The 113556-nt window shown below is 38.4% G+C and overlaps 12 protein-coding genes across 16 annotated transcripts; 9 read left to right on the top strand and 3 right to left on the bottom strand.

The window, feature by feature from the left end:
• Positions 1-573: 573 nt before the first annotated feature.
• insl3 (insulin-like 3 (Leydig cell)) lies at positions 574-1141 on the top strand (the record flags this gene model as incomplete). The annotated part of the gene is made up of 2 exons (XM_079451954.1): positions 574-760; positions 873-1141. The coding sequence occupies 2 exons, from the start codon at positions 574-576 to the stop codon at positions 1139-1141; spliced, it is 456 nt and encodes a 151-aa protein (XP_079308080.1).
• A 10236-nt stretch (positions 1142-11377) lies between these two features.
• Positions 11378-39042, top strand: kcnn1a (potassium intermediate/small conductance calcium-activated channel, subfamily N, member 1a). 3 transcript variants are annotated; one of them, XM_079452620.1, is made up of 9 exons: positions 11378-12562; positions 22507-22959; positions 26851-26946; positions 27175-27593; positions 33410-33551; positions 33667-33777; positions 33859-33986; positions 36040-36109; positions 36254-39042. In XM_079452620.1, the coding sequence occupies exons 1-9, from the start codon at positions 11459-11461 to the stop codon at positions 36536-36538; spliced, it is 2808 nt and encodes a 935-aa protein (XP_079308746.1). In that variant the 5' UTR covers positions 11378-11458; the 3' UTR covers positions 36539-39042. The 3 variants fall into 3 exon arrangements, with proteins under 3 accessions (XP_079308746.1, XP_079308747.1, XP_079308748.1); XM_079452621.1 differs by lacking the exon at positions 11378-12562 and adding an exon at positions 14405-14499; XM_079452622.1 differs by lacking the exons at positions 11378-12562; positions 22507-22959; positions 26851-26946; positions 27175-27593 and adding an exon at positions 31139-31185.
• A 1580-nt stretch (positions 39043-40622) lies between these two features.
• On the top strand, positions 40623-43851 carry LOC306892109 (MARVEL domain-containing protein 2-like). Of its 2 annotated transcripts, XM_079452942.1 has the most exons (7): positions 40623-40772; positions 40867-40911; positions 41410-42548; positions 42720-42928; positions 43270-43441; positions 43551-43601; positions 43711-43851. In XM_079452942.1, exons 3-7 carry the CDS (start codon positions 41481-41483, stop codon positions 43825-43827), a joined length of 1617 nt encoding a protein of 538 aa, XP_079309068.1. In that variant the 5' UTR covers positions 40623-40772; positions 40867-40911; positions 41410-41480; the 3' UTR covers positions 43828-43851. The 2 variants fall into 2 exon arrangements, with proteins under 2 accessions (XP_079309068.1, XP_079309069.1); XM_079452943.1 differs by having other exon boundaries at positions 40772-40911.
• Positions 43852-43957: 106 nt separating this feature from the next.
• Positions 43958-50167, top strand: LOC306892110 (occludin). Its single transcript, XM_079452944.1, has 8 exons — positions 43958-44372; positions 45366-46115; positions 46206-46370; positions 48708-48841; positions 48926-49129; positions 49251-49422; positions 49571-49612; positions 49723-50167. The coding sequence occupies exons 2-8, from the start codon at positions 45381-45383 to the stop codon at positions 49864-49866; spliced, it is 1596 nt and encodes a 531-aa protein (XP_079309070.1). The 5' UTR covers positions 43958-44372; positions 45366-45380; the 3' UTR covers positions 49867-50167.
• Positions 50084-54646, bottom strand: nr2f6a (nuclear receptor subfamily 2, group F, member 6a). 2 transcript variants are annotated; one of them, XM_079452945.1, is made up of 5 exons: positions 54522-54634; positions 53277-53860; positions 53078-53172; positions 51736-52302; positions 50084-51520 (listed from the first exon to the last, which is right to left on the bottom strand). In XM_079452945.1, the coding sequence occupies exons 2-5, from the start codon at positions 53543-53545 to the stop codon at positions 51246-51248; spliced, it is 1206 nt and encodes a 401-aa protein (XP_079309071.1). In that variant the 5' UTR covers positions 53546-53860; positions 54522-54634; the 3' UTR covers positions 50084-51245. The 2 variants fall into 2 exon arrangements, with proteins under 2 accessions (XP_079309071.1, XP_079309072.1); XM_079452946.1 differs by having other exon boundaries at positions 50086-51520; positions 51736-52299; positions 54522-54646.
• A 3856-nt stretch (positions 54647-58502) lies between these two features.
• plvapa (plasmalemma vesicle associated protein a) lies at positions 58503-61609 on the top strand. Its single transcript, XM_079451990.1, has 5 exons — positions 58503-58976; positions 59476-59548; positions 59674-60386; positions 60588-61080; positions 61198-61609. The coding sequence occupies exons 1-5, from the start codon at positions 58590-58592 to the stop codon at positions 61248-61250; spliced, it is 1719 nt and encodes a 572-aa protein (XP_079308116.1). The 5' UTR covers positions 58503-58589; the 3' UTR covers positions 61251-61609.
• A 2416-nt stretch (positions 61610-64025) lies between these two features.
• Positions 64026-71457, top strand: ano8a (anoctamin 8a). The gene is made up of 17 exons (XM_079453791.1): positions 64026-64378; positions 65628-65738; positions 66091-66223; positions 66316-66454; positions 66549-66645; positions 66750-66866; positions 67189-67316; positions 67437-67598; positions 67777-67929; positions 68031-68157; positions 68283-68338; positions 68432-68506; positions 68655-69284; positions 69554-69745; positions 69859-69990; positions 70108-70218; positions 70308-71457. The coding sequence occupies exons 1-17, from the start codon at positions 64360-64362 to the stop codon at positions 70929-70931; spliced, it is 3006 nt and encodes a 1001-aa protein (XP_079309917.1). The 5' UTR covers positions 64026-64359; the 3' UTR covers positions 70932-71457.
• A 6-nt stretch (positions 71458-71463) lies between these two features.
• On the bottom strand, positions 71464-72751 carry mrpl34 (mitochondrial ribosomal protein L34). The gene is made up of 2 exons (XM_079453792.1): positions 72637-72751; positions 71464-72118 (listed from the first exon to the last, which is right to left on the bottom strand). Exons 1-2 carry the CDS (start codon positions 72687-72689, stop codon positions 71803-71805), a joined length of 369 nt encoding a protein of 122 aa, XP_079309918.1. The 5' UTR covers positions 72690-72751; the 3' UTR covers positions 71464-71802.
• A 237-nt stretch (positions 72752-72988) lies between these two features.
• Positions 72989-78706, top strand: trnau1apb (tRNA selenocysteine 1 associated protein 1b). Its single transcript, XM_079453790.1, has 9 exons — positions 72989-73160; positions 73724-73821; positions 74002-74101; positions 74510-74562; positions 74665-74796; positions 75218-75337; positions 76570-76807; positions 76891-76936; positions 77919-78706. Exons 1-9 carry the CDS (start codon positions 73125-73127, stop codon positions 78059-78061), a joined length of 966 nt encoding a protein of 321 aa, XP_079309916.1. The 5' UTR covers positions 72989-73124; the 3' UTR covers positions 78062-78706.
• A 70-nt stretch (positions 78707-78776) lies between these two features.
• fitm1l (fat storage inducing transmembrane protein 1, like) lies at positions 78777-79788 on the bottom strand (the record flags this gene model as incomplete). Its single annotated transcript, XM_079451953.1, has 2 exons — positions 78777-79473; positions 79610-79788. 2 exons carry the CDS (start codon positions 79786-79788, stop codon positions 78777-78779), a joined length of 876 nt encoding a protein of 291 aa, XP_079308079.1.
• A 5629-nt stretch (positions 79789-85417) lies between these two features.
• On the top strand, positions 85418-98286 carry myh7l (myosin heavy chain 7-like; the record flags this gene model as incomplete). Its single annotated transcript, XM_079452646.1, has 37 exons — positions 85418-85618; positions 86194-86337; positions 86421-86577; positions 86696-86723; positions 86933-87035; positions 87147-87239; positions 87326-87389; positions 87497-87595; positions 87902-88005; positions 88115-88253; positions 88349-88467; positions 88544-88693; positions 88794-88964; positions 89054-89363; positions 89685-89764; positions 89858-90063; positions 90143-90266; positions 90344-90480; positions 90579-90834; positions 90924-91166; positions 91247-91423; positions 91894-92039; positions 92126-92216; positions 92286-92675; positions 92751-92877; positions 93721-93839; positions 93935-94131; positions 94244-94427; positions 94574-94739; positions 96205-96329; positions 96404-96712; positions 96788-96991; positions 97175-97471; positions 97552-97656; positions 97742-97837; positions 97927-98061; positions 98159-98286. 37 exons carry the CDS (start codon positions 85418-85420, stop codon positions 98177-98179), a joined length of 5817 nt encoding a protein of 1938 aa, XP_079308772.1. The 3' UTR covers positions 98180-98286.
• Positions 98287-101413: 3127 nt separating this feature from the next.
• myh7 (myosin heavy chain 7) lies at positions 101414-112404 on the top strand. The gene is made up of 39 exons (XM_079452645.1): positions 101414-101438; positions 101646-101681; positions 101932-102140; positions 102366-102509; positions 102583-102739; positions 103012-103039; positions 103130-103235; positions 103322-103414; positions 103872-103935; positions 104012-104110; positions 104208-104311; positions 104393-104531; positions 104607-104725; positions 104804-104953; positions 105032-105202; positions 105294-105603; positions 105696-105775; positions 105913-106118; positions 106207-106330; positions 106442-106578; positions 106679-106934; positions 107026-107268; positions 107353-107529; positions 107626-107771; positions 107858-107948; positions 108032-108421; positions 108510-108636; positions 108716-108834; positions 108922-109118; positions 109381-109564; positions 109645-109810; positions 109919-110043; positions 110498-110806; positions 110893-111096; positions 111184-111480; positions 111564-111668; positions 111778-111873; positions 111958-112092; positions 112265-112404. Exons 3-39 carry the CDS (start codon positions 101943-101945, stop codon positions 112283-112285), a joined length of 5817 nt encoding a protein of 1938 aa, XP_079308771.1. The 5' UTR covers positions 101414-101438; positions 101646-101681; positions 101932-101942; the 3' UTR covers positions 112286-112404.
• The last annotated feature ends 1152 nt before the right edge of the window (positions 112405-113556 follow it).

The raw sequence follows: 113556 nt of genomic DNA, 5'->3' as shown, positions 1-113556 counted from the left end.
TCATATGATGAACTTGGAAAACACGGTAATCACTCATTTGTTTATTTTGAGAGATTTCAGACAGTACACATGAATATTTGTTCCCTGTTTATTGTTATTTGGACTGTTAAAAGCGGTCAAAGGACATCCTCCAGTAAGGTGGAATGTAACCCACTTTAATAACTCAAATATGCTTGCTTTCCATGTAAAATTTAAATATAGTCATGCTTTTTTTATGAATCGTTACCGTTAATCTCAAATATGAAAAACATGACCTTTCTTTGACAAATATTTTTCCGTAAGGTGTTAATCACGTAAATACGAAAAACTCGACAGACCAACACACAATTTTCCTTGACCCCAAGCAATATATCATATCATAGCTGCCATATTTGTATTTTATCTAATAAGTTCCAGCCTTGAAGGCCTTAAAGATCAGGACGTGATTTTCTTCATTCAAGGCCAAATGGATTGTTCCAAGAGCCAGGTTGGCACTCAGGGTATAAAAACCCTAAAATGTATCCAAGAAGGTAGCCTGTAGTACTTGAATATTGTCTAATCCACCAAAGAAGTTTCATAATCCGGAGAAACATCATGAACACGAAGTGGTTTGCATCTTTAATCTTTTTCATTCTAATTGAAAGCTCCAAATCTGAGAGTCAAGATATACGGGTGAAGCTCTGTGGCCGCGAGTTTATTCGGATGGTGGTCACGTCATGTGGGAGCTCTCGATTCAAACGAAACGCGCCTGATTCCGGCCCTCTTTACACAAAGTCCGACAGTAGGTTTACTTTTTTCAGACATTAATTTCGCTTTATATGTCTGTTTTCTTTATATTAAAAATGTTACTGCACCATCTGAATTTGTCAATACTGTCTATCTTTTTCTTTCAGGAAGTCTTCAAAACCTGCTCAGTGGGGATATCCTTGCAAACCAGAAATGGACCCCAGCCAGTGAAGAGGAGCAGTGGAAGGAGTTTGAGTCCACTAAAAGTGTGACCGAACGTCCCTCCACCCACATGAGTCCACCAGCAGAGGTTCTGTTACACTCCACAACTGTGCAGGATGTTAGCACGTCATCCAGAACCCGGCGTGATGTCGGGCCAGCCGGCGTGTGCTGTACTTCGGGATGCACTATGAGTGAACTGATTCAATACTGCTAAGCTCACACTTTACTCTTAGGACAGATGTAGAGCTTGGATATCCTCTATACCAAAGGATTTATTTCTTAAACTGTGGTATATTAAGTTATTATTCATTAAATATATTCTATGCAAGCACTTACATGAGATGAATGTTAATACAGAGTGCATGCATGCATTGTGTGTGATTTCACAGAGCAATTTTGTCTGTAAACGCTAATGATAAAAAATACTGTGATGCTGAGCTATGAAATGTTTAAACAGAGTTTAGATGGTTGCTGCATTAATAGACTCGAAAAGGAACGCAGGGACCTTTGTGCAATGAAAATGTAAAAATGACAAGAAATGATAATTTGCTGTATATGTGATAAATAATTTAGGCAAATAAACTCTAGAACTCTAAGAATTCAAAATAAAATAGTGATTGATTCACTACATATTCAACAACAGAGCTGGTACAGAGCTTGAAAAAAAAAAGTTGAATTTTTTTTTCAACTGATCAGATTTTAACAACAACACGTCACGTGGTCCAACGTACAAGCGCAATATTACAAACACAACACTAGAGGGAGCACCCTTACCATGATAAAAATCCCTATTTTATTTCAAAGAATATGAAAATTCCTCAACGTGTGTTTTGTGCTTCAGGAATTCTTAGTTAAAAATGATCGAACATGGGCACCAATTCCAGCTTCTGATCAACATCACAGAAATACACAAAAAAAATTACAATACAATTTTTACAAAATAACAATACCTAACTTACACAAACCTACTGACTTCCTTAGATCTAAAGCAAAATATGATTTGTCTGATATCTCAGTTGGTTGAGCGTTGCCAGAGCAAAAGTATGTGTCTGGAATTCACGGGAAACACTTACTGATAAAAAATTTTAATAATGTATAACTTAAATTATTTAAAAAATTTTTTTAAAAGAAATGTCTTTCAAATGTGTAACATTTTCAATATTTATTATAAACATTTTTGGACGGATCACTTCAAACCTAAATGTTTCACAGTGGTATTTTAGTGAGGATATCACCTCTCGCATATTTTTCCGACTTTTTAAGACACTGTTGATATTAAGGCAGGTGGTATGTAAGCCATTTTGTTTGTAAATTTGGTTCCCACTATACATTTGCTTTCCCAGTATAGACAAAACCTGACGCTTCCCCACACATACACACCTTAGATGAGCAAATGTGCATCCAGGCCACATCCACACTGTCAGACCAGCTGCTGTGTCACAGCATGTCTTCATCTGCCTCATCTGGGCTTTTGTCTATTACTGTCACTTTTCCAACAGTCCAGGGAAAATGAAAATAAGGAAATTATAACAAATGATATGCAAGTGAGGCATCTGTAATGTGTGACTATACATATGCTGTGGATGCACAAAAAGTATATGTAAGTATTTGCTGAATTTGACCACGTATCACAGAATATACATGTCGGGAGCATAGCTCCTAAATCTGTCCTGACTGTATCTGAGACCATTATAGCTATACAACTCAAATTGTTGTGGGCTCCCGGCACCTGTGTCCCTTCGATTTGTTTCCACTTTAGCTATGCCACTACATGTGACAACCATAAACTGTCATGATTCTGCTGCATCATGTCATGTTTCTCTTGGTTTAGTGGCAGGATCATGACAGAACCTCATGTTTAATGTGGAGAGAGGCAATTATTTTTATGGTCTTACAGACACTCTCTCTGGTCTCGTCTCTGTTCCCATCCTCTCGTTACCTCGTTATTGATTAATGCCCTACACCTGGTCCCCTCTTGATTTGCTCCCTTATTTAATGCCCTTGTGTCTTCTGTCTTGTGCTGGTTCATTGTGGTTTGTGTGGTGAGTTCATGTGTTGTGTTAGTTTAAGTCATGTGTAGTTTATGTCAAAGTGTTAATTAAGTTTTGTTTCAGTGTAGTTAGTGCTAGTCCTAGTCCTGTCATGTAGCCATGTTTTGTTATGTTACCCCCACGTGGGTCTTTGTTTTATTATTTATTAAATTATCTGTTACCCCCTGTCTGCACCTCTGTCCTTGTCCCACCACTTGAGAACCATGAAATAAACACACAGGTGTTATTGTTTCTAACAAATAGCCTATTTATTTCACATAATCCTCTTAAGGAACAACAATAATTCAACACAACAGATATTGTTGGCCGCCCATCATTGATTACCACAGTGGGAAACATTTGATGAAAATATTTGTTCTGTTGAACACAAAAGATATTTTAAGGAATGTAGGAACGCAAACAGTTCTGGATTTTTCCTACTATGTTAGTCAATGGTGGCCAACAGGCATTCTTCCAAATATCTTTCTCCGTGTTCATCGGAACACAGAAATGTATGCAGATTTGGAACAACTCGAGGGTGAGAAGATGACATGATTTTCATTTTTGGGTTAACTGTCCCTTTAAGTCCACAAATGCATCACATACTTCCTTGTCACAACATAAATCCATCAAAGGAAGAAAACAATCCATTCCCAGACAGCAAGCCAACATTGAATAAACATAGTTTTTCCATCTGAATCATCATTATGGTTGATGTTGAAATTTCAATGCAAAATAAATGTTGAATCACCATTACCATATTGATGAAAACCTGACGTTATTAATGTTGATGCCAACAATATTGGAACAACATTGATCTATAGTTATCTGTATGATTGATAAAGCATTGATATTTGGTTTACCGGGCGATCGCTGAATGTGTTGAAAAGTCATTGATTTATAGTTGACCGGGAAACGACGCTGTTGTTGAAGAGTCATCAACATATGGTTGACCGGGAAATATGATTGAAAATCCATCGATTTTTGGTTGACCGGGAGATCAACAACAACGTACTGCACCGGACACAGCTCATTTCTGGACCTTGGCACAAGCGTACAGGTAAGCTTGCTTAATGTTCGATATAAATGAATTGTACCAAATCAAAAACATCGTTAACATGATGGTTAATGTAGTAACCGACGCAGTGCTGCAGTCACTGAAATAGATTTTTGTTTTACCAATGTGTCAAAATCTGCCAAAAGTACTCGATCTCTTCTAGGTTATAAAGTTAGCAAAACCTCATTAGTCCAATCTATTTCTGTGACAGCTAGCTCAAAATACATGTCCGTACCCATTACTAGTGAATTTGACTTTATGTGTAGGCTACTGTATTCGTGCCATGTTTTGCTCCCAATCCTTGACGACAGCTTGATTGAACAAATCATTGACTAAATCATAGCATACTTTTACTTGTATTCTAGATGCCTTGACTCAACGTCTTACAACGGCAAACTTCTATGACTTCGCTCAAGCAGTACAGAAGTGGCTGCGCTACGCCCCAGACCGAGCTGGAGGAGCTGGAAGACAGACGCAGCAGGAGTTATAGCACGTTAAAAAAAAAAGAAATAAGAAATAATACTATAAAAATGATTGTTTAATTTTTAAAGAATGCGTGGGGTGTCATTTGTGCTAGTCTAGGTTACAGCCTAAAGGTATAGTTTCTCTTTTCTAAATCCTGGCTGTCGATAAAGCAGGATTATAGCCTAATAATAATGTTTTTAATATTATATTAAAATTACAGACCTTCAGATTAAACCTGTGGTATATTAAAACACCATTGAAGTTTTGTTGATATACTGGGATTTCAACATTGTTTCAATATCCATTGTAATCGAAATACCATTGAATTTCTGTTGATCGCTAGGTATGATTTAAACGTTGTTTCAATGATAATAGAGGGTGCAACATGATGAAGAATCAACATCAGAGTTCGACGTTGATTCAATGAATTTATCGTTGACAGCGGGATGTTGATTTAACATCGTTTCAATTACTATTTGCTATCTGGGTTCTGTCTCTGTTTTTCCAGTTCTTACATCCTCTCGGCAGTGCTGACTTCACTCACTCCCACTCTCCACACTCTTCTTTTCTGCTTTCCTGCCCCTGCACTTCCACTGTGTGTGAGTGGGTTGTTCTCACTACAGCTGCTATGCATAATTAAGGCTGCAGTGGAGGTGTACTGCAGTGGTGCTGAGCTGCAAAGCATTATGTTGGCCATGTTACACTGGAGATGCCTGTTACACGCGCTTGCCATTTAAATCTCAGCTTCCACACAAGTGCCATGTAAGTAGTTGCTCAAGAGAACAATCTATGCTGCAAATGCAAATGTAGTTAATGCATCTAAGTGGATCCAACAAGAACTGGATCACTGTTCTGACAATCAGCACTTGCAATTATATAGTGCACACACACTGTGAGGGATGTCCTCGCAGGAGATCTCTAATAGGTTCTGCTTTACCACTGAGACTTTATCGCCACACGTGGCCCCTCTCAGCAATCAGGAGAGCACAATCCATTAATATTAATTGGATGCTGTCTCGCATATGTTGTATTAGTGCGGTAAGTTACTGCAGTAGGGAGCTGAATATAATTATTTTCAGCTATGACATGTCAGTAAGTGGCTGTTCGCTATGGTTTTCTCATAATAAATAAGTGAAGTAAAAGTTTGTGTAATCGTCTTTAATGCATAACGACAGACACTTGCTGTACCAGTTGAACTAGGAAGTCAAATACAAAGTTTTAAAGAGTAAATATTTTGTGATGTTCAAGGTCCAACCTTGGTTTATGGAGTGTCCAACAACAAATGTATGTGCATACACGATGTGCAGTTATTAATACCTTACTTCTTGACTGACTCTCAAATTTATTTGTTTGGCAATTTGTCTCATCCCCTCCTTTCTGACAGTCTACTCTGATCTTGGTCAGATGGTCTAGTCTACTGTGATTGGTCTACCGCGTGCAGTGTCGCAAATGGAACGTAGGTGATGCAAATCTGGAACCGAAACTGAAATGAGAACGACAGACGACGTGATTCCGAGTCGACTACTTTTTTACCAAGCCAATAACTTTGTTATTCGTTCACTTTCGTCTTTCCAACTTGGCAGACTGCTTACATTCACACACAGTGACATTACACACTGCATTAAAATGTAATTGTAACAACATTGTAATATTTACTCTTTAAAGCCACAATATGTAAATTTGCACCGCAAGATGGTACACTTTCGAAACTTGCCATTTAAATCTCAGCTTCCACACAAGTGCCATGTAAGTAGTTGCTCAAGAGAATAATCTATGCTGCAAATGCAAATGTAGTTAATGCATCTAAGTGGATTCAACAAGAACTGGATCACTGTTCTAACAATCAGCACTTGCAATTATATTATGTAGGAGAGTGGAATTATGGGACATGTCGTTTTCACCATGGAGAGGCGTATGGAGATTGCCCATCATGTTCACGTGAGTTGATTTATGAATTGTATTTTATGTCATCGCAATGAATTATCTTGCAAGAAATGTGGAATGTAATGCTACGTTAGCCCGCAAATGATATTGGACTTTGTCAATTTATTTGGAAGCATAATGCTACACAGTTTTACGTGTTTAAAACTATGTTTTCGCTTTTTTACATTAACACATTTGGCAGACGCTTTTATCCAAAGCGACTTACATTGCATTATTCTATACATTTTACATAGGTATCTGCAATCCCTGGGATTGAAACCACAACCTTGCATTGTTAACACAATGCTCTTACCACTGAGCTACAGTGGTTTTCCTTTACTTGCCAAAAAGAGTGATCGTGATTCATAATAACAGATGCTGCGCTCCAAGATGCTGTATAACCACTTTTGCATTTGCATGTTGCCATAGTTTCTACAACCGGTAACTGAGGGTATTGCGGAGCACTGGATATTAAGAAACTGATATGCTACAAATACAAGGGAGACAAGGGACGGGCCATTATTTTAAATACGAATTTCTCTGGATTTGCACATTCTTGGGAATATTTGGGAGAATGTAAGTAACTGTATGAAATATATCAAGTGATTTTTGGATATTTCATAAAACAATTCTTCCATATTGTGGCTTTAAGATCAACTATACAAGAAATCTAAATATGTTAATGGTACATTTGGTAATAATTCATGAAAAAGACAATGCATTCTCACAAATGATTTCCCTTCAGATTTGTTCTTGAATGCTTTTTACTTCAGGAAGGTGATTATAAAATCACTGATTCTCTCATTCTCCTTCAGGTGTCTTGTGGCATGCCTTTATTAGGACATCATAAACTTCTGCAGTGTACGTTCACATCATCTTGTTGTGCCATGAGAATATGAAAGGAGACTGAGGGTTTCAATCCACACATCAGTGTGTGTCAATCAGAGTATCAGTCATGATTTTATGAGTTTCAGTCCTAGCTCACTTATAAATGGTGCTTCTTATAAATGTGTGATATGTTACACTAGTGGTACAGTTTTAGTTAAGCGTGGGAGCTATGGTTCAAATGCCAAACATTATTTTGAAGAAGAAGAGCCTGATTTTGACAGCCTGATGCAATCTTGTAATCGTCTGATTTCTGTTTCATTGCCCAAGCCCATAACATCATAGAGCCCCTCCCTGCTGTGTCTCCTTCTAACTATTTACCCCCTCTCTGGTAATACAGTCACTTTGAGGATGATTAACACAAACAATAGAATCCTATTGAAGTGACTTTTAAAGTGACAGGCCGCTCATATGTCAAATAATGGCCCCTGGGCAAAGCTCATGCACAAAGTGGTCTAATCCTCTTAGAGGTAGCCTAATTGAAAAGACAGCGCTGAAGCTTGCACCTATTGCCTATGATAGCAGCTGTCTTCTTCGTTGCTGTATATTTATTGTAATGAAATGTATTCTTTTGGTAGAATGGAATGGACACATTTATTTAGTGAATAACATAAGCCACCTCTGCTGTCATTGAGCTGAGGTCATTTTCATCAGGTGTTAACTATGTGTTTAGGAAGAAAACATTCCAATTTCAGCAAACCAACTGATCATCACTATAAGCCTTTGTGATCATGCCACGAGTAAGTGCAAAAGTTTACTTAGCTTTTTCCATATTTGTCTGTGTAGCTTGAAACGGATAGCCTGAAGTGCTTCTCCTTTTCGGTTGTCGATGTGAAACGCCATTGGTTTCTATGGCACTGCGTGCACTGGATGTGGTCATCGCTCCATGTGCTTATACCCAATGTTTGATCTTGCAATTTCACAATTCAAGTGCCCTGCTTTGAGTAGCCTACACCCCAGATAGAATTTAGTGACGAATAGGACTTGACTTCTCATGATGCAGACAAAACATCCTAGTGTCAAATCTCCTGTGTTGAAATGGTCCATGTGCCATTGAGACGACTTTGCATCATTGTGTGCTGTCTTTAGGTTCAAAAAGTATTATTCTGTCGGGTTGTTAACACATGCAAGATGTTCTTCCTCTGCTCCCACACACGACACTATACATAAATGTGCAATCTCAGCATTGTAAATGCAGTCTGTATGAACATTCTAGGCATTCATATTATCATATTATCACATCTTGTGATATAATGGATAAAAGCGTCTGCCAAATGCATAAATGTAAATGTAATATATAAGCACACTGTAGGTTCCAAGGTTAAATACCAGTGTCTTTGTTAAGCTCTGAGGTATTTAAATACGTTTGCCAACCTGCTGATGAAACGTTTTTGTTATAAAATTAGCTTCATATATTTATAGACCATGACGATGTTAAAACAACAACAGTCCCTACAACAGCAAACAGACATACTGTAAAATGGTGTCTCCATCTATGTTACTGAACACATCAATAAAGCACACATCCGCGTTTTTATTGCCGAGTGCTTCGTGAGCATCGTTTGAAGATCAATTTTGCTGCGGCTGCTTGCATGGGAACCCCCAAGCCCCCACCCTTTTCATCCACCCCCGCTAGTCTCTCAACAACCACGGTCTAAAATTAGAGCAGGGATCCCCCATCAATTTATATCACGTCACAAGGTCATATAAACCTCCTCTCGCGATCCTCGATCAATACTACGGCGTGACCGACCAGTGAGCATCGTACGAGAAATAGCCTACTCTAGCGAAAATGCATTCGCCTGGATTTATACTTTTTCTCAATTTGCATGTGTTTTGTAGCATAATAGTGCTTTAATGTTTTATATATTTTATAGACGTCTATCTTTGAAAACCAACATTCGATATCTGGACATAAAGTGAAGGGGAGACATATTCATGCATATTCACGCGCTGGAGGGCATGCCCGAGAATCTCACGGCACACGACAACGAGGATGCATGTGCGTTTATGTTACGTTTTTTCTCAACTAAACGGAGATATCACGCCTGACTATAATTTGGAATTACATATTTATATTTATCACATCATACTGTCAAAGGATCAGTAAGATGCTCTGTAAAGTGTAGGTAAGTGCACTGTTCATTTAATACTCACAGCTCATGCCTCTCATTTCCCATAGTTCCTTTATTTTGTATTAGCCATTAAATTGCAGACCATAGGTGATGAAAGACGGTTTCTGAGGCCTTTGAAGCACATCTTTGTGATGATTTATTCTGACCTATCTTCACGTTGCCCTTTCATTTATACAGACAACCTTTGTCAGGGTAGATGAAAAATTTGTGACCACCCCTGCTCCTCCATAAAAATACTCTTATTGCATGTTGGTTTTAAAATCACTTATTGAGGGAAAAAGCTTTGTTTAATATTTCTTCTTTCTTGATACATTTTTTATATTTCCGGCTCAGTTGGCTTAGTTCTTAAAATAGCAGGTATCAGCATAATACATTCTTAAAATAATTGTTTTAAGAAACTGCAATACTAGAATAAATAAAGCTAAAAAGGGTAAGGAGTGATAAATCTATGCGGTTATCATTTTAATAGATCCAAATGAGTACTACATCTTTTAAGATACAGTAGGAATCCACCATCATGGTTGTCTATACCAAAAGTCCAAAACCAAAAATGTGATGTTCAGATTTCGTTTTTTATACTGATTAAATATGTGCTGTGTAGTGTTTGAACAAATCAAATTGTGTTTTAAAAGCAACAAAGGCTGCAAGGTCCTCGTCCTCTCTGACTGTGGCATTTATAATAATCTTTGTGAATCACAACACTTGTCAGCTCGGTTTATTTCCCCACAAAATATCTTTGTGTGTGAAAGAGCTGATTTGTTCATTTCCATAACGTTCTATAGATTGTATTTCACCGAATTGTGCCTTTCAGATGTCTCTCAGTCAGTCAGATGCTTCTGATGCTCTCTGACAGCAAGATCTACATGAGGCATTTAAAGCATTAGATGTGTGTGATTCAGGTCACATTTTCTTTTAAGTAGGCTGTGTCCATTTTCATTCAGGTATGCACTATAGTGTCTCTTCTTGACAATTTTGTCTATAATATACACTATAAAAAGCTTAGCTCGAAATACAATACACAAATTTAACAGCTGTATGTTTATTAAGCCTCTTTTCGAATAGACAAAGGGGAGGTTTTAAGGGCTTCCCTTCATCACAGGGCATGGGACAATATTCCTTGTTGTTCCAATCTTTGGCAACGGCACTGGTTTTTATGCTCATTCTTTTTAATGCTCATCTCCATTCTCATTATCTTCCAACAAAATTGGCTGTCCTTAGTAAACTATCATTGATATTAATGAGGAAAGTTATTTATAGCTGTGCATTTGTCTATCATCTCTAACAAAATCTTGTGTAGACGTTTCGCAATAACATTCCATTGTTCTACACTTCCGGTGGATGAAAAAGGGGCATAGCGACCACAATGTTTTTAGTGAATAAGGAAGTCAGGAAACTTGTGTTCATGAACACCGGGTTTAATAAATTAAAAGAAAATGTTTATATCGCTACTGCGTAAGGAAAATCACGGTCATATGTTTACCACCTTTACTGTGTAAAACTAGTATAATTGTAGAATATGGTCATATGAAACAAAATCACAGCAAAATATTTATTTGTTAGAAAATGGTTAATTGACTGCCAAGTGTTTATTTGACCATCAAATGACCCTAAAGTAACGAAGCAAATGTGTGCTTTGGAAACTTGCAGCAAATTATTATTTATTTTTTCATCTTTAAATGGGACATATGTGGGACGTGTCACACGATCCGTTTAAATTGTATGGATGCACATTTTTATAGCCTTTACCTTAAGCCATTTGTCAACTGTTGACAGGCCATTTACGATGTTTTTATTTTAAGACACCGCACGACTACCAATTTACAACTCATGTTTAATCTCGTCAACTGTAAACATATATAAAACAATATTCACACGAGGGCGGCGTTAATGTTAGTGATGACGTTACGAGGCAGGTCCTGATCAAACCCACCAATGAGACGAGCGAGCTCGGTTCTTTTGGGGAACATCGCAATGAATGGGTGTCGGTGCCTTACAAGGCAAAGAGGCAACCACAACAAGACGCGGATATTGAGGGGATGCGGCATCGATACGCGGGAGCTGTCCACCAGCACCAGACCAACGACACGGACGATCGTGACTGCCCCAGCATTTCAGCGCGCTCTCAGAAGGAAGAACCTAGTCCGGCGGCCCTTCTCTTTAGCCTGCCGCCCCCACCTCCATCGATAAAGGAGCGTCCCACCTCCTCGCTTCAGAGCCGACATGCACTGTCTTGTCCGGAGCGCACCACCAGAAAAGGTGTCCGTGACTGTGAAGCGCAGCACAGTGAGTGCCTGCTTTTGACCGGTTACAGCATACAGGCGCAGGGAGCGCACGGTGACCGTGAAAAACCTTATAATAACCAGGAGTTTCGAAGGGCCTCAACCGGCTATCAGTGTCATTCCGAGGGGCTCTCACAGAGCCGTCACTGCAGCCATTCTCCTCAGCACAAATCTTCCGTTTCCCCGCAGCCCTCCCCATCTGATCTGCTGCTGCTGCTGCCGCCGCCGCCGCCGCCTCTGCCTTCGCGCATTTCCAATACGCGGGATAGTCGCCAAACGAGTGCTAATTACAAACAATATATCGCAGAGCGTTGCGTCGGGGAGGGGGGGCGTCGAGACCAAAACCAGTTGCTGCAGCAACCTTGTTATAATCAAACGGGGGATCGTCAACAAAGGGACCCCTCCTTTGAGCCACTCTTTCCAAACTCTGGTCAAGGACAGGTAGACACATGTGAGGAAAGGAGACGATTAATTGAGCCTCAGGCTCCATTGCGGGCTCAACGACAATTACTACTGGGCAGCAGCTTGCCTATCAACTACTGCATCGGCGGATCGGGCGAAGTGTGCGGAAATAACCAGGCGCCGTTGCAGCAACAGCATCAGCGGCAGCAGGAAGACGCGCAGAAGCACAGCCTCCAGTGGCAACAGAGTGACCGAGACGCCAGGTACCAGGAGATCAAAATCGCACTCTGTCAACCAGAGCAGCAGCAGCATCATGAAGCGCAAAATGAACGCCCGTTGGTGAGGAACTCGTCGGTCTCCAGTAGTGAAAATAGCAGCCCCCCGTACGGCTCCAGTAGTCAACTGTGGCCAGAGCCCCACGAAAAGGAGCAAAGGAAAAACCGAGCGGGCAAACATAAGGTAGGCTTATCATTGGACATCACAGCAGGCTATGATTGAATACGCCTGAGATTTAGAAGCTGTTGCGTTATAGGGACATGACCACGCCTGTCATATGTTTTCGTTCTTTTGCTGCCTTTATGGTAATGTTAAATGTTATCGTGAGGTTAAGCTTTTGACTCGGATATGTTGATTTAGATAAACCTGTATTGGAAAGCTATCAATACGACGACATCAAGCACACTGCAGCCACGCATACACAGACACGCACATAACAGCTCTCTCTTTCTCTCTCACTCTACCACAGACGTTTGTCAAATTTAATAACATGTAGGCTATACTTAAAATGGTTATGCCCCATCTTGCAAAAGTAGCAACATTTTGTACTTTGGCCTTACCCAGATGAATGTTGAATATGTTAAAGAAAATAAAAAATGCAACTATGTGATGATTGAATAGCTTTTTATTCGTAAAATTGTACTATCATTTCTTCTCATTTAAAAACGTTCCTATATTACAGTCCATGCATCCTTTAAGCCCCCTTACAAATATACAATGTAAAAAAGTGTAACTTTGCCCTCATTATTCGTCACAACAGAGCCATCATTTTCTGATCATCAGATCATTCAACAGTTCCCAGGGCTCCATTTTTGTGACCCTTTTATCTGAAGCCACTGTAGCTTTACTTATGTCTCTGTTCTCATTCATCTGCTCTCTCAGGTCCTGAAATACCTTTTAGTAGGCCAATCAAAGTGTCTTATCTCCCTGGGAGGTAATAGCCAAGTGTCTTTTCTTCCTCCAAAAGTCCTTCCAAGTACAACAATATCTAGTAGAATTATAAATGCGAAATAATGTTGTGAAAAAGGCAACATAAATTGTTATATTGTTGTTCTTCTTAGAGAAGCATCAATAACAATCACAATCTAAACAATTGTTCGGATTTTCTTTGCAAATTTACATTTGTGCTTTTGGCAGATGCTGTCCTCCAAAGCAATTTACAGAGCAGTGATTGTAAAATTGTTTATGTGTGCTCCATAGGAATCAAACCCATGACCTTTGCATTACTAGTTAAGTTAGAAGAACAATTTACACCCTAAAGTATTACATTTTTCTACTTTTCTTTTAAAAATTAAAAATGTTTTACTTTTAAAAAGAAACAGAGCAATCACAGCGATGCAATGCTTCCACAAATAACCACTTAGTCAAAGGTTCTTTAAAGAACCATCTGTTAATTACATTTTTTAATACCTTTTTTACCTTTTTTCACCACAAAGAACGTTTTGTGAAAATGTTAAAGGATGTTTATGGAACCAATTAGACAAAAATGGTTCTTCTATGACATTGTAAAACGTGAAACTTTATTTTTAAGAGTTTCATTTCCTCGCCAAACAAAACGTTCACAATGTAAACTGATGTTTGAGTGATGGGGCGTTGCTGTATTGGTACTAGTCAAACATTAGTAATGTTTTTATAGTGACATATTGCCACAGTGAAACACATTACATTTGCATTATAAACTTTTGTTAATAATGTAATATTAAAGAAGTTACATGTTCCTTTTTAGCAATGATACTCAAATGTTGTGGCTCACTACTATTGCCTAAAACACTGACTGTTCTATTTCCGGAATTTTATGTTGAATTTAAACCTGACATAGCAGGGAGAACCAAACTGACCTTTTCAAACAATAAAAAAGGCCTACTCTTGATATCTGATGTGAGATAGTTAAAGGAAAGGCCACTAATGAGGGTAAACAGTCAAAGGAAATTCATTTAGGCAGCAAGTCTTATCAGTTGGACAGAATGCAGCAGGCAAGGTGGAGTCAGAAACCTTCTGTACACTTTGGTCTATTGTGTGCAAGACGTGTTGTTCTTGTAACAAAACAAGCGAAAAGGAATTTTCAAAATACATCTGAAGAACTGCAACACACAACCTAACCTTCAAACGATGTCCCACAGGTCTGTTTATTTATACCACAATACTTTTGATTGTATCATTAAATTGATTCTTTGATCCTTACATTAAGAACGTTAGTCCAGCTGGACTCTGGCAGATTTCCCCGTAGAGCAATTACAGAAAACTTAATGCATATCTTAGTTTTTTCTTAATCAGACTAGTTAAACTAAATTGGAAACCACTTATTTTTGTGTGTGCTTGTTCAAAAGTAAAAAGCATAGAGAGAGGTTATTTTGCTCATAAATCATTTCAGTTAACAAACGTACAGTAACATTTTAATCGTGCTGCCAACTGTGAAAAAACCACATGTATGCCCATATTTTGCATATACCAGTCTGGTTTAAAAAAAGTATTTTGACCGAGTGAGACCGATCAAGTATATTCTGTCACAATATCCAGTGACACAGACTGAAACCCAATAGTACTTTGCTATTGTGGTTTGTGTGATATTGCTGCCAGGAGCAGATATATTTTACTCAGAGCGTTTTAACACTTGTGGTTTATATCCCCGTTTCTTCTCACCCCTTGCTTCTCTTGTAAGTCTCCTTTTGAATGGCTTCAGTTTTCTTGCTCACTGATCTTTATTCTGGCAATGGGATAACATCATGGGAAATGACTGATAAATCTCTCTAATGTAATTAATGAACAGATTATAGGATGGAGTATTAAAGACTTCAAAGAAAACATTCAGCAAGTTATTGTTATATCAGTACACACAGGGTTGCTTTTTTCAAACTGATGTGTATGGGAGTGTTTGATAAAATAAAGCACCATGTATCTCGACCAGTATTGTTCCCATGGCTTCTCTCGATCAAATGAGAACATTTCTGGTTTCAATACTTGGTATTATTACCAGTCTTTATACTGAGAACTCTTATGTGTTAAAAAAGATAGGCTCAAAAATATTTGGCAATTGAATACTCATCATAGCAGTGTCTGTCTGTATAGGTTTTAATAGCAATTTATTAAATTGATACAGCATTTTTCACAGAGAATGGATAGAAATTGTCATCATTTACTTGGATCGACATTCTTCAGGGGAACAAAAAGTGTCACGATATGGCTTGGACAGAACCCAGATGCAGGCAGACGAGGAGTTAGATAAATCAAATTTTATTTGAATGTGAACAAAACTAGAAAAACAAACACCCGCAATGGGGAAAAACAAGAACAAAAACACACTAGCAAACACACACTAGAAACAAACACAAAACAAGAATCTTTAAATTGAAATAATCTTTTCACAAACTGTAAACTGAAACCGGGTAGTCCAACACGACAAGAAACTGTGATACTACCGTGAGCATTGATAATAGACAAAAAGATATAGACAGCTGATGGGAATAAAACCCTAATTAAAGTGAAACACCAAACAGACGATGGGAATGAAACCCTTAAGAAATTACCAGAGATAGGAGGGTGGGGCTGAGAGACATAACAGGAAGACACGTGGCATCACGTAACAACATAAAGCCACATGTCTCCACACATAACACAACAGAAACCCGAAAGACGTAGCAATGTCATGACTCTGCCCAGGGAGCTTGAAAGCTCGAGACAGGAAGGACAGAGTCCTAACATTACCCCCGCCCCCAGAAATGCCCCATGGCGTCTCAAGGGAGAAACCTCAGCGGGCCAAAACACAAAAGCACAAAGACAAACACCACAAGCACAACACAGAACAAACTAAAGGGAACATAAGGGAGGCTATGAAGGGGTTCGGGTGGGTCAACAAAAACAACAAACATGGGAGGGGGGGTGGAGGAATGGGAGGCCAAACCTTGGGGACACCAGAAAAGGGTGGGACAGGTTGAGGAGACTTGAAACAACCGGACGAGACCGGCGGGGACTTGAAACAACCGGACGAGACCGGCGGGGACTTGAAACAACCGGACGAGACCGGCGGGGACTTGAAACAACCGGACGAGACCGGCGGGGACTTGAAACAACCGGACGAGACCGGCGGGGACTTGAAACAACCGGACGAGACCGGCGGGGACTTGAAACAACCGGACGAGACCGGCGGGGACTTGAAACAACCGGACGAGACCGGCGGGGACTTGAAACAACCGGACGAGACCGGCGGGGACTTGAAAAGGCTAGGGAGAGGTGTGTGTCCAAGGGCGAAAAAAGTTTGAGGCGATGCCGGCTGGAGAACTGGCTGAGGCACCGGCTGGAAATCCGCCTGCGGAAGGGCAGGTCTGGATGCCTGCTGATGGGCAGGTCCTGACGCCTGCGGAGAGGCAGGTCCTGACGCCTGCGGAGAGGCAGGTCCTGACGCCTGCGGAGAGGCAGGTCCTGACGCCTGCGGAGAGGCAGGTCCTGACGCCTGCGGAGAGGCAGGTCCTGACGCCTGCGGAAAGGCAGGTCCTGACGCCTGCGGAAAGGCAGGTCCTGACGCCTGCGGAAAGGCAGGTCCTGACGCCTGCGGAAAGGCAGGTCCTGACGCCTGCGGAAAGGCAGGTCCTGACGCCTGCGGAAAGGCAGGTCCTGACGCCTGCGGAAAGGCAGGTCCTGACGCCTGCGGAAAGGCAGGTCCTGACGCCTGCGGAAAGGCAGGTCCTGACGCCTGCGGAAAGGCAGGTCCTGACGCCTGCGGAAAGGCAGGTCCTGACGCCTGCGGAAAGGCAGGTCCTGACGCCTGCGGAAAGGCAGGTCCTGACGCCTGCGGAAAGGCAGGTCCTGACGCCTGGGGAGAGGCAGGTCCTGACGCCTGGGGAGAGGCAGGTCCTGACGCCTGGGGAGAGGCAGGTCCTGACGCCTGGGGAGAGGCAGGTCCTGACGCCTGGGGAGAGGCAGGTCCTGACGCCTGCGGAGAGGCAGGTCCGGACGCCTGCGGAGAGGCAGGTCCGGACGCCTGCGGAGAGGCAGGTCCGGACGCCTGCGGAGAGGCAGGTCCGGACGCCTGCGGAGAGGCAGGTCTGGACGGCTGCGGAGAGGCAGGTCTGGACGCCTGCTGGATCGCTGGCTGTAAACCCGGCTGGAGAACCGGCAGGAGAGCCGGCTGGGCTGGGTTACGTGCCCCCCTCCGTTGCCTCTTTCTCTTCTGCCGAGCCAATTGCCTGGTAGTCGGCTGGAGGAAGGAGGTGAAGGACGGGGCTGGCTCCGCGTTGGAGGCCTCCGAAGAGGACCCCCAGGACTCTCTCCTTCCACGCTTGCCCCGAAGACTGGTGGTTGGTGGAGAGGTTGCAGGGTCCGAGAAGGTAGTCACGACTCCGAGCTTCAGGGCGAGACCCTCAGTGATTGGGCCCAACGGAGAAGAGACCCTCGGTAGGACGGAGACCCTGGGCTCCGGTCGGCTCATGGCGAACCGGAGTACGCCCTCAAAGTCCAGAGGTCTCAGCCTCCTCATCTCCGCTGGCGATAGGGGAACCCTGAGGCCGCTGTTGAACGCCGCAGTCACCTCCTCCTCCCCGAGGAGCACCTCCCCTGCGGCCTCCAGGAACCTGTCCAGGTACACATCCAGGTCCAAGTTCCCCTGGCGAATGCTGCATAGGGGACGAGGCTGGCGAGACCTTGCAGCGAAAAGAGCTGCCTGCTGGGTTCTTCTGGGTCGGTGCATTCTGTCACGAACTGGCTTGGACAGAACCCAGATGCAGGCAGACGAAGGGTTAACGTAAATAAACTTTTATTAAATGAAACATCCACAATGGGAAAACATGAACCAAAAAAACAAAGGCAAACAAACACTTCCCTCTATGGGGACAAAACGTGGTCTACAGGAAAAACTATATAGATCCACAAATTTAGAAACAGGTAATCCAAAACACGAAGTCCACAGAACAGCAAGACATCCAGTGATCACCAACAGAAGACAATGCACCGACACTGAACAGAGGGAAACTAAGACTATATAAAGGGAGACACTAACGAGGAGTGATTACATGGGGAGAGTGGTGACAGCTGATGGGAATAAAACCCTAATTAAAGTGAAACACCAAACAGACGATGGGAATGAAACCCTTAAGAAATTACCAGAGATAGGAGGGTGGGGCTGAGAGACATAACAGGAAGACACGTGGCATCACGTAACAACATAAAGCCACATGTCTCCACACATAACACAACAGAAACCCGAAAGACGTAGCAATGTCATGACTCTGCCCAGGGAGCTTGAAAGCTCGAGACAGGAAGGACAGAGTCCTAACAAAAAGGATATTATCCTAATGTTAATGACAGCCTCCTATTCACTTTGAGCAGCATCAGTTTTCTTAGGAATTTCTACTTCTGGGTTTCATGAAATAATAAAATTGAAACATGTTTGGAACAACTCAAGTAAATGATTACAGAAGATTAATTTTAGGTTGAAAAATCTAAAATCCAGAAATGTCTGTGGATGTGTTCATTTTAACACGTTTGTGTTATGCTATTTAACACATTTTGTGTTGATTTTGTGTGAAATAAAAAAAGAGACAACACAAGTGTCACAAAATATATTGTAAAAAACATTTGGATAACTAAACACAAGGGTCTTTAACCCTCGAAAGACTACCATTTCAAAAGGTAGATGTAATGGGATCAGTTTAGCCCTTCATGTAGGAAATTATCATAGAAGTAATCAGTGTCTGCTATAAGCCACAGTTTTCACTAGTGTGATATAAAGAAGAACCGTATCAGAGAATTGTGTAAGTGAATATATAGTGCATTTGTTTATGCATATTTATTTATGTTTGTGTGTATATACACACACACACACATAAACAGTATATACTGTATTTACATACTGATCCATACCTTTCCTAAAATGTGATGTCATTATTACTAGCGATGCTAGAATATGATTTTTTGTTTGGGTAATGTGAAGAAAATTATACCTCTATGGCATCAGCTAGTTGATATAAAGTGCATACTAAACACAGAAATTATTATACCTGTGAGCTATTTTTGTGTAAATAGCATGATTAGTTAAACCACCACATTTGAATATTAGCACACAAACATTTAAATGCATTTTGAATGTGAATTTGCATTCCACAATAATCTATACACTGAGATTTTTATACATACGTGTGACCTTGCACGGTTGTTAGAAGACAGTATTAAAAGGTTGCATAACACATGTAGGAGCAGAAAATCGTGTGAATTTGTATAATGTACTGCAAGTACTCTCACCAGCCCATTCTGCACAAAATGTATCCTTTTGAAGAAGGATTTCTCTTTTAGCCATATACATGCCTTCTAGTGTTGTTTTTGCATTATAGCTTTTGCAAAAAGGTAGATTATCTCCACATTCTCGCACCGCTAATGCAACGGCAACGAGTTGCAGGGATTATTATACCATCACATTCTAAGTGGCCTCTTCTACGGCATGTTCAGAACTACCTATTAATAGTACTGAGATTAAAAATCTGACACACTCAAAGTTGCATTAGCTGACAGGCTGTTTGGAACATGGTGTTGTATTAAATGTACTAAAGGATCAGAAATGATGAGGCAGTCTTGTACACTTCAAAGTCAGAGTTGTTTGTGGTTGATCTGTCTACAGTGTGTGTGTGTATGATGCCTAAATCAGATTTTAAACTCAGTTATAATCACAGTGTCTGGAAGGAACACACTTATCCGCACTTATTTCCTATTACATATGGATTTGGAATTGAGCAGAAATCAAATGATAACTTACATATAAACACATTGACAAATCCATATGTGAGGTCAGTGAAATTTTTGACATCAAAATGAGTGAAGCTCTACGGTTGAGGATTGCAACCGTAGAACACCGTACAAAACTATACCTTTTACTGTCGATGTGGTGATACCCTTAAGGGTTTCTTTTTATACCAAACAGGTAAAACAACGTAAATAAAAAATGACAATTCTTATTTATTGCAGCGTTTATAGTAAATAGCTTATCAATGTGGGTCATTTTCTTTTTAAATTTGAAAATGCACTTCCGCCCATGGCTACCCATCTGAAAAGACATAAATATACGGCTTGGGCGGAGCATCTGTTAAATCCTTAGTACAGTCATTAGTACTGTCCATTAGTACAGTCTTAGCTTTGTATGCTGTGGTAGGCTAACTGAGATCAGTTTTACTGCACCTATGCATTGTTATTCTTTTGTTGATCATATTGCTTTTATTGTTTTCCCTTACTTTGTAAGTCGCTTTGGATAAAAGCATCTGCTAAATGACTAAATATAAACTCCTCCCCTTCAACTGTCACTCTGGTGCCTGTTTGCATCTTCCGGCTCACTGGGACTTTAACTGTACATTTAGGTACACAATTGGTCCTTATGGGGTATTATGCACCCAAAAATATACAATATTTTATGTTTTGCACCTCTAGGGTTACAAAAAGGACTCCTTAAGGGTACCACCCCTGTGACGACTATTGGCGGATCACAGTGTTGTCCTTTTTTCTGACTGTGTACACAAAGAGCCAGAAAGGAACTAGCAATGTTGGATCCAAGCATGTAATGCTGGTGTTCTGGTCTCCCCAACGTGGTTTAACTTCACCAGCAAGACTTCCTTGGTAAATCTGCTTCACTAGAACCAACATTTTCTTGCTGGTGAGTAGCAGCTGCTCTTTAGAGCCTATAGTAAGCCAACGATGTTTCCTCTTCATTAATAGATGGCTTAGGCTCAAAGTTCAGCATTTGATATATTCCAGTGTGGAATATGATTACAGTATTAAATTCAGTAAAAGGATCGGCATACAATGCTCTGTTGTAATTCTTAATAGAAAATGCAAATCTTACTAAACAACATAGTCAGATAAAGGTTTTAAATTACTCAGAAATTTACTAGTGTATAGGTGTCTGAAATGTAATCAAGCACAGCTCTGGAGTCAGTCTTACATCATGATAGCACTCTATTTTAGGAGCTTAGCTGCTAACCATCACGATTGTTGCACATCACAGAGCTCTGTGCTTTCTTTCCTTCAGGCATTTTTGTTCGGTATGGGGAATTTCTGCCATGGTTTTCCTTCTTTCTATTTTCACATGCAGAGATATAGACTGTGTAGTATATAGATTCCCAACCAGTACCTCAGGGCGTACTTTAGCAGGTTCTATAGGAAGTACTTTAAGATTTAGATTTTGCTTTGGTAAGCCTATAAAACAGAAGTTGCAACTTAAAATAACAAAATAAGGCTGTCACTGTAATACATTCAAATAAGTAACTATGATTAATTTCATGATTTTTCAATTCTGTTTTGTTCAGGGGCAAATAATAAAAAGCATTCTGTATGAGTAATGCAGGCTAAAACGTGTAAGATGTGTCAGTTTGTGTGGATATTGGAATAGAATCAATTGTCTCTTTTGTCACGACACAACTTTTGTCTCAAAGGACAGAAAACAAAAAACATTATTATTTCTGTTATATGTAAATCTGCGTTAAGTGCATGGAAAATGCAAACACTAAATACAGATCAATCTCAAACAAATCTGCAATAATAAAATAATAGTTTTATGGCCTTCCATTATATGTGAAAAAAATCATTTTAGTTAATAGTCATTTTAATTGTATAAATGATAATGCTATATAGTACAAAAGAAGGCAAAAGCAACAAATTACTGTTGTTAATGTTGAACTTCTTCTGATGGGACTGTAAGCTCATGTACACCCAAACGGTAAAGGAATACTCTGTCATATTCTACTCACCCTCATATAATTCTGAATGTGTATGTTTTCCTTTCTTATGTATAATACTAAAGAAGATATTTTGAAGAATGTTGGTAGCCAAACAACACTGAGACATTTCTCATAATATCTTCTTATGCGTTCCACGGAAGAAAGGGTCATATGCAGGTTTTGAACCACGCTGAACAAAATGACAAGAGAATATTTATTTTGGGAGAACTGTCCCTTTAACATGATTCTATATGCCAGGAATTGTTTCAGGTACATTTAGTGAATGCGCTGTGCTGTCAAGTTGCTACACCAGATCCTCCAAGGACTTGTGGTTTGGGAAGCTATGGTCATGGAAAAGGGCCAGCAGAGTAGATTAATGCCTGTTTCATTTTACATGCTGCTGACACCTATTTGTCTGTATTGGATTCTTGTTGACAGGCACATGCTGAGCGAACAAAGCTGAGCCATGCTGGATCCAAGCCCTCCCTCTCCGAGAGCAGTCACTCACTCCCTCAGATAGCCATGAACAGTTGCAAGTACAATGGAGGAGTGGTAAGACCGCTGGGCAGCCTGGCGGCGTCACGACGCAACCTAGCAGAGCATGACTCTGAGACCCAGCCGCTCCAGACTCTTCACAGCTCCGGCCTGGAAGTGGTCGTCTCCAAGGGCGGTGGCAGCGAGGACCCCAGCAAGGCGTCCAATGAGAGCTTGGTCAGAGAGAGCGGCAATGCACCACAGAAGAAAAATAAAGATATTGGCTACAAGTTGGGCCACAGGAGGGCTCTTTTTGAGAAGCGCAAGCGGCTTAGTGACTATGCCCTGATTTTTGGTATGTTTGGAATCGTTGTAATGGTAACAGAGACGGAACTCTCCTGGGGGGTTTACACTAAGGTAGGTGGTTTCTCTTTTTCTTTAAACACTGTTTTAAACACTACTTGATACTGATTTAAGCTCAACCGAAAGCATGTGTGGCATTATTACCACAAAAATATTTTAACTTAAGTTAAATTATTTAAATTGGAATAAAAAATAGTGGTTCCCAAACTGGTACCGCATGGGTATGAGAGGTTAAAAGGTGACGATTCCACACAAAGTTGTATTTACGAGATGGAAACTCAGGATTTTCTATTAGTCTTGAGATCATGACAATTAATACGAATAATGCCAAATACAATCATGATTTCGATCTAACATTGCAATTTTGAATGCTGATAGTTAGCAGAAACACAGCAAAGGCACGCTTTCATCAGCTCGAAATTGGTGCTCAACAAAATAAAATAAAATAAAAACAAAGTCTGCACACCAAAGTCGGCACACCAAAGCTCCAAAAATCGTAAAAGTTTTCATCGACTTTCACAAAACATGTTTCGAGCACACATGCTCTTCATCAGACCTGCTGACAGTTACAATATAGTTTGTAATTTCTTTACTGTTAATAAAGACTAGAGATAAAGCTCTGATAGGCTTGAGCAACCAAACTACATTTCCCATGATTCTCTGTGGAACTAAATACACAAACACTTCCTAGGAGGCCCTTGAACACACTATTGGGGAAACAACTGAAACCTTCACTGATACAGCCAAATTCCGCGATGTTATGCATGTCAATTCATGCAAAGTGAGTCAAATTGTCTAAAAATTTGATACAAATTTAAATGTGTTGCATGGTTTTAATATGAATGTATAAGATTGTACAATAGAGTACCTGCAATTATTACTATAGTACACTTAGTGTTACTGTCATCTTGTGTGTTGTATGTATATATATATATATATATATATATACGAAGAGTTTGGTTCCAAAATGGGATATTTAAACAATTTCAAAAATCATGTTTTTTATTATATTATCATGTTTTTATTGTTTTGTTGTGTAAGTAAGCTGTATTTTTTGAGTTCTTATGGCTTAAATAAATACAAACCAACTGCAGTTTGATTAATATTAATTGGAATGCACAATAAAAAAACATAATTTTGGGATCTCATATCTCATTTTGGAATCAAACTCTTCATATATATATATATATATATGTGAGTACATGTAAGGCTCTTTATTGATTGCTAAAAATGAAGGCATTGCCTTGTAAGTAGGCGCAGGGTTGCCCAAACTCGGTCCTGGAGATCTAGTATCCTGCAGAGTTCAGCACCAACCCTAATCAAAAACGCCTGAACCAGTTTATCAAGTTCTCACTATGCATTATAGAAACAGTCTGCAGTCAGTTGTTTTCAGTTGGAGCTAAAGTCTGCAGGACAGATCTCCAGGACTGAGTTTAGGCACCCCTAACCGTAAAGTCCGTAAATATTAATTCCTAAAATTGAATCCTGAATTTGCTTTGTTATTGTTCACGTCTGGTGCTGATGCCCGCGTTATAAGCAAGCGTTTCAATGCTTCACTGTTAGTTTTTTCATACCCCATATTTCATGACGTTTATTTTAGAAGTGTGTTTAGACTCCTTTGAACATCTTTCAGAACTTTTCAAATTAAAAGCTCTCAATTCATTTAAAAATAAAACATTGCAGCAATAACGTTCTCGTAACTTTATTTTGAAGGCAAATTCACTAAAGCCGTGATTGTGACGGACCTATTTCAGAACCAGCTACGAGCCAAATAATGCTGTTGGCGCGGGCCAGATATTATTGCTGGCAGGCCAGTTTTGGCCCATGGGCCGCCTGTTGCCGACCCCTGACTATATTGTATATAATTATGTTTTGATACAGTGTGTACTGTATATATTCTCCGTACATATAAGTCAGTCCTCATTCATTATTTTAATTTGGGTATACAGTATAGTCAGAGTGTTTACAGATATCACATTAACTGTTGCTTTTCCCATCTGCTTATTTGTAGTCTTATTCACAAGCAGTGCTGTGTGGGTCCTTGATAACTTAAATGCTTTAAACTTTGAGGTAGGCCTGTGTTACGGGAAACTCCCAAAGCAATCCTTTATGCAGGGTCCACAAAATGAGGTGTTTGGTACTGTGACCACTCGGCTCCCTTGAGATGAGGATTTTGTAATGGTTGTCCTATTTCTAGACCCGTGGGAGAGAACTGCTACACTGACACTGTCACATTCAACTGAATTACCTGAATTATCACGTGGCTTCATCTTGCAAGGAAAAGAAAAAAAGAAAAGTTAAGAACAATAGCGGTGAATGTCAATGTGAAAGAAAGACATTACAGATATATATGGCTGGGAAAATGACCTTTGTAAAAAGCCCTTCTAGTAGTAACCAACAGGTGCATTAATGAGTTTACTATGTAATTTGTCACACGGGAAATTTATAACAATTTCAGACCTAATTTTTCTCTTAGAGAGACCATAGGGACCTGGGGTTAAATTAGATAGGGTAAGGGAGAAGGGAGTCTAATTTCACTGTTAAAATTAAATCTTTTAATTGCTTTTCTGTGGTTAGATAAATTATGCACAGCTCAGTTTCTTATATTGGCAGAACATACCATTTTGATTCTGGGATCTTTACACATTGTACAGCTCATTCTTTTCTAAAAGAATTTCAATAAATACATTGGCACATCTTGACTCAAATTGCTTTGAAATAAGCGATCTTTTGCTGTGTGCCTACGAAAGCCTGTATTTACCTACAGTACTATAATAAAAAAGTGAGAGTTGCTGTTTTCCATTTTATTTAAGGTTTTTTTTACTTTAAGTGGGGGACACAGAAAATAAATTGGTTATTGTATGAAAGTTAACATTTGAACATCAATTAACATTGAAATGTTTTAATATGACCCTAAATAATGAGTGGTGGATTTCTGGTCTTTCTGTCTTTTTTTGAGGATCTATTGACAGAAATGTAATATAATAAACATAACTATGTCTTCAGAGGTGTATAAAGACCTTACATAATGAATGTTTTTATTACGTTAGAATGAGCCATTTCTATCTTACATACACCACGGGTCCCATTACATGTAATTCACCATGTTGTTTCTACAGTAGACCTAACTCGGATAAACTTCTTTACAGATTGTATTTCCTAAATATGACGACATCTTAGTCTTGATTCAGTCACCCTAGTGCTTCGAAACCAGGGGGATGGGGTTTAGGTTGTGAAGTGGGCCGTTGGTTACAATTCACAACCTCAGTACTACTGGACCTTTAAAATAGAAGATCTCTCACTCCAACCACCACCAACACTGATGCCTTCATATAATCTGAGATGACAGAGCAGTACCTTAAACATAACTGTACATAACATGTTCATGTACAGTATGTATTTGATAATCAGTTTACGGACACTAAACTAATGGGATGTTTTGATCAGGTTCATTTGTTGCCATGGGGAGTAAAATGGATAAGTGCATTTATATCCTGACACAGTGGGATCTTCAACTCCTCCAGGGTGAAGCAATGCAGTATTTTGTGACGCAGATGGTTTAGACAGCGTCTATTCATCTCAAATGTTTCATTTACCAAGTATAAGTTTATAACTTAAGTAGGTTGGCATGAGTGTGTCTGTCCTGTATAATCTTTGGCCTGGACAACAGAGGCCAGTTGCATAAACTTAGCCGCTAAGTTAAGACTGCGTCTTAACAAGTAGTCTCACTGACTAGCAATTATTTAGGAGCAATCAGTCTTACATTTCAGATTTCAATGAGACCAATCTACCTTTTTATTTAACTGACTTAAAGAAATGATGACCATTCTTGAAGAAAACAAAATGAGATGACTAACTTGAAAGACTAGTCAAAGTAGTTTATGCAACCGGCCCCAGGTTTTCAAGTGGAATACTAATGGTGTGTGTTTTTTTCTCCTGCTGCAGGAATCTTCATATTCATTTGCACTGAAATGCCTTATCAGCCTTTCCACTGTTATTTTGCTTGGTCTTATAATAATGTACCACGCTCGGGAAATACAGGTTAGTCTAATGCAGGAGGCCTAGGAGAGTGCTAAACCTAACTAAGCATGAATATTAAAGTTGATTGTCTTTTAATTTATTATTTATTGATGCTGAAAGTGAATTGTGCTTTCTGCTAACGTTTAAAACATTTCTTGAATGCCTCTAAAGCCACCTGAACAGATCTATTTACTCAGTTTTTTCTTTCATTTAAAAATGACTGTTTTTGTGACACACTGTCTTCTGCAGCTGTTCATGGTGGACAACGGGGCGGACGACTGGAGGATAGCCATGACGTACGAGCGTATTTTCTTCATAGTACTAGAGCTGCTGGTGTGTGCCATTCACCCAATCCCGGGCCATTATGTCTTCACGTGGACAGCCCGGCTGGCCTTCACCTACGTGCCCTCTGTGGCCGACGCCGACGTAGACATCATCCTTTCCATCCCCATGTTCCTCCGCCTCTACCTGATTGGCCGGGTCATGCTCCTCCATAGCAAGCTATTCACCGACGCGTCTTCACGTAGTATAGGTGCCCTCAACAAGATCAACTTCAACACACGCTTCGTCATGAAAACCCTCATGACCATCTGCCCTGGCACCGTGCTGCTGGTCTTCAGTATCTCCTCGTGGATCATCGCAGCCTGGACTGTTCGGGTCTGTGAGAGGTATGGCACCACGGCGACCGTTATCCCAAGCACAGCTACAAATCCCCCCACCCACCAAGCTCTTTCTCTCTCACGATCTCTTGTTCTGTCTTTTGCTTTCCTATCAGCATCTCCCACTCACATTCATTCCCTCCAGGAGCTTCTCTAACAGCCTCACGCTGCTTGAATGAAGAGCTTTTTCTCCCATCAGCTCTGCGACTGCATCACAAATCCCAGTCCATGTCCATGTGTTGTAAGCTGTATTAGATATTGTTAAATAATTCATGACTGCCTAATTGTTTGTTTTCGGAATGATTTGTTTTGGTAATCTGAGGGGCCCGTGGAAACCCACCGCAAAAACTGCATCATCATGATCTCATCCCACGAGGCAGTGTAGATTTCGACACATTAACACACGCTAACAAATGGACATTAGCTATTCTCTCAATACACAGCTTTGTTGGGCTCCAGCACTGTGCAGAATGGGTTACATTGACAATTAAAAGACAATAATCACTTCATGTCTGAACTGTGTGTGTTCAGTTTAAGTATTTTATTTTCATTTTTGCCTGTTACCAGCTTCTCCTCCCATTTACCTCTCCAACCCTTACCATACTTCTAATTTATTTAGTGGAGCCGTTTCTCCAAATCAACTAAAGCAACCCTGGCTTGTGTTTATACTAGGGCTGTCATAAATTGAGATTAGTCGATTTAAAAATAAATGTGTTTATATAAAATACAGTATGTCTGGTTAATGTGTAAATTTATATGTGTATATAAATGCACAAACATGTATATTATTTAATTAATGTGGTATATGTATTTATATTATTACATTATATAAATTATATTTACATATATCAAATCAAATATATATCATATAATTATTAATTATTACATTAAATTCACTTTACGTTTATGTACGTATTTATTATGTATTTTATTATCATTTCTAGATGTATTGGGGTTATTCCAGTACAGTGTTTGTTAAATTTTTACAAAATCAAACCTCGGGAGTGACATAAAGTCATCCAACAGCAATGTGAAAGACTGACAGTATGACAAGACACATGAAAACTGTGATAAAAATCACATAGAAAATCTAATTGTTAACTTTTCCTAAATACATGGACAATTATAACTGCTGTTTTGCTTAAAAGTTAATGTCAACTGGTTTTTAGTTAAGGTCTCAGAGCATTTTTTCTGTCAGTTCAGTTTCTCCAGTTTTCTATTTTCTGCAAATAGAAACAATATTTTAATCGGAAAACTGGGAGAAATATTGTTATTTCAGAGAATGAAACAAAAATTATCATTTTACATAAACACATACCTATAAATAATAATAACAGATTATCATTTTGAAACGGTATTTTATAATAAACACAGCTTTATATTATATAAACACAAACATTTAATTTGGAATCCATTAATTGTGATGAATCAATTTGACAGCCCTAGTTTATCCTACACGTAGCGACTTAAAAAATGTTATTGCAGGTCAAGATCAGGTGAAACGTCCCCAAATACCTTAGAAGAACAAAGCATCTAAAGGATTTCTGTTCGCCCATTAGTATAAATTAACCTTCAGACATACTTTGTAGACACAAATAACCAAAAATAATCTCTCTTTTCAAGAGACCCAAGCTTGACAAACATATTTGCATAATTAGGTCTGTACCACACAAAAGCTTCTTCAGAAATCTAGTGCGCATGTATAAATGTTGTCTTTCTGCATGCAAGTCAAAGAAACGAAATGCTTAGCGATTAAAAAGAGGTGTAAGTCAATGTTACTATCATCTCCAGCCAGAAGAGGATTTTCACTCCAAAAGATTAGTTCACGAGTTGGTTCTACTGGTCTCTGGCTATTTATTTTCACGGTGGGTTTACAAAAGACCGAACAGGCAATAACGAAGAGTTTGGAGTGGTAAAAGAGGTGGAGGTTGATGTTACACCATAACGCTACCCGGCACTCCGCACCCCAGTCTCATCAGCCGCAATGCACGACACGATGCTGCCCACACTCTGTTTTTTCCTTGCGTGAGTAATTTGCGTTGAGCGTGCGCTTGTGTGAACGTATGGGAGGAGGTTGTGTGTATGTGTGTGTGACTATAATTCACTGTTGTACTTTCTATTTCCCTCTCTATGCTGCTCCATAGGGATGCCATGTGAGTCCTTGTTCTCTAGCCGTGGAAAAACCTACCATTGTTCATTGAGCTGGTGCCACTGCTGCTCTAAGACGGGGAGGGGGTGGGATTTCGTTTTGAAAAAAAGGAAAAATAACACGTGAATGTGGCACCATCCGCAAAAGGAGAAGTTTGTCGAACACAAATGCACTAATGGTTTGGAAAGCTATGATTTGCGCGGCCCTGCGAATCAAGCGTCTCTTTCTTAAGTGCTTAGGAGTAGGAGGGAGGGAGGAGGAGAGAGTTTGTGTTAAAATGGAGCAGCTCCTTCAAATCACCTTTACAAACAGGCCTGAGGGCAACTCTTAAATCTTCGATTATGCCTTTAGCAGCTACGCCCCAGTACACAAGGTTTAAAAAAACCTGGAACCAACTGTGCTGTGTTTTTGTTTTTTAACATGATACACAAATTAAAATGTAAGCTGTTGCTATGATTAGATCAAATCCTTGTTCTCAAACATTTCACTTTTAACTTTTTTAAGAGAATACCACAGAGAAAAACATGAATGACTAACATATTGGTTTAATGGCGCCATTTATGAATGACCATTTTAAGCACAAGCAGGTGAGAAGGATGCTGTCCATTCTAGCACAGTCTCTTCAAAGAGAAGGTTTTAGACTAGACTGGGTGTCCACTTCTGGTAAACTATGAAACAGCATGATAGTCTTCATGTTTACTGTTGCCGTCATTCAAAAGAGGCGCTTGTTTCTCATAAAGTGCTGCTAAATTGGGCATTTTACTGCATCTTTTCTTCTGCAAGCACACTGGCCAGTCCAAAGGGCAGAACGGTGTGAGACTGGACGAGCAGGGAGTCCGTCTGGAATGGGAGGGATGGGATCATGGAGGAAGGGTTGAGATGTCCAAGGAACATTTTTGCTGTTTGCAATGTTGGCTTATCATTCTCACTCGAGCTCATTGCTTCACAGTTTCCATCTCTCAGTCGTTTTTCCGCACCCACCCTGTCCTCTTTGAAAATATTGCATGACTCTGGCAGTTTCTTTATCTTAGGCTCTTTTTTCTTAAATTGTGCATTCGATTCCATGCATTATTCCATGTCTGTCTGAGTCTCCAATAATATGCTGACAGTTTGATAAAAGAAATGCAATTTAACAGATTTAAAGGAGTAGACTGTTTACAGACTGTGGTAAAGCGTGATGTGACAAAACATTATAATCAAGGGTGTTCACACTGGTCCATCACTTCACACAGCGCATTTACAGTGTAGACATGATGAACCAAACTGTTGTATGAGGACAGAAATTAGACGGTGGCTGGTTTTGCCTGTTTTTTAGTGTTTTTTATGTGTATTACCTTTGCCCAACGCATTTTATCTTCTTTTAGGGCATATTAATATGATGGTGAAAAGAAGTACCTGGTTTGAACCGGTTTGTCCATTTTAATTGTCACACCGAAGCCTCTAACATACAGTGTGAGTTGAAAATTAAACTATTTTCCTGAGGGAAAGCACTGTGGTGGCCACTTAGTTAACATGGGTGAACAAGTTTAAATGTCTTTATATTTGTTCCATCATTGCATCCTCTAACCATGCTGTCAGGGTTTGAGTCATTGAACGTGTGATATTGTCTTTTCATTGCTGAGTTCTATGAAACAATTGTTGAAGATTGAAGCTAAACAACCGTCTTTAAAGTTTGTATGGGAAACCTGGGATGTTAAGGGGTGTGGGGAGGTGCTTTCTGGAGAGAGATTTCTTGATCTAAGTTGAAGGTGGTGCCAGCTCTTTTCCATGTTATGCCAGTCTTGCATACAGTATATTGAGAGCTTCAAAGGCCAGCAGCATTTTGCTTCTGATACCAAAGTCTATTCATGGATTCAGAAGTTTTCAGCTTTGAGCAAAATAATAATAATGCACGTCAAGTTTATTGATAAAAATGTGTACTTGTATTCCATATTCACAGATTAGATGACCTCTTCCCAAAATTATAGTCTAATGGCCTTGATGAGCAAGTTTATAGTTGAGATACTTTCTTTTACATCAAACTAGCATTCTAGAAGGATTTATCAGAACATTCTCAGAGTAAAAACATGTACGTTTAGAGATTCTAGTGCGGAAGACTCTTTTTTATAGATCTGACACCAGCTTCAAAAAGATCAGTCAGAAATGACAGAAGCTATATGAGAATTGTTTGTGTCAGCACTGTGCATTTCAATGGTGATGCAGAACATGGGAAGATCTCATCATTTGTGAGAATATTCCCTCGCTAGAAAATATTTTCAGTAATGCACATTTATGATACACTGATATAGTTTTGTTATCATTTAATATGCTGATCAGGTGACAATAGGGTTTGTCTCTCTGCTCTCAATATACTGGCTTAAATCTCAGCATGCAGGATGTGAATTTCTTCTTTACAATGCCTGCATGGTAACTATGCTTTTCGCATGTGAAAATGCGGTCACAGTGTTTTTTTAAGACAATACATAAAACAACTTTAGCTCAACTTTATTGCTCTTGGAGCATGGCTACAGAGTTGGATTGTGCTACAATACAGGCACAATTTATAGTGGCATGACCTCTCTTGTGTTTTGCGTATGCTGCCTTGAAGGGAACATTTAGAAAATATGAATTGCTGTGAATATTTTTCTTACCTTTTCTGTGGAAAAATGTATTTTTGAACAATTTCACACCAGATAAAATCATTAAAACCTGGTGTTCGTCTGGCTATTCAATATTATTGTTGAATAGCCTGTTGGCCTCGTATAGATAATCCTCATCAAAGTATTCCATACTGAATTAAATGCAGATAAATGTGCTCTTGCACCGAGGTCTTCCCTGGGAGACTGTTGAAAAGGGCAACCTCCTACAAGACAAGTGGATGTGCCTAGTGTTATTTGTGTGTGTTGGGGGCTTGTCATTTTAAATGTTTTTGAAGACCTGATCGGAATTTTGGTTGTTTGCTGGAATTATTTAAAAAATAATTTTTAAACGTGATTTTTAGAATGTATTGTTTTTTATATTTTCTTATTGAAAATACATTCAAATTTAAAAGGATATTAAATACATATAATATCGTTTGTACTTTTGTGATTTAAAATGCTGTTAATGGCCCAAAATTAAATTCTTTCATGTTTTACTCACCCTCATGTCAGCTTATATGACTTTCCTTTATTCTGCAGAATAAAGAAGAAGATATTTTGAAGAATGTTGGTAGCCAAACTACATTAGCCCCCAAGACCACTGAGACATTTCTCAAAATATTTTCTCCACAGACTTAAGAGTCAGGGACAACATGAAGATGAATAAATGCTGACAGAATTTTTATTTTTGGGTGAACTGTCCCTTTAATGTGTGTTTTTAATGGTTTTCATTATGTGGATATTATTACAACACATATATTGTATTGTGTCTCGGTAGTTAGAATTTCAAAATTATTAGCATTAGTATTTATAATTAATAATTTACTGACTATTGTTCGGTATCCACTGCTTTTGGTAAGTTTCTCTGTTGTTTTGGTTAAATATTTATTTAGATGGAAAATTTTATTAGAAACACCATTGAATTCTATACTCTTTTACCAAAAACTTCAACAGGGATTTATGAAATAGTTTTGCTACACAATCACAATTAAACGTCCACACATGTTTGTCGTAGTTTTGTTCATGGTTATCTGTCTATATTGTTTTTATTCTTCCAGGTATCATGACAAACAGGAAGTCACAAGTAACTTTCTTGGGGCTATGTGGCTGATTTCCATAACTTTCCTATCAATTGGCTATGGAGATATGGTCCCTCATACGTACTGTGGAAAAGGGGTCTGTCTTCTCACAGGAATCATGGTATGTCTTTAAAGATATATGTACATATCTTTTAAAAGAATGCAGTTGTAAAAAATGCACATTTTTACTGTTACTATTTATTTAAAAAATAAATACTATTCATCTCTTCTTGTAGGGAGCTGGGTGCACTGCCCTTGTAGTCGCAGTGGTAGCCAGAAAGTTAGAACTGACGAAGGCCGAAAAGCACGTCCACAATTTCATGATGGACACCCAACTTTGTAAACGAGTAAGCGACTGGGCAATTTTCATTCAATCTAAATGCTTTATTTTTGTTTAGGTAATGCCTGATGCTCTTGTTTTACCTCAGGTAAAGAACACAGCTGCCAATGTACTCAGGGAAACATGGCTCATCTACAAACACACAAAATTAGTGAAGAAGATAGATCATGCCAAAGTGCGCAAACATCAGCGCAAGTTCTTACAGGCCATTCACCAGTAAGCAAAACGGTTTCACGCCTCAGCGTTTTTGCATGCCATTTATTCATGATAATAATCTGCAACTATGTCCTTGTCAGATGAGCAATCGGTACCGTTTGGTAAGGAACTGTTTTTAAAAAATTGTTTTTAGATGTGTTGAAAAAGGGGCAGGTATTTGAAAATCCAGCTGCTTCATATAAACGTCCTGTCAATCCCATGTCATAGATATGAATACAGTAGTAAAGAACTCGATCAGCATGTTATTCTTTGTAATGTGATGATTGTCCTTCTCCCCTCTCCTTCCCCGAACCTTTACCTTGTGGTTATAGTGCAGTGTAATGGCTCACATGTTGTGTACATGTTGTGGTTTCTAAACTTGAACTGTGTTTTGTCTTCGTTCTGCTCTATCACTGCAGAGCTCAGAAGTAAGTTTTGTCCTCTGTGTTCTTCTTCCCACATCCTCCCTGTCTCTGTTTCATATGCATGGAGTCGGAAGCTGAATGCTGATTTTGGTTACATATATTGCTTCTCTCCATTCTAAGTCCAGAATGAAAAAGATGCAACATTTCTAAATGCTTTATGGTTTTCTGAACCCTTTGAAGGAGAAGCATCTTTGGAACTGTTGATTTGTTCATTTGCACTGATTCCATTATTTAGACGTATAAATCTCTGTATTAACTTGCATTGATAGCCCGACTTGTGTGTGCGTGAGTATGTAAAGGATTTGCACATATATAGTCATATATAGATCAACCATGTGTTTGGTTGAAGCTGTGGTACGTTCCACCACGGGCACAAACGTCACGGTTTCCTCAAAGCAAAGATATGTCGGGTCATCCGGGGCTTCGATGCAAGATGATATGGAGTTTTTGCATTAGAAAGAATGCTGACCATGTCCTGCATCTCCAGATCTTTATTTTCGAATACTTGAAATTCCGATAAGCTAATAATGACACGCCAAAATTTTTTCAAACCATGGCATTTAGTTAAAGGGGTCATATGATATGTTTTGTTTAAGATGTAATGCAACGTGTATACATGATTTAAGGTTAAAAAACGCTGTATTTTTCAGATACCGTGCATGTTTATATCTCCTCTTTGCCCCGCCTCTCTGAAACGTGCAGATTTTTTACAAAGCTCATCGCTCTGATGTGTGCTATGCTTGGCCAGTTAACCAGTGCATAGTGGTTGGTCGAATACTGCAAGCATTTGACGGAAATGTAATGACTCTTACCATATTTGGAACATTCTTGCGTATACATTTGGGCGTTCTTAGTCGAATCATACCACAAAGTAACGTAGATTTGTGGGGGTGTTGTTACACAAGGCGTTTCAGGCAGGTCTAGGTGATCATTCCCTTTTAGATAGAATGCATCTTTTGTTCTGAAACTTTCATTTTTTGCAATTGTACGTGTCCAATACAAGCATGGGCAACTTATAACACACCGAAGACACAGAAAAAACACGTATTCGCGCCATATGACCCCTTTAATGACTCTCCGATTGGAGCTGATGACTTGCATTCTTTGAAATGACCAAACACCTAATGGGCAGGATATTAAGGCAGCCTTTCTTACAATGTCTCCTCATGGTTAGAGTCATCCCTGTACTCTTTCATAGTTGCTATGGCACAACAACAAAAAATTCATTAACACATTCTTTTAAAATTTTGTTCAGAACCAAGCCCACAGCAAGCAATGCCATTCTCACAAGCATTTTCAGCGGTCACATAAACCTCTACCTCAGCTGTTTGCCACTTCCCTAGACCTCATCCACAAACGAGGCTCTCGGATGGCTTTTTTTGTGAATGGTTGACGCGTGCCTGCAGGGGCAAAAGGAGATGTGTCATGTTTGAACGTTAAGTTAAGAGTTTTCTCTTCTTTACATTTCATAGATTGGGTTTGCATGTCTGGTATGGCAAACAGGACTGTGAATGCTTGCATGAAGGCCACTCTCTCTCTATCCCTCATTCTTATCAAGCCTTCCTGACAGGAATCTGTTACTCTTCCCTAACGTCCCCCTCCTCCCAATCCCTTACCCCCCTCCCCTCCGTAACCCTGCCTCCTCTCAGGCTCCGCAGTGTGAAAATGGAGCAGAGGAAACTTCACGACCAGGCCAACACTCTGGTGGACTTGGCCAAGGTACATTTAAACGTTTCACTTATTAAATGTGTTAAATATGTGACCGGCATACAGTATGTTGTGTTAAGGTTGCTGGTCAGACAGACAGATTGATTCCTCGATTGATTGCAGTTCATCTCACTCAATCTCAATGCACTCTTCTAGACACAGAATGTGATGTACGACCTGGTGTCGGAGCTGCAGGAGCGCAGCGAGGAGCTGGACAAGCGCATTGGCACGCTGGAGGACAAGCTGGACGCTGTCACCGGCAGCCTGCAGGCTCTACCCTGTCTGATCTCCCAAGCCATAACTCAGCAGCAGCAGGACCTCCTGGACGGCTTCGTGCACCGTTTCCGCCCCGCCTCGCTAGGCTCGGAGCGATCCTGGACCCCCTCCAGACGGCGCCGCTCCCCCTCCACTGCACCGCACACTTCCTCCGACAGCGGCTAACACTGGCTTAGACCTGCTCGCCGCTTCCAAAGCTCTCAGACTTGTTCACGTAAGCTGATCGGACCGAGGACTCATTAATAAGTAGAGAAGAATTATCAAATTAGTAGGTATATGGTTTATGTTTAGCCATTGTATGGCTGTTCAAGTTAGCTTTTTTGTAAAGCCCTCATATATTTACAAGACTGAGTTCAGCAAGCTGGAGTGAGTCCAGGAAACTGGTCCTTAGAACTCGAGATCACAAGCAACGCCTGCCAGAGTGAACTAATGCACAACACGGAGGAGCGACGCAACCACAGATTCATTGGTTCTGTAAGACTCTACCTGCGTGCCAGGATGGGCACCAAGAGCACCTCCAGTTGCCCTGTGATCACTTCAGTGTTGAGCTGGAGAGGAAGGAGCACATGACCTTACTACTGAGTAGAATAATGCAGGAATGCCAACTTAAGGTTTCAGTTCCCTTGCTCCTTTAAGGGACATTGGGTGCAACTAACCTTTTTTAAGTTACATATTGGCATGTTATTTTTTCCAGTGCCTGAATGTATAGATTGTGGAGGGTTGTTCATTTTCAAATTTCGGAGCGAGTTTTTGTATGATGTTGACACAAGCATTGCATTCCTTTTTCAGATACATTCCTCTATGAGACATAGTTTGTCTTAGCAAATACCATTAATTCTGTCGCAGTCTTCTCTTACTTTACAAAGCCTTTCAATACTTCCACCAGTTACGAAAGAAAGCAAAGAGAGAGAAGGTTTTAGGGAATCATACTCAAGCTGGTATGGTAACACATTCATTGAAACTAAATCTGAGCTTCCAAGTCTTCATGTTAAAGAGAGGCTGCATTTTAAAATTTACAGTGCTAAATGCTGTGGTAGGCACAAATGTATGACAGAAGTGAGATTTAAACCTTGCATGTTTCAGTGCAACCGTAACGAATGGATTGGGGTGGTTTTTCGAACGTATGTGTGTCTTTTTCGTTTCATTTATTTTTTACAGAGATTCCTTGGATAGTATTTTTAGAGCTGCAAATATAGAGGTGCAGCGATGTGGTAATGTTTGTTAAATGCATTCCTTGTTCTACCTATAAATTAAATCTTCTACCAAGAGATTAAAGAATCCGTATGAAGTAGGATGAACACCAAATCACGAAAGATACTTTAAGACCTTCACTAAGAGAATATATCTGATAGACGAGATGTTTATGGAGACATTATTGTGGCTCACATTTGCACTTTTCAGAATATACCGTTAAGGCAGCTTAGAGCTTAAATCTGTCTCTCCTGTTCACTTGTATTTTACTGACATCATAGTGGTCTATGGTCTTAAATAATCTCATAATCCTAAAGCAAGTGACGATGTTATGTGTTTGATGATGTACACAAATTAGAATATATGGTTACTGACCGCAAGCATCAGTCCACTATCCAGCGTTTGACACATTTCAGCAATTTCCATTTTTTATTTGAAAAACTTAGACAACACAAGGCAACAAAGGGTAATGCATTTAGTAAGCACACTTCTGTGTAATGATTTAATATGTATGGATTGTGTATTTGTTTAGACTATTTTTAAAACTTAAGAGGATTTCTAACCAAAGCCCAACTTTAATTCACAGTATATGTTTTACAATTCACCATCATAAGGATATTACATTATTGCCATTTACTGATTTGGTGGTAAACCATTTGATAAATTATTATTAAATGAGAAATAAACGTCCTTGATTTATCATTAGAGGTTAAATCACAACGAAACCGACCTAGTTTGCATTTGCAAAACTCTGGTCTTGTGTACAAAGGATACCTAAATTTAGCAATAATTTGCTGAAATATTACGAGGTCAAAAATAGATTGATAATTCTTACATCCTGCCTTTCTGAAATATACCTGACAGTTCACATTTTGATACAGCAAAGATCAAAGACAAAATGAGAAAGCTGGTCATAACATTTCTATGTTGACAAAAGTAGAGTCATCGTATGCTCAACCAAAATCTCCCTTTTAAGGTGTTGTTGCCAATTCTAAAAAGTGCTATTTAGATCCTGATTAAAAATATCTTATGATCAAAAGAAATAGGATGTGTAATTGCAGTTAACAAAATGACCATGACATTTGTTTATGCCTTTTTCTCTTTCACCTGTCAATGCAGTCTAAATGTTGTAATGTGCCAATTATAAAACAAGACTCAGCTTTTGCCATCTGATGTCAAACTGCATACACACATTAATGGGACACCAAATCAGTAGAAACTTTTTTATTGCAGTACATGATTTTATTTTCTTTCATTTTTTTCTAATTGCCTTCCTTTGTGAAATACCTTTGAATGATAAAACACAGAGAGATGAATTTGCATTTTGTATCTTTCCAGGCTGACTGTATATAAAGGCATGGGTTATCACGTTCTCGTATCTGGAGAACCTCTTATTTTGTTTACATAGAGATAGCCCAAGAAGCTACAGTGTGGACAAATCTGCCCATGTTTCAGATAATAAATATCAAGTTCTTGAGAATAAACTGTGGCACTGTGATGATGGATCCTATGGGATAGAAAAAGGAAATGACATGTGGCTTCACATTTCACTTATCAGAGCTTACTTCTGTGGATATGTAAAGATAATGGTATATGGGTGAAATAATTTATATTAAAAACGTACAGTACAACTTACTTTTGGAAATAATAGACAACATGAAGGTCTTGTCACAGCAACTGAGTACACCTATTCCGTGTGGAAAACAGTTGATGTGTTCTGTCTGTATGCGTTTGTTGTGTTGTTTTGCAGTACTCACTCATAAGGAATATCTTCAGAAATTCCAAAAGGTTTGATGAAAATGGGTCATGTTACTTTGGCAATGACAGCTTGGACGGTAATACATATACTCACTAACATTGAAGCGGACCTAAACAACTTTTTTAAGCAAAATTATAAGAAAAACGACGAGCAGCTATCTTGGTACAAAAAACGACACAAGCCATTTTCAATGTGATTCCAAATACATTTCATTGTCATTCAAATGGTTGTGTTGTGTTAAGTTCTGCACTAAGGGAAAGACAATCGATTAAACTGAGATAAACACACTTGTCACAAAGAATCTAAACAAAGGGAAGTTAGTGTGATGAGATGCTTCTCTGAATGATCATGATAAGCATCCCTTTAGTTTCTTGGTCTAGTCAAATTTAGTCTCAAATCATTTCTTTCGCATGTTGTTTCAGATCCAATGCTTAAAGGGACAGTTCACACCAAAACTAAAATTCTGTGTTCCAAATCTGTATGAATGTGATGAACACTGAGAAATATATTTGGAAGAATGCTTGTAACCATCCCGTTTTTGGCGACCATTGACCATATTAAGCAAAATTGCAGTCAAAAGTGCCCCAGAACTGTTTGCTTTCCTACATTCATCAAAATATCTATCGTGTTCATCACAACAAAGACATTTAACAGATGATCAACTTGAGGGTGAGTACATTTTCATTTATTTGTCAATTATTCATGATGTGTTACGTTTTTATTTTAATAGCTCTTTCTCTACCACCTTTACGAAACAAAAATATATGGCAGGCCTACTAGAAAACACAGGCTAATGCAATAGGCTATATAAAATAATAAATGAGTATTGATATTTTTAATATATGAAAACGGAAATTATGTATAATTCAGGCCTATTCCTATCGTATTATTTCAAAACAATATCAATGTATTATTCTATTTTCAAACACATATGAATATATTAGTTAATAGCCTAGGAAAAATATATTTTCTTTGAATTTAGGCAGACAAGACGTAGGCCTACTGTTGCTCTTAAATCGTTTCCACCATTTCGTATTCAACAATTGCTAAAATAATTGGGCTGTTTCTGTGTTTACATGCACCATCTACACGAATGTTTCCAGTGCTTTTTGGTCATATAACTATCGCCGACTTTCATAAACACTGAACAGGTTATGCATTTCTATCCGTTTCAGGAGAAATGTTTCACTCGCATTGAGAAAACACTGGTGAGCATTTAGTTGAGCATGACACGTGACGTTAGATTAAGTGAAAAACATCATTGCTCTCTTAACGCCCTCTACTGGCCAGTCTCCAAATAACAGAACAAAGTTCAATGCACACGACAAGGAAACAAAGAGGTGTTGTAAATGGATTATTAAAAAGATATGCCAAAGATTCAAATAAAGTAAACACAAAATAACCTTTCAGAAATGAGGAAAGTCGTGTTATCAAGAGCAGCCTGTGAAGGTAAACATTCATTGGCTGCAGGTCTGTGCGTGTAACCGGGGCAGCAGACACTTCAGGTTTAATGTTTAATCTCTGCTTTCTTTACTTTATAAAGCCATTTTGTCCCAGACGTTCTCAGTGACAGTCTGCTGCTAACAAGGTGAGGCTTTTTATTCATTGTAGTGATGGAAGACATGTATTCAGGGATGATATTTCTAATATGTTTTACCGGATGAATGTTAAGATGAACAGTTCAACTTCTTTTCAGTTGATAATCGGACACGGTAGCTACTATAGACGGTTTCATCGGACGCACGTGCTAGCCAAAGTTAAAGTCCGACCTGTTTGGTTATAATATAACAATGTATCTTATATTTACTTTAAATAAATATTCAATCATAATCATTTGTTAATGTATATCAATTGTATTAAATTAATCAAAAACAACAGTTATTCATTCTCTCCCGGAAGTTAAGTTTGGGTACATAAGCCTACATAACGTTTGTTTTTGATGTTACTGCTGAAACGGTCCAAAAGCATGTGTACTTTAAAAGGAAAAAAATAACAATTAGCCATACTATACTACTATTTTCCTTGAATGGCCTGTTTTGCATAAAAGGTTCTGCAAAATGTGTAAATATCTTTGTCTATTTTTTAGTTTGTTGGATGTCCTCTAATGAGAAAAGTCAACGTTAGCAAGTCCATGATATTTTCATCCACCAAAGCAAAATGAAGGGCCTGAGCAGATCGGAGACATGTTCCGATGATGTCTCATCCTCACACAGTGAAGATTTCAACAAGGCACATGGCAAGGAGACTCCTTGTAAAAGCCAAGCTGACGACAGCTCCGAGGACCTGAGCGTCTCGCCTTATATATCGAGTCGTTTTTCAGCCAGGCAGAAGGACAAGGACGAAACAGAGAAGTCAAAGAAAAACATCTTCCTGAAACCTTGGGCTGGTCTGCTTAAGAAATGGGGAAAGGCTGATACTGAATCACAATCGTCCTACATAGGGGCCATTCAAATTCTGCCCAACGGGACACAGTGTAGTCCACCTGTTACTCCACTGCCAGACAGAAAACATTGGGATGGTCCCCAGAATGTTGCCTCTGATTCAGCAGGATGTATATATGATACTCTTGTTGAATCAGAACTGACCAGTATCCATCCTGCCGAATACTATGCTGAGAAGCTAGAGGTATACAAGTTAAAATACTCCTATTTAAAATCTTGGCCTGGTCTTTTAAGACTGCTCGCTGGCCTAGAAATTCTATTCGGAGGGATGGTATTTGCCTGTGTTTGTGCTAATATTCAGAGAGACAGTGAATGGTCAAACCTTCTCAGGCCATTGGGTGATATGCAAGGTTACCGATACAATGGACCCATGACACCCTTCGTGTTGGTAGTCGTTGGACTGGCATGGATGTTGACCATGATTCTTTTGGTTTTGGGGCTTACAATGTATTACCGAACTATCTTGCTGGATTCAAGATGGTGGCCTCTTACGGAGGCCGCAATGAATATAGTTATTTTTCTCCTGTACATGTCGGCTGGTATTGTTTATGTGAATGATCTGAATCGCGGTGGACTTTGCTTCATGACCATCGGTGTCAACCCCATCCTGTCTAACCTCTGTCGTGTAGAGGGGGGTCAGATGGCGGGAACAGCATTTATATTCATCAACATGCTCATGTACTTGATAAGTTTCCTGGTGTGTCTCAGAATGTGGAGGCATGAAGCTAACCGTCGAGAGAGGGAGGCTTTGACAAGCCAAACAAACAACCAGGGAAACCGTCAGGTAAATTTTCATAAATTTGAGCTTGTTTATGAATATACATTTCTATATTGTATTGTTTCTTAGTGTTATAAAAAATGATAATGTGGATCACAGGGTTTTGCTTCACATTTTATGCAGATCAAACAAATTAAATATTTTATTTTACCATTATGAATAAATTGTAAATCTCAGTTACAGCACCAGTCTCTGGAATCTACATCCAATATGGTCAGTTCCTCAAGATCCAAGAAAATTTCATTTAAAGATGAAATGAATCCAAGCTTTTTAAAAGAGAGCAAGCTGCCTGATGCCTCGGAGAGAGCACAAGCGCGGGAGATTTTAACTGGAGCTATTCCAATAGGACACATCCCTAAACCCAAAGTCATCGCTGACTATATCATGTTAGTTTTCTATGCGTATTTCCGGTCCAATAAATATATCTAGTATATTTGGGAGAAACAAACTGTACATAGCTTACATTGCTGAAGGCTCTAGTATTGTTTTTTCATCTGTATATTTTAAGTTGTCTTTTTAGTTTTTAGAGAACTGTGATATTAGAATGCACTTTAAAGGGATATTGTCTAGAGAATGTTTTCTAGTCATGTGTAGGTGTAATGCTGCCATTTCGTTCCTTAGATTCTAAAATGAGATTCTAAAAACATGTCAGTACAATATATCCTCCATAAGTGTTACTGTTGACGTGAAATTGGACAATGGATTATTTTTATTGTTTATTTGATAGAAAGTATCCTGAAATCCATTCAGTGGAAGACAGAGAGCAATACAAAGCGGTCTTCAATGACCAGTACCAAGAGTACAAAGAACTACACAGAGAGATCACAGCCACTTTAATGAAGTTTCAAGAATTGGACAACACAATGAGTCAACTCTTCAATAACCCGAGCAACACTGCGGTGAGAAATAATATTGTGGATTTCCTCTGTATTCATTTTAAAAGATAATTTAACAAAAGATTGTAAACAGGTGTTTAACTATTTTTTAAACGTGTTTATGTTTGATTAGGAGCGTAAGAGGATCAAAAGCTTATTGAGAACTTATGAAGAAAAAAAGAATGTAAGTTATTTTGTTCTAAATGGTTGGATAGTGTGTCGTACAAGAAAAATGTCATACATGAAAAACTAAATATTTTATGTTGTTTATTTTGTATCTTCTTATATCCAAGGATTCATACTTTCTGGAGAAGAAGGAACGGTGTGAATATCTAAAAGCAAAACTAAGCCACATCAAGATGAGGATTCATAATTTTGACCAGAATTTCTCTGCAAAGGACAGAAATTAACAGAAAATTCAACAATTATATTTAGCAATAATTATAGTTTTACAAATTACACAATATTAATTTAGTTTTTCAAACCAATCCATACATTTATATATAGCAATACTTTTATGTACAGAATTTCAGTATAGTGTCTCTCATTCTCTTTTATTTTATTAATTGATTTTTTTAAGGAAATTCAAAAAGAAAACCCTTCCTACAAATGGAACATCACAAAACTCAACATTATAAACAGGGAATGTGTACAAATACTAGTTCAACATCTACTGGGAAACACCCCAGATGTTGTAGCTTTAGACTGACGATAACAATCATTAATCCAACTTCTTGAACTTGCGACCCAGGAGCCATTAAGAAGAACTGTGTCGATAGGGTTTTCGGTTTCAGGCCCAGCTCTTCCACGCAAGTCACTGTGTGCACAAGCACAGTCTCGGGTATTCACATCGAACGGACAGCTCAGACGTTGAACCTTACTTAACGGGAAACTATCAAGCTTCAAAAAGCTGTACCACGTAAAACAAGGATAATAACCGGGACTTGTCTTTATGGTAAGTTACATGATGTTTTGATTGTATCAAATATTGACTAAAGTTGACAGACCTTTCAAAATGACATCAGTGCAATTTGTAAGCACTAAAACTACTTCGTAAACTGTATTTTCCCTTTCAAACCATGACAATTAAATTGCAGTTGTCAGATCTTTTAGAATCAAACAAATCTCAAACATTATTGTTTAAAAGTTGAAAAACAGCTTTGTTGAAAAATGTGTTATAATTTCAACAGCGACAAAACCGTGCTCTACTCTGCCTTTGGTTCAAAAGAATAATCCTGTTTTTATTCTTGAATTCCTGTCCTTTAAACGTGCACCTGTGAGTCTGTTCTAAGCTGTCAAGGTTGATTTTCAGCTCTTGCATTATTTATTCACTCTATTCAAGTTACCACAGGTGTGCAGCTCAACCTCTCTGACCCACATCATAATTAACTGAAAGGATAAGAGTAATAAAAACATTCCTGTCTTTTATACACATGCAATGTCTTTATGTACCATATGGAGTAAGCAACAGTAACGTGAGGAAGAGTGTGTATAGTGGAAATCTTCATTCGCTGTATCAGCTCATGTTTCTCTGAATTATTAAGACCATCTCATCTGAATTGCACCAGAATGATGTTTAGAGCTGGAGAGCACTTACCTCCAGAGTGAGAATGCTGTCTGTGCTATTCGGAGTGCTTCGGTGTGTTCAGTCTTATACATGAATGACGAATCTGAGATTGAACAGGAACAGAAGGCTAAATACAGGCGTTTAATCGCCTATTATAAATAATTGAGAAAATATGAGAGTAGGAATGCAGTGAATGGCTTGCTGTGACCTCAGTGCAGTTTCAAGCAATAATCTGTCTCAATGGGGTCATAATCACTCTTGAGAAAGTGCTAAAAGTGTCTGCTCAAACAAATGCCATCATTTCAAACATTACTAAATGAGGCAGTTGGATTGATTAATGGGAATAGTCATTGATCTTTGCCTTGATCTAATCTCTTTCAGATTCGCGGTTGAATCATGTATGACAGCCCACCTCAATACAGCCCGCACTACATCGATCCATCAAACATCTACACATCCAGAAGTTTCTACTCACAAAGGAGCGACTATGGCTTATACTCTCCAGTGCCTGACGCTCCTCAGGTGGAAGGAAAACCTCAGCACTTCTACAGATGGTTCTCACCCCCCGGCATTGTGAAAACTATGGAGGGATTGACCGCGCTGCTCTGTTTTGTTATTTTCGCCTGTGTAGCATCCACTCTAGTTTGGGACATGCATGGCTTCGAGGGCAGCCTGGGGGCTTACCTTGCTGGATCCGGGGGCTTTGGCACGGGCGTTGGATCTGGTTACTACGGAGGAACTTATGGCTATCAAAGTTCTTATATGACACCATATTCGGCTAAATCGGCCATGATCTCAATGGCAGCCATTAACTTTGTCATATCATTGACCATCCTAGTGGTCAGTTTTTCTAAGATACGATGCGTTCGTGGCAAAACGTTTTATCTGACAGTTTTGGTGGTGGATGTGGTTTTAGCTGTTCTTCAGTGTGTAATAGACATCATTTTTGTGATAGGGGTTAATCCAACAGCACAAAGTTCACAAAGCGTTTTATACAATCCGATCCTGATGATGTGTCAGACGTCATTAGGGACACCCAGCATCAGTGCCGGAGTAGGCTCAGGCTTTCCCGGAGCATACCCTTCATTTAATCGATATCTCTATCACTACTGCTTTATGGATCCTGAGGAGGTCAGTATGTAAAGAAATAAATCTCACTTCTAACATGTTCCACACATGTGGTGTCATTGTAATATTAAAGAGATTTTATCTTACCCGCAGGCTGTGGCACTGGTTTGTGGGCTTTTCGTCATGGTTGCTCTGGTAGTGGCGGCCTGGTTTGCATACAAGACTCGAAGCAAAATGTGGCGTCATGGTAAGACTAATATCTACTGGGAGGAGCCACCTATCCTCAGAACAGTAAGGAGCCAGAACACACAAGACTGGGTGAGTTCATAAATGCCAGCTCATTGATTCATTTGGATTAGAGAATTCCTGATTCTGAAATATTTTTAGGCTTCTTTGTGATTACAGTATTTAATGATGTAAAACAGTTTCACGGATTATTTGGATAACATTTGGATCAAATTTGGTTCAGAGGATTTGGGTCCTGTTTTAGGATTATAGATTATATAGTGTCTTGTTTTAGTATAGCGAACCACAGCTTGGGATCAATTTACCTTAAACTTGCATGCAACCTAAACATTCACCAGAAGATGAATCTAAAGCATATTGCTGCTGTCCTTCTAAAACCTGGTATTTCCATATTTCATGATTTATTGGCATAAATTATTATTATTAGTCATCCTTTTTTATTTGTCACTGGGTTTAGCAAATATATAGCCAATAAAAAGTATGAAAAAGGATTGTAATTTTATACAACACAGTATAATATTTTAAAAAGTACATTGTTTTTTATTATTTCCAGAAGAACAGCAAATTTGGACATACAATGTTAAAAAATCAGCAACGATATGATGTTTACAGCATTTTATAATGGATCTTGCATTTTAAGTTTTATATTGCATTAGCAACTATTAACTGTATAGAGTATCATATAAAGACAATTCATACAATTTTTGTTTTCTAGTACAAATATAAAAGAAAATCTTAAATAAAGAAACATTTACTTGATAAGGAAATTAACGTAAAAAGTAAGTGAATTTATAAAACCTGCAAAATGTTAGTTAACACATATATACCATACATGTGTACAAACAAAAATTCAGATAACAAACTGTTAATAATATATTCATTTATACTATTATTATTTATATTTATAATATAAAAAGCATAAGATAGATTTATCTTCGTTGTTAGTTTTTCTTCTAAATGTATACTGTCACACAATTTGCACTGCATATGGAGTACTACTTTTAAATATGTGGCAATATTTTTTCAAAAGACACACCCAGGTTCACTCCGGGTATTCATTAACTAGGGAATTACGTGTCTGAAATCAGTTGTTTGACAAACAGAACATGGACATATTTTAAAAGAGCTTTACCATAACAATACTGATACAGTGAATTGGAATTGTTGGGCAAATTCTTTTTATCTTAAACATGCTGCTAGTTCAGTAAAACCAGTGCTATGATCTGTATTGTGTTTCTGAGTGTTAATTATTCACTTATGTACTTTATATTGAAACTGAATAATGACCGGTCAGCAACCTGGACCCGTTGAACAGGCAAAGACAACCGTTTCAATTACTGAATATTTGATACATCCCATTCGCTGTTGTTTATTTAAAGAAACAGATGGCAGCTGTGGAAAAAATGGCTGCATGGATGCATGCTTGCTTTAGCGTTAGGTTTCTGGTAGGCTTCTGCTCATTACTTGTAAGAAATATCATCTGGTGCAATTATCAGAATAAATGCACAAAATATTTTCATACAGATATAAAACACAATCAATTTAATATACATTCTAAACAACAGTTTGTTTTGTAATGATGTGGTGTAAAAGAAACTTCAGGAAAGCTAGTTATATGGTGCTCATTGAGTTTATTTTATAGTGAGCTACTTCAGAATTCTTGGAATATGATGCGACTTTCCTGGAAATGTTATTAATCAGCAGCATGTTGTTGTTATGACAATACGCTCAGGTTTTTTTTAACAGGCAGCACCGTGTGCAGCTGTCATCAAGTGTGTTTCCTAAAGCAGAAATAATTTCGCTTTGTTTGAGGAAATTGGCCATGTTTGTGTGGATGGGATAATTGTGTTGTGAAAGATTTATTATATCTCGGTGCATTGCGTCACGCAAAGTGTCTAAAGTGGTCTCTTAGGGTCTTAAGATACAGTATTGTTCAGAGATATCTGTAATGGTATCTCTAATTGTTCCCCGGTCTGGTATTCACATTCAGGATGATCATTGTGCATGTAATTGTTTTTGAGGGGCCATCAGTGGTAGTTCTGGCCCACTACCCTAGCCAAAATAAGACATGGACATGGATGTTTTTAACAACTTGTTTGTTTACATGGCATATACACTACAGTGCACATAGAGTAACATTTTAGTTTTTTTGGACTAAATTAAGACATGAATGTTTAATTTTGCCTGAACATTTTAGAGCTTTTTACACTCTAGAATGACTGAATAACTTTATTATCCAAAAAAAGTTAAGTGCAAGATGTTTTTGTTCCCATTAGTAAGTAGCTGTACTTCTCTCAATAACGGCAGTTTGTTGTGTCATTCAGCAGCATTCTGTGAATTTTACGCAAATCAATTAACATGTTGTTCTGTGGTCTTTTGGTTTCAACACTTTTTCACAATATGTTCCAGAGAAGCACCCAATACACCCCCACTGTGGTTTTATCAGAGAAGGCTACCCCTAATATGAAAGCAGAGAACAGCTTTACTTCCTACACTGAAGGAACAGTAAGCGTGCACAGCGAGGGAGCATACAAAAGTGATGTGTGAGTACAGTCTCATTTCTGAACAAGAACTTTATTGCTAAAACAAACGTTGACTTCGTATTATAGATTTGTTTTCTTTTCAAGGTGTTCTGAAAATTCAAAAGGATGCTCCCCAGAACCGCTGTACCAGAATCAATGGATGAGCTCCAGTCCTGTGGAGGAATTTGAAGTCCAGAGTACCTCGGCACAGAAGCCGGACACTTACGAAGTTCAAGATGTTCTCTGTGAGACAGGTTACACAACTGGAGGAGAATCAGCGAATGAATTTGAAACACATCAGTTGGAGGAGTGAGTTTTCATTATTCATTATTTTTCAATACTTTCTTCAGTGGCTCAAAGTTGTGCTGCTCAAAATCAGCTACATTTATGAAGAAAATTCAAGGTATTATTAGCGATTCTTTTGCTATAGCTCTTATTCAGAAATAACGACAGATGAACAGCGCAGACAGTACAAAAAACAGTTTGATGCAGCACTCGCTGTGTACAAGAATCTGTGTGCGGAGATGGATGACATCAGTGACCAAATCAATAGGCTGAGCCGAGAGTTAGACACTCTTCATGAAGAGTCCACTAAATTCCAGGTAGGCAGTAAGAAATCTGTATTAGTGTATTTTATAGCAAAACTTAACATTGGCATGAATGCAAATTGGAATAGTGTTATAGTCCAATAGCACATAGTTATCCATGTAGATTATATTCTAGTTTTATGGAATACTCTTTCCGTCACAGGCTGTGGCTGACGAATATAATCGACTTAAGGATCTAAAGAGGGTACGTAAAATCTTTTACAGATTGTTGGCCCTCTGAATAATGCAAACATTTATTTAGTAATGTATATTTTTTTTGTCCATGGGTCACTAATATTCTTTTTCCTTCTTTAGTCTCCAGAATACCAAACTAAGAAGCACCAGTGTAAGAAACTAAGACAAGAACTGTTTCATATCAAACAACTGGTCAAAAACTATGACAAAGGGCCTAGGAGAGAGAAGGCTTACGCTGCCGATGAGCAGGATTTCTTTGTGTAAAACGTATATAGCACTTTTTCCTCAGCTAAATGCTTTCTTAAATGGTTTAAAGTGAGTTTTGTAAATAGTTACTGTAAATTGTTAATATTCTCCTGTGTAGTACAAGCATGCGTAAAAAATGGCCTTTGCTGTTGTAATAAAGTTTCTCCAAACCAACTGAATGCAAACTAATTTTTCCTTACATTTAAAAGTGTGTGAACAAATAATTGCTCAAGTATAAGTCAATGTATGATAGTTTTGTTTAATCAAGCTGTCATACACAAATATTTAAAAAGACAAAGATATTAAAATGAAAACTGTACACATTGCATGTTTTGATTTGTGTATATTAGACCGTCTATGTTTCAAGGCCTAAATATGAGGTAATATTAGTCATGTATGCTAAGGCTAGAAAAATTACATCTCACAACAAGAGCCAATGCCACATGCTGTCAACTGTGCTCCCTAGAGCAGTGCTCCACACATGACAAAACAGCATTCATAACAAACATAACAGACAGGTATATCCAATCATTCCTCTTTAGTGTGAAATGAGCAGCTCAGGTGTGTTGCACTTTAAAATTAATACAGCCACGAATGCCAGATCATCCATTATAACAGAGGTATTTTTTCTTGGTCAACATAGATAAGTTTGACGTCATTACCAGTTTTTCTTAACTGGTGTAGGTCTAAAAAATAAGGAACAAAACAAACAGAAGAATACAAACCATGCATAATCAGCTGTAAGACACACAATCGTCAGTATGTGGATGAACACCACATCCATGTAGAAAAAGTTCACTGGTTTCACATCTGAAAAATACAATTACTTCATTTTGCCATTCATTTATAACATCTTAAATGCAGAATGTGCGGTGGATGAAAAATCTGAATCAATGCTGAAGAGGTACGTCTGCAGCAGACTTCTGTCTTGAGTCAACAAAGTAGAACAAATAAAGTCATGAATTTGCCAAATGGTTAATAAAAAAGCATTTCCCTCCAAACTTCAATCTTTGTTTAAAGAACACAATATGATTGATCGGGTAAATGCCTAAAGTTCAATTCTGTTTCAGATTGGATGGAATGCGTTTACACTCTCTGGTAATCCTAGACACAAACCTCCGCGCGAGTGACTTTGATAACTCATGTTCAAACTTCACAGACTGAACTCATTACAAAACTGTCCCTGGTATCTCACCCTCAACTGCCAAAACGTTTGACATAAACAAATTTTCAAGAATGGTTTTGGGCATCATAAACGAATGATTCCTAAGTATGACCCTGTTGAATAACACAGCCAATATTGGATGTGAATGCGTGACTAAAAAAAACTCAAAGTCAGAGAAAGAAAGATCCCCAGTAGTTTGTCAAAAGTACTGCTCTGTTATCGTGTCTGATGATTATTGTCCTGGAACATAGGGCCAACTAATGGAGCTCCCAGAGAGCTGCATGTCACGGATAAGCGTCTCGATGGGTGTTTTCCCTACAAGCCTCATGAAGAAGAGCTGAGAGATGAGGTTGGCGGGTACAGCCCTCAGAGCGGGCAGTCGCAATAGCAGCCGCCCAAAGCGCTGGGGCTGCCCCGGATACTGCATGCGCTCGTACTCCGTCAGGGCCACTTGAGCTTTTTCCTGTAGGCTTTCGACATGAGCTGGGTCTGTAAGTCCACAAGCATCTAAAAACAAATACAGAGACAAAAGTGCCCAATATTATTTACAAGGACCTACAGTTCTACCAGCATAAAATGGCACTAGCAACAAGATCAGGGGTTTAACTACAAAACTAAATCTAAAATATGTGAGTGATTTAAAAATGTATCACTCACATCTTATCCAGTAGAGGATGCTAGTATTAAAATCACACATAAAAAAAGTACTTCAGTGGACCCACCTGGTGAGAAGAGAGCTATGGCCTTGAGACAGCTGTACTCTGCTGAATCCACCTGCAGACGGGTCAGCTTCTCCACTTGGTCCTGGAAAACACGCACCTGGTCCATGAAGGACACCACCCTCTCGGCTGACATAGGAGAGGAGTGAAAGCCTGCTGCGGCCAGCAGCGGAGCCATGTGCAGCGGCAGGGCAGATTGGGCTGCGTTTAGAATAAACAGTTCGCTCCAGCTGAGCCGCAGCAGGGCCACCTGCTCAGACACGGGCAGTTCAGGAAAGTAAGGAATGTTTCTGGCCCATTCAATGATGCTGAAGAGAAGTCTGGCCGCCAGCTCGCAGATGCTGTCGATGCCCATGGAGGATCCGCTGCTGCCTCCCTGCATCTGTTGGCTGTATTGATGGGTGTAGCGGCTGTTGGGGTAGGGCTCTGCCCGCAGAAGCTGTGAGATGAGCTCCGAGACCGGCTGCCCGTTGTAGAACTCGTTCACGCCGCTTCCGGCGTTACCGCCCACTGGAGTTGTGGATGGGCTGAGGTTGGAATGCGACGGAGGGATGCGTCCGCGCTGAACTGCTAAAGGGAGAGAGGGAAGAGAGAGGCAATGTTATGATGGATAGATGAGCCCAGTGTCATATGTAACCCACAGCATGGGACATCTGTCTGACTCACCCTAAGGATTAGAAACAACTTATTCCTGATTACAGGAATTACAGATGACAGGGAGGAACGAAAACTACTTTTGCAGGAAATGTTCTTGATAACATCCAATTAAGACTTTCAGAATAATGATAAAAAAATTCTGATATGTAGACATTTTAATGCAGAAATTTTCAATTAAGTGTTTTTTGTGTGAATTGGACATAGCCTTGAATGTCATGTGGTGCAACGGCAATTTATCTTAAAATCCATTTCTTTGACATGCTTAATTTTTTGAAAAATCTTTAGTATTTTAAGTGTTTAGAAACAAAGTATTTGCATTTCTTAGAGTTTTGGTAATCGTCTCATATTTTTGTTGTATAATTATGTCTTATTTTCCCTGACAATTTAATAGAATTTAAAAATACCATTCACTTAAACAACATACTGTATCAGAGATTCATATTTCAGCCACAACCTTTTGAAATATTATTTTTAATTTAATACAATTGGTTGCACCACATAAGTGGACGTTATACGTCATTGACCCATATATTATTACAAATATTGCACATACATAAGCGCAGTTGTGTTTTCCTATCATTTGATCACGGAGTGAAATATGACCATTACATATTCTAGATAGGTTCCTAACGTTTTTCTAAACTGAAAAGGGTCCTTTCAGCTGTTTATGAAGCGAATGGATATTTACCCTCTTTTCTCATCCCCACTCTGAAACACTTCTTTAAACGGCAGTATTGACACTGGTTCCGATGATGTTGGTCAATCTGGCAGTCTCGGTTTGATCTGAGAAAGACACCAAAATTGGTTGCAATATCCAGCTTCTCAAAGAAAACAAAACACACTCCTCTAACATGCACCCAAACACAGTAGCAAATCTTTCTCATTACCTGCAGGTGTAATTGAGGTTCCGTCGGACGCTCCTCTTGAAGAAGCTCTTGCAGCCCTCACATGTAAAAACGCCATAGTGCTTTCCACTGGACTTGTCACCGCACACCACGCAGTCCACCACACAGCCTTTTTCATCGTCCCCTGCCTCCATGTCGCTGCCACCACCTTGCTGTGACCCGTCATCCTCATCTCCCCTCAGGTAACCCTTGTCACCAAGTCCATTAGTATCCCCATTGGGATCTCCCCAGCCCCCTCTCACCATGGCCATCGCTTAGTTATCAGCACAACTAAGAAAAAAAGTCCCCAAATGCTGCTGCGGTGACGGCAATTTCGTTAAGTTATGAAGTTATGAAAAATGTATGAAGGCCTCTAGATCGGATAAATGTCTGTGGTCTCTTTTGACACATGGATGCTCAGACGCAAGTCCGAGTCAGTCAACTTTAGTTTTGCGGCAGTGGCCTGTGCATTCTGTTCCGCCTTCTCGACTGATCATATTCACATTTTGGTGCAACTTTAACCGTACCTTTGAAAATGTCTCATTCAGACATTATAACTCGAAAGGGTTTCCGATCGAATCAAGAACCTGCGAAAGAAGAAAAGTCACTCATCACTCTTGAAATCTGTTACTAACAAGCACATCATCATTCTGTATCATAAATGCACGCTTTTTTTCACGGAGGCTAACTTTTGTTGACTTCTTCGGTTATCAGAGAATTGACAGAAACGCCAGACCTTTACAGTGCGTGGTCAAAGAAATAACGAGCAAATGATGATGACACAAACAAAAATGACTTAAAGCGAACTTTAAATGGCATTACTGTAAAAACCCGTCTGCTTGCGATATACTAACTTATTTGTTCAAGGAAGTGCCATCTGTGTTTGTTGTGAAATGAGGGCAGACTTTTGGAGTCGCTGTAACAGTTAACGTGGCGCTGTATAAAATAAGAGCGAATCGATAACGACACGAGTGAAGCATTAACGCAACGTCGCGTTTGCGGTTCATACGTGCTCGCGGGTTAAAGCCCCATTTCGTGTTTTTTACGAGCGCCAGAAAGAACCATGCGGCCTAACCTCCAGCGATCTGACTCGAGCAGGGGGAGGGGTGGAGCCATAGCTTTAGCCACATACCTCTCTACCGACTTCGGCAAACACTCTGTCTTTGCTAGACGTTACCGCGCCGAGACGTAAACTAGCGTAGGGTACGTGGTTCCGCGGCTCGTGGAAATATAATTTAAATTGCATACCTGCTCGAAAAAGTGCACAAGTCGCGCGGGCTCGAAGAGGACAAGAGATCGCGCGAGTCAGTGTCCAGTAGAGCGCGCGCGCCGCGTGCCTGTGAGGGCGCGTGTATGTGCGTGCGGGTAAGGGGGCGCGTAGGGATTTGACACAGCTATTCAAGCCCGCGGTTGCCATGGTATCCACTGCCTTATTTGGACAAAGAAGTCAAAGTGCAGCGAGGGCTGCTCTGTTGGGCACACAGAAAAGAGAATGTGGTGTTTTGCTCCGGAGAGATCAGTGACCCCAGGCGTGCTTCAAAGAACTGCAAAAATGCCTACATGACGCCAAACCCACACAAGAAAAAAAGCTTTAGTCTGCAGTCATGCATAATCGCTTTTTTAGCTTTATTCTTTAATAATATAGGCTACATTGGACATTACGTGTGTGAGTTTGTAGAAAACGCGTTGCTGTCCACGCAATCAAAAAACTATTTTAATAGCAGGAAAAATAACAGTGAACTATCTAAACATAGATCGTGAGTGATCACAATTTATGTAGAATGTGGTCACAGGGCAGGAAACACATTGAGAATAAATAATTTTTAAAGAAATAAAAAAGACACTTTGACATTTCATATCAAACAATGACGGTGAGCTTCACGGGGTCATAGGATCACAGCTTTTTTCCTTCATACGAGGAATGACTAATATATTTCTTCCTTTTTCGCACAATGAGAAAATCCTCATATACATCTTGCTGTTGATACATGACATACCTGTCTCTCCTTTCGAGATTTAGATCTTGGCTACATAAATTATTCAACAGAACATGAATTTACTCAGGAGAAAAACAATTTATTCGCTCTCAGTTTTATCTCCATCTGCCTCCACTTCCTTCTCAAACTGCGCCTGTTTGAAGTCACATTCTCACATATTCTTAATAGAATAAAACAGTGCTTTGCTGCTCAAGATATCAATATAAAATCTAACCATAATATAAAACCTGTTAAAAATGGATGTGCCGAAGCATTGCAGTGCTTATTTTATTACCTTGTAATTCAAGGTTTGGTTATTTTGAGGCCACTGTTTTGGATGCACGTGCACCGCTTTTTTCAACTAAACTGAAAGTGTGAGAGAGAGAGAGAGAGAGAGAGAGAGAGAGAGAGAGAGAGAGAGAGATTACACAAAAGAAGAGTGTATGAAAGAGTGCACGTGTGATGTGCACTGTACAGGGAAACGAGTTTGTTTGACCCTTTGACCCCGGGTTTCAGGAATGTGTTTGATCTTTATTATGAGATGTGAGGTGTTCTGAAATAATGTTGTTATCAAATTAATGTCTTTATAACAATGTTATTACTATAGAGGCTTTACAGAAAACAATCAGTAAAAGAAAATTATGCCAAAGTATAATTAGCTGCAAGTATCCTGCAAGCATATTTTCTTTAGGATTCTAGTAGATTCTGTGGCAAGTACACTACCGGTTACTCTAGAGTAAAATATTTTTAAAGGGTTTGATCCAAAAATGTAAGTTTAAGTATCTGAAAAAACATATATTTGAAAACATTTTTAGACAGAAGGGCGATTCCGTGAAAATGTCAACCTTACCATGAAAAAAATACGTTTTTACCAACGGTTTTACTATGGTAACACAGCACAGATATTAACATTTGGTGGTTCAAATGCGAGATCTCTCTTCAAATTTGTAAAGCATTTATAAAATTTTTAGTGCATGATTTTTCATAAGTGCCATTTTCAGGATTTTCAGATCCATAACGCTACAAATTCCTTAAAAATGGACACATGAAAGTAACATAAAAGTAACTTTTTTATGTTCAATAAAGAGGCTATTCTCTATTAACTGGATATTATTGCTTCAGGATTGTGCATGTTATTTAACAGAAATCCTACAAAGTTTGTTGTCTCCCAAAAACTGCGTCCTCTTTTTGTCACATCCATGTCGCATGTTTATTTCCATTTTTTAAAATAGAAAATGTGTTCATAGACTGACATTTTTTTATGTTTAGAGTCTATCAACAAGAGTTTAGTAAAATATAAACAGATGGTTCAATATATTCATAACAAATTCATTCTCTGTTGGAACTGCCCAGAATTAATTTAATTATTAATAATTATATATTTCCATAATAAAACAAACATTTTATTATTTTATTTGTTTTTGAAATAGATTACTTTGACGATAAAATGGCAAGAAAATATTTGTGCAAATTCTAGGTGATACATTGAAAATGATCATAATATGCTTTGATTAATTTGAGATTTTTTAATTCACATCATAATACCCAAACTTGAATTTATTGTTTCATTGTTTTGTGGAATTTTCTTTTATTCTTAAATCTGTTATTTTAAAGTTAAAGTTAATATGTTAAAATATGTATTTTTTATTATATCTATTATTAACATATTTAACATAATATTTTGTGAGCTGTACATTTGTCCAAAATTGTATTGTACATTGTATGTCCAAAATGAGCAATTCATGGACAATGCAGAGCAATGATGTTTCCAAGAAATATTCCCATCTAGTGGTGAGTTTTCAGCTGTCAGCTGAAATGGTTATGTAACATTTAAAAAAATGTACAATTCTGTCTCTTATGAAAATGTATATACAGAGACACCCTGAAGTTTTAATGACAACATATTTCAGATAGAATCAGTCAAAGGGCATTTCAATGAATGCATTTCAGATGTTTGAATGCATATTTTTAGCCTCTTAGTTAAAGTTACTGTTAGTGACAATTAAAGCAAGTCTTGTTGGTGCATGACAGAAACCCAGAAGTGAAAACCCATAAGTCCATAGGCTGTTAGGTGGTCCATGAAAAACCTTGGCTGTAATTTATATAAGCTTTAAATACATAGACATGCAAACATGTCATATTTGAGTCTACATCTAAATTAAAAGGCACCAACTTCAGTCATTTGAAATTGTACGATACAACTTAACAATGTCATTTGTCAAACATGATTTTATTCAATATTTTCACTTATTAAATTAAGTTATTTCACAAGTCAAGTTAGGTTTTGCCAGTTCAATTGCTTAATATAAATGCGAAAATGTTAACGTTAATGACGTAATGCGCACTTTAATTGGCAAACCGGAAAGCATTTGTGATACACTGTGTGAACACAGTCTTGTTAGATGATAATTTTAACATCAGACGTATTTTAGAAACAGATAAACAGGACGATTAGTTCTTGATAATGTAAGCAAATGCATATACATCTGTGTTTATTGGTGATTTCCTTCATTTGTTCAGTAGTTTACTTAAGAAGTGTCCCGACAGTACCTTTTCGGTTTGTCATTCTGAGACACAGCTATGAATTACTGCTTCCTCTTGGAATCGGGCTGGCACATCAACAATTCCTGGCAGGAAAGCCAAACGCTTTCATTATATTCTCTGACGATCATATATCAGGAGAATAGCCATATTTAATTCACAACTTTACAAACACATTTACAATTTTACGGTATAAAACATCAACGTTTGGGGTTGTTGAGATGATATTTCAAGTAAAACTTAAAAATGCTTCGGTCAAGTGTAATGTTTAATTAAAGGCAAACAAACCACACCCTTATCCAAACTACATCAGGAAGAATTTTAGACACCATAAAAGAATGTTGTGTTTGATGCTTGCTGAGTCTATCTGAGATATTTTAGATATTTTGTTACATAACATCAATATATAATATCAATATATCAACATAAAAACTATTTTTGAATAATGTCTTATAATGTTAAAAAGTATAACGGTGTAGTCATAAGCACAGATCTGTTCAAAACAGCACGTAGTCAAACCAAAAACCATGTGGTTTGTCATGTGCCAACATGATGTCAAACAAAATGATCTGTCTTGGCAGGAGATGCTAAAACAATGTACAGTTTGAGCCACCACGGTGTTGTTGTGACCTCTGAAATGACCATGGGGGTGGATCAGGGGAGTGTCATGCAATGGGAGGTGCAGGAAAACAATATAAGCTCATAGCTTCTCATTTCAACTTTGATGTTTAAACAAAACATTTCTACATTGTAAAGGAGTCAGGTTAAAAAGCAGAGGAGTCTTCATTTATAAGCAGTGATGTACAACGGTAGTTATTCTCAGGCCAATTTTGGCTTGGCTGCCAAGAAGATACACAAGTCTAAAGGCAAGAGCTGCGGTTACTACATGAGAATTGTCTTCTTTTTTTCCTCGCTCATCCAGTCTTTGATCATTGCGAGTTTGGTGCTCTTTCTGGTGTACGGACAACCCGAGCACACTGTGGAGGAGAAGCGACTGCAAGAGTTGGACCAAAGTGTGAGCAAACTCACCATGGAAAATTACGTTCTCCGTGAGAAGGAAAAGAACCTGACGAAAAACTTAAACCTCACTCTTACTGCCAAGAAGGCCAATGAAAAAGATCTGTTTGAATTACGCAGACTGGCAAATATTTCATTTGCAACAATAAGGAGCATACAAATAAAAACGGTGAGAATCACATATTTCTTCATACTGTATTGAATTTTTATGGATAAAAAAGTTTGATTTATTAGTTTATTTCTGTATGATGTTGTTTCTATAGACAAAGACGTCTGCAATGCGAAGAAAATCAGTACCGGTTCTTGTCACTGAAATCCTGTGACAACATACAGACATTACATACATCTCTGATGTGCGCATAAATGACATAAGTTAACGCAGAAATGTTTGTAATGTGTGTATGTTGTAGCGTGTGTAAGTCCAGCTTAAGAAAGAGTCTATATCAGCTTAAGAGTCTCTCGTCACCGGATCTCTGTGACAGTTCTATTGATAACTGGTGTAGACTATTTGACTATTTTTGTAGTTTTTCTTTCTGCAAAATGTCAGACTTAACCAAGAGTATAAAGGAGATTAAATGTACAGCGCTGTGAATCTCCAAGTTGGAAACCACTCATGTAAAGTATTAACATAAAAAGTTTTTGCATTTTTCTGTACTCCGCATTTACAGTCTCAGTGTGAGATGGAGAAACGAATACCTCAAGCTCGCTCATTTACTCCTACATTCTGTCCGGATCCAAATGGTGAGAGGGTTCTTTAGAAAGTTCTTTATAAAAAAAATTATTTAGTTTGCAGTCTTATACAAAGTTAATTGAATTTCTTGAATAAAATACATTTATAAATAATAGAGAAATTGTACTTTTTCTAGAAAGCAACAAACAATTGCGACTTATGCTACAGCAGTCTGAAGAAATGCTAAAGCTGGTCAAAGCAAACTTCACTCAGAAGATGGATTACATGAAAACCGAGTTAGAAAACTCCAACAAAGACAAGGATCAGTATCATCTAGAGGCAATTGAACTGAGACGAGACAAGGCTTATCTTCAAGAGGAGCTCGGTCTGTATCAAAAGAAGTGCAAAGAAGATTTTGTAACATCTTTACAAGGAATCCCCAATGTTACCAAAGAATTTCTCAAAAGAATCGACGACCTGTTTTCGAAACACATTTCTTTCCAGCTAACGTGTGATAAGCAAAAAATTCAACTCGAAAACATTCGAGAAAACTGTAGCAGCCTTTCAAGTGAAGTTGAGAACAAGCTCCAGTCGTATCTGGACGTAGTGGGGAACCAGTTCACCAGAATTAACGGTGAGAACTCCAAATACGTGACAGAGAACAGACGTTTCCGAGAGGATGCTGACTGGTGCAATCAGAATCGCAGTGCGATGGCTCGAGAGAATCGCAGGGTTCTTGAGCAGATTCAACTAAAGCATGATCAAGACATTAAGCAACTGCTGCTGGAGAGTAAAAAATTGAAAGGAGACAACGGGTTGAAAGAAGATCTTCTGTCTGTGAAAGAAAAAGACATTAAAATGCTTAAGGATATGGTTAACACTCTCAACACCTCACTTGCCAGCTGTAAGGTGAAATTGGTTTTTAGTTTATACAATATACAATATATAAGTTGTAAAAGCTTTACTTTTTATTAAAAACAAAAATAAGTATATCAAAATTATTTCACATTTTTCCTTTTGAAAATACGTATAACTAATATATACTGATTTATTTGTAAACATAACTGTCTGTCTGTAATAAATGTATTTATTTTCTCCAAACTTTTTCAGCCACCAATGAGAACTTCATTTGGGCCAAACCCATACGGTATGCCAAACATACCAAGTGCTGGTGGATCCGCACCAAGTTCAACTGGACTGAGCAGGCCCAGTGTAGGGTGGTCAGGAACTGGCTCCACAGGGTCAGGAATTCCCAGTCATTTTGGTGCTGGGTCTAGCATGAGTTGGGGCAGTTTAGGATCATTTGGCACATCTCAGAGTGGGCCAGGATCAAGTACAACAGGTATAAGCCAGACAGGGACAAGTAATTTGAGTGGAGTTGGAACAGGATTAACAGGATTTGGTAGTGCTGGATCAAGTGCAACCTCAACTGGGAGTATAGGATCAAGTGGAACTGGATCAAAAGCATTCAACAGCGCTGCATCAAGTGGAGCTGGGGTGAGCAAACCAGGGGCAGCAGGTGTGGGTTTTGGCTCACCTGGATTTGGGATGAGTGTTGGCGGAGGAAGAACAAGTGGGAGTGACAGTGCACTGTTAAATCAAGGTAAAGCAGGAGAAGGTTTGCACTTACCAACACAAATTCCAATCAGTTCATGAATATGTCATTTACATTTTTTATCGTAGTTTTGGTAATGCATTATTTCTTGTATTTGGTTTACAGCACAGATAAGCAACCATCTGCGGGAGCTGCATCGTTATTCAGTTCCATCTTAAGAGAGTTTAAATCATCTACAGTATATAAAGACTGATGTATGAATTGATTGAAAATCTCAATGTACTCAGTAAAAATGTACCCTGCAAGTCTTTAATGTTAGGCTTTTTACTCATTTTCAACATGAACATTATTGTTATTATTAATCATATATCGTGATATAGAGTGGATTTCTGTGCGTTAAAATCATTTATGCTTGTATATACTTTGTAAGATATTTATAGAAAAAAATAACTGAAATTATAAGTTACCTGTACAATTGGGCATTGTCTTTTAGGCAGTATTTTAGTGTAAAGTCAAATATTTTTATACTGTATGTCCCTCATTATACCTGAATATAAAATAAAAGTGAAATATACCATGTCGTCAGTTTTTAATTTGAATTAAATGAACAATTTCCAATATATTCTGCAGAATATAAATTTCATAATATATAAGTTTCATATTTCATGCAGAATATAAGTCAAGTTAGCAAACACACAGGAGTTAACTTGTAATCCAAACCAACACTTTGAAATAAAAAATACAAAGTTTGCTACAAATAAAAATAAACATGCAATGAATATAGGATATGTTGAAATGTGCCAAATAAATCTATATACTGTTAGTTAAAATGACATCTACATTGTTATAATTGTGCAAACACAATGTCTCCAAACAACATGCGTATCATACTTAGACGGAAAAATGTACAGTATATACTTGGCCATGCAACTATCAATGACATTACAATAGACTCATCTCACATACGCTTAAAATAGCTCTGGCTAACCTGCAGACTATTGTCACTGTTTTGCGTCAATGGGAAGCACTATTTAAAACAGAACCACTCTCTAACCAAAGCAAATCCATATCAGTGTGAAGCTAAGCTATCGTTCAAACATTGTACAGGAAGCTGAGACTTAGGGCTAACATTAATGCACAGATGAAAAATACAATGAAATGAAAAATAATAATAGCAACCTCGAGATGGATCACAACCTCAAATGTGGCCAATTCGCTAACAATTGAACGTTGTTAATTTTAGTGTGGCACTGGCATAATGTAAAACAATTAAATGGTTTCCCGTGTCAACAAATATCCTGTCACCAAGAATGCCAAATGTGGATAAGACAAAGCATAGGAAAAAAAGTGAAGCAGAGACACAGGGCGCCAATTAATATGTAGGGGCGTCACAGATGCCTGCTATCCTGCTTAAAGGATATCCTTTGTTTGACACAAGTGATTTTCCACTTAAGACATCTGATCTCCTGTTCTCAAAGTGGGTAAACTGAGTACTTGGTAGCTCTGACGTCCAGGACCTTGACCACAAGAAAGATCACAAGATACAAAGCCATCTACAGAACACAATGCAATACTGTCGTATGTTGATGTGGAATGTTAAGTCCCAGAGGCTTTGGTGTTTCTGACCTGAAATGACTTTTTCTGATGTTTTTCCTGATTATGAAATCAGGAAACGCCAATTATGAGAAGATCCGATTCACTCACCTGTTCTTTTCCTTTTTTGTTTTAGCATGACCCAGTTTAACAGGATATTTTTGAGGGAGGAGTCTTTTAAAAATAAGCAAGGTGTACTGCGCTCTCCATCAGGAAACGCATTTCTGCTTATTATTATTACCTTCTTCCTACCTAGGTCACAGAACCCATCACCTTTTGTCTCCTTAATCTTACATTCCCAAGCCTAATTGCATTTCCTATTTGCTTGGACCTTTAATGACCACCATTCTGGTTAAACCATTAGAGGGCAAAGGATTTCTCTTGATGACATTTACACATTGCCATTTGTGTGTTACGTAAGTTTTTGGAGTTATGAAAACAGCATAACATCAAACATAAATGATGAATAGAAAATAGACCTTTAAATGAAAAGGAGTAATGATACACTCTAAACAGTGCTGAGTTGCAGCATGGCATTGAATTAAAAAAAACTTATCAAGGGTTTGTGGAACAAAAGCACAACTGTTTTGGAGAACATTTTTGGTAAGACACAAAATGTATAAATCCCAACGACCACTAGATGGCTTTCAGCACTATTGCAAACGTTCCACTGAAAGGAATTGTTCAGCATTTTGTCATCATTTATTTATCCTCATGTCCTCCAAGAGCTGTATATGACTGCATGTGGAACACAAAATAAGATATTTTGAGAAATGTCTTGGTGGTTTTGTATCAATACAATGCAAGCCAATGCGGCCAGGTTACCAACATTTTTCTAAATATCTTCTGTTGTCATAAAGCTTGATCAAATAATGAAAGCATTTACATTTTTGGGTGAACTATCAATGTTTGTTTTTGGTTTATTTACAATGCCACGTAATGGAATAGAGAAGGAAGCTGTGCTATTTATTATGTGCTGTGTGTTTTATTTAGTGTTATTTAGGAGACAATGAATACTTGACGTTTATTTTTGTCAAAATACACGGAACTTGACATTGCACGGTATGGTTTTCATTTAATGTTAAAGTCTATATGTTTACGTGTGTGAAACATTGAAATATATAGGCCTATACTGTACATTTAACGTCTGTGTCACAAAAACGAATAATTGGCTATAAGCAAATCTTTTGTAATATTTTTAGATACAAAAACTGTTATTGAAGGTAACACTGCCAACTGTATGTTTTAATGCTGATCCATTAATATTTTGATCTACGTCAAAAACAGCCATATTTGTATACACCTTTACTGAATTTCCACCGGTGTAATGTTCTCGCTGAATCTCTCTGCTGATTGGTCTGTTTCTGAGCATCTATGAATTATGCACCTCGCGTTGCGTTATGTCACAGCCAACATGAGGCAGATGGCGCACATAACTAACTGACAACACAGGCAAACTAAACAGAGAAGCACAGCGAAATAATACAGCTTACGGGCATGGATACATTGAAGCTGAAACGCGCTTTTCTCCGGTGAGGAGATCACGGATGATCAACGCAAACGTGTAGTTGACAACTTATTATGGGATCACTGGATGCTTTGCACCTGTTTGCATCCAGTAAACGACATCGGCGCTGGGACAGCTGGCTAGACCTGGCTGTGCGGTCAGTTTCAGCACCAGCAGCATCAGAGCTGACGTATTCATAGAGCAGATCACAACGAGTATCATACACAATGTCTTCAGCGGCATTGGGTGAGTGACACTCATCTACCCTTCATGTCGACGATTTAACATATGATTGTTCATGTTATTCAGGAACATCTGACTGTTGGTATATGGCAGTGTTTTCGGTCGGTAACCCTGCTGTATAACACGAATCCATAGCCTTGCCTTTGGTGGCTGAATATTGAGTTTGCACTCAACATCATTTGAGGTTTGATATACTGTATAGAAGAGCTCTTTAAAACGCACCCAATGCACTAAGAATGCCTTTCCTATCGATGAAAATATCTGTCATTTTACGTTTTTCTCGTTATCTAATCGACATATTTGTACTTCAATAACCCTATGCTATCTGAGCAAAACTCTAGACAGCGTACAGGGGTTATATAGAACATGTGAATTTCATAAATGCTATGCTACCTCTGTTTACTAGTTCCTCCTTTTTTCTGCATGTGACTTTTTTCTTTTATTCTTTTGAGCAATAGAGTTGCAATCGGTATTGCGTACTGAGCAACCTTAGCATCCTTTTTCATTCCTTTACGCATACATTTGGTTAAGGCCGCTGAAGTAAATCATTTTAGATCTCAAAAGTACTTCACTTATCTTCACACGTAACTCAACTGCCACTCAAAAAGAGCACACTCTGTGACACTGTGGGCACAAGTTTGACAGCTTATATTCGCACATTGTATCCTGTTTCTTGCAAAAAACTTCTTAGATTTTGCAATTCCATACAAGCTATGTTTTACCTAATGACATTAAATAATAGACAATTCTGAACAATGATATCATTTTTAGAACTGTTGGGCAGATTACCAATCTTCTTATTTTGTTTTAGTGACACGTTCCACAATTCAACATACTGGTAGAAGCTTCTCATCGTTTATGTCAATGGTTAAACAATAGGCTTTGGTTTTTTTAAGACTTTGGGTTGACCTGATGTGGATGACAACTAAAATATAAATGTAAAGTGGTTTGTGATGGTGTGAACAGATGTTTCAGTGGTCAGATTTACATTTATTTGATCAGATGCTTGTATCCAAAAAAACTTTTAGGCAAAGCAGGCAGCATTAAAATGAGGTGTCGGGAGCCAGCAATACTGGCCGCAAATTATTTTACAATATGTAGACAACATACAGATATACTGTAAATAGCCCTATACTTTTTTGTTTTTGTTAAATGAAAAAACTAAAGTTTGAAAAATCATGTCATGATTTTTACACAAATATAATGCAATGATTGTGAAAATAACATTGATGTCTCCTTTCCCCAACCACAGAGAAATTGCTCAGAGGTCGTCTCTTTCATGCCAGGCAGTACCTAATGAGGCATAAATCTAGCATCACAATGGCACCGGCTGAAAACTGTGATATTGTTTTAACATTCCCAGGTATGCTATACAAGGGAGAGTGAATAAAGTAAAAGGACGATTAGGGCCCGGCAATCCCCCAGAGATCTGTTTTATTAGTATATTTAGGATATTTAGTCGGAGCATCACTAGTAGTAATAGTACTAGTAGTAATGTAATAGAAATTATAAATGTGTTATTAAAAGATTTTGCATAGAAGTGAAAGGCATTACGCAGACAGGTGAGCTCATAACACAACTCTCCTGTTTGTTTGGTGAAGTAGGGGGCCCAATTTCATATTCCTTTCATAGGGCCCAAAATAGCTAGAAGCGCAAGTGATGGTATATACAGTTTGTTTTAAAATTTATCATCTGATTTATCATCTATTTCACAGACACCACAGATGACCATACGCTGTTATGGTTACTTAACCAAATCCGTCTGGGGATTCCACAAATCAGAATCCAGATTCGGCAACATAAACAGACTCACTCCTATGCATTCTTCATTACCTCAACCTTTGAGAAGTAAGAGCCTGAAATGTCTGAATCATTTGACAGATGGTCACTCTGTCTTACAAAAATAAAACTGCAGAATGATGGTTCATTTCTCTCTGAAGCTTGTTACGTGGAGCTGAGCAGATGGGCATGCAAAAGGCAGTGAAGCAACGCTATGGAGGCGGCACTCACAGGTTTTCCTGTGAAGAGGACGACATCTACGAGAACATAGAGAGTGAGCTGTGTTTCTTCACGTCACTGGTCAGTCTTCCACGTCATCTGCCTTCTCACACAGCCTTTGTTTGATGTTCCACCTGTTTAATGTTATTAAGATTTGCTTCTCTGATGTTTTTAGGAGCGTCAGAGTATTATCAAATATTGGCTGGACAATCTGAGGGCCAAACAGGGCCAAGCCCTTCATAATATTCACTTCCTGGAGGGTCAACCAATCAGTAGATATTTAAATATATCTTTTGACTTTCACAAAAAAAGATTAGGTTCAGAAATGCTTATGTTTTTATCTGATTAAAGTTGTTGTGTGTGTATCCTTTTCTAGTACCAGAGCTTTTAGCCAGATGTGTAATTCTTCAAATGTTTCCTATTCATGAGCAGAGAATTCTGAACCAGTTGATGACATCCTGGGTTCAGGCAGTCTGCGAGAAACAACCCCTAGGTGAGAGGATGGCTGGTGTGTTTAAAAGTAATCTGATTCAACTGAGGCACTTCCTTTCGTAAACAGCGTTTTGTGTATCTAGTTTCTTCATTTCGTGTGGACTGAAAGGCACTAACACACATTAAGTTCTGTTGTATGAATTCAGAATACAAAGCACCAGACACTGCATGTGGTATTGTGCAAATGTATCACACTTTCATTTTACTGGTTATGTTGGTTTTCATCCAAAGCCGATTTCTTTAGAAACACCCCCCTCAGACTTAAAAATGCGTGTTTAAAAAACAGATTAGGCCTGATGTTTTTGTTTTTCTGCTTCTGACAGATGACATCTATGATTATTTTGGGGTGAAGATTGCAATGTATTTTGCATGGTTGGGATTTTACACCAACTCTATGCTTTACCCAGCAGTGATTGGCTTTCTGCTTTGGATCTTTGCTGAGTCTGATCAGGCAGGTTTTTTTTCTTGATATCATAGGCCTACACCTTGAGAATGTAAATATAAAAAGAGAACATGATGTTCAGTTGGCTTTGAGCCATGTTTTTTATTAACAAACCTTTATGAAATGCAGACGAGCCAGGATATCTGCTGTGTGGTGTTTGCCCTTTTCAATGTGATATGGGCAACACTTTTCCTGGAGAGATGGAAGCGTCGGGGAGCAGAACTGGCGTATAGATGGGGCACACTTGACACGCCTGCAGAGTCACTGGAAGAGCCACGTCCACAGTTTCGGGTACAGTGGCATCATTTACACATTATCTGTCACTAGTTATGGCTTCCGCCTGTTTAAAAGGACATTATAGTTCACCCCATTTTATCAGGTATGTTTTAGATTACGTCTGATAAATATATAAAATTGTGTACTACTTTATAATCGGCATTTTTTACATGTATTTTGCTTTGTATATCAGGGAGTTAAACGTCGCAGTCCAGTGACTGGATCTGAAGAGTTTTTCTATCCACCCTGGAAGAGAAGCATGTTCTGCTGGTTGGTCAGCTTTCCCATCTGCATCCTCTGTCTCGGCTTTGTATGCTTGCTCATGTTTGTCTGCCTGGAACTTCACGTAAGTAGTAGATTCGTTTTTTATTCTTAAAACATATATTTGTAGGTTTTAGCACATATATAGGATTCATGACATATGTCTACATGTTGCATCTTTTGCAGGAATTTGTCATGGAAACAAAAGAGTTGCCAAGCATGTGTAGATTTATTCCTAAAATTCTTCTGGCTATAACTGTAACTGTATGTGATGAAGTGTACAAGAAAATAGCTCTCTGGCTCAATGATATGGGTGAGATTGAATTCAGTCAAATTTATTCAGACAATGCTGATGTTTTAAACACATCTTTCTTTTGTCATTGCTTGTTTAGCATTCATCATTTTTACAGTCAATGACAACTTTTTCATTTTAAACAGAAAATTACAGACTTCAGAGCACATACGATAATAATCTCATCCTCAAGACAGTTTTTGTAAGTCTAATGAGTCTATCTTTACATCAAATATTTCCTAAGTGTGGAATTGTTTGTGTCAGTAATGTTTCTATGTTTTGTCACATTTTAAAGTTTCAGTTCATAAATTCTTACCTCAGCCTTTTCTACATCGGATTTTATCTCAAAGATATGGAGCGGCTGAAAGAGGTAATACATACAGTAAACAAGTCAGACTAATGTTAAATTTGTCAAGTCCTATGAATGAACATTCTTCTCATAAATTAAATATTAATTATTATTATTAATTAAATTATTTATTATTAATTATTATTAATTAAATTCTCGTTATTTACAGATGCTGGCTACGCTGCTGATCTTCAGACAGTTTCTACAAAATATAAAAGAAGTGTTACAGCCCTATCTCTATGAGCACCATAAACTGGGAGCTCTTAGGACCTTATGGGACTTAATTCGCACTATGTTCTTGAAATATATTCATTTGATAGTCCAAAGAATACGACTGACTTGCCAAGCCCGACCAGATGAAAATAAATGTGGCACGTCTCCAGACCAATCAGAGAAGAGAGAAAGGAAGAGCTTAATTGGCAGCTACAGAGTTCCCAAAACAGAGGATGAGGATGCTTGTCTAAAGCAAAGGAAGGTCAGTTTCACTGAGAAGGTGGAATACAATGAAAGAGTTGTGAAAACACCAAAACAAAGGAGCTTGCAAGAAGATGGCAGTCCTACACTTGTGGAGGAAGGAATGGATCCATCCTCTATATTTGACATGTGTGATGATGATGATGTTATTGATAAGGAAATTTACGAAACTATGAGTAAACCGCAGGAGGCTCCGAGGAGAAAGACTAGATCTGGAGACAACGACAGTGTGGACAAGAAAATGTCTTGGATGGACCCTCCTGAGGAGAATGAATCTACTGTTTTGACTCAAACAGAGATTGAAAGTTGTATGCTAATTTACGAGGTTTGTGCTAGTCCACAAATCTCAGTTCGTCAGAAAAATCACCTGATGTTATTGTTAATACATGACTATTATAAAATAATTGAATTCGTTTTTTTTACTCATTGAGAGAGAGAAGCATTAAAGGGCTGCTCCTACTTAAATGTACAGCAATAGTAGTCTTAAGTGGTCAATAAAGACACCCAACATCTTCTCATATATGATCAGGGTTATTTTCTTATTTTTTACATCATTTTACAATAAAATATTATTTATTTTGTTCTGACCTGCAGGACACTCTCCAAGATTACCAAGAGATGTTCATACAGTTTGGCTATGTGGTGCTCTTCTCCTCTGCATTTCCCTTAGCAGCCATGTGTGCCCTCATAAACAATATTGTAGAGATACGTAGCGATGCCTTAAAACTTTGCACTGGTCTCCAGAGACCTTTTGGGCAAAGGGTACAGAACATTGGACAATGGCAGGTCAGGTGATCAACTCAGACTTCTTGGTATAAATATTTGAGAGCATATATTCTTTGACATATACATATATTGTTGAACTTGTTTCTGTTTGTTTGTCCTCAAAATGTGAACAGACCGCAATGGAGGTTATGGGTCTGATTGCAATAATTGTGAACTGTTATCTTATTGGCCAATGTGGACAGCTACAACGACTCTTCCCCTGGCTGAGCCCTGAGATGGCCATTGTTTTTGTTGTAGTACTAGAGGTAAAAAGGACTTTTCATATCCTTAACAGGAAAAAAACAAACTGCTTCTTTGTGTCAAGTAGTAAAAACATTTGAAAGATATCAAAGTAAATTAAATGTACTGTTACTCTTTCCCAGCACTTTGCCATTCTACTCAAATATGTAATTCATATTGCAATTCCTGATATTCCAAACTGGGTGGCAGATGAGATGGCCAAATTGGAATACCAACGTAGGGAAGCGCTCAAGGTAGCACAACCACGCAACACAGGCAATGTTCAGCACGAGCAAACATTATTTGAATCATTCTGTCTTTGTTTCTCATTGTTGTTTGTCAGAAACATGAACGTCTGGCTCAGAAGCACCAGCAGCAGCATCGGCGAAAGACCGAAGAAGCAGAAGAGCATAAAAAAATGGCAGAGGAACTGGCACGTCAAGACAGCGAACAAGAAAGGTCAGATCTTAGTGGAGGTGAAGATCAACACCGCGATAAAAGTCCAGGGGCCAAATTCATCACTGGGGATAGACTCAAGAGACCCAGCTCCCTTTTGGGCAACAATAATGTCATGAAACTTAAACAGATAATCCCACTTCAGGGTAAATTCACTTCTACCACTTCTCCCACGAGTGGTGAGGCAAAACTTCCAGGTTTTCTTAAATTCCTCAAGTCTCAAGAGGTGAAAAAGGAAGCCACTGCCACATCTGGGCCAGCAGCTACACACACGAGCCAAGAGAAATCACAGTCTCCCAGCAAATCCTTCAATCCAGGCAAACTCTTCAATTTTGGAAAAGACAACATGTGTACTGGTGCTGGTTCTGATCAGCAAGCTAAAGCAGATGCCTCTAGGGCCAGCAATACACAACACCTTATTCTTGACCAAACCCCTTGGTCAGAAGAGCTGCCATCTTCTGAGGTTGAGAATACAGACTTTGACAATAATCCTTTAAAAAAAAAACAGTGAAGGATGTTACTACTCAATGCATATATAACATTGACTGTGATGCATAACATTTGCTTGAATGTAACAACCATGTAGTGGTCAAACTATTACGCCATAGTTTTCACATAATAATGATTTATATTAATCCGAGATCTTATGTTTATCTTTCAGAAGGAGGCATGCTATAGCCCCTGCATGAAAATTAACACCGGCACAGGAAAGCTAGAAAGTTTGAATGAGCATAGATCGAGCATATACCATAAAAAAAGAATAGATTTTCTATTTTTCTACACATTATTTTGTTACAGGAATTAGATACATATAACTTAATCCATACAGATTGCATGATCTTTGCTGATCTTGAATTAAATAGCAGAGTAAACACATAATGCAATAAAATGAAGAAATACTGTGAAAATACATGTATATGGTGCACTCAGATTGTTTCACAGCTCATTTTATACTTCTGCATTCGCAATAATATATGCACATGCAATTGCTTAAAAATGCACTAAAATGTGAAAATAAAGTACAGTACCTAACATTTAGAGAAAAGTCGTTTTTATTTGATAAACTGCTGTTATGTACATTTTTGCCCAAATTGATTGCTTTCATTACTATGCGTATGCCATGCAAAATGGACTGCATACATCAGACTACATGGCTGATAACATGACCATAATAACTAATACATTTCAAATTATACTGAGAAGGATTAGAGCATTAAATTCAGTATGTCCATTAAATAAATCTGATATCTATTCAATGTGATCTGTTCAAATATCCCTTTTCAATCATTTCTTTCAAAACGTTAAATACTAACCAACAGCTTTATTGGAATTCACTGAGAATCCATTTCAAAAGTATTTCATCAGCCGTCCAGTACATAGTATCAATGCGTAAGAGATTTTCGTCCTTTGAGCATTCGCCGCAGGATAACTTCGATTCCACCCGGAGTACTGATTCTTTTGATCCAGCCATGGGTCCGCTTCCGTTTGATGTTGTTTGGTTGATATTCTGTTCCACGTTTGCCTGTACGGACCTGCTGATAGTGCCAAAGCGGTTGCTGGAAAACACAGGCTCCCTCTGCTTTGGATCTCAGTGTTCCCTGGACAATTCTCTGTTCAGGCCCTGTCCTTGATAGAAGCACTGAACTAATCGAGCGTTGTTGACTGCAGCTGAAAACTGTACAGGGAGTGCCATTCCTCCTGAAATTTAACCAGAATGTAAACATATGATGTACAAAACATCTGTGAATTCACATTATAGTGTGACAATATCTTTGCAAATTTCTCAAAGACCTGTATTTAAGGACAATTTTCAATACATCATTTACACGTATCAATCAATATGCTTAAAAACTGAGTGGCAGAGCAGCTAATGAATGAATGACAATGCTTAAACCTGAAATTAATTGGTTAATAATTTTACACTTCTCGCACTTGCATGACAAATGTTAAAGGTAGGCAAATATAAAGGAGCATATATATTTATATGTATACATTTGAAGTCTGTCAATATAACTAAAACAATGAAAATACTTTATTTCATTAATGAACTGTTTGATCAGATTGCACTCATGTTGTGAAGTCATTACGCTGTAATCTATAATTTCGCCTATGATGTTATACTTGAGCTGCAAGCTAAATCCCCAAACAACTAAAGATTAACAAAACTACCATATCAGAGCGTAGTTTGTTTTAAAGAAATGATTGTATCCACATACCAACACAAGCTTGTTGTCCCCGAAAAGCGCGAAAATGTTCGTAATGCGTTCATTTTCCTCTGAACGAGCTTCTACCATCAAAATCAGACCAAAGTCATCGCATGTCACGTATTTCTTCATCTACTATGCGATAGGCAGAACATTTCATATGACTGCCCCCTCGAGGTAAAATGCAGAATACAATTTGCGCCGCGCACTGCATGATTTAATTGTATACGTTTTATAAAGGCATGGGTTTTTAAGTATAGATAATAAGGATTGCCACAGTGAACACCGATTGAATGTAACTGAAAATCTCGGTCCGAACTAACGCTAGACATTAGGATTAAAATACTTCAGCTCAGTGGTTTGCGGAAGAAACGTCGCTCAACCGGAAGCGGAAGTGTGCTTCACTAAACGTTCTGTTAGCTTAACCACGCAACATCTAAAACAAACCGTGTTACATCAATTCCAGAAACCTCGGTGGTGCGACCAATTCAGCCGGCAAGATGTTTAACCGAATGACAAGTTTATGGATGGGTGATGTAAGTATTTCGTTTTTGTTAGCTTTTCTTCGATAATTATGTAAGATAAATATGAGAGAATCGCAGCATGCGGATTTAACGTAAGCTCGAAGTTACGCAAGCAGCAGGACCGAAAGTTCTTTTTCGAATAACGTTACTCACAAAACTAGGTGCTAAGCAGGAATAAAAGAGAACGAACTTTACACAACGTTCATAAGAAAAGAAGTAGATTTAGTTTGAGATTACGCTAACTTAATTGTTTTGTGTCCGTGTTTCTCGAGTTTTTAGTAGGCCTCTGGAATTTGCATGGAAGTCGTTATGTGTGAAACTGAACCAATTGCTTTCTTACCGTGTTAACTCACAAAATATCATTTTCATTGAATGTGATTTTTCAAATCAATTTAATAGCGAGTGTTAAGCATGGGTGCTCTTTGAACGTAATGTGACGCAGAACTCTTTTAAACTTTGCTGTTCTCTTCCCCTTTGAGTCAAAAGCTGCCATGTGTTTTATGTTTATAACGATGGGAAATGTGTGGTTTCACCGAAAGATACACAGGTTATTAATGCTCATATTTGTTTTGCAGTTGGATCCATACATGGATGAAAATTTCATCAAGCAAGCTTTCAGCACTATGGGGGAGACTGCCTACAATGTCAAAATTATTACACACAGACTTACTGGGTAAAATTATGTTTTATTTCTCTTCATTTTAGGGCTGCAGAGGCTTTCTGGTGTGTTTATGAATTAATACGCATACTGTAGTTTTAACAATGTTGATGTATTATCTATAATGTTTAGAAATGCTATCTAAAACTGCTCGGCTATGGTGTTTGTGTTAAGATCATAAAATTGTTTCCTCAGAGGGTCTGCGGGATACTGTTTTGTGGAGCTGGCAGATGAGGCCAGTGTTGACCGCTCTGTGCAGAGGCTTAATGGGAAGCTGGTTCCAGGATCAAATCCGGTGAGATGCTACACTTGCAACCATCCAATTGTGTAGTTTTGTCATCTACATTTGACTTCAAATATTAATATATAGATTTTTATAGAAATAAAACCAGCATGGCCACCACCTTTGCGGACATTGTTATTTATTACTCATTATACATTACTAGTGATGGGCAAGTTGCGGTGCTCAATTTCTTCCCTAAGGGAGGTGGTTGAGCCTGTTTAAAAAATGACTTTGTTTGAAGCTGGTGAATAAACTCTGTTAGGAACTAGCTGACGAATGGGATAAAGCCAGTACTGGTTGCTGGAGGTATGTGAAAATAATAATGCATTTTTAATCTATTAATATGACACTTGTAGGCGAATTAAGCCCTTACTACAGGCAAATTGTTGTATTATTTGCTTAATTGTTATTTCTTTTCAGCCCAGGAAATTCAAGCTGAACTTTGCAACGTATGGGAAGAGGCCAGAGCCTGGGTATGTTTGATCTTGTGTTAGGCGACCCAGCAGCTGTTTTGTTCATTTGTTCATCAAAAGCAATATCATCTAATTGTGGCGTTTCTTTCACCTTTTCTTCAGCCCAGAATTCTCTGTTTTTGTTGGAGATCTTACATCGGAAGTGGATGACTTCCAGCTTCATCAGTTCTTTTTGAAAAAATTCCCTTCATGCAAAGGAGGCAAAGTTGTCACTGACCCCTATGGGAACTCCAAGTATGCAAGCTCTTCACTGTCAGATTCATGCAGCCATAACTCTTCTTGGCTTTCTTTAACAGTTTGACCTTCAATACAGAAGTGGTAATAAATCGGAAGGTTTACAAACACTTGGCCTTTTATTGACACCATTTATTTGAAGTTTATTTTCAGTCAGTACTCTTTGCCCTCCTCTCCTAAAAAGGGCCAGACAATACATGGACGTGATTGCCATTGTTACAAATCTGCTAAAACTATTGTTTTCCCCATATAGGGTAAGCAAGAGCAACTCACAATTGAAGTGATGCTACTTCATTTTAAAAGTAAAAGAGAAGTTTCAGTTTTACCATCAAATTAATTGAAATATGCATATACTGTCTGATGAGGTGTGTGAAGAGTAAGAGAGCAGATGCTGATATATCTAGTTCTTTGAAATATCTAGGGGGTACGGCTTCGTGAAGTTTAGTGACGAGAACGAACAGAAGAAAGCCCTTGAGGAGTTCCAGAATGCATCAGGCCTGGGAGGAAAACCCATCAGAATAAGCATCGCTGTCAACAAAGGGTATGCTTGAGTTTTTGTACTTTGTTAGTTTAACTGTTGGATTGAAACCTCCTTAATATTATCCTTTAGGGCTGTTCGATAAATCGATTTTATCGATTAACTCGAATTTGACGTTTAGGGCGATTTTTTTTTTTAATGAAAATCGGTTTTCTCTTTAACTTCTACGACCGACGCTCTCGAGTGCTCACACCAAACGCGAGTTGCGCAAATAAAACGCGCTATTCGCGAGTAGTTGGACGCTTGAACATTTTGATTTTACTCGCTTCATTCACGCGTGTAATTCGCGCCATTTGCGCGTGTAATTCGCGCCATTCGTGAGTGAAATTCGCATCATGGGAGGGGCTTCTGGCAAGCGGCTCACGTCTAATTGCGACATGGATTTTGTTGTGAGGGTAGCGGCACACCCAGACACTGATCCACTGCAGTGGTGGAAGCGTCACGAACCAAACTTCCCAAGGCTCAGTAATCTGGCCAAAAAACACTTGTCTGTCCCTGCTACAAGTGCCCCATCAGATAGGCTTTTCAGTGTGGGAGAGGGCATTGTTACATGTAACCGGGCATGCCTCAAGCCAGAGGTAGTAGACAGGCTTGTCTTCCTGGCTAAAAATGTGTAAATGAAGAATGTTGAAACTAAAGTAATGGATGTAGATGTTTCATTTTGTTTACAATTTCAGGGATTCAGGAAAACTGTTTAAAGTTTTGTTTGCACTTTATGAATACCACGGCTGTATGTATTTTTGTACAATCTAATTTAGTCATTTTTTGCCACATTTATTTGACCAAAAAGGGACACAATTAAATTATTTTTTCATATTTTAAGTTATTTTGAAGGTGCATTGTGTCACTGTAAGTTTGAGGTTATTAGAAAACTTATAAGCTACATTTTCACCTGCCATCTCGTTTATAAGCATGTTTTAAGGCTTGTTTCCTGTTACACTTATGCCCCAATGGGAAATTTAGATTAAACTGCATAAAGGAAAATCAGAACACAATTAAGAGTACATTTGTTTTGAGCAATTTCTTTGTCAGTTGTAGTTTGTTTTTAAATAGAAAAAATAAATCGATTAAAATCGAAAATCGGGTTTGTTGTGAAAAAATCTGAGATTTTTTTTTTAAGCCATATCGCCCAGCCCTATTATCCTTATTATTTCATCTTTATTCATTTTATTGTTAAAGTTTTATGTGAACAGTAAAGTCTAGTTTAACCATAAAATCCCCAATTTTTTTTACAGCAACAAAACAAACAGTTACCACAACCAGAATCAAACTTACAACAGCAACTACCAACAGCAATACTATCAACAACCCTACAACAATTACTATCCACAGTGGGGCTATGATCAGTACAACAGTTACAACTACGGCTACAACCCTTATGCTACCCCCCCTCCAGTCCCACAAGGGATGATGGGGCCGCCCCCGCCCGTGGGGATTCCCCCCATTCCCTCTGACATGCAAGGATCCACAGAGGTATATTGTGTTGGAATTTTTTTTTCATTTCTCATTCCAAACCATTTCTCTTCTGTAACTTTTGACTTATTTCTTTGCTTTAGCAGTCCCAAGACGCCACTGAGGAAGTTGAGGAGGACCCTGCCGAAGGTTATTTTAGTTTACATTGCATCTCTTTAGCCAATAGAAGATAGTTAACCTGAAGTACCAATAGAGCTGCACAATTAATCATTAAAATATTGCGATATCGATTCAAACACCCACACAATCTCATTAATGAAAATCAAACAATTATATTATCAACTAATATTAAATCCTAGAGCCTTTATTAAAACGTTTCATTAAGTTGTCCAACATATCTATATACAAACTATAGGTTTACCATGAAATACGTTATCATTTTGAAGCTAAGTTCTAAATATTACTGTACCTAAATAAACCTTTTAAAAAAAATTTTTGTCAGAAACTCTGATAATGATGTATTACTTTGTCGTGATTCAGAATCAGTGTTGGGTAAGTTACTCTGAAAAAGTAATTAATTACTACTTACTAATTACATATTCAATAGTGTAAATAGATTACTGTACAAATTACGCTCTCCAAAAAGTATTTAGTTACTGATTTCTAATTACTTTCTATATCCTACATCCACTTTGATTAGTTAAGTGAATCAAGGGTAGACATGAAACGACTCTTAATTCATCCAAATAAATCATATACAGCTACATAAAGTTCTCTCATTACCTGACTTAAGTATTACAAATGTGAGAGATACATTAATGTGTACGTTTTAAAGTTAGACTTTGAAATTGAATGTCAATTCCACTATTGTATACATTACACAGTATTTAGTTCGATTAAATCTGAAGTAACTGTAATTAAATTACAGAGAAAATAACAGCAACCCCTTACTTTACTTTTTTAAGGTAAAAGTAATTAAATTACAGTAACTAAGTACTTAGTAACAAGTTACACCCAACACTGTTCAGAATCGCAAAAGAATCGCAAGATTCTCAATTTATCCAGAATCGTGCAGCTAACTAACAAAAATCGTGACTAGGATCAGCTCACAAAGATGGATGAACAATATATACATTCCCATATTTTGACAATTGTTGTTGTTCTCCCTCAGATCCAAACCCACAGGTGGATGTGGAGGTGTTGAACAGGCAGTACATGGAGCGAAGCGAAGAGCTCTATGATTCACTCATGGATTGCCACTGGCAGCCGCTGGACAGTGTCACATCTGAAATTCCTGTGATGAATGGCTACTGACTGTCAGAAACGAGTATTGTTCTATAGGATTGTTCTACAAAAACATGCCTTTTTTATAGCGCTCTGAGCAAGTTCTCTCTCCCTTGTTCGCCTTTTATTTGAAACTTCAACCCAGCAGGCAAAATGTTTCTTTTCATGCGTGTCCATCGTCTTTGTTTTTCATAGTGAGGTAGTTGAGATTTTTTTGTACAGAATGTTTTTATTTTATTCGGGATGGCAACTATTGACCATTGCCATTTTAAACTGGAAGCATTGCCTTTTGCCTTATTAAACGTTTTCCTTGCTGTGAATGCTCATGTAAGCATGCTTTGTGGGTATTTATTTTATGTGGTCCAAATAAGGATCTTTTCTTGATAAAAAGCCACTGATGGTTTATGCATTTTGAAGCATTGGTCAAAAGGTGGGGTTAATTTTTTTTGGCATATTAAATTAGACACTCACATAAAATTGAAGAACACACTTTTGCCAATTCTTGCTTGTACAGGAGTACACAACATGGAGACCCTCAGAAATGAACATTTAATGTTAAATTGCATAATGTGGGTGCAAGTTTCTTATTTAAGCCTACACTTTGCTGAAATATTTTTCTAAGAAAACAAATTGAGATTGTCGAGGATTAACCTAATAAATTGATGTGAAGTCTCATCTGTCTCCTTGTGTAATTGTTTTTATTAGTTCAGATTTGAAACTGGTAACTTGAGTCCCACAGCCTTCTCTAGTGGCTCACTTTAGCTTTCATTTCACCATTTATCTCGTATGTCTCTTCCTGTTTGCTCTGTGTAGACAAAAGACCCATCCCTGGCCTTCCAGGGCAGTACCAGCCTGGCCCAAGCCGATACCAACCCTGGTATAACACTCTCCAGCTCAAACAACCCAAAGCACCTCCCAGAAGCTGAGTAGGAAACTGCGGGAAGTAAGCCAGCAGGCAGAGGAGCAGGAACACCCAGAGACTCAGCAGCAGGATGCAGAACAGGAAGAGGATGCGCAGCGGGGCTCCACAGGGTCCACCCAGGCTCAGGTAGGGCCCAAACACAGCAGTCTCCTCAGCTAGAAGAAGGCAGCACAAACACAGCAGGAGGGCATCTTCAGACACTTCATAACCCCGCCACAACATACCAGAGCGGACACAGGCCTCCTTTGTTTCTCCTTCACGTAAAAGCAGTAAAGGTTGATCTCCGTTATTTCCTGATGACATCTCGAGAGCAGAGCGGAGGGGCTCGTAGCAGCTCCCAGTGGCGTTCTCTAACAGACAAAGCATTTTGCGGAAGCCCAGCCACAGTCCACCTGCCACGGCTAGCCGAGAAAGGTGGCGTAGTGAAAGTGTGAGTGAACGTTGCACAGAGAAAGAGAGGACGAAGACAAAAGAGCCAACAAAAATGCAAGTCCAGCCCCAGCATGAGCGTAAGAAAACCCTAAAATGAACGATGAAAGGCATTATTATGGAAAGTGCATAGTGGGTATATATGTTATACTGCTTGATTAAAGCTTTGTTTAATTAATTACATTTAATTAATAATAATCCTATCAGTTTATTGCTGTGCCACTTACCTGTAAAGAAAATGATTCCTCTTTCCAAAGACACTATATTGGGAGACCCATAGACTCAGGAGGGGCCCAAACAAAAGCAATGCTGACAGCAACAAATGAAAATGGCGTCGTACCGATGCATTGCCAAGTAGTCCAGCTGCCAGGTCAGTAATGACCACAAGGAGAGCGTTCAGAAACATTTGCCAGTGTGATAACGGTCACAACACAAATGTAATATGAGTTATAAGAGTCCAATCTCTGTCAGAATCCCACAGACTTGGGACACCTAAAGTGTATCTGGGTTGTAGAAGTACTTCTAGTATAGTGGTCAGACACACACACGTTGAAACTTTTCTGATGAAGATTGTGCAAAGTTGCCTTTGACATTTCAAATAATCATGCAGCCAATGTCATACATATGCTTCTGTACTAACAGATGTTTATTTTTGTATTTAGTCCAAGTATGAAGAGTTCAACCTGCCTAGGTTTCTCATCTTACTTTCTGTGTCCTCTATCCTTCTGGAGATTTCCACGCCCTATCTGTCTTCTCGTCTCTCTCTGTCAAGGAATCTGGGAGCGCTTCCTCTCTTTATGTGCTTACAACCAACAACTTCCGTTTACTCCGTGCATCCAAGAGAAATAGAATCCTGTTCATTCCTGATTTTCATGTTCTTTTTGTTCACATGTCTCTTTCATTCCTCTAGCAACACAGCTGCGCTGGTTCCCTAGCACCTTCCACATGGCCCACTCACTCCACCCCCTCAGAACAGAAAAAGCCGAGTTGTCACCTTCTGTAAGCTCATGTTTGGCAGTGTCATATTGCATTTGGAAAGTTGTCCTGCCTTGTAATTGTATCATTGTTATTGATAATGCGTTGATGTTAGTGTATTAAATGCTTAAAAAATAACTTATTATAACATTCAACAGATGACATGGACGAACGTTTAAACATGTGCTAAAATCTCTCTCGCACTAGATGAACATACAGTAGTGCGCTTTAAATGTCAGTGGCTCACTGCTGTACAAATGACACTACATGCTATGTACAGTTGCTGGAGCTCCTTTTCAATTCAGCCATATTTAGCCCTAACCTTTGTACTCTTATCTTCATCCCTCTCTGTCGCTCTCTCCATTATTAGTATCAGCTGTTGGTGGTGCCTGTCTCTGTCAATCACAGAGACACTTTATAGCCTCCACTTTTACGCCATCTTGCCTGCCTGTAAAACACCCACCATTCTTTCTCAGTCTTTTGTCTTTTAATTGTATTATTTTTAGACCTGTAGTTTCTTTGGTGTTTTATGAGCTATGAACTGGGTACACACTAGTTGTAGAATGTCCACTTAAAGTGATAGTTCACCCAAAAATGAAAATTCCGTCATAATTTCCCCACCCTTTTGTCATTTCAAACCTTTATGACTCCCAATGCAATGAATGGGGTCCAGTTAACAACATTTTACTAAATATCTTCTTTTGTCTTCTACGGAAGAAAGTGTCATACACGTTTGAAAAGACAAATGGGCGAGTAAACGATGACAGCATTTTTGGGTGAACTGTCCCTTTAAATAAATGTATTTTTACTGTTATGAACCATTATGATTGATTGATCCAAAAGAAAATTAAATGTCTTCAGTAGCTCATAAGGCAAGTACACAATACGATACCGTAACAAAACAAAATGTTTGAAGCAGCAATTCAAAATATAAGGCGCATACATACATACAGTTAACACTGTTCCAGCACCCTCAACAAAATACACTTAAACCGTATTAAATGCCATAAACAATATAAACATGCGTGGTATAAAAATACATTTTAATGATGCAGTGATGACAAAAATTGTGAAATCTTCAAAGTGATCAAATGTCGCCTATTCATGTAGTAGGCGGTTGCCATCTGTGACATGCTAAAATGTTAAGAATGAATTGGTCATAGGTTAGACTAAAATGGCATTGGCTCTTGATTTAAATACAAATTTAAGTCATTTATAGAAAGACAACCAGTTTTCTGCAATATTATTTCAGCTTGTGCTCATTGGCACAACTGCTAACTGCTATTATAAAATTAAAGACCACGTCTACCAATGGGCCATTCAGTCATGGTCTCTTTGTCCAATAACGCCCCCTGGTTTTTAAGCTGTGGTTGCAATGAAACCAGGGAAAATTAGTTAAAGTGGTGGTGTCAAACAAAAACTTAAAAACAATGAGATAACAATGCTTTAAAGGGCTTCTTACTGTTAAACATCTTACTGATTTCACCAGAAAATGGACATGTGTTCACCATAAAGAAGCTATTTAATAATAGGCAGCATTAAATGTAATTGGTCATGAACCTGCATTACTCATACGTTTAACGGAACATTTAATGGTTTGGTTTTGGCTAGAAAATATATGTTAAACACGTTTTAGAAAGTTAAAAAATGATAAATCATATCATTGTTGTGAAGATAACACATTTTCAAAACATATTATTTCTCATTTTTAAATATAACAAATTACATGTCTAAGGAAAATGTCTCTGATAACAGTGTTACTTGTAATACTGCATTTTAAACGTGATACATTTCAAAGGGTGCACTCTTATAGAATGAGCAGAATGTCTGGTCTCTCAGCTGCCCACGTGTCTTTGAATAACCTCAGCAGCTCTTGCAGTCCCATATAGTATATAAAACTCATCACACATACCAAACCTTGCAAAATGCAAGTACAGCTATCTTTTACATAATCTTTGTATCAGATTAAATCTTTGAGCTTTTACAGTAAAAAATACATACTTCTAATGATAAAACTTTATTAATATATTCGTTACTTTGCTTGTGTGTAAAAGTTATTAACAAAAATGATATGGGTTTACATGCTTTTTCAGGAGTGCAAAGTATTCTAGCTGACCCATAAATAAAAGGATCATGGTTACAGCTTTTGTGTGCCCTATACTTGGTAATCATATATTTGATTTATCGTCTGCATGTCTCTCCATGTAAAGTTGCAATGTAATAGAGTAATATATAGAAATGTAAGTAAATGGAATGTTAATTGGCATATGATTACAGTATAGTTTTCACTGTTGATAGCTGCTTATGTCTTCGACCTCAGGGCTTAAATCATTAACAGGGGAATTGAAGATCATTTTGCTTCATGACTAGATTTAACCTTTTAATATGTTCTTATAATACCCAGATAAAATTTGCTGTCGGTTCTTTTGACTGAACAGTGCAGACATCCCTGGCACTTATCACTAATCTTATGCTAAAGCTCTGATTTACATCCAGGGCAGCTGCATGGCTGGGTGTGCTCCTCTTTGTCTCCATCCAACAGAGATGATGCAGACGCAGTGACTCGTCACGCCCAGCACCATGCTATCAGTCACGTAGCACTTATTGCATTATTTACCATTAAAAAGAGGGGAACAAATACAAATATGTATTTTCATTTTTGAAATCCTGACCTCAGTTTCCACTTTTCATTTAAATAACTGCAAGGACCTATATTAGGAATTCAATAGTCACTGTGCTAATAAGGGACACTCGCACTATTCAAATGGCACGTTTGTGCTCTTAGACATCCTGTTTATTCAACGAGAGTTGCCATTGTTATGACAACCTGTTATCCTGTTAGTTTTTGTTTGGAAATAAACATAAGGAATGTTTGACAGCTATGTATTGGTAGGCTATTGTGTCATGCATGGTGAGTAACTGAGACCTCTCAGGAATGCAGAATGCTCGTGGCTAATAGACACTACATGTATGTTACCTCTAGCACCTAGTTATCCACTGAATGATGCTGTCAGAATCTCAACAACTACTGTACTGTTGAAAGTTAAGTGAATGGATAGCATATCGCCATCCCTTTATTACATCTCAGATGCAGCTTTCATTTGTTCATATACGTTAGATATGTTCAAATAAACAAACGCACACCAGCAGTAAAATCATAAGTGGTAGCCTATCTGTTAACATCAATAAACAACTTTACCATTTAGGAACTTTAAAAGGATAGTTCACCCTGAAATGAAAATGTCCACATTTTGTTCAAAACCTGTATATGACTCTTTCTATGGAACACAAAAGAAGATCTTTTGAAAACCGTCTCAGTGATTTTGTGTCCAGTCAATGGGAGTCAATGTTATTTGATGACCAGCATTCTTTAAAATATCTTATTTTGGTCTCAGAAGAAATCACACAGGTTTAGAGTGACATGATGTTGGGTAAATCAGAGAACTAGAATTTTTGTGTGAACTATCCGTTTAAATATATATTGCTCATTGTAAGCTAATGCTAGCTAATGCATTTAATATTTTGAATAACACCATATTGTATGTGTTACCTTTTTACATACTATATATTTGCAGTTTAGATGTATGTCACCTATTGCTAAAGTTACTGTGTGCAAAATATCTGCCATCGGCCAACCCGCAAATTGTTGTAATGAGTTTAGCCATAGTAAATGTGACAGATCTCTACTCTGCAGTGACAGGAACATTTCAAGGTGTTGAAAGGTCTCTCTGGTGAACACACAGAGTTGGCTGGGAATCCTGCATCTCCTGATAACCTTACCATACCAGATATCTCACCACCCCTGCCTGCCACCACATCGCTGGACACTTCACACTGGGCACTGCTATACAGTTTTTCTATTTCACAATTCACACTGATATCATCATTAAAGGGATAGTTCACATAAAAATTTACATTTTCATTTACTCACCCTCGTGTTATTCCAAACATGGGAGTTCTTCTGCAGAATAAAAACAACACATTGGCTCCCACAGAGTCCCATTGTATGGACACAAAACCACTGAAACATTTCTAAAAATATAGTTTGTGCTTCACTAAAGGAAGTCATACATGTTTTGAGACACATTTCTATTTTATTTTGGGTGATCTGTCACTTTTATACAAGCCAGTGCACAAGCAAGACGTTTTGGATGGCGCATTTGCCATGCCATGTCTAGACTGCAGAATTTCCCTGTCAAAAACAGACCACACATTTGAACTTAACATAAATAATCATCTTACCTTCTGCCTACTTAAAGTATGATATATAAAAACATTGTTTTCCCACTGCTAGAGGATATTAGGGTATAGTTTGTGAGAAGAAAAGACTGTACACTGAGCACTTACAGCAGTCTTACAGCAGTCTCTGGAGTACAGCGGTCAGAGCTGATGCTTGGGACTATGAAGCTGACAGGATGGAGGACAGAAACTAAATAGCTTGGCTTGATTTAACCACAGTATCAGTGCATACTCCCAAACTAGACCCTCATGCCCTTTAAACACTAACAACAGATAAGAAAAAGCATATTCATGAGTGAGTGATAGGTGAAGAATCAGAGGTGGGGAATTTATTTTCCCTTGACTCATAGCAAAAATATTTAAGATCGCTGGCCAACAGCTCGACCTCTCTACACCTTTGGATATCAAAACTCTAAAGATTGGCTTGTTTAGTGTTTGTTGAGTGCTTATACTGGGAGGGGCTCGTAGGTCAACCGTGTCCTTGGCCTTATAGGGTTATGTCAACTGAGGTATATATCCCATCTCTGATATTGTGCTGAATCTCGGCATATTGAGCTGACCCTCGGGATCAGTGTGGGTATTCTCTCTATTTCTGTAAGTTATTCCCAACATTACTCTCATTGTAAATATGTACAGCTATCATTTTGTGTCATTGTTACATATACTAATGTTCAGTATCGTTTTCTTTTTAGGTGCGATCATAAACAACTTGGTAAATTTCCGCATGCTACCTCATGCCAACTACACCCTTATACCTACGTTAAAATTTGCTTAAAATCTAGATCTGCTAATCTCTCTTTTATTATTATTAAACAGTCACTATGGGTGATGCTCAGATGTCTGTGTTTGGGGCTGCAGCCTCATACCTGCGGAAGTCTGATAGGGAGCGTCTGGAAGCACAGACAAAACTATTTGATTTGAAGAAAGAATGTTTTGTGCCGGATCCCGTGGAGGAGTTTGTTAAGGCCTCTATCATCAGCCGAGAGGGTGACAAAGTCACCGTGGAAACACAGGGAGGAAAGGTCAGTAGTAATAAAAAGAATGTCAACTTATGACCATGGAAAATAATTGATGAAGCTTCTGCAAAATGTCTCCTCAGTCACTACATAATTTAGATATCATTCCAGTTACAGTAATGGTTCTAAAACTATTTCATATAACATTGCACAAGTCAACAATCATCTAAAGCAGGAGTTTAGAGCATTTTGTCCAGCATGTTTGTCTACTGAACCTTTCAAAATAATTTATTTAACATACAGTACCTTCTAAGTTGCCTAATGCTCAAATTTAAAGGGATAATAAAAAAGTCTATGCAAGTAAATTGGCACCACTTACCAATATTCTTAAAAATAACTTATTTTGTGTCCTGCAGAATTGTTTTTGTCATTCAGGTTTGAATGGGCTAGTAAATGATAACATCATTTTATTTTTTATCACTCTAAATAAATACAACTTTTTTACAATTAAAACAACTTAACTTATTATTTATCAATATAATGTCAGAACATTTAAATTCTCAAATGAATGGTGTAATTTGACCCATTTATGTTTAGTGCTTCTGGTTGGTAAATCCTCCTTTCCCTTTTTTCTTTTACAGACCATCACTGTCAAAGATAGTGATGTTCTGCAACAGAATCCTCCCAAGTTTGACAAAATTGAAGACATGGCAATGTTGACTTTCCTCCATGAGCCTGCTGTGCTGTTTAATCTCAAAGAGCGTTATGCGGCATGGATGATCTATGTGAGTATAAAAGACTAAACCAATGCTCCCAAACAAAAGCTTCTGTTTTCTTTCACAACTCTACTAACACTTCTGTTCTACAGACTTACTCAGGGCTGTTCTGTGTCACTGTCAACCCCTACAAGTGGCTGCCGGTGTACAATAAGGAGGTGGTCCTTGCCTACAGAGGAAAAAAGAGGAGTGAAGCTCCTCCGCACATTTATACCATCTCTGATAATGCCTACCAGTACATGCTAACAGGTAACAAAAAATAATAACTAGGAAAAAAATTAAATAAATAATATCTACATGACGTAACTAAACCAAAATGATTCTTTATATCAGAAGACAAAATTTATGTTTCTGTCATTCTGAACAGATAGAGAAAACCAGTCAATTCTTATCACGTAAGTAACAACAATACACACCATACACAAAGATCCACAAAGTATTCTCCGCATTAAAGTGTGGCTTTGCACATCAAGGATATGCTTGCACTTCAATTTAGTTTTTATTGAAAAGTTTTCCCCTCTACCTTGCTCTGTCATCCTGTGTCAACTGTTTAATTGGACAAAATGGACATTGTGGTCATATCGACTCTCATTTCTGACCCTAGGGGAGAGTCTGGTGCTGGGAAGACTGTAAACACTAAAAGAGTAATTCAGTACTTTGCCAGCATTGCAGCAAGTGGAGGAAAGAAGGAACAGGACAAGAACAAGGTAGTAGAACAAGGTCCCACTTCAACAAATGTATATGAAAGAATGGTATAAAATACAATGTATTAAAATTGTGTTTTTATGACCTACGTTGTGAATTGATGTCCTTTTCAGGGAACCCTGGAGGATCAAATCATCCAGGCTAACCCTGCCTTGGAGGCATTTGGTAATGCAAAGACCATCAGAAATGACAACTCCTCAAGATTTGTAAGTAAATGTAATTTTTCCAAGCAAAATTCAGAGCATAATCCATTTCATAGAGCCTGGTCTAAGTTGTAAATGGTTTTCTTTAGGGGAAATTTATTAGAATTCACTTTGATACAAGAGGCAAACTGGCATCTGCAGACATTGAAACGTGTATGTCAAATAAAATTTCACGCACATTTTAATTAATTAAATAATTTAGCTAATTAGAAGAGTAAAAATAGAAGTAAATGAAAATCTATATTGTTTTGTTTGTCCAGATCTACTGGAGAAATCCCGTGTGACGTTTCAGTTAAAGGCTGAGAGAGACTATCACATCTTCTATCAAATCCTATCCAACAAAAAGCCGGAGATTCTTGGTTTGCAAATGACATTACCCCCACATTTCATATCGTCGCTGTTGGGCAGAAACCTTTTATGATTTTTATTTATGTATTTATTTTTGTCATGTTTGTCTGTGGGTTTTGCAAATATGTAACCAGTTAAAAGTACTGAAAAGAGCTTGTCAACTTTAACAACATATTGTTTAATTTTCTGTAACGTGGCAGTTTTGGGGACACAATATTTCAGTCCAAGAGCAACAATATACTCTATAATATTAGTTTTATCATAATATACTTTGTGTGTTTAATTTTGTACCTTCTCCCCTGTATTTGTATAAACAGAGATGCTGTTGGTGACAGCGAACCCCTATGACTATTCATTCATCTCTCAGGGAGAAACCACAGTTGTTTCCATTGATGACGCTGAGGAATTAATGGCAACCGATGTGAGTTTCTTGTGATTAAAGCCAGAAAAAAGTCATAATGATCATGCGCCACAAAACATTCATGTCAATCTCAATACCCAAGACTGTAGAAATATTTTCACTTTTTCAGAGTGCCTTTGATATATTGGGGTTTACACAAGAAGAAAAGAATTCTGTGTACAAGCTGACTGGAGCCATTATGCACTTTGGAAACATGAGGTTTAAGCAGAAGCAGCGTGAGGAACAAGCCGAGTCTGATGGAACTGAAGGTAAAACCAGAAGGCTGAATCGGATATCAAAAAGCACCCTGCAACTCTAAACTGCATTTATTGTCGCTCTTTATTTATGAAATCTTCATTTATAGATGCTGACAAAGCAGCATATCTGATGGGTCTAAACTCGGCAGACCTCATTAAAGGTCTATGTCATCCAAGGGTGAAAGTGGGAAATGAGTGGGTGACCAAAGGACAAAGTGTCCAGCAGGTAAATACCCTTAATATGAATTAAATCTGACACCAACAAAACAAAACTAAAATATGTACGTGCCATTTATTTTTAGGTATACTATTCGGTTGGGGCCTTATCAAAGGCAGTTTATGAAAAGATGTTCCTCTGGATGGTGGTGAGAATCAACCAATCTCTGGAGACAAAGCAGCCACGTCAATATTTCATTGGTGTGCTGGATATTGCCGGCTTTGAGATCTTTGATGTGAGCGCTTAACACTTCACACATTTAATATTGTGCATCTCAAATCCTGTAAATGCTAATAAAACAATGCCATTACAAATATGCACATTTATTATTACAGTTAAACACGTTTGAGCAACTCTGCATCAACTTTACCAATGAGAAACTGCAACAGTTTTTCAACCATCACATGTTTGTGCTGGAACAAGAGGAGTACAAGAAAGAAGGAATTGAATGGGAGTTCATTGACTTCGGCATGGATCTGCAAGCCTGCATTGATCTCATTGAGAAAGTGAGTCGATGGTAATCGCTGAAATAAGATATTTAATGACATCATTGTGTACAAATGCAAAGTTGTTTACATATTCCTGCTTCCTTCAGCCCATGGGCATAATGTCCATCCTTGAAGAAGAGTGCATGTTTCCCAAAGCCAGTGATGTTTCCTTTAAAGCAAAGCTTTACGACAACCATCTTGGAAAATCAAAAAACTTCCAGAAACCCAGGATTGTGAAGGGAAAGCCAGAGGCTCACTTTGCCCTGGTTCATTATGCTGGCACAGTGGACTACAACATTTACAACTGGCTGGTGAAGAATAAGGACCCCCTGAATGAAACTGTGGTTGGATTGTATCAGAAATCTTCGATGAAGTTGATTTCTCATTTGTTTGCAACATATGCAAGTGCAGATTCAGGTGGGCTTGTAATGTCTTCTCACGAATTGACTAGAAGCAATATTAAAACAATTACGTTCTCTGATTGGTTTATGCAATGCAAATTCATTTAAAGTATACATTTTAGTCAATGCTTTCTCTGGGAACCAAACCCATTACACTGCCTTTGCTAGTGCACTATTGTCAGTAAAACAAGGCAGCTATAACAAACTGTCTGTAGAGCAAATCATATTGTATCAACGAGAATTTGGGATGTTTTAAGCTTCGTTTTTATTAAATCAAAATAACAAATGCTCAACTATACCTGACTTTTGAATAATGAACTTCTTGTATGTTTTCCAGCCACGTCTGAAGGTGCAAGTGGAAAAAAAGAAAAGAAGAAAAAAGGATCATCATTCCAGACAGTGTCTGCTCTTCACAGGGTATGTGGAAGCCCCTTAACACCTAAACGCTAGAAACTTTCTTTAAACATACTCTATCCAAGCCTCCAAGTGTAACATGTTGTTTCCTCACAGGAGAATCTCAATAAACTCATGACCAACCTAAGATCAACTCACCCACACTTTGTGCGCTGCATCATCCCCAATGAGACAAAGACTCCCGGGGTGATGGAGAATCCTCTAGTCATGCACCAGCTACGCTGTAACGGTGTACTGGAAGGTATTAGGATTTGCAGGAAGGGTTTCCCCAACAGAATCCTGTATGGTGATTTCAAACAGAGGTACATAGGGAACATGTTACCATATTTGCAACATTCAATGATTAAATTTTTCTCAAAATGTAGTGATTTGATTCTGCAGATATCGCATCTTGAACCCTGCTGCTATACCCGAGGGACAGTTTATAGACAGCAAGAAAGGAGCAGAGAAACTACTGAGTTCTCTTGACATTGACCACCAGCAGTACAGGTTTGGTCATACCAAGGTAGGTTTAGTCAGACAATATGACAATATGAAAAATGCCGTACAGGGTTAAACATGATGAGATGATGTCCTCATCAGGTATTTTTTAAGGCTGGTCTACTAGGCCAGCTGGAAGAGATGAGGGATGAGCGTCTATCAAAAATAATCACTGGAATTCAAGCTAGGTCTCGTGGTCTTCTCTCAAGAATTGAGTATCAGAAGATGGTAGAACGCAGGTTAAGATGACCATATACAGACATTTACTTAAACAAGAAGTTTGTTTAGTTACATTGTATTTTAATACTGTGTTGTATTTTTCTTCTCTTTTATCCAGGGATGCCTTGCTTGTGATTCAGTGGAATGTGCGTGCATTCATGAGTGTCAAGAATTGGCCCTGGATGAAACTCTTCTTTAAAATCAAGCCGTTGCTGAGATCTGCTGAATCAGAGAAGGAAATGGCCAACATGAAAGAAGAGTTCTTGAAGCTTAAAGAAGCTTTTGCAAAATCAGAGGCTCGTAGAAAAGAACTTGAAGAGAAAATGGTGACTCTTCTACAAGAAAAGAATGACCTTCAACTTCAAGTGCAGGCGGTAGGACGGTTACAAAGAAATGTTAAGAATAAGTACTTATAAGTGTGTTTCTATGTCAGTTATAAATGCTTTTTTTTCAATCTGAACAGGAACAAGATAATCTATGTGATTCTGAGGAGAGGTGTGAAGGTCTGATCAAAAATAAGATCCAGATGGAAGCTAAAGTTAAGGAGTTCACTGAACGCCTTGAGGATGAGGAAGAGATGAATGCAGAGCTGACAGCAAAGAAGAGAAAGCTGGAGGACGAGTGCTCTGAGCTGAAGAAAGACATTGATGATCTTGAGCTTACACTGGCTAAAGTGGAGAAAGAGAAGCATGCTACTGAAAACAAGGTTTGATGCAAACTACTTTGAAAAGGTTGTGTTCATCTCTCATTAAATGTTTGCTTAACATTAGCTTTAAACACACACAGGTGAAGAACCTGACAGAAGAAATGGCAGCTTTGGATGATATCATTGCCAAGCTGACAAAAGAAAAGAAAGCTTTGCAGGAAGCTCACCAGCAGACACTGGATGACCTGCAAAGTGAGGAAGACAAAGTCAACACCCTCACCAAAGCTAAAGTAAAGCTAGAGCAGCAAGTGGATGATGTAAGTCAAACTGGGCGACAGGTCTATATCTGTGATGTTAAATAAAATAAATACATAGATACATAAAAAATCCTCCTAAAATGCGATCTTCCAAATTCTGACACATTTCCAAGTAAAACGGAATAATAAATGTTAAAAAAATAGGGTGTGGCTAGTTTTTTCCACTGTGAATTGATTGGATATAGAAAAGCAGGTTAAAATTTTTAAAATGGAACTTGTAGCTGATTAACGGTTAGAGGGGTGTGGTTAAATTATGACATCAGAGTGCGATCGCTACTATTGGCCGGAGGTAGATTTTCAGATTTTGTGAAGACACGTGAATTAAAAAAAGAATGACCCCCCACGTACAAACAATTAATAACAATCCAATATACCATGATTCTTTAGGAAATATCGCATACAAATTTTGTCATTCTTAATTTCATTGGGAACAGTTCTGACAAAAAACAACAACTTTCATTTACTCTTAGTTGGAGGGATCTCTAGAGCAAGAAAAGAAGATCCGGATGGATCTAGAAAGAGCCAAGAGGAAACTTGAGGGTGATTTAAAACTAACACAGGAGAGCGTAATGGACTTGGAGAATGACAGGCAGCAGCTGGAAGAGCGACTTAAGAAGTGAGTGAAAAAACGAAATAAATGATATACAGAAAATGCTTTGACTTTATTATTTCTAATGAAAGTCCATAATTCTTCTTTTTTAGAAAAGACTTTGAAGTCAGTCAGCTCAACAGTAAAATCGATGATGAACAGAACATAATTATGCAGCTTCAGAAGAAACTAAAGGAGCTGCAGGTAATTCAAATGACCAAATAATGATCCGATGAGTAGCATGGAAAATAGTCATCTTATGCTTTGTGCTAGGCTCGTGTTGAAGAACTGGAGGAAGAACTTGAGGCAGAAAGAGCTGCCAGAGCTAAGGTGGAGAAACAGAGAGCAGATCTAGCCCGAGAGCTGGAGGAGATCAGTGAGAGACTGGAGGAGGCTGGAGGCGCTACGTCTGCTCAGATTGAGATGAATAAGAAACGCGAGGCAGAGTTTCAGAAACTTCGCAGAGACCTTGAAGAGGCCACTCTGCAGCATGAGGCCACGGCCTCCACACTGAGAAAAAAACAAGCTGACAGTGTGGCTGAACTAGGAGAACAAATAGATAATTTACAGAGAGTCAAACAAAAACTGGAAAAGGAGAAGAGTGAACTGAAGTTGGAACTGGATGACGTGGCCTCCAGCATGGAGCATATTGTCAAGTCCAAGGTGATGCTGGGATAAGTATCTTTATGTAAAGTTTTGAGATTGATTGCTTTACTAATCCAATATTTACTCCAACAGACTAATTTGGAGAAACTCAACAGAACTCTAGAAGATCAACTGAATGAAGTTCGTAACAAGAGTGAGGAAAACCAAAGGTCCCTCAATGACTTCACCACCCAGAGGGCCAAGCTTCAGGCTGAAAATGGTAATCAATAACATTGACTTCTAAGGTGCACTCTTAAAGAGTAACTATAACAATATCCTTAAAATTACATTTCATGCAGTGTGTAATGTTGCTGTGTGTGAATGTAAGCAGTCTGCCAAGTTATAAAGCTGAAAGTAAATGAACAAGTCGACACTGAATCACGTGAACAAGTGGTCTGTAATTTCAGTTCCGTGTCATATTTGTGTAACTTAGTGTAATGCCCGCCTATGTTTCATTTGGAACATTTCAGTTCCGTGTCATATTTGTGTAACTTAGTGTAATGCCCGCCTATGTTTCATTTGGAACACAATGAAGCTGTACATGGTAGAACAATCACAGCAGACTAGACCATCTGACCAATCAGATAAGAGTAGGCCTACAGAAAGGAGGGGATTAGACAGATGAATCGCTGAACAAATCATTTGACACTCAGTGGGGAAGTAATAATAACTACCTGTTATTAGAAAATGAAAGGGTTTTTACACTTTGTATACACGTAAACCTGTTGTTGGACACTCCATAAACCAAAGTAGGACCTTAAAAATCACAGAATATTTACTCTTTAAAAATAAAGGTTCTTCAAAAGGTTCTTCAATGCCATAGAAGAACCTTTTTCTGTTTAAATGGTTCAATAAAGAACCTTTATCATCCGTGGAACCTTTCTGTTTCACAAAAGTTTCTTTGCTGTGAAAAAAGGTTATTCAGATTATAAAAATTAAGGTAAGAAAGAGATTGTTCTTTATAGAAACTTCGACTAAATAAGTCTTTGTGGAACCAAAAATGGTTAAAAAGAACCCTATAAGCACCTTTATTTAAGACGACAAAGTTGTTTTCCTTTGCTAGATGAGTTTGCGAGACAGCTAGAAGAAAAGGAATCATTAATCTCTCAACTCACAAGGGGTAAGAATTCTTTTTGTCAACAACTTGAGGACCTGAAAAGGCAGCTGGATGAGGAAATTAAGGTAACCTACAACTTCTCCTGTATTTTTACTTCATCTCCAACTTCATGTAATTCATGATCTTAAGTTACAAAAGAATACAAAAATCTTTTTCAAAGGCAAAGAATGCCCTCGCCCATGCGGTTCAGTCTTCCCGTCATGACACAGATCTGCTCAGAGAGCAGTATGAGGAGGAGCAGGAGGCCAAAGCTGAGCTACAGCGGTCCATGTCCAAAGCGAATTCTGAGGTGGCTCAGTGGAGAACCAAGTATGAAACTGATGCCATCCAGAGGACCGAAGAACTGGAAGAAGCCAAGTAAGACATGAGACCTTTTTTAATTCATTTTTAGAATAATTGAGCTGTGTAGAATCCACATATATTTTTAAAAGTATTGTTTTAATGTTTTGGAAAAATTATTTCCATGCAGGAAGAAACTAGCTCAGCGTTTGCAGGAGGCTGAGGAGGCCGTTGAGGCTGTAAATGCTAAATGTTCTTCCCTTGAAAAGACTAAACACAGACTCCAGAATGAGATTGAAGATTTAATGGTGGACGTTGAGAGATCAAACACAGCTGCAGCATCATTAGACAAGAAGCAAAGAAACTTTGATAAGGTATCTATACCAGCAGCTAAGATACTGTATCATATACTGTATAGGGTGACGTCAGTCAGACATCAAAGTATTGTAATTGTGCATGATCCCAATAAAAGAAAAATTTGTTGTTTTCATAATGCAATGTGAGAAAATGTTGTTTTCAGGTCTTGTCTGAGTGGAAGCAGAAGTATGAGGAGTCTCAGTGTGAACTGGAGAGCTCACAAAAGGAGGCCAGATCTCTGAGCACAGAACTGTTCAAGCTGAAGAACTCGTATGAGGAATCGTTGGATCATCTTGAGACCCTTAAGCGAGAAAACAAAATTCTGCAAGGTTTGCATTGTCATTGCTACTGCAGGGCTCGACATAAAGGACTGCCTGATGGCCTGGGGTAGGCATGGGAGATCCCCGGGGGCCAGTTGAGAGAGCTGTTATTTGCCGGATCGGGCAAGTGCTGTATCGTCATAGAAAATTATAATTTGTACGTTATTAAGCCTATTTTAATATTCCCCAGAAGATGCAAAAGAGAACTGGATTCGGTTCTTACGTGCTGTTTGAGATACACGTGTGACCGGAATACCGCATCAGACAACGTGCAAAATACTGAATTAATTTCTCTTTCATGTCTTCAAACTCTTAATAATAACAAAATTATACCAAAATGCCAATATAACCAAGTATCCTTGTAAAAAGTAATGTCTTACAGGAACAAAATGCATGTGGAAACAAATCGTGTGTGTTTCATTATATTAGATCTATGCATGTCACGGAACAGGTAGTGAAGAACCCAAGCGCAGGCAGCAATACGGGGTAACAGATTTTAATAAATAATAAAGTAAACAAAAACCCACGAGGGGGTAAAATACAGGGGACAACAAAGACAGTGACAACTGGACGAGAAACTCACGGCGGGTAACCAACAGGACGCTAACGCTGGGACACAGCGTAGGGACAAATCCACAGAGCATACAGTTACCACAAAGTATGACAACAAACGAGCACAGGACAGAGAATACAAGGGATTTAAATAGGGAGACGAACAAAGGATATAACGATGGGCAGGTGTGGGTAATGAGACACAGGAGGAAAGCTATACTAGAAACGAGAGGGGCGGGGCCAAATGACGAGACAGGAGAGAACGCATATTATGTCCTGATTGACAATAATATGTTTCTCTCCACATAAAACACGTGGGTCCGTCATGATTCTGCCTCTAGACCAGAAAACCAAGACAAGAGAAGGCAGAATCATGACAATGCACCTCTTTAAGGGCAGCAGCATAATAAACGTCTCAATTTTGTTCATCAAACAACAAAGAACGAAGACAAAACACTCACTGCTCTTCACCGGTTAAATTATAACTTTTGCAAAGCTAAAACAATATTGTATTTAATAAAGTGACGACTATAAAGTATTTAAATTATTTACCTGATTTCTACTATTATTAGAGCAACAAAAACACATAAAACACCTGAGGTGCAATGCTTATTTGTATGTTTGCTTTGTTTACTTGATTTTATTTGTTTACATTCCGATTAGTTGTCTTCAACAATATTTGAAACTTTGGGTAACAGTTGTTATGGTCTCATACCCATATCTATTAAGATTACATAGGTAGAAATAAATTGTGGTGGGGCCAGTGAAAATTTTGGCAGGGCCAGTAAAAACTGGAATCACTTGCCCGACCGGACCAGTAGAAAAAATCTTTAGCGTTGAGCCCTGTACTGTATTTTGTACATACTTTAACAAATTAAAGTCTCCATGGCTATGCGAATGGTCTTGCTATATTTTCCATTAGAGGAAATCTCTGATCTGACTGAACAACTTGGTGAGAGTGGAAAGACGATCCATGAATTGGAAAAGGTCCGTAAGCAGCTAGAACAAGAAAAGGCTGAGATACAATCTGCTCTGGAAGAGGCTGAGGTAGGCCAACTTCTTGGAGCTTCATCACAGAAAATGCTTTGATGAAACGTGTAAGCTTATTTTGTGTAAAACAGGGATCTTTGGAGCATGAGGAGGGCAAAATACTCAGGACCCAGTTGGAATTTAACCAGATAAAGGCTGACATTGAGCGCAAGCTGACTGAGAAAGATGAGGAAATGGAGCAGTTAAAGAAAAACATGCAAAGGACCATAGACACCTTGCAAGGCGCACTGGAGTCTGAAACTCGGAGCAGGAATGAGGCCCTCAGGATAAAAAAGAAAATGGAAGGTGATCTGAATGAAATGGAGATTCAGCTCAGCCAGGCCAACAGACAGGCATCCGAAGCTCAGAAACAACTAAAGTCTATCCAGGCCCATATGAAGGTAAACAAATAAAAAATGTGATCATCTTATAGCACACAGTCTGTGCATTAACAACCTTAATATGATATTTTGTAGGATTCCCAGCTTCAGCTGGATGACTCTCTTCGAGCCAATGATGATCTGAAGGAGAACACTGCTATTGTTGAGAGACGTAATACATTACTCCAGGCAGAGCTGGAGGAACTCAGAGCCATTCTGGAACAAACGGAACGAGGACGCAAACTTGCTGAGCAAGAGCTGCTGGATGTCACCGAGAGAGTTCAGCTGCTACATTCTCAAGTAAAGCATAAAAACAGTTTTTTTTTGTTTCATTAAGTGAGACACTTGTTCTTGAGACTTGCAATGATGGTTAAAATATTTAAATAATACTGCTAAAACTAAAATACAATTCTGGACACTGATAGAGTGAAATAAAACAATATAATAAAAAACTACTTTATTAACTATAATAACCCTGTCCAGAATACCAGCCTCCTGAACCAGAAGAAGAAGTTGGAGACTGACACGTCCCAGCTTCAGGGTGAGGTGGAAGAGGCCGTGCAAGAATGCAGGAATGCTGAAGAAAAAGCCAAAAAGGCCATCACCGATGCTGCCATGATGGCTGAAGAGTTGAAGAAAGAGCAAGATACAAGCGCTCACCTGGAACGTATGAAGAAAAACATGGAGCAGACTATTAAAGACCTGCAACACCGTCTGGATGAAGCAGAACAGATTGCCATGAAAGGAGGCAAGAAACAAGTCCAGAAACTAGAAGCGAGGGTAAGTTTAGAAGGGAATTATATTCATCTGCCAATGCCTGGATTTCTTAAAATGGCTGATGTAAACTAAATGACTTTTAGGTAAAAGAACTGGAATGTGAAATTGAGACTGAACAAAAGAGAAGCAGCGAATCTGTGAAGGGAATCCGTAAATACGAACGGCGCATTAAGGAACTTACATATCAGGTGGGGTTAGACTATGACGATTATATGGCCAAGTAAGCAAACCTGGAAATGAATAAATCATTTTATATTGTTGTATGAGCTACAGACTGATGAGGACCGTAAAAATATCGCCCGTCTTCAAGATTTGGTTGACAAGCTGCAACTGAAAGTCAAAGCTTACAAAAGAGCTGCAGAAGAGGCTGTAAGTGATCATTTAAGGGACCATATAGTCAAATGCATGGTTTTGCTTAAAGGTTACTGATGTTGCGTTATGTTTGGCCCTTGTTATAGGAAGAACAAGCTAACAATCATCTTAGCAAATTCCGTAAGCTGCAGCATGAACTAGATGAGGCCGACGAAAGGGCTGATATTGCTGAATCACAAGTGAATAAGCTACGTGCCAAAACTCGTGATGTGGGGCCAAAGGTACAGTAAGCGGACTACAGCAAAGAGCAGGTAGTTCTAATAAAAATAAATGTTTAATGCAAACCTAATCTATTTCCCTGTAAAAATGTTCTTACAGAAAGGGTTCGATGAAGAGTAAAGTTTGGGATGTTTTCCGGAATCACCTGTTCTCTATATTCAGTACATATTCACTTTACACAGTTGTGTTCTCTAACATCCATGAAATAAAATCACCTTGCATCTACTGTATTGTTCTGTGAGTTGTTTTTTGTTGTTATTTGAGTCAATCGATGGTAGACTCTATGCTGCTAAACTAAATGTTTCTCTGAAAATTTAATTTGAAATCAATATAACTTTTCATAACTTTAAATGAAGGCGAAAAATGACAGAGTTTAAGTGTATCAAAAGACCCACACGACCCCTTAACATACATGTACATGAGCTTCTAAAGCTATTTTGAGGTAAATATTTGAAGTATACTAAACATAACCCGTGACAATTGGAAACCAACTTGTTTGTGACAAACAATTCATCACCCCAGGGTTTAAGCGTGTTTATTTAATCTTCATGGATATACATTTCTGGAATTCTTAAAAAAAGTAGGAAGATGCAATGCAACAATTTTAGGAATAGATTTTCAATTTTAAGGCAAACAATGTAGTTAACATTGCACCTGCTATGTTATAAAGCACAGGAGATGCAGGGGGATTTAGGGGATAGAGGCAGAATTGTGATGTCTAAAATGGCGAGAGATAAAACAAAGCCTTTCGGCTCTTGAAATAGATTGGTAGGAAAGGGGAAAGACTCGTGGTCAATGAACTACTCTAAAGCACTCATCAAGTATATTCACAGACAGCTGCATTATTCCCTGTGCCAAACTTTCTCCATGCTTAGTTTATTTTCATGTGGACATATCCTAAAATGAACAGACAAATCGTGAAGAATTGTATCCAAGAGCATAATAAAAAGGAAGAAAACAAGAAATGCTGTAAACATTTAAACCAATGAAAGAAACGGAGTCCATTACAACATAATAATTCACAGGGAATACGTGTGCTACCGTAATACACAGAAAGAGATTTATACATGTAGCTCAAGTGGTCCTTACTGACAAATGTTGCCCCCATAACTCACCTCAAAGCAGGTGTCCCGCAGGCTTTAGTCTTTCTCTCTGTATCATAAACCACAGGAAGGGTGAGAAGCTAGACCCTTACAAAAACGGGTTGGCCTGGATGATTTGTTAAAGTTAAAAAACAAACATTTCATTAGACTTTTTACTTTTCTTTTGATAACCTGTTTTAAGTAAATTATGAATTCACTTAATTTATATCTTCAAATGTCATTATAAAAAATCCCTCTCATCAGATTCAAGACTCTGAGGGTAACTAAACACTATTTTAAAAGAGGAAAGAGCAGCTGATATCACGCCCTAACTTCCTGTTTCAGTGGAGATTACGTCAACACACTGAACAACGCTGTGCATTTCAAATTCTGTCCATACAGCTAGAGGAGACATAAATGAAGTCTATTAGAAGATAAGTGAAAGTTACACATGAATGGATGGTAATTGTACGGTATATGAAAGTCACATTTAAGCGCTGCTCTGACTTTGGCAAACTAGAGAGCTCATCGTTATCTTTACTGACTCCTTAGCACTAGCCCGGCATCTCTCACTTCCTTTTGCACTTTGACGCCAGTCATCGTTTAAAAGATGTGGCTGGGTGTCAGAATAGAAACGGTCTTATCACTTGTCATAAGCACTTAACTCTTAGTTTATCTGTTGACCTTTCCTGTGTGCTAACAGTCAAGGACCCGACCGCAGCGTTACACATGTCAGCTGTATTAAATCCTAATAAATCTTACTTTAATAAGAATGTTACATTTACATTTAGTCATTTAGCAGACGCTTTTATCCAAAGCCACTTCCAGAGAGTACAAATATTCTAAATAATCTTTATGGTTTTACAAGAAATAATGATGAACCTTGTGGTAACGTTGACCTTGCTGTCATCAGGTTCATGTGTCAAATAACTACATTTGTTTGTTAGGAAAGAACATTTGGGCTATTTTAGTATAAGGCTTTGTACAGCGTTTATCTCTGAATCTTCTGTCTGCAAACATATGCACTATATGGACAGAATGTTCACTCGTGGGGCTCAGGGATAAGTCAAACACAGTTGCGACACATTCCAACGACATCATCATGGAAATATTGCTATAGGTGTAGCCTCAATCTACGAACGAACATGCTTCATATACTGTACTGCTGTGGGAATTTAAAAGCATTATAAAATATTGATGTGCCTTGCTATATTCCTGTGCCTTTATTTATGATGTAGGACACCAACAAAGGTTATGTCATTGTTAATCCAGGTATGATGGTTCTCACTCTTAAATCTGTGAGATCCACTCTGCAGGAATTTCACAAGGTTATCTTAGTCCTCAAAGAAATAATGGGTTGTCAACAACACGGCTTGTGTGGGAGACACTTACTAGTAAATGATAATAAAGCATGGGGACTATAGACTATACTGCACTCATGGGACAGCTCCAGTTCCCTCTTTACTTTTTTTATTATTGTTATTATCATCATTATTGCCTTTGAGGTATGACACCTGTCACAGAGGGCTGCTGTCTGTTGTTCCACACTTGTCGCCCGGTTAATCTGGCAGACTGAGATGCTTTATATAGATGCAGACTCACAGGGCATCTGATATTGCTGTCTGTCTCTCCAAAGACAAGGCTCTGAAGACAAAAAGTACAATGTTGCATATTAAGCCCCCTTAAGCTCTTAGGGTAATTGAGAGTGCACATGGCCTGCCGTTCAACTATATCCCTTTGCTGAAATCTCCCGAGTACTCCCGGCATAGTGCCAGATGACAAATATAGAATTCCCTCTAAACTCTGTTAAGACAATTTTGAGTTTGAATTCATAGAATTTAAATGACTCTGTAAAACCTCATGCGCAACTAGAGAAATCCAGTGTGGGCTTACCACCAGAACACAAATGTAATTTTATAAGATGTGTATTGTTTCATGCATTAGATGACTATTCTTTCATATAAACTGTCATGGGTCAGAATTGAACTTTTTGTCTGGCTTTAATCTTTCAAGGTTCATAAGTGCAAACCATTTAACTGACTGAGCTAAATTAGCTCTCCAATCAGACAGAGCCTAATTTAGGGCACTAACAAATCTTAACAAAGATAAGATTGCCCTTAACTAGCATATTCTTGTTTCTTCCTAACACCCCTAACAACCCTTGTTGCACCCTACTGGTGTTCAGACACAATAGCATTCCTGCCTTGTGGAATACCTTCCCCAAATTTGGGTTGGTGACTTCCTTTATAAAGAGTGTTCATGGTTGGTGCTCAGACCAGTCATCGTTTTATCTGAGGGTAAGTAGTGAGCAAACACTGCATGGCGATGGCACATTTAAAAGGAAAAACATTTCTTTAAAATTCTCTTTCATAAAAATGTAGTATTTTGATAGTGTAATTTTCTTTTGACATTTGTAAGTATTTGGGGTTTTAGCAAAAGTTGAAATACATTCAAGTACCCGAATCTTTGAGAGGAACAGAATAATGGAACATCTTTTTCAACAGGTCTTTGAGTCAGCCCCCTCACCTGGTGCACCTCAGGTAACAGTATTATATAAAAAAATTATGTTTGATGTGTTTGAATACATTTTCTGTTCATTACATAGTCATGATCTGGGACTTTTTAAAGATGCTATAGTTACAATGTGCCAAAATAACAAAACAAAATCAATTGCTGGATCTTAGTCATAGCCCATTCCTGGCATGTGGAATAAAAGTTACTGTTTTTAACAATTTAATGAGTTTGAAGTACTTTCACATTACCATGGACTTTCCAACCCCATATTTCCAGACAAGGTAATCATGGATGCTCAGATGGCAGAGTTCGGAGCAGCAGCTCCTTACTTGCGCAAGTCAGACCGAGAGCGTCTTGAAGCACAAACTCGACCCTTTGATATGAAAAAGGAGTGTTTCGTTCCTGATCCAGATGAAGAGTATGTGAAAGCATCGGTCATCAGCCGTGAAGGTGACAAAGTCACTGTTCAGACTGAGAAAGGAAAGGTAAGCTCAACTAATGAAATGACTACCAGGTCATTTGAAACATTTAGGAGAATGTTATTTTGCAACGTAAATATTTGCTGCACTTTTACTTTATAAATGCTGACCTGCTTGATTTACTTTTAAAACAATGATTGCAAATATAAATAGAAAACAATAGCTAAATATAATTCTAATTTACATTTCTAGCTTACAGTCTAATATAACTTATTTTTCTGCTTCTCATAGACTGTCACTGTGAAGGAAGCTGACATCCATCCCCAAAACCCGCCAAAGTTCGATAAAATCGAAGACATGGCAATGTTCACCTTCCTTCATGAGCCCGCTGTGCTGTTTAATCTCAAGGAACGTTACGCAGCATGGATGATCTATGTAAGAGCACGGCAGTCAAAGGGCAGAATAAATCCGAGTGTCTTTATCAATCTTTATTTGTCCTTTGCCCCAGACCTACTCAGGGCTGTTTTGTGTCACTATCAACCCCTACAAGTGGCTGCCGGTGTACAATAAGGAGGTGGTCATTGCCTACAGAGGAAAAAAAAGGAGTGAAGCTCCTCCCCACATCTTTTCTATCTCTGACAATGCCTACCAGAACATGCTAACAGGTAAAGACAACACTGTTCTGCTTTGCTTTGCTTATGTGGAAAATTGTGTAATTTTGTAAATTTTTGTATTTAAATATGGTAAAATATTATTTTACATACTATAGAGCTCAGAACAGACATTTGGGTAGATGTAGGCATGGACTATATATTTAAAAGACAAACATGCAAGGGGTGAGGAATGTGTAGACCTTTAAAAATATCAGTGTTATATAACCTTGCCCATAATAAACAGAAACAACTCAAGAATTAAAGAGGTTGCTTTTAAATTTCAGACAGGGAAAATCAGTCAATTCTGATCACGTAAGTTAATGACTTATCTTTTGACATCATTCCAGAGTTTGTTTTTAAATAACTTTTAGACATTAATATTGCTGCTCTGTTTTACCTCAGTGGAGAATCTGGCGCAGGAAAGACCGTAAACACCAAGAGAGTCATTCAGTACTTTGCAAGCATCGCTGCTGGAGGCTCAGTGAAGAAAGATGGATTTGAAAAAAAGGCAAGAGGCATTTCATATATTTTGCAATAAGAACATGAAAATATCTAATAAAACATCACCAACATGAGTATATGTTTTTATTAAAGGGAACCCTGGAGGATCAAATTATCCAGGCCAACCCAGCTTTGGAGGCTTTTGGCAATGCAAAGACCATCAGAAATGACAACTCCTCAAGATTTGTAAGCTTCATCAAAGTTTCATAAATAATCTCTTAGTTACCATGAGAACTTGGAATTTTAACACAGATAAAAGACCCCCTCTGCTGGGTGATATAAGAACACAACTGGCATATGGCTATTAAAGGGATACTCCAACCAGTGAAAATTCTGTCAATGAATATTTATTTTAGTTGCTAACATTCTTCTAAATATCTTTATTGGGTGACCTGTCCCTTCAAACTACTTTATAACAAATGTTTAGTCATTTTAAAATATGGTTAAAAATATACTACATTAGAAAACACATTAGAAGATAAATCAATGACAAATAAGTGTCTCTAACATTTTAATTGTTCTTACATGTTTTAAATCCGAGTTGAAGTTTAAGTAAATAAAAATGAATTGAAAATAATTTAATAAAAAATGAAACCATTAATTGTGCTTCATTTCTCATGATTATAATTTCTCAACTGTTCAGGGAAAATTCATCCGTATTCATTTTGCTGCCAGTGGAAAGCTTGCCTCTGCTGACATTGAGACTTGTAAGCATTAATTTCATTTTTAATGCATGCATCAAAAGGTAACAGACTATCATTTTAATTTGTCTTGATACTTCAGATCTTCTGGAGAAGTCAAGGGTGACCTTTCAACTCAAAGCTGAAAGGGACTACCACGTTTTCTATCAAATCCTCTCTCAACGGAAACCTGAGTTGCTAGGTAAGAGTCAGGGGATTTTTGATCACCTATAAAAAGTCTTAACACTGAATTAACACTAAAACAAACACTTCTCTCATTTCTCTCTAACCTGGAACAGAGATGATGCTCATCACCAATAACCCCTATGACTACGCTTACATCTCCCAAGGAGAAACAACCGTAGCCTCCATAAACGATGGCGAAGAACTGCTTGCCACTGATGTGAGCTGAAACCCCATTACATTCTTGTTTTTCTACTCTAAAGGTCTGAGATCAGAGATCTCAAATGTTTACATTTTATAGGAAGCGTTTGATGTATTGGGCTTCACCGGAGATGAGAAAAATGGCATCTATAAGCTGATTGGAGCCATTATGCACTATGGCAATATGAAGTTCAAACAAAAGCAGAGGGAGGAACAAGCAGAGGCTGATGGAACTGAAGGTGTGTCCACAAAAATTTGTCTCTGTTGTGTATAATTATTGACTCTAAACTGAGAAATCTGATTTATTTGAACAGATGCGGACAAAGTTGCATATCTGATGGGTCTAAACTCTGCTGACCTAATCAAAGGTCTATGCCATCCAAGAGTGAAAGTAGGAAATGAGTGGGTCACCAAAGGGCAAAATGTCCAGCAGGTGAGATGCAGTGTCATTTTTTGAATTTTTTGCTACTGTAAGTGGTGTCAAACCATGAATATTCCTCCCTCCGCTCAGGTGTACTATGCTATTGGTGCGCTGTCCAAGGCAGTGTATGAAAAGATGTTCCTTTGGATGGTCGTGAGAATCAATCAATCTCTGGACACCAGGCAACCTCGCCAATACTTCATAGGAGTACTGGACATTGCTGGCTTTGAGATCTTTGATGTAAGTCTTTGTATGCTCTATACTCTTGTTTAAAATACATATCATATGTCTGACTTAGTTCAATCATTTTAATTATAGTTCAACACGTTTGAGCAACTCTGCATCAACTTTACCAATGAGAAACTGCAACAGTTTTTCAACCATCACATGTTTGTGCTGGAACAAGAGGAGTACAAGAAAGAAGGAATTGAATGGGAGTTCATTGACTTCGGCATGGATCTGCAAGCCTGCATTGATCTCATTGAGAAAGTGAGTCATTAGTCATTCCTAAAGGATAATGCAATAACATCACTGTTAAAACATATCTTTGACTATTCTGTCACATTCCTGCTTCCTTCAGTCCATGGGCATCATGTCCATCCTTGAAGAAGAGTGCATGTTTCCAAAAGCCAGTGATGTGTCCTTTAAAGCAAAGCTTTACGACAACCATCTTGGAAAATCAAATAACTTTCAGAAACCCAGGATTGTGAAGGGAAAGCCAGAGGCTCATTTCTCTTTGATTCACTATGCTGGTACAGTGGATTACAATATCAATAACTGGCTGGTGAAGAACAAAGACCCGTTGAATGAGACTGTTGTTGGCCTTTTTCAAAAGTCTACGGTCAAACTCTTGGGAATGCTCTTTGCTAATTATTCTGGGACAGATTCTGGTATGTATGAGCAAAACCATGCCATGCACTGAATATACAGAATTACATTTGTGCATGAGTGAGAATAAACATTATTCACTCTTTCTGAGCAGTTCAAGAGGGAGGAAAGGGAAGTAAAGGTGGAAGTAAGAAGAAGGGCTCATCTTTCCAAACTGTGTCTGCACTTCACAGGGTGATTACAAGTTTCAGACTTTCAAGATAAAAAACTGCTTTGATTTGCTTTACACTGATGCCTTTGTCAAATAAAAACAACCTGTATTTGGATGAAACCCCCTCCTTAATATTGTGTATATATTTTTCTCTCTACAGGAAAACTTGAATAAGTTAATGACAAATCTAAGATCAACTCATCCACACTTTGTGCGCTGCATCATCCCCAATGAGATAAAGAATCCTGGGGTGATGGAGAATCCTCTAGTCATGCACCAGCTACGCTGTAACGGTGTACTGGAAGGTATTAGGATTTGCAGGAAGGGTTTCCCCAACAGAATCCTGTATGGTGATTTCAAACAGAGGTACATTTGATTACTTTTGTGACAATCAAGCTTTGCAAATACTGTACATAAATATGTTTTCCTTTAATTAGAGCGTATTTATTTAAAGGTACCGGATCTTGAACCCTGCAGCCATACCTGAAGGTCAATTCATAGACAGCAGGAAAGGAGCAGAGAAATTGTTGGGATCATTGGATATTGATCACAATCAATATAAGTTTGGACATACAAAGGTGAAAACCTGAATGGAACGAAACTGAATTGTGACTTTATATTTATAAGTCAAAAACCATAACTGTATAAAAAATATTAACATGTCTCTTTTCCTAATGAATTATTTTTAGGTGTTCTTCAAGGCCGGTTTACTGGGTCAGCTGGAAGAAATGAGAGATGAGCGACTGTCTCTAATTATTACTGGAATTCAAGCAAGATCCAGAGGACTTCTTGCCAGGGTTGAGTTCCAGAAGATATTTGAAAGAAGGCAAGAATTACATATCCTGATGCATTTCCACAGCAATTTGTAATGACTGAAATATGACTTTTGAAATGAATGATGCCAATAACCTCTAAAACCCTCACAGGGATGCTCTACTGGTTATCCAGTGGAATGTACGAGCTTTCATGGGGGTTAAGAATTGGCCCTGGATGAAGCTCTTCTTCAAAATCAAGCCTCTGCTCAAGTCAGCAGAGGCGGAAAAAGAGATGGCAAATATGAAAGATGAATTTGCCAAGCTCAAAGAGGCTTATGCGAAATCTGAAGCCCGAAGGAAAGAACTAGAAGAAAAAATGGTGTCTCTTCTCCAAGAAAAGAATGACCTACAACTTCAAGTCCAAGCGGTCAGTTCACATTTAGTCTTACTAGATAAGTTCAATGTTTTTTTTGCAATATTGATATTATTGCAAATTATTAAATCTAATTTCAAAACAGGAGCAAGACAATCTCTGTGACGCAGAGGAGCGATGCGACCAGTTTATCAAAAACAAGATCCAGATGGAGGCAAAAGCCAAAGAGCTTACTGAGCGCCTTGAGGATGAGGAAGAGATAAATGCAGAGCTGACAGCAAAGAAGAGAAAGCTGGAGGACGAGTGCTCTGAGCTGAAGAAAGACATTGATGATCTGGAGCTTACACTGTCTAAAGTGGAGAAAGAGAAGCATGCTACTGAAAACAAGGTCTGGAGGGTCTTACTCTTTCCATTCTGAAAGAATATAAATGTTTTACATACACTGAATGTAGTGATCCATCAACTTCTACAGGTGAAGAACCTGACTGAGGAAATGGCTGCGTTGGATGAAATCATCGCAAAGCTAACCAAGGAGAAGAAGGCCTTGCAGGAAGCTCAGCAGCAGACACTGGATGACCTGCAGAGTGAAGAGGATAAAGTCAACACCCTCACCAAGGCTAAAGCAAAGCTAGAGCAGCAAGTGGATGATGTGAGTTTCACAACTTTACTTTGTTTAGGAAACAAAAGCATTGCAACCAATGAACAATGTTCCAATAAATTAAATATTTCCATATATTTAAACCAGTTAGAAGGATCTCTCGAGCAAGAGAAGAAGATTCGTATGGATCTAGAGAGAGCCAAGAGGAAACTAGAAGGGGATTTGAAGTTGACTCAAGAAAGCTTAATGGATCTGGAGAATGATAAGCAGCAGTTAGAGGAGCGTCTAAAAAAGTGAGGCATAATTTTTCCTTTCTTTTACTCTTCAGTGTCTTTGTTCAAGGCTCACTCAGGACTGTAAACATTTTATCCAATCACAGAAAAGACTTCGAGATCAGTCAGCTGAATGGAAAAATCGAGGATGAACAAATAATTAGTATTCAGCTGCAGAAAAAACTGAAGGAACTTCAGGTAACAACAAAGAAAAAATTATTAATCTCATCAACAAAAATATTAACAATACAATGGCGACCGTAACATATATTTTATACCAGGCACGTATTGAGGAGCTGGAGGAAGAGCTTGAGGCAGAAAGAGCTGCCAGAGCTAAGGTGGAGAAACAGAGAGCAGATCTAGCCCGAGAGCTGGAGGAGATCAGTGAGAGACTGGAGGAGGCTGGAGGCGCTACATCTGTTCAGATTGAGATGAATAAGAAACGCGAGGCCGAGTTTCAGAAACTTCGCAGAGACCTTGAAGAGGCCACTCTGCAGCATGAGGCCACGGCCTCCACACTGAGAAAAAAACAAGCTGACAGTGTGGCTGAACTAGGAGAACAGATAGATAATCTACAGAGAGTCAAACAAAAACTGGAAAAGGAGAAGAGTGAACTGAGGTTGGAACTGGATGACGTGGTCTCCAACATGGAACATGTTGTTAAGACAAAGGTAATAATAGAAATATTAACAAATAAAAGTGAATATTCATCTCCTCTTCTACGAGGTGATTCTCCAGCCTTATTATTTGCATTTGTAGGTGAATCTGGAGAAGAACTGCAGGTCTTTGGAGGATCAAATGAACGAATACAGAACCAAATTTGAAGAGGGCCAGCGCAGTATCAATGATTTCACAATGCAAAAGTCTAAACTACTATCTGAAAATGGTAAAGTTGTGAAATTAAAAGCAGATTTTTTCATTATGATCCATTCGAACAACAATAAAATACATGATGGATTCTATAGGTGAACTTTCAAGGCAGCTGGAGGAGAAGGACTCTCTCGTCTCTCAGTTAACAAGGAGCAAGATGTCCTACACTCAGCAGACTGAAGATCTTAAAAGGCAACTGGAGGAGGAAACAAAGGTGAGAACGAAATATAAACAAATCAGATTTTTAATGAATTTAATTTGTAATGTGTTGGTTTATAAACTCTAACATTACATTCACCAGGCAAAGAATGCTCTCGCCCATGCGCTTCAGTCTGCCCGTCATGATACAGATTTGCTCAGAGAGCAGTATGAGGAGGAGCAGGAGGCCAAAGCTGAGCTACAGCGGTCCATGTCCAAAGCGAATTCTGAGGTGGCTCAGTGGAGAACCAAGTATGAAACTGATGCCATCCAGAGGACCGAAGAACTGGAAGAAGCCAAGTAAGATATTCGTACAATTTGTACAAGTTCATGGACTTTTCTTTTAGGTTTAATCTCTCTACTGACAGATAAGCTTTTTGTTTGTGTTATGTTTCTTTTAAAATGTAAGACGAACAAAAAGTTTTTCTGTCAGTTGGCCAAGCTTCCCTAAACAACAGGTAAAAATAGAAACAAAAAATTTCAGTTAGGTTGTGGAAGGTGGGGTTAGGATTAGTAGTTCACTCAAATATTTTTCCCCTTATTGTTTTGTTTTCAAATCCAGGAAGAAACTGGCTCAACGTCTGCAGGAGGCCGAAGAAGCTGTTGAAGCGGTGAATGGGAAATGTTCGTCTCTTGAAAAAACCAAACACAGACTCCAGAATGAGATTGAAGATCTTATGGTGGATTTGGAGAGGTCTAATGCAGCTGCAGCAGCCTTGGACAAGAAGCAAAGAAACTTTGATAAGGTAGCCAAATATGATCTGCTTGAGCTCTTAAATAAATAAAATAACGCACTGAAATGAAATCAAATGTTGTACGATTGAAGGTTCTGGCTGAGTGGAAGCAGAAGTTTGAAGAGTCCCAGGTTGAGCTTGAGAGCTCCCAGAAGGAAGCCAGATGTCTGAGTACTGAACTTTTTAAACTAAAGAACTCATATGAGGAATCTTTGGATCACCTGGAGACCATGAAGAGAGAGAATAAAAATCTACAAGGTCAATAATCCCTTCACATAAAGTGTGGTGGAAGAATTAAAGCACTTCAGAGATAAAATGAAATATGCCAGCATCTTTTACAAATGCAACACATTCTTTTCCTTCTAGAGGAGATTTCTGATCTGACTGAGCAACTTGGTGAGGGAGGAAAGAGCATTCATGAGCTGGAGAAAATGAGAAAACAATTGGAACAGGAGAAAGGTGAGATCCAGTCTGCGTTGGAAGAGGCAGAGGTGAGTTTTCAGACTCAGCATTATTCCCTCTCCTAAAAGACGATGAATGGATAAATAAATACAATAAGATCAATACAATACAATAACAAGATAACTGTTCATCTGAAGACAATAAATTTCCAATATTCTTGGATTTTCTGCATATCTCTGTTGTCCTTCTAAAACCTCATATCACCATATTGAATGTTTGTTTTTTTTGCCATAAATGCTATTATTATAAGTCACCCTTTATGTTTTCACTGGGTTTTGCAAATATCTAACCAATAAATAGTATTAAAAAGTTCTTGTCAACTTTGACAACACAGTATGTGATCATTGAAAAACTACAGTGTTATTTCCATTTCCCAAAAAACAGTGAATTTGGACATACAAGGTTTTAGAAGGACAGTGATCATTTTAGTCAATAACATCTTCTGTTATATATATATAAAACAATATATCTTCTGTCAAAAAGGCCTCACTGGAACACGAGGAGGGTAAGATTTTGCGAGCTCAGCTGGAGTTCAACCAGATAAAAGCTGATATCGAACGCAAACTAGCCGAGAAGGATGAGGAGATGGAGCAGAGCAAACGCAATTCTCAGAGGACCATTGATACTCTGCAAAGCTCTTTGGAGTCGGAAACTCGAAGCAGGAACGAGGCCCTTCGAATAAAAAAGAAGATGGAAGGCGATTTAAATGAGATGGAGATCCAGCTTAGCCAAGCAAATCGACAAGCAGCAGAGGCTCAAAAACAACTCAAGAGTGTCCAAGCTCATTTGAAAGTAAGATACACTCAAGAAAACCAGTACAGCAAAGAATGAGGTATTTGATTGATGAGTTCCTAAAACGTTGTCGTAATTGATTTTAGGATGCTCAGCTTCAGCTTGATGACTCCCTGAGAACAAATGATGATCTGAAGGAGAACATTGCGATCTTAGAGAGACGCAACAACCTTCTACAAGCTGAACTAGAGGAGCTGAGAGCAGCTCTTGAGCAAACCGAGAGAGGCCGTAAGCTTGCTGAACAAGAGCTCCTGGATACTAGCGAAAGAGTGCAGTTACTACACTCCCAGGTAAGGAAAATAGGTGCTCCTACCTCATTCTAAATAGATTCATCAGGCTCATTCGGTTTTTCAATGAAAAAATCTTGCTTTGTCCAGAATACAAGCCTCTTGAATCAGAAGAAGAAGCTGGAGGTAGACACGACCCATCTTCAGACAGAAGTGGAAGAGGCCGTGCAAGAATGCAGGAATGCTGAAGAAAAGGCCAAAAAGGCCATCACCGATGCTGCCATGATGGCTGAAGAGTTGAAGAAAGAGCAAGATACAAGCGCTCACCTGGAACGTATGAAGAAAAACATGGAGCAGACTATTAAAGACCTGCAACACCGTCTGGATGAAGCAGAACAGATTGCCATGAAAGGAGGCAAGAAACAAGTCCAGAAACTAGAAGCGAGGGTGAGCTTACTATGAAAGCAGTGTTTTCCGAATATGACAAAAAATGACAGTGTGTAAATTAAACATCTACTTGGTGCCAACAGGTGAGGGAGCTGGAGAATGAAGTGGAATTAGAACAGAAGAAGAGCAGTGAGGCAGTGAAAGGAATTCGTAAATATGAGCGACGTATTAAAGAACTCACCTACCAGGTACAAATAACATCTTATTCCATTAATAATAGACCTGGTGATATAATGCAGCACAATCATATGCCCAAGTTCTCAAAGAACTTCTCTCTGCTATCATTTTTCTTAAAAGACGGAGGAGGACCGCAAGAATCTTGCTCGTCTACAAGATCTTGTTGACAAACTTCAACTGAAGGTCAAGGCCTACAAGAGGGCAGCGGAGGAAGCAGTAAGTACTAGCAAAAATAGCAGAGACTTAAAATTACAACCAAATAAAATCTTCACTGTGAGAACTTTTGATCCTGCTTTACAGGAGGAACAAGCCAACACCAACCTTAGCAAGTTCCGTAAAATCCAGCATGAGCTTGATGAAGCAGAAGAGAGAGCCGACATCGCAGAATCTCAAGTCAATAAACTGCGTGCCAAAAGTCGTGATGTTGGTTCTAAGGTCTGTGCGGTCTCGCAATTATTCTATTCAATATACGCAAATGAAAGTAGAACACTTTTTAATATCTAAAAGTGCGTACTCATTTAAAATATCTCCACTGCTTTACTACTTTTAAAACAGAATGACTTTCCACAATTGATTTTTCTTCTCTTTCCCTCTTATTGTCATACAGAAGGGACATGATGAAGAATAAAGCTCAATGGACCTTCTGTGAGCCCTTCCTGTATGGTGTGAATTAGTTACCGAACAAGTCAACCTAGCATTTCCTCTCCAAAGAGGAAATTAAGTTGAGAATAAAGTTGAATAACATTACTTTTGTGGTGTGAGTTATTATATATGTAATTAAATGACAAGAAACATGTACTACAGTAGCTATACCGTACTATAATATAGCTGATAAGGATATGGTTCTATAATCCTTAAGGTTTAGGACTGTACTCAAATTGACATTTGTAGGCCTAGGGGACAGTGGGGTAAGATGTTTTTTAAACATCTATCTAGTAAATCCTTTTTGTTAGTCTGAATTTTTTACTTCACTATATATTAAAGGGATATTCCACCCAGAAATTTAAACTCGGTCATCATTTACTCACCCTCAAATTGTTCCAAACCTATATACATTTATAGAAACATATATAGACATGAAAACTACAAACATCTTCCCAAATATCTTTCCCTATGTTCAATAAAACAAAGAAAAGTTTAGTAAATTATGAGAGAATGTTTATTTTTGGTGGAATATTTCTTTTAGGTAAGCTTTTGTATTTATCAGTGAAGACTCCAGTGAAAGTAGACAAATCCCAAGTGGGAGCAGAGGTGGAAGAAAAAGATTTTCTTTCTGAAAGGGGAAATTAGTTCCCTGAGCTAAAGAGACAGGGCTGGCACCACATTTGAAATGAAACCATTACCCTGGGATCAAGTGCAATAGGATTAATCCCTATTGGTAGGTCCACAATTTTACTTTAAAAAAGACAACAGCCAGAACAAACTGTATTAAATCATATGCGGACACACTCTTTATCAAATCTAAAAAAAGCTACTGTAAGTTGTGGCTTCATAAGTAATAGAACACATCATCTAATGTCATTATTGTTATATATTAATAAATCAAGAAAGTTCACAAGAAATGTTTTATAGATTTGTTTTGCAGTCATCTTTTCGTACATAAGGAATGTATTCAGTTGGTATAATTGTTAATTTTTGTATGTGGTGATTGATTCCATGTTAAATGATAAAAAGTAATCAATGTCAATGTTCTTATTCAATATGAATATCTAAAAAGGCCTTTGAAGACTTGTAGAAGATGAACCTGTTCCAGGACTCTCTGGAATAACTCCAGCACCTCGTCCTTTTGATTCTGCTCATCTGAAGGAAGATGAGCCATTTGGTGTCCAGACCAACTCCCATTTTTATTTTCATTACTTATGCCTTGTTTCTACCTGTTTTTATTTCATTTCTATGTTC

This window comes from Barbatula barbatula (assembly GCF_947034865.1).
Source record: "Barbatula barbatula genome assembly, chromosome: 3".
Lineage (NCBI taxonomy): Eukaryota > Metazoa > Chordata > Actinopteri > Cypriniformes > Nemacheilidae > Barbatula > Barbatula barbatula.
Note: the sequence above shows the minus strand (reverse complement) of the source record. Positions and strands in the feature narration are given on the sequence as shown.

What these genes read in the sequence shown, in the direction of transcription:
- trnau1apb (XM_079453790.1), top strand. Translation starts at nt 73,125, where the DNA reads ATGTTTAACCGAATGACAAGTTTATGGATGGGTGAT. An exon ending in GGGAAGAGGCCAGAGCCTGG is followed by an intron (nt 74,563 to 74,664) that starts GTATGTTTGATC and finishes CCTTTTCTTCAG; the next exon opens with CCCAGAATTCTCTGTTTTTG. An exon ending in TGAGGAGGACCCTGCCGAAG is followed by an intron (nt 76,937 to 77,918) that starts GTTATTTTAGTT and finishes GTTCTCCCTCAG; the next exon opens with ATCCAAACCCACAGGTGGAT.
- kcnn1a (XM_079452620.1), top strand. Translation starts at nt 11,459, where the DNA reads ATGCGGCATCGATACGCGGGAGCTGTCCACCAGCACCAGACCAACGAC. An exon ending in ACCGAGCGGGCAAACATAAG is followed by an intron (nt 12,563 to 22,506) that starts GTAGGCTTATCA and finishes TCTTGTTGACAG; the next exon opens with GCACATGCTGAGCGAACAAA. An exon ending in TTCTTACAGGCCATTCACCA is followed by an intron (nt 33,987 to 36,039) that starts GTAAGCAAAACG and finishes GCCTCCTCTCAG; the next exon opens with GCTCCGCAGTGTGAAAATGG.
- plvapa (XM_079451990.1), top strand. Translation starts at nt 58,590, where the DNA reads ATGTACAACGGTAGTTATTCTCAGGCCAATTTTGGCTTGGCTGCCAAG. An exon ending in GGAGCATACAAATAAAAACG is followed by an intron (nt 58,977 to 59,475) that starts GTGAGAATCACA and finishes CCGCATTTACAG; the next exon opens with TCTCAGTGTGAGATGGAGAA. An exon ending in CCTCACTTGCCAGCTGTAAG is followed by an intron (nt 60,387 to 60,587) that starts GTGAAATTGGTT and finishes AAACTTTTTCAG; the next exon opens with CCACCAATGAGAACTTCATT.
- mrpl34 (XM_079453792.1), bottom strand. Translation starts at nt 72,689, where the DNA reads ATGAACGCATTACGAACATTTTCGCGCTTTTCGGGGACAACAAGCTTG. An exon ending in GGGACAACAAGCTTGTGTTG is followed by an intron (nt 72,119 to 72,636) that starts GTATGTGGATAC and finishes GTTAAATTTCAG; the next exon opens with GAGGAATGGCACTCCCTGTA.
- myh7 (XM_079452645.1), top strand. Translation starts at nt 101,943, where the DNA reads ATGGATGCTCAGATGGCAGAGTTCGGAGCAGCAGCTCCTTACTTGCGC. An exon ending in AAAAACTGAAGGAACTTCAG is followed by an intron (nt 107,949 to 108,031) that starts GTAACAACAAAG and finishes ATTTTATACCAG; the next exon opens with GCACGTATTGAGGAGCTGGA. An exon ending in TCCAGAAACTAGAAGCGAGG is followed by an intron (nt 111,481 to 111,563) that starts GTGAGCTTACTA and finishes TGGTGCCAACAG; the next exon opens with GTGAGGGAGCTGGAGAATGA.
- LOC306892110 (XM_079452944.1), top strand. Translation starts at nt 45,381, where the DNA reads ATGTATGACAGCCCACCTCAATACAGCCCGCACTACATCGATCCATCA. An exon ending in GCTTTATGGATCCTGAGGAG is followed by an intron (nt 46,116 to 46,205) that starts GTCAGTATGTAA and finishes TCTTACCCGCAG; the next exon opens with GCTGTGGCACTGGTTTGTGG. An exon ending in GACTTAAGGATCTAAAGAGG is followed by an intron (nt 49,613 to 49,722) that starts GTACGTAAAATC and finishes TTCCTTCTTTAG; the next exon opens with TCTCCAGAATACCAAACTAA.
- ano8a (XM_079453791.1), top strand. An exon ending in TCTTTGCTGAGTCTGATCAG is followed by an intron (nt 67,317 to 67,436) that starts GCAGGTTTTTTT and finishes TATGAAATGCAG; the next exon opens with ACGAGCCAGGATATCTGCTG. An exon ending in AGCCACGTCCACAGTTTCGG is followed by an intron (nt 67,599 to 67,776) that starts GTACAGTGGCAT and finishes TTTGTATATCAG; the next exon opens with GGAGTTAAACGTCGCAGTCC.
- nr2f6a (XM_079452945.1), bottom strand. Translation starts at nt 53,545, where the DNA reads ATGGCCATGGTGAGAGGGGGCTGGGGAGATCCCAATGGGGATACTAAT. An exon ending in AGTGGGGATGAGAAAAGAGG is followed by an intron (nt 52,303 to 53,077) that starts GTAAATATCCAT and finishes CTCTCCCTTTAG; the next exon opens with CAGTTCAGCGCGGACGCATC. An exon ending in CATAGCTCTCTTCTCACCAG is followed by an intron (nt 51,521 to 51,735) that starts GTGGGTCCACTG and finishes ATTTGTTTTTAG; the next exon opens with ATGCTTGTGGACTTACAGAC.
- LOC306892109 (XM_079452942.1), top strand. Translation starts at nt 41,481, where the DNA reads ATGAAGGGCCTGAGCAGATCGGAGACATGTTCCGATGATGTCTCATCC. An exon ending in GTCATCGCTGACTATATCAT is followed by an intron (nt 42,929 to 43,269) that starts GTTAGTTTTCTA and finishes TTTATTTGATAG; the next exon opens with AAAGTATCCTGAAATCCATT. An exon ending in CTTATGAAGAAAAAAAGAAT is followed by an intron (nt 43,602 to 43,710) that starts GTAAGTTATTTT and finishes CTTATATCCAAG; the next exon opens with GATTCATACTTTCTGGAGAA.